This window comes from Salvia miltiorrhiza, chromosome 3 (assembly GCF_028751815.1).
Source record: "Salvia miltiorrhiza cultivar Shanhuang (shh) chromosome 3, IMPLAD_Smil_shh, whole genome shotgun sequence".
In the NCBI taxonomy this organism is placed as follows: Eukaryota; Viridiplantae; Streptophyta; class Magnoliopsida; order Lamiales; family Lamiaceae; genus Salvia; species Salvia miltiorrhiza.
The window spans coordinates 37,264,889-37,409,067 of NC_080389.1; the positions used below are offsets into that span (position 1 = coordinate 37,264,889).

The following is a 144,179-nucleotide window of genomic DNA, read 5'->3' on the forward strand; positions in this document are numbered from 1 at the left end:
GATAATGCAGATAAGCTCTCTCTATTAGGAGTCTAATGCTCCTAAAGTTTTGAGTGAAACGCTTGGTCTACTGAAAGAAGTTGATTTTATGTTGATGTTCTTATTCGCATTCTCTTCTGAACTATTGACATTGATTAAGAATTTACCTCAAGACCAAGCCAAAACACTTTATGAATACTAGTGTATTACCCGTCGAAATTCGACGGGTACATATTTTCTTGTAATTTATATATTTTATGTTATTCTTATGATAATTATATAAAATAATTTTTTATGTAAATTATTTATATAATTAATTAAATTAAATTAAATTAAATTAAATTAGTAATACATTTTAAATTATATTAATCTCAACAACTTTTAGTAATTAAATTATTAATTTTGTTGAGATCATAAAAATACCCATTAGTTTTCATATGAAAATTTATAAAAAGTTGACGCGTAAGAAAAAAAAGAGTTGAAATACATATAAATTTGACATAGGTATGATGGAGGATTGATTTGTTGCATTTGTTGTTACAAGATTTATTAATTTTGTTCAATTTTTTTTTTTTGCCTTTTGACCATAATTTTATATGGAGTTTGAAAAATCATAATTGAATTGTGACTATCATATAATTCCGAACTTCTAAAAGCATAACTAATTATGAAAATAATCTCGCCTGATATTTAAAAGACCATAACTGATTTATCGAACATCGTATCATTTGGAGTTTTAAGACCAACCAAGTTGTGGGCATCATCTCATCGCAGATTTGACAGATCACCTCTAACTTCTGTGCATCATCTTGTCTGAAACTTGAAAGAGAATCATCTCGTCTAAAACTTGAAAGAGCATCATCTCGTCTAGAGTTTTGAGCATCATCTCATCTAGAGTTTGAGAGAGCATCATCAAATATGAAATTATATTCAACCATGACTCCAATTATCAACTATCTAACAAACATAACTCTAACAATTTAGATATTTTATTTATGCATGTAATTTTATTAGTTCAAACTCTAGAGAGAAAGGAAACAGAAGAGTTATTAAAGTAGTAAAATAGAGAGCGTGTGCTTTATTTCATCATCGTAGGTATTTATAGGCATTACAGTCGGGGTAAATTAGTAAATTCGTTTGGTCATCTATTCCGCATGCTCGCCATTAAACTAATTAAGGCTATTATTAGATTATAACTTGTCAGGTCGTTGTCCCCTAATTACAGAGCTGGATTCTGTCCTCATCATCCCGCTCTGTCTAGTAGCTCTGTATTTCCTTCCTTGGGGCAGACTTCTACTCTTTGGCTCCGCTCTGCTAAGTAGCTCCGCCTTCTGGCCAATTGTCTCTGGCGTGTGGCTCCACGCTCTGGCTCCAATAGCTTAGCTCTGACTCTGGATCTGGCGATTTGGCTCTGGCTCTGACTCTAACGACTTAGCTCTGACTCTGGATCTGGCGACTTGGCTCTGGCTCTGACTTTAATGACTTCGCTCTGGTTAGCTCTGGCTCTGGAAGCTCTGCTCTGGCAGCTCTACTCTGGAAGCTTTGCTCTGGCATCTCCGCTCTGGTTAGCTCTGGCTCTGGCATCTCTGCTCTGGCATCTCTGCTCTGGCAACTTGACTCTGGCCCTCTGCTCTGGAAGCTCTGCTCTGGTTAGCTCTGGCTCTGAAAGCTCTGCTCTGGAAGCTCTGCTCTGGCAACTCTGCTCTGGCAGCTCTGTTCTGGAAGCTTTGCTCTGCCAACTCTGCTCTGGTAAGCTCTGCTCTGGACTTTTTCCTCTGCCTATTTCTCACAGCTTCTTTGCTCCATGCTGCTCATCTTTGGTATTCCAAGCAAAGTCATGTGTCCTGATCTTAGGACCTTGCATATTTCACCCATCATCAGAGTTGATAAATCATATTGCTTCCATGCAACAATCACAACACACTTGATAGCAAATGCCAAAATTCTTTCTAAAATTTGTTCTTTCTAAAATAATAATCATTCTATATTTAAAATAGTGAAACACGTTATTAAATTAGGAAACTAATTTAATACTTACCATAGGTGTGTAGGAAGAATCACGGCAAATCAGAAAATAGAGGTATCAAAACAGAGAAGTCGTCGGTGGGGTGGGGGTCGACGGCACGGTGGACGAACTCCAGGGCTCAGCGGTGACTCGGCGGCGGACGAACTGCAAGCTCAGTGGCAACTATTTCGCCGGAGTCTAGAAGAAGGAACGACAACGGGTTATAGGAAAAAGAAATCTTAGGGCTCTTGTATTAATTGCTTCGAATGGTGAATTCTCATGGGTTTAAGAAGTGGAAACAAAATCGAACTAATTAAGGTATGGAAGAGGGAGTCAGAGATGAGGCGGAGCAGCGCCGCCCTTAGGACTGCGGCGACGCCTGAATTTAGAGGGAGAGATAGGCGGGAAGTTTAAGGAGGGGAATTAGGGCTTGATTTGAGTGTGCAATCGACTTTAGAGAGATAAAAGGATTGAGAGAAGAGAGAGACAGTGAAGGGGGAGACGACGCCGACCGGATTCAGGGACGACGGCGATGGGGTAAGAAAGAGGGAGGCATGACTTTTGTTTTAAAAGTGAGAATGAGAATATATAGATTGGATTCTCAAATGCCACGTTGGAGATTGAGATTGAAAAGAAAGAATTTGAGGCCTGCCACGTAGGCTAAGGCCTAATTGTATTACTCCATTATTATTATTATTATTATTATTATTATTATTATTATTATTATTATTTTTTTTTTTAATTTTGTTACAACCAAAGCAAGGAAAAAACCCACTCACATTCTAGCTCCTAGGGTGACTCGAACCCCCGACCTATTGGTTGGAGGGGAAGCGTCTTACCAACAGACTGCGCTTCATCGTCATTATTATTATTATTATTATTATTATTATTATTATTATTATTATTATTATTATTATTATTATTATTATTATTATTATTATTATTATTATTATTATTATCATTATTATTATTATTATTATTATTATTATTATTATTATTATTATTATTATTATTATTATTATTATTATTATTATTATTGTAGTAATGGACGAACAGAAACAAATAAAGTTTGCAGAAATGAAAAATATATTTTTCTTCCCTATATAAATAAAATGTATGGATTTATTTTATAAAAAATAAAAATAAAATTTTAATTATTTTGATAGACATAAAATAAGATTTTGTTTTAAAGTAATCAGTTTATAGAATTTGTGCCTTATTATGCAAACATGTAAATCAATGACCGGACCCGTTTATAATTTACATATATGTCACGACCGGCCTTAATTAAGGATAATTAATCCGGGAAAACCATGACTGGGGAAGGGAAATTACGAAGCGGGTTTAGAAAGGGGTGCATAAAAGAATACTCAAAGAGCTTGGATACGCGTGAAATATTCCTTAAAAAGGAAAAAGGCATAGTTCGCATAAAAAGGGTACTCAAAGAACTTGTATACGCGTTATATTCCTTAAAAGGAAAAAGGCATCGTTAGGGCTTGGCTAAAACATTATCAGAGTTTGCAACGGAAGGCGTAACTGAAATAATCAGTGTTTACAGCGGAAAGCATAACTGAGATACATGTATGAAGACATGTATCCTTTCTGAGCCTACTTTAAGTTCGACAAAAACTCCACTCAGCAACAACACTTCATCGCCCATCACAGCTCAACCTGCACAAACATAAACATACGAAGGGCTGAGTACAAGAGTACTCAGTGGGCAGTGCCAAGCATATAACATAATATCAACAACAAAACACAACTTCGCATAAGAGGCATAAGTTTCTTTCAAATCCTATGCTCATTAAACATTTCCATATTCATAAACAGCATGAGCGCATTCTTCATCATTAACAATCATAAACACGCATCGTGTCGTGGAGAAGGCCTTCCCCAACGAACACGGGCATCGCACCGTGAGAGGGGGCCTCCCTCAGCGGTCACGGCATCGTTCTATTGAGGGAGGCCTCCCCCAATAGACGCTGTAACACTGGCATACTGGCATACTGGCATCGCGCCGCGAGAGAGGCCTCTCTCAGCGGACACGGGCATCGCGCCGTGAGAGGCCCTCCTCAGCGGACACGGCATCGTACTGTTGAGGGAGGCCTCCCCCAACAGACGCAAGCATCAAACATAAGCATAAACTTATCAGCGTAAAGCATTCAAGCGTAATCAAGCGTAAATCATTTAGCGTAAAGCATAATAAAGCATACCACACTTGAAGATCCAATTTGCATTTTAAAGCATAACACATGCATAGCATTTTATTTACGCGTAAGAAATTGCCCACCTGATAGCAAAGTTTTGCTAAGGTACTGTGACTCCTTGAATAGTTCTTACTCTCGTGCTTGACCTTAATCACGAGAATATAAAATAAGACATTGCCTCGAGGAAAATTCTTAATTAATGGGAAAGCGTAATTGTAACTATGCATGAATCTTGTATGCATGAACTAATCTTCTGAGCGATAGTCGGAAATTCTACTATTAATCCTCGTTAATAGATTTAGCTAATTCTCGTCTAGCGTGTTCGAATAAAGTTGTGATCCTTCTTTTCCCATCGGAAAATTCTCATTGTAAAATAAATCCCGCCTTGTATTTGATCAAAATAAAAGAACTAACTCGGCTTCAATCGAGGTGTGACCTTGTAGAAATTATCGGGCTTTTCGATAGAAATATCATTACTAATGTAGCCTCAAATAATTAATAGGCTCAAAAGAGAGTAGCCAATTAATTAAATAAAACAGTGGCTAATGAAATAAACAGTAATGGCTTGCTTTAAATTCTGAAGTCCAAAAACAATATTTAATAAACTAGGCGGCTCATTTACTGAATACGAATCGGCTCACCCACTGATAAATAATTGGGCTCCATCAAAATTTGATACTGCTAGGCTTAGCCAAAGGAGTAACTTCAGCTCAAGCTTTAAAAGAATTAAAGCCCAACTTAAAAAGTCTTCGACCCAAAATAATTAAAATAGGGGTCCAAATAATAATTAATGTGGATTGAAAAGAATTAATCTTAGCCCAAAAAGGCAATTTAATCGGCCAAAATGATGAATTAAATTGGCCCAACGAAATATAAATGGGACTAGAATAATAGCCCATCATAAAATATGCATCAGCCCAACTCCTTAATTAAATCGAGCCCAATAGGATTAATAAGAAGGGCCAATTAAATAAAAGACTGGCCCAGTTCGAATTTAAATGAAAGCCCAATCTTTTATTAAAAATCGGCCCAAGACTCGGCCCAACATAAAGAAATAACACGGCCCAGATGATTTAATTCGGCCCAGTTCGAAATTATTATATGGAAGCCCAAAACCATTAAAACAATTCTCAGCCCAAAATTTTAAAAAGGAATAAGCCCAAATTCTTTAAACAATTAGAGCCCATCAGCAAAATAAAGAATAAGGCCCAAGCTTAAAAGAATTCGGCCCAAAGAAAAGAATTGCAGCCCAAACTCTCTCTCTTTAGACTCTCGGTCCTTCTCTCTCTCCCATCTCTCCTTTACCTCAATCACAGCCGACACTCCCCTCTCTCAAACCAGCCGCACGCCTCTTCTCCCTCTCACTCTCGACTCGCCTTCACACGAGGCGTCCGCCGCCGAGACTCCAGCCGTCATCTGCTTCGGTTGGCTTCGACCGGCGACGTCATCTCTCTTCCTCAATCTGCACGCAGAGTTCAAAATCAAGCCCTAACTTCTCCTGGTAAATCGCAGCTGCCGCACCTCCGTATGGAATCCGGCGAGCGGTCGGCGCCGGTCGTGGCCGTCTCTCTCTCCCCTTCTGAAATCCGACGGCTGCTGTCTTCTGGAGCCATCGCCGACTAGAGTTGCTGCTGCTCGGGCTCGGTACCGGTCGAACAGAGCGGTTGCGTCTCGTTCGTGGCTGCGTCGGCTGTTCTTCTCAACCCAATGAAGGGGCAGCAGAAGCCCTAATTTCCTCTCCGATTTTGAACCGCCTCTCCCTCTCTCCCCGCTCAGCGCCGCGGCGTTTTGTAAATCCGGCGATAGCAGCCCCAGCCACCACCGCTCCTTCCGTCGTTGGGCCCTAGTTCTCAGAAAAAGGGAAAAACGCAACTGTCGAGCGACCGCTGCTGCTGCGCACGAGTCTCAGCTCGTCGCCGGGCAGCTGCTGTTCGGGGCTCTGATGAGGTTGGACGAGTTCGCCCTGTCCCGACCGTCGTCGTCGTCCCCGTCCCCGTCGGGCAGTCAGCCCTTCTACAGCTAAGTTCAATACTTAAGTCTATGTGGAGTCTTGGTTTTTGCTACTGATTTATGAGAGTTTTCTCATTGCCTTTATCTTAAGTGAAGAAAATATATACTGATTTATGTATTATGCAAGAGATAAAACTAAGTTCGTGGTTTACTAATGTATCAAGAATTTTCCTTGCTTGCCTCGTGTGATAAGAAAATATAGCATAAACTGATTTCGATTGCTAAGTCCCTGTGTGCATATATATACACACCTGTATACTATGTATTTCCTTTTTAAACATATGCTTGATGATATGATGTATGAACTGGAGCTGAGCTAAGTATATACCTGCTATGCTTGGTGTTGGTGGCTGTTTGTTGCTATTGAATTCAATGAGGAGATAGCTGAAATTTTCAGATGCTTATTGACATATGCAGAGGAATCAAGAATGGACTGGTGGAAAAACTTAAACCAAACCTTACCTGTTCGAAGTTTGGCAGCAGTAATTGAATTCTCCTCCCTTTGGTGGTTGAAGGAACTAGTAGTCTTAAAGAATTGAAGATGGTGGGGAGCAAAGAGTGGTGGGAAGTTTGGTGGAGTGGATGGTGCTGTCGTAGGGTGGCTTAAAAAAACTCTCTAGGTGGTAAAATTGCTGTAAAGCTATTCTGCACACACCTAGTACACGTTTGGTTTGCCTTCTTGATGAAGTAGGTATGAAATAGGGATGTAGGGAATAATAAGTTGTAAAGTTGTGATGTAATTATTATAAAATCCTCATTCTGTATTTGTAATACTAATTTCGGGTTCCCATATAACGAAGCTTCGTTATAACTCTCTACGAATTACATATTATATAACTCGTTTTATAAGTCGAAAATTAATCACGACTTCAAGTAAATAATAGAAATAATATTTCTATTGCACTTAATAAATAACATGACTTTGCTAAGTCAGTTATAATCTGAAATAATAATTATTGATTGCTCAATAATCCTCATCGCGTTTTTCTCATACGTTATAAAAGTATAAGGCTAAAATAATAACTTCGTTTCTGATAAAAAAAATCAGGACCATAAACTGGATTCATATATATTACTGGCAGCTGGGTTTCATTTACTGAAAGATGCGATATTAACTATCGCGATACCATATTAAATAAAAATAAAAATGCGGGTCATTACATACTACCCCTCTTAACAAAAATTTCGTCCCGAAATTTGCATATCTCTGCTAAAATAGTTCTGGGTATTTTTCCTTCATCTTGTCTTCAAATTTCCACGTAGCTTCTCTTATTTGCGGTGTCTCCATAAGATTTTCACTGATGTGATTTAGGCTGATTTCGCAAGTGTCCACGTATTGCTGGCAAGAGGGTGCGGGTGTTCCCAATTGCTGAACCTCGTTGTCTGTTGGGGCATTGCGTGGAGTAGTGACCTTTTTGGCCACAATTGTAACAATCTTTAGTTCCAGCCCGACAGATACCCCTATGCATCTTACCGCAATTTGGGCAAGGTGAAATTCCTTTCTGACTTTGGCTACCCCTAGTTGACTCGAGGTTAGTCTGTGCCTCGTGCCTTGGTTGAATAAACTGTTCGGCCCTTTCATATTCTTGCCATACTTGCTTATTAATCGGATTGATATTGTCTTCATTGTTGTCCCACTTGCGCTTCCCTTTGAGAGTATGTGAGGCTCCTGGTAAGTCGTTTGGCGTTGAGATCAATGGTGGGGCTGACTTGTCTGACGGCATTGCAGCTTCAATGTCAAGTGCCCTGTTCAGAGACTCCGTGTATGAGAGTCCTCCGTGGCTTGCTAGAGCCATCTTTATTTCGTACCGCAGTCCGGCACAAAATTTATCTGCCATCTTCTCCTCTGTGTCCACTTGTTGTGGAGCAAACCTCGACAGGTTGCAGAATTCCTTATCGTATTCAACCACAGATTTCTTTCCTTGCTTTAACTCGTAGAACTCAGCTTCTTTCTTCTTCCTATAGCTTTTCGGAATATATTTATCATATAATCCTGTCTTAAAATCTTCCCAAGTATAACTTGCCCATTGTTCTAGTGTCAGAATTTTTCGTCGTGCTTCCCACCAGAAGTCAGCCGATCCTGTTAGTTGGAAAGAGACGCAAGATAGGCGCTCCTCATCAGTACAACGCAGAAAGTTGAAAATGCGTTCCATTGCACGCACCTAAATCTCAGCTTCAGCCGGTTCACTCGTTCCGTCAAACGTAGGTGGATTTTGCCTTAAAAAGAGTTCTTCGACTCTCCTAGTTGGGGGCGGAGGGGATGGGTTATGTCCTCGAGTATCTTGTGGTTCTTCGGGTACAGCGTTACGATTTCTGCGATTGTTATTGTTTCTCACAGGGCGTCCTCTCTTAGGCGGCATTCTGGTAGCAAAAATGTGCTAATTAGTACACTCTAGCATAATCTAATACAAGCCTCATAAGAATTCTTGTAAATGTCAACTTAATATAACTTGTAAACAAGTCATGACTCCAATGACATCATTGATCATTGATGTAGTAAGCTTTAAGGGTCCTTAGCATCTCAAATCTATGAGTCATAACAATCCTTAAGCATATATTATCACATCATCTAAACTGGATACTTAAGCATAAGTCATGGAGATTTATAGTGGCTATAATATCATCAGCTTAAGAAATTTTTTTTTTCTATACGTATCACTTATCTTGCTTCCTTCACTATAGCCACCAAAAGATACAATCTAATTTTTTTCTATGTTTGCTTCTATGTTCTGTCGTAGTGGTGATCTCATATCTTAATAGCTCTATGTTCATAGGGATTCATTCCATAGGCATACTTAATCGCGCTTGCGTAAATCATTTCATTCAATAACAACATAACATAGTTATTAACAGTTACTCACTTTGCTATTACGATAATTTTCACTTTTTGTAAACATTAACTCAAAACTTGGAAGAGCATACCATTCTGCTTCGTTGAGTGTGATACGATGAAGTGCTGAGCTTTGTCGATTGAACTCTAGACACTTTAGTGATCCATTCTAAGTTTGGCTTAAATAAACTCTTAGGCTCAGAGCAAACGATCTGCTCTGATACCACTCTGTCACGACCGGCCTTAATTAAGGATAATTAATCCGGGAAAACCATGACTGGGGAAGGGAAATTACGAAGCGGGTTTAGAAAGGGGTGCATAAAAGAATACTCAAAGAGCTTGGATACGCGTGAAATATTCCTTAAAAAGGAAAAAGGCATAGTTCGCATAAAAAGGGTACTCAAAGAACTTGTATACGCGTTATATTCCTTAAAAGGAAAAAGGCATCGTTAGGGCTTGGCTAAAACATTATCAGAGTTTGCAACGGAAGGCGTAACTGAAATAATCAGTGTTTACAGCGGAAAGCATAACTGAGATACATGTATGAAGACATGTATCCTTTCTGAGCCTACTTTAAGTTCGACAAAAACTCCACTCAGCAACAACACTTCATCGCCCATCACAGCTCAACCTGCACAAACATAAACATACGAAGGGCTGAGTACAAGAGTACTCAGTGGGCAGTGCCAAGCATATAACATAATATCAACAACAAAACACAACTTCGCATAAGAGGCATAAGTTTCTTTCAAATCCTATGCTCATTAAACATTTCCATATTCATAAACAGCATGAGCGCATTCTTCATCATTAACAATCATAAACACGCATCGTGTCGTGGAGAAGGCCTTCCCCAACGAACACGGGCATCGCACCGTGAGAGGGGGCCTCCCTCAGCGGTCACGGCATCGTTCTATTGAGGGAGGCCTCCCCCAATAGACGCTGTAACACTGGCATACTGGCATACTGGCATCGCGCCGCGAGAGAGGCCTCTCTCAGCGGACACGGGCATCGCGCCGTGAGAGGCCCTCCTCAGCGGACACGGCATCGTACTGTTGAGGGAGGCCTCCCCCAACAGACGCAAGCATCAAACATAAGCATAAACTTATCAGCGTAAAGCATTCAAGCGTAATCAAGCGTAAATCATTTAGCGTAAAGCATAATAAAGCATACCACACTTGAAGATCCAATTTGCATTTTAAAGCATAACACATGCATAGCATTTTATTTACGCGTAAGAAATTGCCCACCTGATAGCAAAGTTTTGCTAAGGTACTGTGACTCCTTGAATAGTTCTTACTCTCGTGCTTGACCTTAATCACGAGAATATAAAATAAGACATTGCCTCGAGGAAAATTCTTAATTAATGGGAAAGCGTAATTGTAACTATGCATGAATCTTGTATGCATGAACTAATCTTCTGAGCGATAGTCGGAAATTCTACTATTAATCCTCGTTAATAGATTTAGCTAATTCTCGTCTAGCGTGTTCGAATAAAGTTGTGATCCTTCTTTTCCCATCGGAAAATTCTCATTGTAAAATAAATCCCGCCTTGTATTTGATCAAAATAAAAGAACTAACTCGGCTTCAATCGAGGTGTGACCTTGTAGAAATTATCGGGCTTTTCGATAGAAATATCATTACTAATGTAGCCTCAAATAATTAATAGGCTCAAAAGAGAGTAGCCAATTAATTAAATAAAACAGTGGCTAATGAAATAAACAGTAATGGCTTGCTTTAAATTCTGAAGTCCAAAAACAATATTTAATAAACTAGGCGGCTCATTTACTGAATACGAATCGGCTCACCCACTGATAAATAATTGGGCTCCATCAAAATTTGATACTGCTAGGCTTAGCCAAAGGAGTAACTTCAGCTCAAGCTTTAAAAGAATTAAAGCCCAACTTAAAAAGTCTTCGACCCAAAATAATTAAAACAGGGGTCCAAATAATAATTAATGTGGATTGAAAAGAATTAATCTTAGCCCAAAAAGGCAATTTAATCGGCCAAAATGATGAATTAAATTGGCCCAACGAAATATAAATGGGACTAGAATAATAGCCCATCATAAAATATGCATCAGCCCAACTCCTTAATTAAATCGAGCCCAATAGGATTAATAAGAAGGGCCAATTAAATAAAAGACTGGCCCAGTTCGAATTTAAATGAAAGCCCAATCTTTTATTAAAAATCGGCCCAAGACTCGGCCCAACATAAAGAAATAACACGGCCCAGATGATTTAATTCGGCCCAGTTCGAAATTATTATATGGAAGCCCAAAACCATTAAAACAATTCTCAGCCCAAAATTTTAAAAAGGAATAAGCCCAAATTCTTTAAACAATTAGAGCCCATCAGCAAAATAAAGAATAAGGCCCAAGCTTAAAAGAATTCGGCCCAAAAGAAAAGAATTGCAGCCCAAACTCTCTCTCTTTAGACTCTCGGTCCTTCTCTCTCTCCCATCTCTCCTTTACCTCAATCACAGCCGACACTCCCCTCTCTCAAACCAGCCGCACGCCTCTTCTCCCTCTCACTCTCGACTCGCCTTCACACGAGGCGTCCGCCGCCGAGACTCCAGCCGTCATCTGCTTCGGTTGGCTTCGACCGGCGACGTCATCTCTCTTCCTCAATCTGCACGCAGAGTTCAAAATCAAGCCCTAACTTCTCCTGGTAAATCGCAGCTGCCGCACCTCCGTATGGAATCCGGCGAGCGGTCGGCGCCGGTCGTGGCCGTCTCTCTCTCCCCTTCTGAAATCCGACGGCTGCTGTCTTCTGGAGCCATCGCCGACTAGAGTTGCTGCTGCTCGGGCTCGGTACCGGTCGAACAGAGCGGTTGCGTCTCGTTCGTGGCTGCGTCGGCTGTTCTTCTCAACCCAATGAAGGGGCAGCAGAAGCCCTAATTTCCTCTCCGATTTTGAACCGCCTCTCCCTCTCTCCCCGCTCAGCGCCGCGGCGTTTTGTAAATCCGGCGATAGCAGCCCCAGCCACCACCGCTCCTTCCGTCGTTGGGCCCTAGTTCTCAGAAAAAGGGAAAAACGCAACTGTCGAGCGACCGCTGCTGCTGCGCACGAGTCTCAGCTCGTCGCCGGGCAGCTGCTGTTCGGGGCTCTGATGAGGTTGGACGAGTTCGCCCTGTCCCGACCGTCGTCGTCGTCCCCGTCCCCGTCGGGCAGTCAGCCCTTCTACAGCTAAGTTCAATACTTAAGTCTATGTGGAGTCTTGGTTTTTGCTACTGATTTATGAGAGTTTTCTCATTGCCTTTATCTTAAGTGAAGAAAATATATACTGATTTCTGTATTATGCAAGAGATAAAACTAAGTTCGTGGTTTACTAATGTATCAAGAATTTTCCTTGCTTGCCTCGTGTGATAAGAAAATATAGCATAAACTGATTTCGATTGCTAAGTCCCTGTGTGCATATATATACACACCTGTATACTATGTATTTCCTTTTTAAACATATGCTTGATGATATGATGTATGAACTGGAGCTGAGCTAAGTATATACCTGCTATGCTTGGTGTTGGTGGCTGTTTGTTGCTATTGAATTCAATGAGGAGATAGCTGAAATTTTCAGATGCTTATTGACATATGCAGAGGAATCAAGAATGGACTGGTGGAAAAACTTAAACCAAACCTTACCTGTTCGAAGTTTGGCAGCAGTAATTGAATTCTCCTCCCTTTGGTGGTTGAAGGAACTAGTAGTCTTAAAGAATTGAAGATGGTGGGGAGCAAAGAGTGGTGGGAAGTTTGGTGGAGTGGATGGTGCTGTCGTAGGGTGGCTTAAAAAAACTCTCTAGGTGGTAAAATTGCTGTAAAGCTATTCTGCACACACCTAGTACACGTTTGGTTTGCCTTCTTGATGAAGTAGGTATGAAATAGGGATGTAGGGAATAATAAGTTGTAAAGTTGTGATGTAATTATTATAAAATCCTCATTCTGTATTTGTAATACTAATTTCGGGTTCCCATATAACGAAGCTTCGTTATAACTCTCTACGAATTACATATTATATAACTCGTTTTATAAGTCGAAAATTAATCACGACTTCAAGTAAATAATAGAAATAATATTTCTATTGCACTTAATAAATAACATGACTTTGCTAAGTCAGTTATAATCTGAAATAATAATTATTGATTGCTCAATAATCCTCATCGCGTTTTTCTCATACGTTATAAAAGTATAAGGCTAAAATAATAACTTCGTTTCTGATAAAAAAAATCAGGACCATAAACTGGATTCATATATATTACTGGCAGCTGGGTTTCATTTACTGAAAGATGCGATATTAACTATCGCGATACCATATTAAATAAAAATAAAAATGCGGGTCATTACAATATATGTGCATGTCTCAATTCAAACTTAATTTAAAATTAATTTTATTGAAAATTAAGAATATAAATATTATATATATATATATATATATATATTCATACAATATAATATATTGCAACATATACATATAATATGTACACTATTGAGAAATATAAAATTAATAACAAATATACATCTAATCACTAACATTCAATTAAAATAATTTATCGTATATAGATTATAATTTTTTTCTTATCAGACATGTAAATCTAATTTTTATCTAGAAAAAATAAATAATAAAATTTATTAATTTAGATTATATGTAATGTTAATATTATTATATATAATAGATATTATTAATTATATTTATTATGATTAATGAATCTTTATATAGAATGTAATAGTTAATTAATTAATAAATGATGAAGATTATATATGGTAAATTTTGAAATGGTGAGATTTTAGATATGCCACATAGGTTAATGCTTACTCCTATTATATAATAGATGTACAACACTTCTTTTTTGCAGCTTAAGGCATATAACCTAGATAAATTTTTAGAATTGATAAGTCTTGAGAAAATATTCGGCAAGATTAACAGTGAAGAACAAGAAAAACCTAAGAATGCAATACAGAAAAAAAAGGACGAGCAACAACAAAAAATATATTCTACTATCATCATGACATAGAAGATGATAATAATTGATGGTTGAATTGTTGGTTCACATTTTCAACTGTAAATTATGATGCTAGTAACTGAAATAAAAAAAGTTATGTTTTGAATCTTAGAGTTTGATTTCAGCAGTGATTGAATTGTTCTTTGATTTATGCTACCAACCCAAGCAGCCCGTCGGGTCATGTGGGCCACGGGCCAAATTGGCCCGTTAATTCTCATGTATGACTACTCAAATTCCAAAGTCTGATTAGGATTTAAATAGTGTTTCATTTTCATTTTTTTTATGAGTTTGACATCCCTAGTTATTTTCTAATTTTTTAAGATGCTAGATGCTTCAAAACTTCACTTGCAGCATATAAGATATGCATTTATTTGGAGTGACAACGTTAAAGATAACATAAAAGATGCAAATAAAAGAGTTGCGGCTGCTCTCAGTAAAGTTTATACGATGGACTTTTATTTTAATCATGTCACGACCGCACTTGCTAAGGATAGCAAATTCGGGAAAACCGCGACTAAGGGAGGGAATTTAGGAGCGGGATTTAGAAAGGGGCATATTCGGTTTCTTGATGACTTGACTTGTATAAAGAAATCAATCGAAATATCTAGAAATCAATGAAGGCCACAAGGGGACCGTACATAATATTATTCAAAGGGGTACTCAACGAGTTTGAGTACATTATTAAATAGTACATATTGTTTTGACAGATAACATAATGTCTTAGTAAAATCAGTGTTTGCAGCGGAATAATAATTTGAATATATGTATGAAGACATATACTCTACTCTGAGGTACTCGTCCTAGATTGACAGAAGCTCCGCTTGCACACTACATCCTCGATCACCGCTCAACCTGCACATTTAAAAATACATGCAGGGCTAAGTACAAAAGTACTTAGTGGACACTTGCCGAAATTTACATACATGCATAATATTTTATTGTCAAGCCTTTCAACAGTAGTAAAATACGAGGGTTTTCCTTTAAAGACTCGTATTTACCAAACATAATATCATTTCTTTCATCAATAACCCGCGCAGGTATTTTATATCATTAATCACCATATCAGTAACTCGTGCCGAGAGGGAGGCCTCCCTCTACGGACACTATGATCGGCCAACCCGCTAGATGACTCACGATCACAAGGTGTACACTAATTCCGAAGGGATTTGCGGTCCCATCCAGAATCCGAATTCGATTAACATCAGATAGGCAATTAATAATAAAACATAAAGCATTTAGGCATTGACAATATCATTTAAATTCATAAGCATAAAGTCTTAACAATTCTAATATATAATTTTAGTTTATACGTAGAAAGCCTACCTGAATAGCCGACTCACGGTTTAGCTCTAACTCTGGTGTTTGACCTTTAATCCGAGAAAATAAAATAAGATTCTAATTCTCGAAAAAATCTCAATAAATGAGGATGCGTGAAATGATTATGCATGACTCATATTCCTTTAATTAAATTATGAGGTGTTAATCCTATTTAAGGAATTAAAGCTCGTCTTATGAGGTCGGATTATTAATCTTTAATAATCTACTCATCTTAAATAATCTAGTTCACTTACTAATTAATAATTAGTAAGTCTTAAAATCTTCTCTAATTAAAATTAATAGAATAATTATGACGACCCAATTAAAATAAAATAATCAAGGCTCAAAAGGAATTTAATTCGAGCCCAAAAGAATAAATTCGAAGCCCAGTGCATTAATAATATTAGGCCCAACATCAATTAATTTCTAGAGCCCAACAAATGAGGCCCAAGATAATAAAAATCATGAAGCCCAATAAGTGAGCCCATCATCACCCTAAAAAAATTAGTAAATTTTAATATTAATCACTAATTAAAATAATTAGGATTAATAAAGAAGCCTAAAATAATAATTCTTATTGGGTTAAATAAATAAATTTCATTGGAGTTAATCAATTAAATCGTAGGAGCCCAAGTAATATAAATTCGAGACCCATTATTAATAAATAATAGGAGTCCAAGTAATAATTAATGTGGACTGGAAAGAATTAATCTTATCTCGTCAAAACCTTAAACTCAAAACATTATCACATAACTATCATTTAGGTTCGAAACTATTTATTCTAATATCAACATGCGCATTAATCATAACTCGTTCTATTTATGCCATCAAGTCAAATATTCCGTCATTTAAAAACAAATCCTATAATATTACATAGATAAATTATATCATCATAGATCATGCTTTTCTTATTTTTAAAAACATTTAATCATTTTCAAATAATCCATATTAATAAGTCATTTGAAAAGAATTAATTTAAATGAGAGTTTAACTCGAAATATTTCATTTTATAATTCATTTATAAATACTTGAAATAAAGAACTCCATTTAAATAATTAATTTAAAGGTCAATATATAATTAAATTAATCAAGCTCAAATTAATTAGATAAATTAAGTCTATCATGTTTTTTTCTTTGAATAAGGCCCAAACAATTTAATTAAAATAGGTCCAAATCCTTTAATTAAAAGAAGCCCATCAGATTTTATTTGTAAAGGGCCGAGCCCAAACATTTAAATCGAAGCCCATCTGTTAATTAAATAAGGGCCCAAACAATTTAATTAAAATCGACCCAAGTCTCGGCCCAAACAATTAATAAAATCGGCCCAAGAGGGAGCCCAATATTTTCGGCCCAAACCCGGCTCAAACCCGGCCCAAACCCGGCTGAAACCCGGCCCAAACCCGGCTCCCTTTTCTAACCTAAATATACACACACAAACACCTCCCAACACACACACAAGTTTCTCTCTCTCTCTATCTCTCGGACCTCTCTCTCTATCTCTCGGACCTCTCTCTCTCTCGACCCTCTCTCTGCTCGGCTGAGGGCGGCGCCGCCTCCGGCGCGCCGCCTCGCCGTCGCCTTCGCCTTCGCCGTCGCCTTCTCCTCTATCTCTCTCGCTCAATCTCGGCCGTTGGAAAGGCGCAGCAAGCGCAGCCACGCCGCCGCTCCGTCGCCTCCGCTCCTCCTCCATGGCAGATCCGCCACCGCCGTTCAACGCCACGGATGTTCACGGCCATCGCCTGGCCGTGGAAGAGCACGGCCGCCGCCTGCCGCCCTGATTCTCTCTCTCGGTTTCTAGATCTCTAGATCGGAACACTGTTCATCATCTCTCTCTCTTGCTCGATCCAGCCGTCGCCGCCACGGAATTCGCCGGAGGAGCAGCGGCGATAGGCCGCGCCACCCTCGGCTCTCTCGCCTTTCTCTCTGGATCGACGGGTAGCCTAAGGTAAGCCCTAATTTCTTCCTTTTCTATTTTCCCCCTTTTTTTTTCATTTTCTAAATTAAAAATCTGAATACTCATCTCTTTTTTTTCTCTTTGGCAGATCGGAGACCACCTCGGCTCCATCGCCGACCGTCGACCGCCGGCAGCCACCGCGGCTGCCGTCCCCTCTGATTTCGACTCACACACACAGTAGGTTAAAGCCACAATTTAGTTCACAAAATAGCATAGGATTTTGAGCAGAAATCAAATACTGTAAATGCTTATTGAAATCTGAAATTCTTTTCTTGAAACTGAACTAGTCTATAAATTTCAGTTCATATGTGCATATGTAAACATGTTGTGAAATTTCTGAACAGCCGTATGAATTGGTATGAATTGGTGGTTCCCTGAGGGTGATGATACCTTGAGTAGGTGGATAATAGTCTCTGCAGATATTGTATATCACAAAAATTAGAAATCAATTTGGGAAGAGAATGGAAAGATGCAGAAATTTCTTTGTTGCATTACCTTAAAATTGGCTGTGAAATTGGGCTGCAGTAGTTGATAATGGTGGTGTGAGAATGGTGAAAATGGCTGTGGTTTTAAAGAAAAATGGGGTGGTTTGGATGGATGAGGATTGTGGAATTTTTTTCAACTTACAGGTATGAACTCTTCAGCTGGCATGTAAGACTGAAGAATTTCCTTCAGCATGCGTAGTAAGAATTTCTTCAGCATGCTTAGGATTCAGCATGCTTAGGATTATTCAACTTTTAATCATTAAAAAAAAATCTAAGAGATTAATATATTAATTATATGGTTCCAAACTCATTTAAATACATTAAGACATATAAGCCTAATTCTTATTGAAGCATAAAATCCATTTGAGCTTGCTTCTAACATAAATTAAATTACTCATGGGCTTAAGTAAACAATCGATAAAAGATTCACATTTAACACTTCAGTGTTAAATTCTCCACAATAAATTAATGGACTCAAAATATATTTTGAGTGCATCATCTATTGAAAATAAAAAAAATAAATCATCACATATATAAATTATCAAATTCATATAAGTTCGTATTTTATTAATGGAAGCTGAACTCTAATTACCATAATAATTCCTTAAATCAGTAATTAAAAGTATATAATCCTTAATAAAAAGTCGGGTCATTACATACTATCCCCCTTAAAAAAAATTTCGTCCCGAAATTTGCATACCTATGTGAAAAGTTCTGGGTATTTTTCTTTCATCTGGTCCTCAAGTTCCCACGTTGCTTCTTCCGGTCCATGGTGTCTCCACAGTATTTTGACTGACGCGATCGATTTATTCCTTAACTCTTGCACCTTTCGGTCCAAAATGGCTTCAGGTTTTTCCTCGTACGTCAAGTCTGGGTTAAGAATCATTTCATCTTGGTGAATCACGTGTTTGGGGTCAAACACGTACCGTCTCAGCTGTGACACGTGGAACACATTGTGGACGTTTCCAAAGCTAGGTGGCAGTGCCAACCTATACGCTACGGGACCTATTCTTTCAAGGATCTCATAAGGTCCTACAAAACGGGGTCTCAACTTACCCTTAACACCGAATCTAACGATCCCTTTCGAGGGTGATATTTTAAGGAAAACCTTGTCTCCAATCTGAAATTGTAGTTCAGTTCGTCGGGTATCAGCATAAGACTTCTGTCTGTCCTGGGCCTCTTTAATTCTTGCTCTAATCTGGCGGATGGTCTCAATCATCTCGCTTACTGCATCTGGCCCAAGGATTTTTCTTTCACCTACCTCATCCCAGTAAAGTGGTGATCTACACTTCCTTCCATACAGCGCCTCATAAGGTGCCATATCAATGGTTGCCTGGTAACTATTGTTGTAGGCGAATTCGATTAACGGCAGCACTGATTCCCAACTTCCTCCTCGGTCTAGCACCACTGTCCTCAACATATCTTCAAGGGTCTGAATTGTCCTTTCTGATTGTCCATCTGTTTGAGGGTGAAAGGCGGTGCTAAAGTTTAATCTCGTTCCCAACTCTTTCTGTAAACTGATCCAAAATCTAGAAGTAAATTTTGAATCTCTATCTGAAGTAATGGATATTGGTATTCCATGTAGCCGTACAATCTCACGAACGTACAGTTGGGCTAGTTTCTCCGATCCATGGGTAATTGGAATCGGTATAAAATGAGCGCTCTTTGTGAGACGGTCTACTATTACCCAAATAGCTGTGTTGCCCCTATTTGTCTTGGGTAGACCCGTCACGAAATCCATCGCTATGTGCTCCCACTTCCATTCTGGGATTTCCAATGGCTGTAATTTCCCATATGGTCGTTGATGTAAAGCTTTCACTTGCTGGCATGCAAGGCAACGCTCTACAAACGAGGCTATATCTCGTTTCATCCCGTCCCACCAAAATTTCTGTTTTAGATCTTGGTACATTTTGGTACTTCCGGGATGAGCGGTATAGGGCGTGTCATGAGCTTCACTCATGATCTCGTTTCTGAGTTCCTCGTTATGGGGAACACACAATCTTCCTTCAAAAAGAACTGCGTTATCCGTTGCCTCTTGGTAGCCTCCTGGCGTGCCTGTTCGGATCTTGAGACGAACTTTTTCCAAGCTCTCATCCGCTCTCTGTGCACTGACGATCCTTTCTCTGAGGTCTGGGACGGCTACTAGAGTTGCAATAATTGCTCTTGTCGTTGCCGGTGGCTGAACCACTTCTATCTTCAATTTGTCAAAATCCCTTACAAGCGTGTCCTCTTGAGTGAGAAGAAGTCCTAACTCGGATTGAGTTTTACGACTTAAAGCATCAGCTACTACATTAGCTTTTCCCGGGTGGTAGTTGATACCGCAGTCGTAATCCTTTACGAGTTCGAGCCATCTCCTCTGTCTCATATTCAAGTCTTTCTGCTCAAAAAAATACTTAAGGCTTTTGTGATCAGTGAAGATTTCACATCTAACTCCGTATAGATGGTGTCTCCAAATTTTCAAAGCATGCACAATTGCTGCCAGTTCCAGATCATGAGTGGGGTAGTTCAATTCATGTGGCCTTAGTTGTCGCGAGGCGTAGGCAATGACCTTTCCTTCTTGCATCAACACACAACCTAGCCCATTTTTGGATGCGTCCGTGAAGATCACGTATTCTTTATCGGCTGCTGGAACTGCTAGCACTGGTGCAGTTGTCAATTTCTTCTTCAGTTCTTGGAAGCTGGCTTCACACTCTTCGTTCCACTTATACTTGATTCCTTTGCGAAGTAATTGCGTCATTGGTCTCGCTATTTTAGAGAATCCTTCGATGAATCTCCGGTAGTATCCTGCCAAACCTAAGAAACTTCGGATTTCATTAGGTGTGGTTGGTGATTTCCACTCGCGCACTGCTTGCACCTTGGCGGGGTCCACCTTGATTCCATCTGCTGATACGATGTGCCCTAGAAACATTACTTCTTTCAGCCAAAATTCGCACTTGCTGAATTTGGCGAACAACTTCTCCGTTTTTAATGTCTCCAGGATGATTCTCAAATGATTTTCATGTTCTTGGTCATTCTTAGAATAGATGAGGATATCATCTATAAACACTAAGACAAATTTGTCTAAGTATGGATGGAAAACTCGATTCATGAGGTCCATGAATACTGCCGGTGCATTGGTTAAACCAAATGGCATGACAACGAATTCATAGTGACCATATCTTGTGCGGAAAGCGGTCTTAGATATATCATCTGGTCTGATCTTCAGTTGATGATAACCAGACCTTAAATCTATTTTTGAGAATACACTGGCTCCTTTGAGTTGATCGAACAAATCATCTATCCTTGGAAGAGGGTATTTGTTTTTAAGCGTCAGTTTGTTCAACTCTCGATAATCAATGCACATTCTCATGGTTCCATCTTTCTTCTTGACAAAGAGTACAGGCGCTCCCCAAGGCGAGACACTGGGTCTGATGAAACCCAAGTCCAAGAGTTCCTGTAGTTGCACCTTTAATTCTTGTAGTTCCTTTGGGGCCATCCTATATGGTGCCTTTGATACTGGGGCAGATCCAGGTTCTAGATCAATGGTGAAATCTAGTTGCCTGTCTGGAGGTAGTCCTGGCAATATTTCAGGAAAAACTTCTGGAAAATCTCGTACTATTGCCACATCTTCCACTTTCTTGTCTTCACTAGCTTCCCCGTTTAGGTAGACGAGATAAGTTGTGCTTCCTTCCTTCATCATCTCTTTTCTGGCTTGTAATGCGGATATCACTGGTACTCTTTTCTTCATACCTATGCCGTGAAATTCCGTCGGTTCCTTTCCAGGTGGTCGAATAGAAATTTTTCGTTCACTACAAAGGATGGTGGCGTGATTCTCAGCTAGCCAGTCCATTCCTAAGATCATATCTACATCCCACATGAGCAGAATATTAAGATTGTTCGCTACCATCTTAAGTTCTCCTATTTCAAATTCTACGTTCGAGCAAACATGTGTGGTGGTAGATTTTCCTCCTGAGGGTGTAGTGATTCTTAAGGCACACTTAGCTCGTTCTGATTCGATTTCTAAGGTATCTACGCAAGGGGCAGATATAAAAGAATGCGAGGCACCAGTATCGAACAGAATCATTATGGAAAAACCTTTAAGCTTGCCCATACCTGCCAGGTTTCCTTGGTTTTTCTCGGGCTGGTTTTGGGTGAGAGCAAATGCTCTCGCCTGCTGCGGCAATGGTTGCTGCCGCCTCTGTTGCTGTTGGCGCTGTGTGTGTTGGTATTGCTGCTGGTATGGCTGTTGTTGGCGGGGCTGGTATTGGTATTGCTGCTGGTATGGCTGTTGTTGGCGGGGCTGGTGTTGCCCTTGAACTGCTTGCAGGGGCTGGGCATAAGTGGCCCTGATTGCCGCGCCCTGCTGTTTGTTGGGGCATTGTGACGAGTAGTGGCCCTTCTGGCCACACGTGTAGCAACTGTCAGTTCCAGCCTTACAGACACCACGATGTGGTTTGTGGCATTTTGGACAAAGGGGAACTTCATTTTGTCTTTGGCTGCCTCCAGCCGGGGCAGGACCCTGTTGCTTCCCTTGTCCTTGTTGCTGATATTGTCTCAACGGCGCATTTCCTTGCCATGGCCTCTTGTTAGTCTGGTTTTCATTTCCTCCATGGTCGTTCCAGTTGCGCTTCCCTTTAAAGTTCTGAGGGCGTGCAGGTGGGTTGGCTGGCGCTGAGGTCTGTGGCGGAGCCAACCTTTCTACTGGCATCGCAGCTTCGATGTCCAGTGCCCTGTTCAAAGACTCAGTGTATGAGAGTCCACCATGACTAGCTAGAGTCATCCGAATCTCGTGCCTCAGACCGGCACAAAATTTCTCCGCCATTTTCTCATCAGTATCCACCTGTTGCGGAGCATAACGCGATAGATCGCAGAACTCTCTGTCATACTCTGTCACCGTCTTCTTCCCTTGTTTCAGGCTATAAAACTCAGCCTCCTTCTTCTTTCTGTAGCTCTTGGGAATATACTTATCATATAATCCCGTCTTAAAGTCTTCCCAAGTGTATGCTGCCCATTGTTCGGGAGTCAGAGTCTTTCGGCGGGCTTCCCACCAAAAGTCAGCCGATCTGGCTAGTTGGAAAGACATACACGAGAGTCGCTCCTCTTCTGTGCAGTGTAGGAAAGTGAAGATACGCTCCAAGGCGCGTATCCAAGCTTCGGCCTCGGCTGGGTCGCCTGTCCCAGTAAATGTAGGCGGATTCTGTCGAAGAAACAGTTCTTCAGTCCTTCTAGCAGGGGGTGGAGGGGGTGGGGTAGGTTCCCTGTCGTTTCGCCGCCCTTCAGGTATTTCATCGCGATTTCCATCATTGTTAACGTTTCTCCTAGGGGGGCGACCTCGTTTAGGCGGCATTCTGCAAATTACAAACACCCTTTTTAATACATTATATACAGGAATCTCTAAGGCAATTAAGAAAGAACTGTTTGTTAATTTTAACTTATCATAACTCCAAAACTAAGATATTAACAGGAACCGTTGCATACACAAGTCACATTATTCAAAGTTACTACATTCTTAACTGACTTGTGAAGAATAAAACCCGTAGAGAAACATAAAACATACACGAGATCATCGCAGAAAGCCCATGCTAGGGTCATTTATATCTCATGGAAAATTTTCTCATCGAGGGCTTTTACATTGTCAACCCAAAAATGTAAGTAAAGTCTATCTAGTACTCCCTATGATGTATCGGCTTACTAGTTAAGCAATCACAAAAGGGTTTTTATTCACGGAACGTCCTAGAGACCAACATTTCCGTACTAATGCTAGCTAGAAACAACATAAATAAAATCATAGTCATTGGAACGAATCATCGTTTCCGGAGTACATTCACAAGCTAAAACTATCAAATTTGTGAACTCTGAGTCGCGGTACGACTGTTCCTTGGTGACGCCAGGGGGTTCTCTTCTGGATCCTCCTCGGGGTCCTCCTCCTCATCCTCCTCGGGGTCCTCCTCCTCATCCTCGCCCGGCTCCCAGCTGGGCAACGGAGTCTCTCCCTGGCCCTCGCCTGTCTCCTGCATGATCTGGGCTGAGCGGAAGATGTCGTTCACCATCTCACGGATCGGATCGTCTCTGGTGCTGATCCTGGCCGTGGCACGAGGCTTGATCGGAGCTGGAGTTGGCACGGGTTCAGGACGAGTAATCCTTATCGTACCATACTGTGCTGTATCGTCATCCTCCTGCATAGGGTATTTGCCCCTATCTAGAAACTCCCTCATGTTGGCCATGACTCTGTCGACATCTGCCATGGCAGCCTCAAACCTTGCGTCTATCGTAGGTATCAGTGGTGGTGGAGTAGCAGTAGCTTGGATCGCTGAGTCAGGAGGCGATGGGAAATCTCTACGAGCCCGTGGACGAGAAGGGCCTGTCTCGTCATCGTGCCTACCACGGCGCCCTAGAACTGAGGCACGTGGTGGAGAATCTCGTGGCAAGGCCATCGAGGGCTCGGGAGCAGTAGTGGGTGCTTCCGCTGGCAAAGGCGTCCCCACTTGTACGTAGTCTCCCGGAAGGATGTAGGGCCCTAGAGGGGCGCGGCCCCACAAAGTGAAACAGATCTGAAGCTCCGCAATAAAGCTAGGGAAGTCTCCCATGAGGTCGTGGTAATCTTCTCGGCGAAAGATGTAGTGGGCAGAGATCTGCCTAGCCCATCCCTGCCACTCGGAAGGTAACAGTAAGATCAACCTCTGGATACCGTCATACCCTGATACTCCATGTGCACTCGCCTCGACCCAGTGTCTGTGAAAACCTGCGAGGAACTGTCCGAGGTTATCCCCGTGACATGGAGCATAGGTGCGGTAGGACCGCTCGACCTCCTCTGGACTAGCCCATGGGGGCAGTGGTCGTCGTCGGGTGAAAACAGTTCTCGCCATCTAACAAAGGAAATTCTATCGTCAAAAGTAGCACACGACAAGTAACTTAAGGCGATAAGGTTCTAAATATCTAAAATCGGAAAACAAGTTCGGTTCAATAACCATAACGTGCAAAAACACCTCATCATCTAAATCTAGCATTTACACAAGTCATACAGGTTCTTAATACTTAATCACAGATTACCTAATTCGACTATCATATAGTTCTAGTGTCGTTGTTTACCGAACTTAGGGCTTGTTATGTGATGATGATATTTTCTTAAATCTAGCAACGAGCACTAAAAGTTTCAACAAAATAAGTTCAAAAGGCCAAGCTAATTCGAGATCTCATCGTAGAAAAACACTCGAATATTTAAGCTATGCCCATGCCATCAACGTACTATTGGCGTTCGTTACGCTGCTCAATCTTCATGCTCGTGGTTTCATCATGCGACCCTTCGTGTAATTCTTCTTTCTCTATTTCGACCGTCATTGTCGATGTCATCGTAACATGAAGAAAAAGTTAAGGCATCTCCCTAAGTTCTCTTCTATGTTCCGTCGTGAGAGTGAGCATATATAACTTAACAGTTCTAAGTTCTTGTGATTCATACCATAGTCATACTTATTCATGCTTCATACATTTCAAGAAATTAACTTAATTAAAACTTGAAAGTACTTACCATAACCTCCGTTGAGCGTGACGAGATGTAGTGCCAAGCTTTTGTCAACTAGTTCAAAAGTGTATTAACTTACTTAATCTAGACTCAACTTAGAAGGAATGATTAGTACTCAGAGCAAAAGAAATGCTCTGATACCATTCTGTCACGACCGCACTTGCTAAGGATAGCAAATTCGGGAAAACCGCGACTAAGGGAGGGAATTTAGGAGCGGGATTTAGAAAGGGGCATATTCGGTTTCTTGATGACTTGACTTGTATAAAGAAATCAATCGAAATATCTAGAAATCAATGAAGGCCACAAGGGGACCGTACATAATATTATTCAAAGGGGTACTCAACGAGTTTGAGTACATTATTAAATAGTACATATTGTTTTGACAGATAACATAATGTCTTAGTAAAATCAGTGTTTGCAGCGGAATAATAATTTGAATATATGTATGAAGACATATACTCTACTCTGAGGTACTCGTCCTAGATTGACAGAAGCTCCGCTTGCACACTACATCCTCGATCACAGCTCAACCTGCACATTTAAAAATACATGCAGGGCTAAGTACAAAAGTACTTAGTGGACACTTGCCGAAATTTACATACATGCATAATATTTTATTGTCAAGCCTTTCAACAGTAGTAAAATACGAGGGTTTTCCTTTAAAGACTCGTATTTACCAAACATAATATCATTTCTTTCATCAATAACCCGCGCAGGTATTTTATATCATTAATCACCATATCAGTAACTCGTGCCGAGAGGGAGGCCTCCCTCTACGGACACTATGATCGGCCAACCCGCTAGATGACTCACGATCACAAGGTGTACACTAATTCCGAAGGGATTTGCGGTCCCATCCAGAATCCGAATTCGATTAACATCAGATAGGCAATTAATAATAAAACATAAAGCATTTAGGCATTGACAATATCATTTAAATTCATAAGCATAAAGTCTTAACAATTCTAATATATAATTTTAGTTTATACGTAGAAAGCCTACCTGAATAGCCGACTCACGGTTTAGCTCTAACTCTGGTGTTTGACCTTTAATCCGAGAAAATAAAATAAGATTCTAATTCTCGAAAAAATCTCAATAAATGAGGATGCGTGAAATGATTATGCATGACTCACATTCCTTTAATTAAATTATGAGGTGTTAATCCTATTTAAGGAATTAAAGCTCGTCTTATGAGGTCGGATTATTAATCTTTAATAATCTACTCATCTTAAATAATCTAGTTCACTTACTAATTAATAATTAGTAAGTCTTAAAATCTTCTCTAATTAAAATTAATAGAATAATTATGACGACCCAATTAAAATAAAATAATCAAGGCTCAAAAGGAATTTAATTCGAGCCCAAAAGAATAAATTCGAAGCCCAGTGCATTAATAATATTAGGCCCAACATCAATTAATTTCTAGAGCCCAACAAATGAGGCCCAAGATAATAAAAATCATGAAGCCCAATAAGTGAGCCCATCATCACCCTAAAAAAAATTAGTAAATTTTAATATTAATCACTAATTAAAATAATTAGGATTAATAAAGAAGCCTAAAATAATAATTCTTATTGGGTTAAATAAATAAATTTCATTGGAGTTAATCAATTAAATCGTAGGAGCCCAAGTAATATAAATTCGAGACCCATTATTAATAAATAATAGGAGTCCAAGTAATAATTAATGTGGACTGGAAAGAATTAATCTTATCTCGTCAAAACCTTAAACTCAAAACATTATCACATAACTATCATTTAGGTTCGAAACTATTTATTCTAATATCAACATGCGCATTAATCATAACTCGTTCTATTTATGCCATCAAGTCAAATATTCCGTCATTTAAAAACAAATCCTATAATATTACATAGATAAATTATATCATCATAGATCATGCTTTTCTTATTTTTAAAAACATTTAATCATTTTCAAATAATCCATATTAATAAGTCATTTGAAAAGAATTAATTTAAATGAGAGTTTAACTCGAAATATTTCATTTTATAATTCATTTATAAATACTTGAAATAAAGAACTCCATTTAAATAATTAATTTAAAGGTCAATATATAATTAAATTAATCAAGCTCAAATTAATTAGATAAATTAAGTCTATCATGTTTTTTTCTTTGAATAAGGCCCAAACAATTTAATTAAAATAGGTCCAAATCCTTTAATTAAAAGAAGCCCATCAGATTTTATTTGTAAAGGGCCGAGCCCAAACATTTAAATCGAAGCCCATCTGTTAATTAAATAAGGGCCCAAACAATTTAATTAAAATCGACCCAAGTCTCGGCCCAAACAATTAATAAAATCGGCCCAAGAGGGAGCCCAATATTTTCGGCCCAAACCCGGCTCAAACCCGGCCCAAACCCGGCTGAAACCCGGCCCAAACCCGGCTCCCTTTTCTAACCTAAATATACACACACAAACACCTCCCAACACACACACAAGTTTCTCTCTCTCTCTATCTCTCGGACCTCTCTCTCTATCTCTCGGACCTCTCTCTCTCTCGACCCTCTCTCTGCTCGGCTGAGGGCGGCGCCGCCTCCGGCGCGCCGCCTCGCCGTCGCCTTCGCCTTCGCCGTCGCCTTCTCCTCTATCTCTCTCACTCAATCTCGGCCGTTGGAAAGGCGCAGCAAGCGCAGCCACGCCGCCGCTCCGTCGCCTCCGCTCCTCCTCCATGGCAGATCCGCCACCGCCGTTCAACGCCACGGATGTTCACGGCCATCGCCTGGCCGTGGAAGAGCACGGCCGCCGCCTGCCGCCCTGATTCTCTCTCTCGGTTTCTAGATCTCTAGATCGGAACACTGTTCATCATCTCTCTCTCTTGCTCGATCCAGCCGTCGCCGCCACGGAATTCGCCGGAGGAGCAGCGGCGATAGGCCGCGCCACCCTCGGCTCTCTCGCCTTTCTCTCTGGATCGACGGGTAGCCTAAGGTAAGCCCTAATTTCTTCCTTTTCTATTTTCCCCCTTTTTTTTTTCATTTTCTAAATTAAAAATCTGAATACTCATCTCTTTTTTTTCTCTTTGGCAGATCGGAGACCACCTCGGCTCCGTCGCCGACCGTCGACCGCCGGCAGCCACCGCGGCTGCCGTCCCCTCTGATTTCGACTCACACACACAGTAGGTTCAAGCCACAATTTAGTTCACAAAATAGCATAGGATTTTGAGCAGAAATCAAATACTGTAAATGCTTATTGAAATCTGAAATTCTTTTCTTGAAACTGAACTAGTCTATAAATTTCAGTTCATATGTGCATATGTAAACATGTTGTGAAATTTCTGAACAGCCGTATGAATTGGTATGAATTGGTGGTTCCCTGAGGGTGATGATACCTTGAGTAGGTGGATAATAGTCTCTGCAGATATTGTATATCACAAAAATTAGAAATCAATTTGGGAAGAGAATGGAAAGATGCAGAAATTTCTTTGTTGCATTACCTTAAAATTGGCTGTGAAATTGGGCTGCAGTAGTTGATAATGGTGGTGTGAGAATGGTGAAAATGGCTGTGGTTTTAAAGAAAAATGGGGTGGTTTGGATGGATGAGGATTGTGGAATTTTTTTCAACTTACAGGTATGAACTCTTCAGCTGGCATGTAAGACTGAAGAATTTCCTTCAGCATGCGTAGTAAGAATTTCTTCAGCATGCTTAGGATTCAGCATGCTTAGGATTATTCAACTTTTAATCATTAAAAAAAAATCTAAGAGATTAATATATTAATTATATGGTTCCAAACTCATTTAAATACATTAAGACATATAAGCCTAATTCTTATTGAAGCATAAAATCCATTTGAGCTTGCTTCTAACATAAATTAAATTACTCATGGGCTTAAGTAAACAATCGATAAAAGATTCACATTTAACACTTCAGTGTTAAATTCTCCACAATAAATTAATGGACTCAAAATATATTTTGAGTGCATCATCTATTGAAAATAAAAAAAATAAATCATCACATATATAAATTATCAAATTCATATAAGTTCGTATTTTATTAATGGAAGCTGAACTCTAATTACCATAATAATTCCTTAAATCAGTAATTAAAAGTATATAATCCTTAATAAAAAGTCGGGTCATTACAAATCAAATAGTTTTTAGCTTTGTTTTGTTTTTTGTTTTGATTTTTTATGTTTGAAATAATAAATGATAATGCAGATAAGCTCTCTCTATTAGGAGTCTAATGCTCCTAAAGTTTTGAGTGAAACGCTTGGTGTCACACCCCAATTCTTGATTGAATAAATATAATCGAGGTGAAACTAATTCATAGAAATAAACAAGGAACAACCTTGTAAAAACCCGAAATAGGATAGAAAGTCGGGCTATGCCCCTTTGGATCACAAGTTTTGTTTCATGTTTCTGACAACCAACATTCATTAGCATAAAACTAGAATTTCAAATTTAAGCTCGACATGAAGTCATCTTAAGTTGAGAAAACAAAAGATGTATAAGAGTAATTGCTACAGCGGAAGTCTAACATAGGAATTTAACTCTAGCCTCAGCTCCGTCCCGTCAGCACCGGCCAGCCAACCTGAAAACATTTGAAAGTATTTTTGGGCTAAGTACTAATGTACTTAGTGGGCATGCATTTTTCTGAAACATTTCATATTTTAATAAAGACAGTTTATCCAATCATACTTGACATGACTTAGAAGGTTTTAAATTGAAAGAAGTACTTCTAAGCATGTTAAAACATTTTCTTTCATTTGTGCGCACATGTCACACTCCCTTTCCGTTACTCGCTGTGATCCCGGACCTTTTAGCCACCGACGGATCCATATCTCCCGCTTTACTTGAACTGAGGGCGTAACCCAGTCAAGTTCCCATTTGGGACCCAATGCTCCGGAACACATCCCGTCGAGCACCCTTATAACGCCTCATACATGATTAGTGCCCGAATGGAGATCAACCCACCGAGTCAGCTAATAGGTGTACACAATTCTCAAACAACGTGTTAGGTCATAAGAGAACCTCGATCGATTAACTTATGCGAGCCTTAAACAGAGCAGAGTGCACAAAATATTTTATTGGATAAACAGTTTTCATTACATTAAATAAACAATTTGCATTTCATTGAAAACATTTAGAGCTTAATAACTCAATCATACTTTGTACATTTGGAAAGTAAGCCCACCTGGTTAGGCAAAGCCTGAAGATCATAATCACATATAAACCTGTCTTGGTAAAGCAGCGCTAATCCCCCTGGTCACAAAGCCTACAAGAAATTCTATCCTTAATAGGTCTCATGAAACTAATCTTAATGTATTTATGGATGTACTAAACATACTTGATTCATCACGCCGGGTTTTCAAATTTAATGAATAAATACTTGAAAACTAAATTTCTTGAGTTAAGGACACCAACAATATCCTTACTCGATTTTCTTTTAGTGTTTTAGGGTTCTAGCATCCATAATTCGTTCCATTAAAGACAATCGAAAACCATCATAACCTCGTGACTAACCACATAATATCACGTAATCACGTAAACAATAAACAGAAAGAAATAAAATCCTCAAGTTTAGTATCATTAAAATCACAAGTTCACATGAACATAAAAGAAATCATGCACCATTTTATAACATTCTATACATTTCATTTTTTTTTTCATGTAAATAAATAAGAAATTCCATTATTCATTTATAAATAATAAAACATTTTAAAATCCATTGAGATGAAATAAAACATTTTAACCATTTAAAATCCATACTCAAAAAGCCTTGAAATATTATAAAAATGAGGGTTTAATCCCAAAATTTGTTTTTTATTTTTAAAGTCCATCAATAAATTAAATAAAAGAACGGACCTCATTTAAAATAAATAGTCCCAACCTTAAATATTAAAATTTAAATCAAGAGATTTAAATTCACTAAAATAATTTAGTGAAAATTCAAACACATAGGCAACACAATCACATAAGGCACATAAGAATCACAATCAAACATCATTAAAATATGCTCTGTTTTTACACTGACTCAACTTCAAAATTTAAACTGTTCTGACTCCGACATCTCCTGGACTCGAGACTCATACTGAAAGAAATATCTTCGAGTCTAGTTTCATTTAAAAAAAAAATAGAGTCGAAAGATCCAAGTGGTTTGAGAGATATGACGTTTTTACCACGATCTACCATTTCTGGCAGTTTTGTGCAACCGAAGGTTACAATTTTTGAAAAATAGTAAACGTTGTCAAACTGGGCTCAACTTTGGTGGATATCTAGATAACACAATAAGGTTGATACCATAAAAAGTTGGAAAGCTAGATCACATAGGAAGCTACTTAAATGAATGACTCGTTCCCCTGTTCTCTGAAATTCTCGGTAATAATGTGCAGTTTAGGTTTTGCATTTTAAAGAAATATCAAACGAAGTTGAAATAGCATGAAATTTTACCAGGGTACTCAAGACTCATGTAGAAACTTGCTATAAAATTTTCAAAGCTATTAGACATCGACAAACCATCGATCACAGTAGGTCAGTAGGCCTACGAAATTCTCCAATTTGTATTTAAAACTTATATATCTTAATAATATCTCTAACTTGAATATAACATCATAATTCTCAACAACAACTCATCCCAAAACTCATTTCATCACTTCTAATCATCAATCTAAACCATCACTTAACATCATAGCATGCTCAAGAACTCATATACCCACTCAAATCTTCAAATCAACATCATATAACAAAATCACATATAGAAACACATATATATCATCTTCTTCCTCAAACTAACATTTTTCATTTTTCACTTCTCAACCTCAAACTTCAATCTCATCCATCATTAATCATCTAGATCATCTCATAAACTCAAATCCATCATCATATAACTCAAGCCAAGTCAAGAAAATAAACAACAAAATTCGTAGGGTTTCAAGCTCCTAATTTTCGAAAGTTTCATAAAAATAAATTGGGTGATTTTCTTGCTCAATCATGATCATATACTCACTTACATATCATTAATATGATCAAATAAATAATCTAAGATCACTTACTCAAGGATTTAAAAGGTGATCAAGACTTTGCTCCAACTTTGATCTTAGCTCTAGCTTCTTGAATTTGATGAGATATGATAGTATTTGATTGGATTGGATGGTGGATTATCTCATAGTAGTGTTTGATGAAGCTTCTCTAAGCTTTCTTCAATGGACATTAATAGAGGAAAAGAGAGTATAGAGAGAGAGAGGGGAGGCCGAGAATTGAAGTGTGAGGGAGTGAAGTGATGAGCTTTGTCTTGCAATGGAAGAATGATTAAGGACAAAGCATTATTCATGATTAAAGCTTGGTTCCCTACCACCTTAGCACACTAATCCTATCTTCACTCATCACACTTCCACTCATGTTTATTAGATAAAAATAAGTTAGTGGTAGGGAAAAGAAAAAATTAGTGGTGGAAGAGTAGGTGGATAAATTAGGTGGAGAAATTAGGTGATTGAATAAAATAAAAAGTCTTCCGGGTTGTACTATGAAAACTGTAATAATCGTTCAGTGTTTGCTTAAATAAATAGCTCGTGAAAATACTTGAATGCTAAATTAAATAAATATGCAATGCATATAAATTCAATAACTGCATTTACAAATGTTTTTGTAAATCATTTTTGTTGGAATTAAAAATAAATTCATTTTCTTTATATCCGGCGTGAATCATCTTACTTCTAAGTTCGAAAATAAATTCTAAACTTAATATAATTGGGCGGGGTGTTATACTTGGTCTACTGAAAGAAGTTGATTTTATGTTGATGTTCTTATTCGCATTCTCTTCTGAACTATTGACATTCATTAAGAATTTACCTCAAGACCAAGCCAAAACACTTTATGAATATGTACAACACTTCTTTTTTGCAGCTTAAGGCATATAACCTAGATAAATTTTTAGAATTGATAAGTCTTGAGAAAATATTCGGCAAGACTAACACTGAAGAACAAGAAAAACCTAAGAATGCAATACAGAAAAAAAAGGATGAGCAACAACAAAAAATATATATACTACTATCATCATGACATAGAAGATGATAATAATTGATGGTTGAATTGTTGGTTCACATTTTCAACTGTAAATTATGATGCTAGTAACTGAAATAAAAAAGTTATGTTTTGAATCTTAGAGTTTGATTTCAGCAGTGATTGAATTGTTCTTTGATTTATGCTACCAACCCAAGCAGCCCGTCGGGTCATGTGGGCCACGGGCCAAATTGGCCCGTTAATTCTCATGTATGACTACTCAAATTCCAAAGTCTAATTAGGATTTAAATAGTGTTTCATTTTCATTTTTTTTATGATTTTGACAGCCCTAGTTATTTTCTAATTGTTTAAGATGCTAGATGCTTCAAAACTTCACTTGCAGCATATAAGATATGCATTTATTTGGAGTGACAACGTTAAAGATAACATAAAAGATGCAAATAAAAGAGTTGCGGCTGCTCTCAGTAAAGTTTATACGATGGACTTTTATTTTAATCAAATAGTTTTTAGCTTTGTTTTGTTTTTTGTTTTGATTTTTTATGTTTGAAATAATAAATGATAATGCAGATAAGCTCTCTCTATTAGGAGTCTAATGCTCCTAAAGTTTTGAGTGAAACGCTTGGTCTACTGAAAGAAGTTGATTTTATGTTGATGTTCTTACTCGCATTCTCTTCTGAACTATTGACATTGATTAAGAATTTACCTCAAGACCAAGCCAAAACACTTTATGAATATGTACAACACTTGTTTTTTGCAGCTTAAGGCATATAACCTAGATAAATTTTTAGAATTGATAAGTCTTGAGAAAATATTCGGCAAGACTAACAGTGAAGAACAAGAAAAACCTAAGAATGCAATACAGAAAAAAAAGGACGAGCAACAACAAAAAATATATACTACTATCATCATGACATAGAAGATGATAATAATTGATGGTTGAATTGTTGGTTCACATTTTCAACTGTAAATTATGATGCTAGTAACTGAAATAAAAAAGTTATGTTTTGAATTTTAGAGTTTGATTTCAGCAGTGATTGAATTGTTCTTTGATTTATGCTACCAACCCAAGCAACCCGTCGGGTCATGTGGGCCACGGGCCAAATTGGCCCGTTAATTCTCTTGTATGACTACTCAAATTCCAAAGTCTAATTAGGATTTAAATAGTGTTTCATTTTCATTTTTTTATGAGTTTGACATCCCTAGTTATTTTCTAATTTTTTAAGATGCTAGATGCTTCAAAACATCACTTGCAGCATATAAGACATGCATTTATTTGGAGTGACAACGTTAAAGATAACATAAAAGATGCAAATAAAAGAGTTGCGGCTGCTGTCAGTAAAGTTTATACGATAGACTTTTATTTTAATCAAATAGTTTTTAGCTTTGTTTTATTTTTTGTTTTGATTTTTTATTTTTGAAATAATAAATGATAATGCAGATAAGCTCTCTCTATTAAAAGTCTAATGCTCCTAAAGTTTTGAGTGAAGCGCTTGGTCTACTGAAAGAAGTTGATTTTATGTTGATGTTCTTACTCGCATTCTCTTCTGAACTATTGACATTGATTAAGAATTTACCTCAAGACCAAGCCAAAACACTTCTTATTTGCAGCTTAAGGCATATAACCTAGATAAATTTTTAGAATTGATAAGTCTTGAGAAAATATTCGGCAAGACTAACAGTGAAGAACAAGAAAAACCTAAGAATGCAATACAGAAAAAAAAGGACGAGCAACAACAAAAAATATATACTACTATCATCATGACATAGAAGATGATAATAATTGATGGTTGAATTGTTGGTTCACATTCTCAACTGTAAATTATGATGCTAGTAACTGAAACAAAAAAGTTATGTTTTGAATCTTAGAGTTTGATTTCAGCAGTGATTGAATTGTTCTTTGATTTATGCTACCAACCCAAGCAGCCCGTCGGGTCATGTGGGCCACGGGCCAAATTGGCCTGTTAATTCTCATGTATGACTACTCAAATTCCAAAGTCTAATTAGGATTTAAATAGTGTTTCATTTTAATTTTTTTTATGAGTTTGACATCCCTAGTTATTTTCTAATTTTTTAAGATGCTAGATGATTCAAAACATCACTTGCAGCATATAAGACATGCATTTATTTGGAGTGACAACGTTAAAGATAACATAATAGATGCAAATAAAAGAGTTGCGGCTGCTCTCAGTAAAGTTTATACGATGGAATTTTATTTTAATCAAATAGTTTTTAGCTTTGCTTTGTTTTTTGTTTTGATTTTTTATGTTTGAAATAATAAATGATAATGCAGATAAGCTCTCTCTATTAGGAGTCTAATGCTCCTAAAGTTTTGAGTGAAACGCTTGGTCTACTGAAAGAAGTTGATTTTATGTTGATGTTCTTATTCGCATTCTCTTCTGAACTATTGACATTGATTAAGAATTTACCTCAAGACCAAGCCAAAACACTTTATGAATATGTACAACACTTGTTTTTTGCAGCTTAAGGCATATAACCTAGATAAATTTTTAGAATTGATAAGTCTTGAGAAAATATTCGGCAAGACTAACAGTGAAGAACAAGAAAAACCTAAGAATGCAATACAGAAAAAAAAGGACGAGCAACAACAAAAAATATATACTACTATCATCATGACATAGAAGATGATAATAATTGATGGTTGAATTGTTGGTTCACATTTTCAACTGTAAATTATGATGCTAGTAACTGAAATAAAAAAGTTATGTTTTGAATTTTAGAGTTTGATTTCAGCAGTGATTGAATTGTTCTTTGATTTATGCTACCAACCCAAGCAACCCGTCGGGTCATGTGGGCCACGGGCCAAATTGGCCCGTTAATTCTCTTGTATGACTACTCAAATTCCAAAGTCTAATTAGGATTTAAATAGTGTTTCATTTTCATTTTTTTATGAGTTTGACATCCCTAGTTATTTTCTAATTTTTTAAGATGCTAGATGCTTCAAAACATCACTTGCAGCATATAAGACATGCATTTATTTGGAGTGACAACGTTAAAGATAACATAAAAGATGCAAATAAAAGAGTTGCGGCTGCTGTCAGTAAAGTTTATACGATAGACTTTTATTTTAATCAAATAGTTTTTAGCTTTGTTTTATTTTTTGTTTTGATTTTTTATTTTTGAAATAATAAATGATAATGCAGATAAGCTCTCTCTATTAAAAGTCTAATGCTCCTAAAGTTTTGAGTGAAGCGCTTGGTCTACTGAAAGAAGTTGATTTTATGTTGATGTTCTTAATCACCTTCTCTTCTGAACTATTGACATTGATTAAGAATTTACCTCAAGACCAAGCCAAAACACTTTATGAATATGTACAACACTTCTTTTTTGCAGCTTAAGGCATATAACCTAGATAAATTTTTAGAATTGATAAGTCTTGAGAAAATATTCGGCAAGATTAACAGTGAAGAACAAGAAAAACCTAAGAATGCAATACAGAAAAAAAAGGACGAGAAACAACAAAAAATATATACTACTATCATCATGACATAGAAGATGATAATAATTGATGGTTGAATTGTTGGTTCACATTTTCAACTGTAAATTATGATGCTAGTAACTAAAACAAAAAAGTTAAGTTTTGAATCTTAGAGTTTGATTTCAGCAGTGATTGAATTGTTCTTTGATTTATGCTACCAACCCAAGCAGCCCGTCGGGTCATGTGGGCCACGGGCCAAATTGGCCCGTTAATTCTCATGTATGACTACTCAAATTCCAAAGTCTAATTAGGATTTAAATAGTGTTTCATTTTCATTTTTTTTATGATTTTGACAGCCCTAGTTATTTTCTAATTTTTTAAGATGCTAGATGCTTCAAAACTTCACTTGCAGCATATAAGATATGCATTTATTTGGAGTGACAACGTTAAAGATAAAATAAAAGATGCAAATAAAAGAGCTGCGGCTGCTCTCAGTAAAGTTTATACGATGGAATTTTATTTTAATCAAATAGTTTTTAGCTTTGTTTTGTTTTGATTTTTTATGTTTGAAATAATAAATGATAATGCAGATAAGCTCTCTCTATTAGGAGTCTAATGCTCCTAAAGTTTTGAGTGAAGCATTTGGTCTACTGAATGAAGTTGATTTTATGTTGGCGATGTTCCCATCCGCTTTCCCATTAGCCTTCTCTTCTGAACTATTGACATTGATTAAGAATTTACCTCAAGGCCAAGCCAAAACACTTTATGAATATGTACAACACTTGTTTTTTGCAGCTTAAGGCATATAACCTAGATAAATTTTTAGAATTGATAAGTCTTGAGAAAATATTCGGCAAGACTAACAGTGAAGAACAAGAAAAACCTAAGAATGCAATACAGAAAAAAAAGGACGAGCAACAACAAAAAATATATACTACTATCATCATGACATAGAAGATGATAATAATTGATGGTTGAATTGTTGGTTCACATTTTCAACTGTAAATTATGATGCTAGTAACTGAAATAAAAAAGTTATGTTTTGAATTTTAGAGTTTGATTTCAGCAGTGATTGAATTGTTCTTTGATTTATGCTACCAACCCAAGCAACCCGTCGGGTCATGTGGTGTCACGACCGGCCCTCGAGGAGCATTTCCCCAACGAGTGAATTGTGCCTGGATCTCAGCAGTAAATCCAGAGAAGTCATAATGCAAGTCATAGGACCTGCCAGAACGAGTGATGTAGTGAGCGGAAATCATCCTCGCCCATCCCTGCCATTCTGATGGCAGCAAATCCATTAGCCGCTCCATTCCGTCATAGTCCGATATCCCATGGTCTCTTGCAGCGATCCAGTGTCGATGGAAGCCGGCCAAGAATTGGCCTAAGTCATCACCGTGGCATCGGCGATAAGTAAAATATGAGTTCCTGATAGCATCCGGACTAGCATCTCGACGCAACGGCCGTCGTCTGGTAAAGCGCATCCTCGCCATCTATACATGAAGGTCGCATAATCAAACTCACGAATATCAAAATAGGTGGCAAAACAGTAAGGTTCAAACACATCTACAACAGTAAGGTAATAATTCTACTTGAGGTCTCGAAATTCAAACCACAGTATTATAATCATAAGAGGACCGAGCCTAACACTAGACTCGAATATATAACTCGTGAAGTCTTAAATATGCTACAACTAGTACTAATTAGGGTTTTGAAAAGAATTAACTCCGTTATGTCGCAGTTTCCAAACTATGTAGGGTATTCTTATTACTATGAAAAGTGTTCCCACTATACTCTGATTAAGGCAATAGTTGATTCGGTATCCGCCTCGCGTGAATAATCCGAACGAAGATCTATGCCCGTGTCACTATCTCATGTGTGACACTTTTCTTTACTCCTCATTGTATTTTGTTTGTTGGTTTCTCGTCTGGTTCACTAATTTTGTAACTTACTCATCGCCTCAATTTACAGAGAAAAGTAAAAATGTTCTTGCTAAATTCCTTCTATTGTTGTGTTCATAACAGTGATCATGCATCCTTAGCGCATCTAAGTTCATTGAGTAACATCTCCATAAAAAGGCATAAGTAAAATCAACATTTGCATCAAGGCGAAATATAAACTTCAACATTCAAAACTTTCTGTTGCATTCCTTTCTGTTGAACATAGCGATGTGATGAAGTGCTGAGCTTTTGCCGACTGACTCTTTCATACTAGTGATCATACTAGAAAAATTTATTAACTCTAGGGTTCAGAGCAAATGAACTGCTCTGATACCACTCTGTCAAGACCGGCCCTAATTAAGGATAATTAAGCCGGGGAAATCGTGACTAATGGAGGGTGATTAGAAGCGGGGTAGAAAGGGGATAATCAAACAAGGAAGGATCGCATTTCATCATTTAACAAAAGAGATATTTATAATATAACAGAAGTTTAGTCGTATAGACTCAAATAACTAGTAAGTTCAGATATCTCTGACTTAGCCAAATAAACATAAAACTTCTGAGTACGCAGCGGAATATGATTCTGATTACATGTATGAAGACATGTAACCCTAGAGTTCATTAATACATAATAAGACAAAAGAATCCCGCTCGTCACTTCATCACCATCTGCAGCTGTTCAACCTGCACATTTAGAAATATATGCAGGGCTTGAGTACAAAAGTACTCAGTGGGCACGTATGCCTAAGTATAAAATACATACTTCAAAACTGTAAATTGTCATGCCATAATTAAACAGTACAGCAAGGGAGTTTTTCGCTAAAAGGCCCAAGCTTACTAAATTCATTTGTGATTCTTAAAGTTCGACTGCAGTCTAAGTTCTGTAATCTATCATATCTGGAACTTTGTGCCGGAGAGGTGGCCACCTCTCACGGTCACTTGACCGGCCAACCCGTTAGATGACTCACGGTCACTGGTGTACACTAGCCCTGGCAGGATAGCTATCAACTGCTCATGTAGTGACCCGCTCTTTTATAAATATTAAATCCAGTAATGAGTGTTTATTTATGTTCATCAGTGAATGAAAACGGTTATTATTCTGATATGAATTCAGCTTATGATCCTGAATTTATATTGTTTAAGCAGTCAATGATATTATTTCAGAGTTATAACTGACTTAGCAAAGTCACGTTATTTATTTAAGCGAGATGGAATTAGAATTTATTTTTACTCAAGTCGTGGATTATTTCCGACTCGTGAGTTAATTAAATCTGCGGATTTAATTTATATATCAAGACAACGAACAAATTAAATCTACGGATTTAATTTAGATTCATTTGACAACTTATCGATTTTAGCGAGTTATCACATGTCGAAATCGAGATTTATGTAAATATACAATATTCCAATCACATTGATACATTGATGTCCACAACTCATAATAACATACAAAGTCATCAGTATCATTACACAAATTTTCTTTTTGCTCCACCATGCTTTTCTCCCCATTCATACAACACCACCACTCAACACTCAAGTGCACTCCATCGCCCCTTTGCCTTCCTAGCCTACAAGTTCAGCCAAAACACTCCCTTAATCACTAGCAAACCAAGGGAAGTAATTAGTCTAAGATGCTGCCAGAAACTCCAAGGTGAGATTTGGCTTTCATTCATCCGGTGCTCTGCCACTTCTAGGTAAACTTTGGCTACATTTTTTTTTTCCATCTTCTTCCATGATTTTACCTGTATTCATTAAACAACTACCAGTACTACCATTTTCAGATTCAATCATTTGATACCAGTTAACACTTGAAAGAGTGAGAGATAGAGCAGTTCAAATTTTGCCAAACTTCAACAAGATCCAATCAACTTATTTAACTCAGCAACAACGGCAAACCTCTAATCATTTTCTAGGTATATACTACTGTTTCAGTTCATTTTCTCAACTCATTCAAGCCACATATATTGTCATCATATCATAGCATAATCGATCATCTATGAAGTGCTTAAGGAGATGGAACGAATTGTAGGCATACTTCACTATACTTTATAAACACAATGAGATTTCTTAACTTCATAAGCAAATGAATCAAGATACAATAGTAGAATGAAATAGACTTAACTTTAGAAGAGAAGAACGTTGGGCTGCACTGCGGGCCGCTGGACCTCAAGAACAGCGGCAACGGTGCGACGAATCAAGCAGACGCCGGCAGCGACGCCCCTAGTCGTCAACGACAGCGCTACTCGCCGACTGCACAGTGCCGGTGGTGGATCGAAACGATAGCAGCGGCTTCCCCAAAACGGCAACACACGAACCACGTCGGTCCAGTGGCGACGACAGTGGCGGAAGTCTCGAGCGCAGCAGCAGCGGACGCTCGGCAACGGCGTTCTGCCTTTTCTAAAACTTAGGGCTCGACGACGGAGGGAGATTCTGAGGACGAGGGAGATGAACGGCGCCGCTCCCAGGCGGCGATATCTCGCCGAAATTTCAGGGCAGCGGAGGCGCGACTGATTTTATGGGAGCAAGAGGCGGCGAATCTCCCGGCCTTCCAGTTACAGCGGCGGAGGGATCGACGGTGGTCCAGAGATGGTGAGATCGACGATTGTGGTGGCCGATGGCTGCTACTGTTCGTCTGTCAAGGAGTCGGATTCGCTGGTCGGCGGCGGCTTTTGTCGTTGCTGTCGCCGGAAACGGACGGAGAAGGGAGAGCAGTGGGTGACGACGGCTTATCGCAGCTGCTCCCCGGCGAGCTTCCGCAGCGGCGAAGCTTTGAGAGAGAGAGAGAGATGGAGGGAGACGGCGGCGATACCTATCATCGTTGCCAAGGAAGGAGGCCGGTCGACGGCTGTCTCGCCGGAGGAAGCCGCGGCGGCGGGACTGATGGCTGAGTGAGAGAGGTGAAGAGAGAGCCGAGAGGCAGAGAGGGAGAGTGAGGGCTGAAGCTATGTGTGTGTGCGTGAGAGGCGCAGATTTGAGGGAGGAAAGGAAGAAAAGGGCTAGGGATTGGGGAGTGGATTTGAGTTTGGGCCAAGTGATGGGCCGATTTTTTATTTAGTTGGGCCGAAAAATTTGGGCCTCCTATTTATTTTTGGGCTTTGTTATTTATTTTCAGTGGGCTTGAGTTGGGCTGAGTTATTTATTAATTTTGGGCCGATTTTAAATTAGGAATTGGGCTTCAGAATTTATTTATATGGACCGATTTTAATTACTGATTGGGCCTCTGATTTTATTTATATGGGCTTTGATTTAATTGTTGTTTTGATTTGTATGGGCTTTATTTAATTGAGTTGGACTCTATTTATTTAATTGTTTTGGGCCTCATCTTTTAATTGTTTTGGGCTCCCCTTATAATTCATAAATTGGGCCTTTATCTATATTATTTGGGCCGAATTATTTGAGCTTGGGTTTGTTTTATTCTAAAGGAAATGAGCTTCCAATTTAATTGATTGGGCTTTCACTTAAATTCGAATTGGGCCAGTCTTTTATTTAAATGGCCATTCCCATTATTTCTATTGGGCTTGAATTATTTTAAAGATTGGGCTGATGCTTATTTTACGATGGGCTATTATTCTAATCTCATTTATATTTCAGCTGGGCTGAGTTTTATTTAATTTTAAGCTCAGAATAATTCATTCTATTCTTGGGCTAATTTTAAATTATGGACTGAAATTTTATTTAGTTGGACCTTACATGATTTATTTATTTGAGCCCAACTATTTATTATTTAATCATTTGGGCCAAGAATGATTTAATTACTAAGCCCAATGAATTATTTTAATTGGACCTTTCATTTTAGCTATCCAGGCCCATTTCTGCTTAATTAATTATTGAGCTACCTTATGTTGAGCCTTTTAATTATTTAATCTTATAACATTACTTGTTCCTATTTATTAAGCCCGATTAATTATGAAGTTATAAAGCGAATAAGTTGAAGTATTATTTATTTTCTATTGACTACGAGGAATGGGGTTTATTTAATTGGCGGATTAGAACACCTGAAGCGAACAGATTATTTTAGTTAATTACTCAACCACGCAAGATGAAACCTAGTTGGTATTTATTTGATCCGATAGTGAGGATTAATAGTAGTAATTCTCTAATATCATCTCGGAGTAATAAATCATGCATAAGGATCATGCATAGTTAAATACACATTCTCATTTGATGATTTTATTAGAGCAATATCTTATTTATATTCTCGTAATAAAGGTCAAGCACGAGATTAATAATCAGTCAAGGAGCTACTGTACCACAAAAAGTTTCTAACAGGTGGGCATTACTTTCATATATATCAAATGAGTTTAAATGTTACGTTCAAGCAAGTTATCTCATGATTAAATTAATTGAAGTTATTTCAAATATTGTCTTGCCATAAAATATTTAAATTTCAGTATGATATCTATCTGATGTGACTTTTATTATGCAATCGAATTCGGGTCCTGAGCAGTTGATAGCTATCCTGCCAGGACTAGTGTACACCAGTGACCGTGAGTCATCTAGCGGGTTGGCCGGTCAAGTGACCGTGAGAGGTGGCCACCTCTCCGGCACAAAGTTCCAGATATGATAGATTACAAGAGAACTTAGACTGCAGTCGAACTTTAAGAATCACAAATGAATTTAGTAAGCTTGGGCCTTTTAGCGAAAAACTCCCTTGCTGTACTGTTTAATTATGGCATGACAATTTACAGTTTTGAAGCATGTATTTTATACTTAGGCATACGTGCCCACTGAGTACTTTTGTACTCAAGCCCTGCATATATTTCTAAATGTGCAGGTTGAGTAGCTGCCGATGGTGATGAAGTGACGAGCGGGATTCTTTTGTCTTATTATGTGTTAATGAACTCTAGGGTTACATGTCTTCATACATGTAATCAGAACCTTATTCCGCTGCGTACTCAGAAGTTTTATGTTTATTTGGCTAAGTCAGAGATATCTGAACTTACTAGTTATTTGAGTCTATACGACTAAACTTCTGTTATATTATAAATATTCCTTTTGTTAAATGATGAAATGTGATCCTTTCTTGTTTGATTATTCCCCTTTCTACCCCGCTTCTAATCTCCCTCCATTAGTCACGGTTTCCCCGGCTTAATTATCCTTAATTAGGACCGGTCGTGACAGAGTGGTATCAGAGCAGTTTATTTGCTCTGAACCCTAGAGTTAATAAATTTTTCTAGTATGATCACTAGTATGAAAGAGTCAGTCGGCAAAAGCTCAGCACTTCATCACATCGCTATGCTCAACAGAAAGGAATGCAACAGAAAGTTTTGAATGTTGAAGTTTATATTTCGCCTTGATGCAAATGTTGATTTTACTTATGCCTTTTTATGGAGATGTTACTCAATGAACTTAGATGCGCTAAGGATGCATGATCACTGTTATGAACACAACAATAGAAGGAATTTAGCAAGAACATTTTTGCTTTTCTCTGTAAATTGAGGCGATGAGTAAGTTACAAAGTTAGTGAACCAGACGAGAAATCAACAAACAAAATACAATGGGGAGTAAAGAAAAGTGTCACACACGAGATAGTGACACGGGCATAGATCTTCGTTCGGATTATTCACGCGAGGCGGATACCGAATCAACTATTGCCTTAATCAGAGTATAGTGGGAACACTTTTCATAGTAATAAGAATACCCTACATAGTTTGGAAATTGCAACATAGCGGAGTTATCTCTTTTCAAAAACCTAGTTAGTACTAGTTGCAGCATATTTAAGACTTCACGAATTATATTCGAGTCTAGTGTTAGGCTATTATGATTATAATACCGTGGTTTGAATTTCGAGACCTCAAGTAGAATTATTACCTTACTGATATAGATATGTTTGAACCCTACTGTTTTTGCCACCTATTTTGATATTCGTGAGTTTGATTATGCGACCTTCATGTATAGATGGCGAGGATGCGCTTTACCAGACGACGGCCGTTGCGTCGAGATGCTAGTCCGGATACTATCAGGAACTCATATTTTACTTATCGCCGATGCCACGGTGATGACTTAGGCCAATTCTTGGCCGGCTTCCATCGACACTGGGTCGCTGCAAGAGACCATGGGATATCGGACTATGACGGAATGGAGCGGCTAATGGATTTGCTGCCATCAGAATGGCAGGGATGGGCGAGGATGATTTCCGCTCACTACATCACTCGTTCTGGCAGGTCCTATGACTTGCATTATGACTTCTCTGGATTTACTGCTGAGATCCAGGCACAATTCACTCGTTGGGGAAATGCTCCTCGAGGGCCGTATATACGTCCGGGAGACCTTGCTCGAGTCGGAGTACCTTCGCCCGACGAACTACTGGACCCACTTCCGGAGCCGACTCCACCAGCAGCCCCTATCTTAAGGCAACCCAGGAGGCACGACGCTGAGGCAGGCCCCTCTAGGCCTCAAGCCTACAGAGATTTTCCACCTGGCACGGGTTCAGTGCCATTAGTCTGTGAGCCACCATTGTCATCGAGGCAGTTGAGCAAGGCAGAGATAGCAGCCGCTATGGCCGACGTTGACAGAGTCTTAGCCGATACCATTGATTTCCTCAATAAGGGAAAAGCCCCGGCCATGGACGACCGCCCAACTCTTCGAGTCACCTTGAAGATGATTCGCTCAGCCATCATTGGCCAGGCAGCAGGTGAAGGAGGGGGTGAGTCGCACCCATCTGGCGGAGAAACAGATGAAGACCCAGAGGAAGATCCGGAAGAGGATCCAGAGGAAGACAGCCATGCCCCGACCCAGGGATCTTGTACCCGATCTTCTTAGACCGGTTTATATATATATATCTAATAGGATGATATTTAAATATTCCAGAAACATAGATTGTTCTGATGCTTTTGTATGCCATGTGTCGGCATAGACTTTTGACTAGTATTAGGACAGAGACGCGAAACCTTGGGACGTTCCGTGACTGAGTAGTTTTTGTAATGGCTCACTAGGTAGCCAGTTCATCATGTGTGGTACTTAGATAGATCTTTGAATCTAGATTTTTATGATGATGTAAAGTCCTCATTGAGGCAATTTTCCCTAAGTTATATATGGTGACCTTATTGGTCTTTCGTGGCAAGTCATTCCGCTATGTTTTATTTATATGTTCGCTTAAGTTTTAACAGGAGCAGAACTCGATGAGTTAAAGAGTAACTATAGAAATGATAGTATGTCCTTATTGCATTTTAATGCGCTGACAACTTATGTTTTGACCTAATAGAATGCCGCCAAAACGAGGACGACCAAGAGGAGGGGGCAGGATTCCCCGAAATGAAAGAAGAGACCCAGAAACAGTGCCAGAACCAGAACCCGAAATAGTTCAACCACCTGTTCAGCCAGAACGACGGATTGAAGAATTATTCTTGCGACAGAACCCACCTACTTTCAACGGGACAGGAGACCCGGCAGAAGCTGAAACTTGGGTTCGCGCTATTGAACGCATTTTCAACTTCCTGCGTTGCACCGACCAAGAACGTCTGACTTGTATGTCCTTTCAGTTGACTGGGTCAGCCGATTTCTGGTGGGAAGCAAGGATGAAAACGATGACAGCAGAGCAGTTAGAAAACCTGACCTGGGAACAATTCAAAGCTGGTATATATGACAAGTATATACCCAAGAGCTACCGCAAGAAGAAGGAAGCTGAATTTTACAATCTAAAGCAAGGGAAGATGTCGGTAACTCAATATGACAGGATGTTCTGCGATATGTCTAGATATGCGCCGGAACAAGTGGACACAGATGAGAAGATGGCTGAAAAGTTTTGTGCCGGTCTGAGGCACGAAATTAGGATGGCTTTGGCAAGCCACGGAGGATTGTCTTACACTGAGTCGCTCAGCCGAGCATTAGACATTGAAGCAGCCATGCCAGGAGAAAGACCTGCAACTGTACCTACGCCAGCACCTTCACATGATCAGAATCATAATCAAAATTTTAGAGGAAAGAGGAGATGGGACAACAGTAACCCGAACCAAGGTGAGAAGAGGCCATGGCAGGGACGGGTTTTCCAGTCACAGGGCTATGGAGGCCAGAGTGCACCGAAACAGATGGGAAATGACCAACAGAGGGCCCCACATTGTCCCAAATGTAACAAAAATCATGTGGGAATCTGTAAGGCCGGCAGTGATAGTTGCTATATCTGTAACCAGAAGGGGCACTATGCAAACCGGTGCCCGAATAAGCAACATGGAACGGGTTCAAGGCCAAACCCACCTATCCAGGCTCCACCTCTGCGAGCAATTCAAGCTTTGCCCCAACCATACCCTAGGCAGCAACCACAGTATCAGCAGCCACAGCAGCACCAACAGCTACAGTACCAACCACAACCTCAACAACCATATCAGCAACAGGCCCGCCAACAACAGCAGCGACAACAGAAACAACATGAAAAACCTCGTCATGCTAGAGCCTATGCTATGAGGCAGAAGCAGCCCGAGAACAACCAGGGAAACCTGGCAGGTATGGGCATGCTATTCAATACTCCTGTTGTACTTCTATTTGATACGGGCGCATCGCATACTTTCGTTTCAAGTACATGTGTTGACACATTAAAACTTAAAATGGAAAGAGCTGACCAGGAGTTGAGTATATCATCACCTATAGGAGGGATGACGATAGTAGATCATGTGTGCTTGAACCTAGAACTGAACATAGGGTCACACAAGATTGTAGTGAACAACTCCTATGTTATACCGATGGGAGATGTGGACGTAATCCTAGGAATGGACTGGCTAGCCGAGAACTATGCCACCATCCTTTGTAACGAAAGACGGATATCGTTTCGACCCCCAGGAAGGGAGCCGTCACATTTCCACGGAATTAGTATGGGAAGAAGAAAGATGATCATCTCCGCCCTACAAGCAACGAAAATGATGAAGAAGGGATACCCAGCTTACCTCGTATATTTGCACGGAGAACTGGGTACTGAAAAGAGTATAGAAGATGTAGCAATTGTACGGGACTTTTCAGATGTATTTCCAGAGATTCTGCCAGGGCCACCACCGGACAGACCAATTGAGTTTACCATTGATTTGGAGCCCGGGGCAGCTCCCATTTCGAAGGCACCATACCGGATGGCTCCTAAAGAGTTGGAAGAACTCAAAATACAACTGCAAGAACTTTTGGAACTTGGATTCATTAGGCCAAGTGTATCACCTTGGGGTGCACCTGTACTTTTTGTGAAGAAAAAGGATGGCACATTGAGAATGTGCATAGACTATAGGGAACTGAATAAAGTGACACTGAAGAACAAATATCCTCTACCAAGGATAGATGACCTCTTCGACCAGCTCAAGGGAGCAAGCGTGTTCTCGAAGATTGATTTGCGGTCTGGTTATCACCAGCTGAAGATTCGACCAGAAGACGTACCTAAGACGGCATTTCGAACTAGGTATGGCCACTACGAATTTGTAGTTGTGCCATTCGGGCTAACTAATGCGCCAGCCGTGTTCATGGACCTCATGAATCGAGTGTTCCATCCGTATTTAGACAAATTTGTCTTGGTATTCATAGATGACATCCTAATCTACTCGAAGAACGATAAAGACCATGAGGAACATCTGAGAATTGTTCTAGAAACGTTGAGGACAGAGCGCCTTTATGCCAAATTCAGCAAGTGTGAGTTTTGGCTCAGCGAAGTCACGTTTTTAGGACATATTGTATCATCAGAAGGGATTAAAGTGGACCCCGAAAAAGTGCAAGCAGTGCGCGAATGGAAATCGCCTACTAACCCTAATGAGATAAGAAGTTTCTTAGGATTGGCAGGTTACTATAGGAGGTTTATGGAAGGATTTTCCAAAATTGCAAGGCCAATGACGCAACTACTCAGGAAGGGAATAAAATTTTCTTGGACAGAGGAGTGCGAGAAGAGCTTCCAAGAACTTAAGGAGAAGTTGACTACGGCACCAGTATTAGCCGTCCCAACAGCTGATAAGGAATACATGATCTACACAGACGCGTCCAAAAATGGACTTGGTTGCGTGCTGATGCAAGAAGGAAGAGTGATAGCATATGCGTCACGACAGCTTAGGCCACATGAACTGAATTACCCGACTCATGATCTGGAGTTAGCTGCAGTGGTGCATGCGCTGAAGATTTGGAGGCACCACCTATATGGAGTTAGGTGTGAAATATTCACAGATCATAAAAGCCTGAAATACTTTTTCGAGCAAAAGGACCTCAACATGAGACAAAGGAGATGGCTCGAACTAGTGAAAGACTATGACTGCGGTATTAACTACCACCCAGGCAAGGCCAACGTAGTGGCTGATGCATTGAGTCGTAAGACCCAATCTAAATTGGGAGCTCTCATCACTCGAGAGACGGTGCTCATAAGGGAATTTAGCAAAATGAGCATAGAAGTGGTTAAACCACCAGGGACGATAGCAAGCGTTGTGGCAACAGTACCTAACTTGAGGAAGATGATCGTAGAAGCACAAAGAAAAGACGGGAAGATGGAAAAACTACGGGAAGCAGTAAGAAAAGGAGGCGTCAAGAATTATCAAGAAGCATCAGATAATGTTATCCTCTTTGAAGGAAGAATATGCATCCCCCACGATGATGAGCTTAAGGATAAAATCATGAGTGAGGCTCACGATACCCCTTATACTGCCCACCCAGGCAGTACTAAGATGTATCAGGACCTAAAGAAACACTTTTGGTGGGAAGGAATGAAGAGAGACATAGCGTCATTTGTGGAGAAATGCCTAGCATGCCAACAGGTGAAGGCCTTACACCAAAGGCCATATGGAAAACTACAACCGTTGGAAATCCCAGAATGGAAGTGGGAGCACATAGCAATGGATTTTGTGACCAGTTTGCCCAAAACAAAGAAAGGAAACACTGCCATTTGGGTAATAGTAGATCGACTCACAAAATGTGCTCATTTTATACCAATACCGATCACACATGGATCAGACAAGCTAGCTCAGTTGTATGTTCGAGAGATTGTACGCTTACACGGTGTACCAGTGTCGATCACTTCAGACCGAGACTCAAAATTTACTTCTAGATTTTGGATGAGCTTACAGAAGGAGTTAGGCACGAGGTTAAATTTCAGCACCGCCTTCCACCCGCAGACAGATGGGCAGTCTGAAAGGACAATTCAGACCCTCGAAGATATGTTGAGAACAGTGGTGTTAGATAGAGGTGGAAGTTGGGAAGTAGTGCTGCCGTTGATTGAATTTGCCTATAATAACAGTTACCAGGCAACTATCGATATGGCACCATATGAGGCATTATATGGAAGAAAATGTAGATCACCGCTTTATTGGGATGAAGTGGGTGAGAGAAAAGTTTTAGGACCAGACTTGGTCAATGAGATGGTTGAGATAGTCCGCCAAATCAGAGGGCGAATAAAGGAGGCGCAAGATAGACAGAAATCTTACGCTGATGCACGCCGAACCGAATTACAGTTTGAAATAGGAGACAAGGTCTTCCTAAAGGTATCTCCTACCAAGGGAATAACTAGGTTTGGTGTCAAGGGAAAACTTAGGCCCCGATTCGTAGGACCTTATGAGATTTTGGAAAGAATAGGCCCAGTAGCCTATAGGTTGGCATTACCGCCAAGTTTTGGAAACGTTCACAATGTTTTCCACGTATCACAACTCAGAAAATACGTTTTCGATCCAAAGCACATAATCCACCAAGAAGAGATGATCCTTTGCCCAGACTTGAGTTATGAAGAGAGACCAGAGGCCATTCTAGATCGAAAAGTACAACAACTCAGGAATAAGGCAATCACATCAGTGAAAGTCTTATGGAAACACCACGGACAAGAGGAAGCCACGTGGGAGCTTGAAGACAAAATGAAGGATAAATACCCCGAACTGTTTTAGAAGAAATATGCAAATTTCGGGACGAAATTTTTGTTAAGAGGGGTAGTATGTAGTGACCCGCTCTTTTATAAATATTAAATCCAGTAATGAGTGTTTATTTATGTTCATCAGTGAATGAAAACGGTTATTATTCTGATATGAATTCAGCTTATGATCCTGAATTTATATTGTTTAAGCAGTCAATGATATTATTTCAGAGTTATAACTGACTTAGCAAAGTCACGTTATTTATTTAAGCGAGATGGAATTAGAATTTATTTTTACTCAAGTCGTGGATTATTTCCGACTCGTGAGTTAATTAAATCTGCGGATTTAATTTATATATCAAGACAACGAACAAATTAAATCTACGGATTTAATTTAGATTCATTTTACAACTTATCGATTTTAGCGAGTTATCACATGTCGAAATCGAGATTTATGTAAATATACAATATTCCAATCACATTGATACATTGATGTCCACAACTCATAATAACATACAAAGTCATCAGTATCATTACACAAATTTTCTTTTTGCTCCACCATGCTTTTCTCCCCATTCATACAACACCACCACTCAACACTCAAGTGCACTCCATCGCCCCTTTGCCTTCCTAGCCTACAAGTTCAGCCAAAACACTCCCTTAATCACTAGCAAACCAAGGGAAGTAATTAGTCTAAGATGCTGCCAGAAACTCCAAGGTGAGATTTGGCTTTCATTCATCCGGTGCTCTGCCACTTCTAGGTAAACTTTGGCTACATTTTTTTTTTCCATCTTCTTCCATGATTTTACCTGTATTCATTAAACAACAACCAGTACTACCATTTTCAGATTCAATCATTTGATACCAGTTAACACTTGAAAGAGTGAGAGATAGAGCAGTTCAAATTTTGCCAAACTTCAACAAGATCCAATCAACTTATTTAACTCAGCAACAACGGCAAACCTCTAATCATTTTCTAGGTATATACTACTGTTTCAGTTCATTTTCTCAACTCATTCAAGCCACATATATTGTCATCATATCATAGCATAATCGATCATCTATGAAGTGCTTAAGGAGATGGAACGAATTGTAGGCATACTTCACTATACTTTATAAACACAATGAGATTTCTTAACTTCATAAGCAAATGAATCAAGATACAATAGTAGAATGAAATAGACTTAACTTTAGAAGAGAAGAACGTTGGGCTGCACTGCGGGCCGCTGGACCTCAAGAACAGCGGCAACGGTGCGACGAATCAAGCAGACGCCGGCAGCGACGCCCCTAGTCGTCAACGACAGCGCTACTCGCCGACTGCACAGTGCCGGTGGTGGATCGAAACGATAGCAGCGGCTTCCCCAAAACGGCAACACACGAACCACGTCGGTCCAGTGGCGACGACAGTGGCGGAAGTCTCGAGCGCAGCAGCAGCGGACGCTCGGCAACGGCGTTCTGCCTTTTCTAAAACTTAGGGCTCGACGACGGAGGGAGATTCTGAGGACGAGGGAGATGAACGGCGCCGCTCCCAGGCGGCGATATCTCGCCGAAATTTCAGGGCAGCGGAGGCGCGACTGATTTTATGGGAGCAAGAGGCGGCGAATCTCCCGGCCTTCCAGTTACAGCGGCGGAGGGATCGACGGTGGTCCAGAGATGGTGAGATCGACGATTGTGGTGGCCGATGGCTGCTACTGTTCGTCTGTCAAGGAGTCGGATTCGCTGGTCGGCGGCGGCTTTTGTCGTTGCTGTCGCCGGAAACGGACGGAGAAGGGAGAGCAGTGGGTGACGACGGCTTATCGCAGCTGCTCCCCGGCGAGCTTCCGCAGCGGCGAAGCTTTGAGAGAGAGAGAGAGATGGAGGGAGACGGCGGCGATACCTATCATCGTTGCCAAGGAAGGAGGCCGGTCGACGGCTGTCTCGCCGGAGGAAGCCGCGGCGGCGGGACTGATGGCTGAGTGAGAGAGGTGAAGAGAGAGCCGAGAGGCAGAGAGGGAGAGTGAGGGCTGAAGCTATGTGTGTGTGCGTGAGAGGCGCAGATTTGAGGGAGGAAAGGAAGAAAAGGGCTAGGGATTGGGGAGTGGATTTGAGTTTGGGCCAAGTGATGGGCCGATTTTTTATTTAGTTGGGCCGAAAAATTTGGGCCTCCTATTTATTTTTGGGCTTTGTTATTTATTTTCAGTGGGCTTGAGTTGGGCTGAGTTATTTATTAATTTTGGGCCGATTTTAAATTAGGAATTGGGCTTCAGAATTTATTTATATGGACCGATTTTAATTACTGATTGGGCCTCTGATTTTATTTATATGGGCTTTGATTTAATTGTTGTTTTGATTTGTATGGGCTTTATTTAATTGAGTTGGACTCTATTTATTTAATTGTTTTGGGCCTCATCTTTTAATTGTTTTGGGCTCCCCTTATAATTCATAAATTAGGCCTTTATCTATATTATTTGGGCCGAATTATTTGAGCTTGGGTTTGTTTTATTCTAAAGGAAATGAGCTTCCAATTTAATTGATTGGGCTTTCACTTAAATTCGAATTGGGCCAGTCTTTTATTTAAATGGCCATTCCCATTATTTCTATTGGGCTTGAATTATTTTAAAGATTGGGCTGATGCTTATTTTACGATGGGCTATTATTCTAATCTCATTTATATTTCAGCTGGGCTGAGTTTTATTTAATTTTAAGCTCAGAATAATTCATTCTATTCTTGGGCTAATTTTAAATTATGGACTGAAATTTTATTTAGTTGGACCTTACATGATTTATTTATTTGAGCCCAACTATTTATTATTTAATCATTTGGGCCAAGAATGATTTAATTACTAAGCCCAATGAATTATTTTAATTGGACCTTTCATTTTAGCTATCCAGGCCCATTTCTGCTTAATTAATTATTGAGCTACCTTATGTTGAGCCTTTTAATTATTTAATCTTATAACATTACTTGTTCCTATTTATTAAGCCCGATTAATTATGAAGTTATAAAGCGAATAAGTTGAAGTATTATTTATTTTCTATTGACTACGAGGAATGGGGTTTATTTAATTGGCGGATTAGAACACCTGAAGCGAACAGATTATTTTAGTTAATTACTCAACCACGCAAGATGAAACCTAGTTGGTATTTATTTGATCCGATAGTGAGGATTAATAGTAGTAATTCTCTAATATCATCTCGGAGTAATAAATCATGCATAAGGATCATGCATAGTTAAATACACATTCTCATTTGATGATTTTATTAGAGCAATATCTTATTTATATTCTCGTAATAAAGGTCAAGCACGAGATTAATAATCAGTCAAGGAGCTACTGTACCACAAAAAGTTTCTAACAGGTGGGCATTACTTTCATATATATCAAATGAGTTTAAATGTTACGTTCAAGCAAGTTATCTCATGATTAAATTAATTGAAGTTATTTCAAATATTGTCTTGCCATAAAATATTTAAATTTCAGTATGATATCTATCTGATGTGACTTTTATTATGCAATCGAATTCGGGTCCTGAGCAGTTGATAGCTATCCTGCCAGGACTAGTGTACACCAGTGACCGTGAGTCATCTAGCGGGTTGGCCGGTCAAGTGACCGTGAGAGGTGGCCACCTCTCCGGCACAAAGTTCCAGATATGATAGATTACAAGAGAACTTAGACTGCAGTCGAACTTTAAGAATCACAAATGAATTTAGTAAGCTTGGGCCTTTTAGCGAAAAACTCCCTTGCTGTACTGTTTAATTATGGCATGACAATTTACAGTTTTGAAGCATGTATTTTATACTTAGGCATACGTGCCCACTGAGTACTTTTGTACTCAAGCCCTGCATATATTTCTAAATGTGCAGGTTGAGTAGCTGCCGATGGTGATGAAGTGACGAGCGGGATTCTTTTGTCTTATTATGTGTTAATGAACTCTAGGGTTACATGTCTTCATACATGTAATCAGAACCTTATTCCGCTGCGTACTCAGAAGTTTTATGTTTATTTGGCTAAGTCAGAGATATCTGAACTTACTAGTTATTTGAGTCTATACGACTAAACTTCTGTTATATTATAAATATTCCTTTTGTTAAATGATGAAATGTGATCCTTTCTTGTTTGATTATTCCCCTTTCTACCCCGCTTCTAATCTCCCTCCATTAGTCACGGTTTCCCCGGCTTAATTATCCTTAATTAGGACCGGTCGTGACAGCTCAAGACCCGAATTCGATTACATGATAAAAGTAACATCAGATAGATATCATACTGAAATTGAAACATTTTATGGCCAGACAATATTTGAAATAACTTCAATTAATTTAGTCATGAAATAACTTGCTTGAACGTAACATTTAAACTCATTTGATATATATGAAAGTAATGCCCACCTGTTAGAAACTTTTTGTGGTACAGTAGCTCCTTGACTGATTATTAATCTCGTGCTTGACCTTTATTACGAGAATATAAATAAGATATTGCTCTAGTAAAATCCTCAAATAATGAGAATACAGAATTAATTATGCATGATCTATATGCATGAATTATTATTCTGAAATAATAATCAAGGAATTTCTATTGTTAATCCAAGCTATCGGATTTAAACAAAAGCTAAGTCTCGTTTCATGAAGCCGGATAATTAATAAAATTTAACCCGTTCTCTTAGGGTGTTCTAACTTAAATGGGATTAAAAGATCTCGCTCTATTTAATCGATTAAAAGAAGATAACTAAGTCGGTTCATTCGCTTAGTAATCTCGTAAGAATTAATCGTAATTGGGCAGCTGCGTCTAATTAACCGGGCCAAACAAATATGACTTGAAGTAATTAATATAAGTCAAATAATTAAAAGGCTCAACATAATACAGCCTAATAATTAATTAAGAAAAGTGGGCTTGAATTAAATAAATCGTGGCATTCCAATAATTAAATTGAAAAGTTTAGTTGGAGTAATTCATGGACTCAAGTAATTAAAAAAAAAATTAGGGCCCAGTTGAATAAATAACCAAAGCCTAAAGAAAATAATTAGGAGGCCCAATCGGAATAAAATAACAAAGCCCAATGAATTAATTAAATTAGGCCCAATGAATTAATTAAATTAGGCCCAATGAATTAAACTAAAGCCCAAGCAAAATAATTGAATTAGGTCCAATTATAATAAATACAATAAGGCCCAAAAATAAATAATTATGAAGCCCAAAGAAAATAAAATAAAGGCCCAAATTTTCGGCCCAACTCAATTAAATGAAGCCCATACAAATCAAAACAACAATTAAATCAACGCCCATATAAATAAAATCGGAAGCCCAATCAGTAATTAAAATCGGCCATTTAAATAAAATCAGAAGCCCAATATTAATAAATAAGCCAGCCCAACTCAAGCCCACTAAAAATAAATCAACAAGGCCCAAAGAATTAAATAAATAAGCCCAATTAAAATAAATAAGCCCAACTAAAATAAATAAGCCCAACTTTAATTAAAATAGGAAAAGCCCAAAATTCTTCCCCCAACATCTCGGTTCTCTCTCCCTATTTCCTCAAAATTAAATCTCGCCTTTCTCTCTCTGATCTCTCTCAAAATCGGCTGACACTCCCCTTCTCTCTCAAAATCACGCTCGATCGGCCCTCCCTCTCCGGCCACTCAGCTGCCGCCTGCTCCGGTCGGCGTCGACTACCGACGCGTCGAACCCCGGCGACGTCCTCCTTCTCCTTCCTTCCCCACGCTGAATTCAAACGAGCCCTATCTCTGGAAATCATCGTCGCGGCCGCGCCTCCATCTGGAATCCGGCGGGCGGTCGTCGCGTGGAAGCGGCTGCTGCTTCGCCTGGAGTCGCCGCCGGCTGGAGTTGCTGCTGCTCGTCCGGTGGTCAGCGCCTGCTGGAGGAGCGCTGCCGCCGCCCGCTACTTAAGCCTTCCAGCGCCGCCGTGCTGTCACTGATTTCCGCCGAGCCCCGACACCGCTGCTGCTACTGGAAGGCCGGCTTCGCCGTTGCTATCGCTGTTCCCGGCGTTGCTCCGATTTCTGGAGTCGGTCAGCTTCTTCCACCTCTTCTCTCTCTTTCGCATCAACTCGCGCACCGCAGCCATCTCTTTCTCTCGATCCGTCCTCAGCCGAGGAGTCCGCCGCCGCAGCTCCGGGATCCGGCGAATCAGTCAGTGCTGGTCGTTCTCGCCTTCGGTTCAGCCACGCTGCTGCTGATTTTGGTGAAGGTCCGCCGCTGTTGTTACTTTAGAATCGGCGCGGGGCCATCGCTGTGATCGGGAGTCGTCTTCCTTTCACCGCTCGATGCCGTCGATGCTGCTGTCCTTGGAACCGCCGCTGCTGCGCACGAGTCCGACGTGCCTCTGCACATCGCCGTGAATCGCGGTTGGCGCTTGGATCCCCATGAGCCGTCGCCTGATCATCGCTTCTTGGCTCGATCGAACAGGCTGCGTCCTTGTTCCCTAAAGCTAAGTCCTACTTCCTTATATCCTAGTTTCTAGTTGTTAAGGGCAGAATACTCATGGTTTGTTGTTCTAGAGCGTAGAGTAACAATAAGTGAATCATAACATAGTTGAAATGCCATAGCTTGAACATGTTGACATGAATGCTTGATTGGATTGAAATAACTGAGGTCGCATAAAATACCTTGAGGTATAGGTGTTGGTTGGCTGCTGTGGGTGGATTGTGTTGGTTGGCTGCTGTGGGTGGATTAAATGGGAGGATTCTGAAATAAATGATATAAATCATACTTGTTTCTTTCAATAAATGCAGGTTGCAAATGTAAGAAGATGAGGGATAAATGCCAAGGTTTACCTTAGAGCTTATGGCAGTGTATCAATGTTCTTTCTTACTCTTGGATCTTTGGGTATTATTTGCACTGGAATGGCTGGAACAAATTTGCGTTGTTGCTTTTGTAATTGCAGGTGAATAATGGAGGAAGGTGGATGAATGAAAGCCAAATCTCACCTTGGAGTTCTGGCAGCAGCTTAGACTATTTACTTCCCTTGGTTTGCTGGTGATTAAGGGAGTGTTTTGGCTGAACTTGTAGGCTAGGAAGGCAAAGGGGCGATGGAGTGCACTTGAGTGATGAGTGGTAGGAAAAATGATGAGTGATGGGGGAAAGTAATTGGGAAAGAGTGAATGGTTGGGGTGAAAAATGAGTGGTCAAAGATTGATGGGAATAAAAAGAAAAAATATAGAGAAGAATTAATGATGTATTTTCTATGTCTCGGTGATTCCGTAACTGAAATAAAATACTGGCTTCGATTCTGCTTGATACTGTATTTACATAAATCTCGATTTCGACATGTGATATCTCGCTAAAATCGATAAGTTATATAATGAATCAAAATTAAATCCGTAGATTTAATTCGTTCGTTGTTCTAATATATAAATTAAATCCGCAGATTTAATTAATTCACGAGTCGGAAGTAATCCACAACTTGAGTAAAAATAAAATCTAATTCCATCTCGCTTAAATAAATAACGTGACTTTGCTAAGTCAGTTATAACTCTGAAATAATATCATTGACTGCTTAAACAATATAAATTCAGGATCATAAGCTGAATTCATATCAGAATAATAACCGTTTTCATTCACTGATGAACATAAATAAACACTCATTACTGGATTTAATATTTATAAAAGAGCGGGTCACTACATGTGGGCCACGGGCCAAATTGGCCCGTTAATTCTCTTGTATGACTACTCAAATTCCAAAGTCTAATTAGGATTTAAATAGTGTTTCATTTTCATTTTTTTATGAGTTTGACATCCCTAGTTATTTTCTAATTTTTTAAGATGCTAGATGCTTCAAAACATCACTTGCAGCATATAAGACATGCATTTATTTGGAGTGACAACGTTAAAGATAACATAAAAGATGCAAATAAAAGAGTTGCGGCTGCTGTCAGTAAAGTTTATACGATAGACTTTTATTTTAATCAAATAGTTTTTAGCTTTGTTTTATTTTTTGTTTTGATTTTTTATTTTTGAAATAATAAATGATAATGCAGATAAGCTCTCTCTATTAAAAGTCTAATGCTCCTAAAGTTTTGAGTGAAGCGCTTGGTCTACTGAAAGAAGTTGATTTTATGTTGATGTTCTTACTCGCATTCTCTTCTGAACTATTGACATTGATTAAGAATTTACCTCAAGACCAAGCCAAAACACTTCTTATTTGCAGCTTAAGGCATATAACCTAGATAAATTTTTAGAATTGATAAGTCTTGAGAAAATATTCGGCAAGACTAACAGTGAAGAACAAGAAAAACCTAAGAATGCAATACAGAAAAAAAAGGACGAGCGACAACAAAAAATATATACTACTATCATCATGACATAGAAGATGATAATAATTGATGGTTGAATTGTTGGTTCACATTCTCAACTGTAAATTATGATGCTAGTAACTGAAACAAAAAAGTTATGTTTTGAATCTTAGAGTTTGATTTCAGCAGTGATTGAATTGTTCTTTGATTTATGCTACCAACCCAAGCAGCCCGTCGGGTCATGTGGGCCACGGGCCAAATTGGCCTGTTAATTCTCATGTATGACTACTCAAATTCCAAAGTCTAATTAGGATTTAAATAGTGTTTCATTTTAATTTTTTTTATGAGTTTGACATCCCTAGTTATTTTCTAATTTTTTAAGATGCTAGATGATTCAAAACATCACTTGCAGCATATAAGACATGCATTTATTTGGAGTGACAACGTTAAAGATAACATAATAGATGCAAATAAAAGAGTTGCGGCTGCTCTCAGTAAAGTTTATACGATGGAATTTTATTTTAATCAAATAGTTTTTAGCTTTGTTTTGTTTTTTGTTTTGATTTTTTATGTTTGAAATAATAAATGATAATGCAGATAAGCTCTCTCTATTAGGAGTCTAATGCTCCTAATGTTTTGAGTGAAACGCTTGGTCTACTGAAAGAAGTTGATTTTATGTTGATGTTCTTATTCGCATTCTCTTCTGAACTATTGACATTGATTAAGAATTTACCTCAAGACCAAGCCAAAACACTTTATGAATATGTACAACACTTCTTTTTTGCAGCTTAAGGCATATAACCTAGATAAATTTTTAGAATTGATAAGTCTTGAGAAAATATTCGGCAAGATTAACAGTGAAGAACAAGAAAAACCTAAGAATGCAATACAGAAAAAAAAGGACGAGCAACAACAAAAAATATATTCTACTATCATCATGACATAGAAGATGATAATAATTGATGGTTGAATTGTTGGTTCACATTTTCAACTGTAAATTATGATGCTAGTAACTGAAATAAAAAAAGTTATGTTTTGAATCTTAGAGTTTGATTTCAGCAGTGATTGAATTGTTCTTTGATTTATGCTACCAACCCAAGCAGCCCGTCGGGTCATGTGGGCCACGGGCCAAATTGGCCCGTTAATTCTCATGTATGACTACTCAAATTCCAAAGTCTGATTAGGATTTAAATAGTGTTTCATTTTCATTTTTTTTATGAGTTTGACATCCCTAGTTATTTTCTAATTTTTTAAGATGCTAGATGCTTCAAAACTTCACTTGCAGCATATAAGATATGCATTTATTTGGAGTGACAACGTTAAAGATAACATAAAAGATGCAAATAAAAGAGTTGCGGCTGCTCTCAGTAAAGTTTATACGATGGACTTTTATTTTAATCAAATAGTTTTTAGCTTTGTTTTGTTTTTTGTTTTGATTTTTTATGTTTGAAATAATAAATGATAATGCAGATAAGCTCTCTCTATTAGGAGTCTAATGCTCCTAAAGTTTTGAGTGAAACGCTTGGTCTACTGAAAGAAGTTGATTTTATGTTGATGTTCTTATTCGCATTCTCTTCTGAACTATTGACATTCATTAAGAATTTACCTCAAGACCAAGCCAAAACACTTTATGAATATGTACAACACTTCTTTTTTGCAGCTTAAGGCATATAACCTAGATAAATTTTTAGAATTGATAAGTCTTGAGAAAATATTCGGCAAGACTAACAGTGAAGAACAAGAAAAACCTAAGAATGCAATACAGAAAAAAAAGGACGAGCAACAACAAAAAATATATACTACTATCATCATGACATAGAAGATGATAATAATTGATGGTTGAATTGTTGGTTCACATTCTCAACTGTAAATTATGATGCTAGTAACTGAAACAAAAAAGTTATGTTTTGAATCTTAGAGTTTGATTTCAGCAGTGATTGAATTGTTCTTTGATTTATGCTACCAACCCAAGCAGCCCGTCGGGTCATGTGGGCCACGGGCCAAATTGGCCTGTTAATTCTCATGTATGACTACTCAAATTCCAAAGTCTAATTAGGATTTAAATAGTGTTTCATTTTAATTTTTTTTATGAGTTTGACATCCCTAGTTATTTTCTAATTTTTTAAGATGCTAGATGATTCAAAACATCACTTGCAGCATATAAGACATGCATTTATTTGGAGTGACAACGTTAAAGATAACATAATAGATGCAAATAAAAGAGTTGCGGCTGCTCTCAGTAAAGTTTATACGATGGAATTTTATTTTAATCAAATAGTTTTTAGCTTTGCTTTGTTTTTTGTTTTGATTTTTTATGTTTGAAATAATAAATGATAATGCAGATAAGCTCTCTCTATTAGGAGTCTAATGCTCCTAAAGTTTTGAGTGAAACGCTTGGTCTACTGAAAGAAGTTGATTTTATGTTGATGTTCTTATTCGCATTCTCTTCTGAACTATTGACATTGATTAAGAATTTACCTCAAGACCAAGCCAAAACACTTTATGAATATGTACAACACTTGTTTTTTGCAGCTTAAGGCATATAACCTAGATAAATTTTTAGAATTGATAAGTCTTGAGAAAATATTCGGCAAGACTAACAGTGAAGAACAAGAAAAACCTAAGAATGCAATACAGAAAAAAAAGGACGAGCAACAACAAAAAATATATACTACTATCATCATGACATAGAAGATGATAATAATTGATGGTTGAATTGTTGGTTCACATTTTCAACTGTAAATTATGATGCTAGTAACTGAAATAAAAAAGTTATGTTTTGAATTTTAGAGTTTGATTTCAGCAGTGATTGAATTGTTCTTTGATTTATGCTACCAACCCAAGCAACCCGTCGGGTCATGTGGGCCACGGGCCAAATTGGCCCGTTAATTCTCTTGTATGACTACTCAAATTCCAAAGTCTAATTAGGATTTAAATAGTGTTTCATTTTCATTTTTTTATGAGTTTGACATCCCTAGTTATTTTCTAATTTTTTAAGATGCTAGATGCTTCAAAACATCACTTGCAGCATATAAGACATGCATTTATTTGGAGTGACAACGTTAAAGATAACATAAAAGATGCAAATAAAAGAGTTGCGGCTGCTGTCAGTAAAGTTTATACGATAGACTTTTATTTTAATCAAATAGTTTTTAGCTTTGTTTTATTTTTTGTTTTGATTTTTTATTTTTGAAATAATAAATGATAATGCAGATAAGCTCTCTCTATTAAAAGTCTAATGCTCCTAAAGTTTTGAGTGAAGCGCTTGGTCTACTGAAAGAAGTTGATTTTATGTTGATGTTCTTAATCACCTTCTCTTCTGAACTATTGACATTGATTAAGAATTTACCTCAAGACCAAGCCAAAACACTTTATGAATATGTACAACACTTCTTTTTTGCAGCTTAAGGCATATAACCTAGATAAATTTTTAGAATTGATAAGTCTTGAGAAAATATTCGGCAAGATTAACAGTGAAGAACAAGAAAAACCTAAGAATGCAATACAGAAAAAAAAGGACGAGAAACAACAAAAAATATATACTACTATCATCATGACATAGAAGATGATAATAATTGATGGTTGAATTGTTGGTTCACATTTTCAACTGTAAATTATGATGCTAGTAACTAAAACAAAAAAGTTATGTTTTGAATCTTAGAGTTTGATTTCAGCAGTGATTGAATTGTTCTTTGATTTATGCTGCCAACCCAAGCAGCCCGTCGGGTCATGTGGGCCACGGGCCAAATTGGCCCGTTAATTCTCATGTATGACTACTCAAATTCCAAAGTCTAATTAGGATTTAAATAGTGTTTCATTTTCATTTTTTTTATGATTTTGACAGCCCTAGTTATTTTCTAATTTTTTAAGATGCTAGATGCTTCAAAACTTCACTTGCAGCATATAAGATATGCATTTATTTGGAGTGACAACGTTAAAGATAAAATAAAAGATGCAAATAAAAGAGCTGCGGCTGCTCTCAGTAAAGTTTATACGATGGAATTTTATTTTAATCAAATAGTTTTTAGCTTTGTTTTGTTTTGATTTTTTATGTTTGAAATAATAAATGATAATGCAGATAAGCTCTCTCTATTAGGAGTCTAATGCTCCTAAAGTTTTGAGTGAAGCATTTGGTCTACTGAATGAAGTTGATTTTATGTTGGCGATGTTCCCATCCGCTTTCCCATTAGCCTTCTCTTCTGAACTATTGACATTGATTAAGAATTTACCTCAAGGCCAAGCCAAAACACTTTATGAATATGTACAACATTTTTTTTTTGCAGCTTAAGGCATATAACCTAGATAAATTTTTAGAATTGATAAGTCTTGAGAAAATATTCAGCAAGATTAACAGTGAAGAACAAGAAAAACCTAAGGATGAAATACAGAAAAAAAAAGGACGAGGAACAACAAAGAACATATACTACTATGATCATGACATAGAAGGTAATAATAATTGATGGTTGAATTGTTGGTTCACATTTTCAACTTTAAATTATGATGCTAGGAATTGAAACCAAGAAGTTTTTGTTTTGAATCTTAGAGTTTGATTTCATCCAACACTCAATTCCCTATCAAATTGACATGTTTGGCAAAGCGCTTAGTCTGCTGAAAGAAGTTGATTTTAGGATTGCGATGTTCTCATTCGCTTTCCCATTGGCCTTCTCTTCTGAACTATTGACATTGATTAAGAATTTATTTCAAGATTAAGCCAAAACACTTTATCAATATGTACAACGCCTCTTTTTGCAACTTAAGGCATATAACCTAGATAAATTTCTAGAATTGACAAGTCTTGAGAAAATATTCGGCAAGACTAAGAGTAATTATGTAATTGAAATTATGCTGATTTGATAAGCTTTTAACCCAAAGGTTCTTTTGCTTAACGCAGCCCTTTTTAATAACAGTAGACGGCAGTTTAGTGTTTATTTTAGTGTTTCACTGTTTGACAGATAGCTGTTCCAAACATAAAAGTTGTTGAAGAGTTACAAGCTCTGGTAGAGGTTGTGTAAGTAACATAAACATAACCCTTTTTCTTTTCATTATCTTGAGGTCCCTTTACTTTCTTCAGACCTCAAAAGAGGGATCATTTGTTTGCACAGGCGACTCGACAGGAATTCATTAAGTGGGCCAGTTCCTGAAAATCTCAACAATCTCACCTATGGGCAGGAGCTGTAAGTAGTAGTAGAAGAGTTGGACAAATGATTAGCTTAACTTCATCTCTGCAATCCTTAACTTCATCGTGTGTTCCTTTCTAAGTTTGCATTTGGTCTTTCTCTATGTTAAAGATTAGATGAGTTACAGTGCTAATTCGAAGAGGATGGTGAGTGTTGTTCTTTGCTTAGCTTTGATATATATGTTGATCTATATCAGTTGCTTAAAATTGCCTATTTTCAATTGTTTTTTGCAGGTAATCAGTGGCATTAAGAAGGGGAGCAACTGTGGTTCTGTTTTGGTGCACTCGAGAAGCATTTCTCCTACCTAGGTAAAGAGTAAACTTGTTTTAGAAATAAACTTGTTCACTTGTAGAGGTTTCTCTTAAAACCCTTTTACTTATTTTCCCCATCTTCTTCTCTAATTTTGCCTGCCCATAGCTGCTGTTGAACAATTGTAAGATTTCCAAACTCTCAAATCAGTTGGTTTGAATGTGCTATTGTAGGTGTCATGTGTTATTTTAAAATCAGTTGGTTTCTCAAATTCGTAGAGATCGTTGTGAGTAGAGAATGGACTGTAATTCAGCAGTTTCCGGCAGCCACTCACGAGAAATTGGTTAACTTACACTCAAAATTAAAGACGCAGGCATGAATTTTTGCTCAAAACTTAGCTTACGTTTGCTGCTACTGATAAAACTGAAGTAATTCCTACTATGTTGACATGGTTTATTCGAAATGGGTCATTTCTCACAGCCTAGTTCTTGGATTTCTTCACATGTTTAGATTATCTTTTGCTTATGAGAAATTCTAATAACGATCACATGACTTTCACTTTGATTATTTGATATATCATTTGGCTTTTTTGCATAAGATCGCCTACTGCTTCTATGTATACTCGAATAATTTCCTTTTCTTTGGCATAGTTTCTCGTCCTTTTTAGTTATTTATGGGGCTTGATGATGATCTTGTTGCAGATCCCGGGTGCTTTGCAGTTTTTGCAGCTTGGAGAAAGCAGCGTTGCATGCTTCGGGTGTACTGCGCAGGATAGGGAAGCACTTATTCTTGAGGGACAACAACAATGAAAAACCTCCTCTTCTGTTGCTCCAGATGACCGAAGATTTTGATGAGCTTAAGTTCATGTGAAGTTCCTTTGAGATGGTGGTGTGGTAAGTTAGGTGGTGTTGTGGCTCCGTTGAGATTACAGTGGTGTTACACCATGAATAGAAATTCGGTGAAAATCCCCTTTTTTTTTTTTTTTTTTTGAGTTGGGCTCAAAACATTATGTATGAAGATTTTGGATGATAATGTATGATTATTGTGTGATTATAATATTTTGAATGTTATATATTATATGTTATCTATGTCAATGTCATTTTGTTATTTTAGAACTATTAATTTAATTTTTGAGATAAATAAAAGGAAAATTAAAAAAATATATTCTTGTTATAAAAAGTGCAAAAAACTGTTATAAAAAGTGCAAAAAACCGTTATGTATTTTCTATCAAAGATAACGGTTAAAACTGTTATAAAAAGTGCAAAAATTGTTATGTATTTCTATCAAAGATAACGGTTAAAACCGTTATAAAAAGTGCAAAAAACTGTTAACTATGATTAAAAAAAATAAAAAAAATTCTAATACATAACGGTAAAATCATAATACATAACGGTGAAAACCGTTATGTATAACCTTTATAGATAACGGATGCGTACTGTTATGTATGACGCATCGTACCGTTATCTATGCTACTATACATAACGGTTTTAAACCGTTGTCTATGATACGTATTATAGATAACACCACTATACACAACGGTTTATTTGCTCATAGATAACGGAAAAAATCCGTTATCTATGAGCGTTTTTCTAGTAGTGGTCGGGCTATCAACAAAATCACAGTTCGTTATCGCTTTTCTATTCCTCGTCTTGACGATTTGCTTGATCAACTCAGTGGTGCAGGTGTTTTCAACAAACTAGATCTTCGTAGTGGATATCACCAGATTCGGATTAGGCCTGGCGACTAGTGGAAAACTGCGTTTAAGACGCGAGAAGGTTTATTTGAGTGGTTGGTGATGCCCTTTGGTTTGTCCAATGCGCCAAGCACGTTCATGCGCATTATGAATCAAGCACTTCGATCTCTTATTAGCACGTGTGTTGTCGTTTATTTCGATGACATTCTCGTCTACAACCGTTCTCTAGAGGCTCACTTTGCCCATCTTCGAGTTGTTCTCCTTATTCTGCGTTCTGAGAAGTTTTATGCAGCGCCTCAGAAGTGCCTATTTTGCATTGAGTCCATTCTGTTCTTGGGCTACGTTATTTCGGCACAGGGTATTCAGGTAGATGCATCTAAGGTTACAGTTATACGGGAATGGCCCTCACCGTCGACTGTCACGGAGGCACGGAGTTTCCATGGTTTGGCATCTTTCTACCGTCGTTTTATTGCTCATTTCAGCACGATTATGGCGCCGATTACTGACTGCATTGCCCACAAACCATTTTTGTGGACGCCGGCAGCTGAGTCAGCTTTTTCTTTGATCAAACAACATTTAACTGCTACTCCTGTGCTCCTTCTTCCTGATTTTGATCAGCCATTTGAGCTGTCGTGTGATGCTTCCAAGGCTGGGATTGGTGCGGTGCTTAGCCAATCTGCTCGCCCTATCGCTTTTTTTAGCGAAAAATTATCCGGCCCTCGTTCTCGTTATAGTACTTACGATGTTGAGTTTTATGCAGTAGTGCGTGCTGTGCGTCATTGGCGTCACTATTTGTTTCAACGAGAATTTGTTCTTTATTCAGACCATGAAGCACTTCGCCATCTCGCTACCTAGGATAATCTGTCAGCTCGTCATGCTTCTTGGGCTGGCTATTTACAGTAATTCACTTTTGTACTCAAGCATCGTTCTGGAGTTTCTAATCGCGTGGCCGATGCATTGAGTCGGCGTGCTCTTCATATCTCTAACCTGCACATTTCAGTCCATGGTCTCGAACTCCTGCCTGAGCTGTATCCCACCGACTCATTTTTTTGGACCTCTTCTATTGCGCATCCGTGCGGGTGAGGTTACTGACTTTGTTTTGTGCAATGATTTTCTGTTTAAAGGCACCCGTCTATGTATTCCCGCGTGTAGCCTCCGTCTCAAACTTGTGGCAGATTTACACGAGACGGGACATGTTGGGCGTGACCGTTCTCTTGAGCTCGTGCAACGTTCTTACTTTTGGCCGTCTCTTCGGCGTGATGTTCAGCGGTTTGTTTCTCGTTGTCGGATATGCCAACTTTCCAAGGGTACAACGTCTAATGCTGGTCTGTATCGTCCTCTACCTGTGCCAGAGGTGCCTTGGTGTGCTATTAGCATGGATTTTGTGTTAGGCCTGCCCCGAACTCAGCGTGGATATGATTCTATTTTTGTGGTCGTCGATCGGTTTTCAAAAATGGCGCATTTCATCCCGTGTAAGAAAACTACCGATGCTTTGCATGTCGCACAGTTATTTTTTTGGGAAATTTATCGTTTACATGGCTTACCATCTTCTATTGTCTCCGATCGCGATACACGTTTTCTGAGTTTCTTTTGGCGTAGTTTGTGGCGTATGGCTAATACCAGATTGGATTTTAGTAGTGCATACCATCCCCAAACAGATGGCCAAACAGAGGTTGTTAATCGTTCGTTGGGGAATCTGTTACGTTGCCTTGTTGGTAAAAATCTGCGTTCGTGGGATTCTCGACTTCCACAGGCTGAATTTGCTCATAACTCTGCCGTTAACCGCAGCACTGGGTTGTGCCCGTTCCAGGTGGTTTATGCAGTTATCCCTCGTGGTCTCGCGGAGCTGCTCTTTTTGCCGTTACCCCTTCGTACGGATGTTCGTGCTGCCGATTTAATGGAGTCTCTTCGCAGCACACATACTGCCACTCGTGAGCATTTGTTGGAGGCCAATGCTACTTATAAAGCTGCTGCAGATCGTCGGCGCCGAAATGTGGAGTTCGCAGTTGGCGATCTTGTGTATGCTATTCTTACCAAGGATCGATTCCCCGCTCATGAGTATAATAAGCTCGCTGCCCGCAAGATCGGACCGGTAAAGATTATTGAGAAAATTAATCCTAACGCCTACCGTTTACAGCTACCTTCTCATATTCGTACATCAGATGTGTTTAATGTGAAGCATCTTGTTCCTTTTCTCGGCGATAATGATGAAGATGTTGTTGAGTCGAGGTCGACTTGCTCTTTGAGGGGGAGAATGATGTCGCTGATAATGTTGCTGTGTTGGTGGATTCTGCTGTTCGTGTGTCACAGCCAAAGTTTTAGTTAGCTTTACTATGTTTGCTATTTATTTTATGGACTTTAATTAGGTTTATATTATGTGGACCCTTGCATGGGCTTTTGGTTGAAGAATAGGGTTTAGCAAGACTATTTATATAAACCAGGGGGCTTAGCCCACTGGCCACCGGGTCCTCACTTAAGTGAAGTGACCCGGGTTCGATCCCTCTTGGGAACGAATTGGTGATTGGAGATATAAGGTGGAGTTTGGTGAATGGAGAGATAAGGTGGTTCTTGGAGTGGATGGGGAACTAACTACTAACATCTAACATGACTTTGACCGATCAAAAAAAAAAAAAAAAAAAAAAAGCAAGACTATTTATATGTTGTGGAACCTTAGTTTGCGCAGCTTTTGGAGATTGAATTTTATGTGAGAAGTTTGGGAATTATTCTCAATTCTCTTTCACGCTTGCGCTACGTCACCGATCTATCGTAGCAAGGAGCCCTCCCCACCGTCGATGGTTTCAAAGACACACACAGCGATGACGGCGTTGTAGAACAAAAAATTCGTAAGAACAAGCACCAAAATCAGTGAGAAGAAACGATTGCGCCGAAAATCAGTGTGAAGAAACGAGAATCTCACCGAAAATTAGTGAAAAACGAAAGAGAGAGAAGAGAGAGCGGTTGCATCGGAAGAGAGAGAGAGCGAAGAAAGAAAATGAAGAAAAAAATGAAAAAAACCTTTTATATTTTATTTATTCGGATCGGGCCGAATCGTTATTCGGATCGGGTGGACCCATCGCATAGTATGCGACTGATCGCACCTAATAATTTGCATTAAATCATAATGTAAAATAATACTCATCGAGGTTGGACGAGTAATTACACGTTAGTTATAAATAATACGAAGTTGGGAAATCGATCATCACGAATTATAAAATTATTTAGATCCACAAATACTGTAGGTCTTAATATTTTTACTCATAAATTCCAAATCCAAGTAATCTTTACATTGGTATTCATACTTTCGAATTCCGAGAACAAAATTTAGTTGGAAACAAAGGAATCGCAAATAACGTTTGCCGCACGCTGCGGCGCTGCGCTTCTGAAAATTGATACTCCCTCCGTCCGCCAAAAGTGTACCACTTTGGCTGGGCACGGGATTTAATAAAATTGGTGATGATTTTGATGTAGTGGAGAAAGGGTCCCACCACTTTATGGGATGTGTGGTTGAGATTGAATTTGGGGTGGGTTTTATTGTAAATAAAGAGTGTTTGTAAGGATAAAAGATTAAAGTGGGTGGTGGGACCATTTCCATAAAAGGAAAGTGGTATACTCTTTGCGGACGCCCAATATAGTAAAAGTGGTATACTTTTGGCGGACAGAGGGAGTATATAAAAGCATAATTTTCAATTTTTCATGGAACATATTCATTCTCCCAATCAACTTCTATTTTTAATGTTTATTTCGCAATAATCACGAAATCATAATGTTTCTTCACACTTTACTCAAAAAAAAATGTTTCTTCACACAGGCACCACACCTATTATTGTTTTAGTTTTTTCATTATATTTAATTAGAAATTATAATATCTTTTTGCATGTTTTTGTAATTTATTAGATAAAATTAATTATTGTAATTTTTGCAACTGCAGTTTCTTCTTGTCGCCAATACATGCACACAAACTCTCATGCTCTACAAAAGTTTAGCACTAATAATATACATAGCTTACTAAAACAAAGGAGAAAATGTCCAAACCCCATCAAACAAGACCAAGTGGAAACTCTCTTTCATAACACAAGAAGAAAACTGGTAGCTACATAACCTTAATTACGTTGCATGAATCCAAGATTGGCAAGAAATTTGTGAAGAGCTCTTCTTCCCCATTGCCTATCATTATTGAGCCGCAGCTTCTCCTCCACCACCGTCACCTCACTAGCTTCTGCATGATGCTGCGCTGCAGAGACGCGAATCTGTGTAGAAAATGCCGTTGAACAGAATATGAGACGAAGCTACAAAGTTCTAGGTGATCATTTCTGCACAGGAAGTTTGCAATGTGTATGAACATGGTCCAGTTATTACTACCTCTAGCTTGGTGGTTGCACCTTCAGTTTCAACAGATTCAGTCGTAGTGTCTTCAACAGTGTTGTTGTTTCTCGGGTTTAGATCAGATGAATCCTCGATTTCATCAGATTCAGTAGCAGTATCTTCGACAGTGATGTTGTTTTTCTGTTTTGGATAAGTTGAATCCTCAATCTCATCAAAAACAGTAGTTGTAACTTCAGCAATTTCATCAGACACAGCTGTTGTGCTTCTAACAATGCTGCTCGCCTTCGCCTCTGCCTCTGCCTCTTCTGCTGCAACCTCCTCTGGTGGAAATGTAGCTAATCCCGGTACAAGGACAGGAAACCCTTCGACTATGTCTAGCCTCGTCTCATGTTTCAAGGTAGACGAATCACTTCCATTGGTCGCCATCCTACCATGATCTCCCAACATCGTTTCTTCCTCTTCCTCACCAGCCACACTCGAATCTTGCTCCTCAGTAATATTTTCTGCAACCATGAGCATGGAAGGCTCGTCTGAGTGACCACTCGTACATTCATTAACATCAAGTTCTTCCTTCATCACATTATTTCCTTCTTCCACCACTCCTCGGTTCAAATCTTCAGCAATCAACAAACTCGAAACATTAGCATCGACTTCCTCCTCCCCTACATCAGAAGTTTGGTCCCAATTAGCAGCAATGAAGGTTGACTCATTTAGATCATCCACAACTATGGTTTCCTCTTCAACAACGTTCTGGAAATCGGGGCTGTCCCAATCTTCTGACACAGATATTGTCTTAGCAGTATCCCACGTTTCAAGAAATCTATCAGGACCAGGCTGCCATGATATAGTTCCATCTATTTCCTCAAGTATAAACTTGTAACTGACCACTTTGCTACAAGGTACATCCTGCTAGTCAGTAAAGAGCCATAATGCATGAGAATCTTGACAAAGAATCGACATTTTCATCACACGACGTTAGCAATAGCCTTACCACTTCTGCAGTCCACACATGCCCTTCAGACCAGTTCAAGGGCACCCCACTAGAAGGGTCCCATAATCCAAGATTTGGATCATCCCCAACTACGAGAAATTGCTGCCCGAACGCGCATTGCTTGTGCAATTTGAACCTCACTCGAACAGTTTTAGGCTGGTCTGAGATACATTTAGGCAGTGATCAGGTGACAAATGGATGTAATAGAAGCTAGAATATGATAAAACATTAAGAAATTACCCAAGCTCACTGTCTGGATTGCTTTATTTCCCAGATTTTTCTGCAGAAATTGAGATCAGAAATCCAGAATCATATTCTTTCTTGCTATTTGTAGATGAATATTGAGTAATCACTTAAACTTTATCATTAAATTTTCTGTTAACACAGCTAAATGCCCTCAGATTCTTTAAAAAGCAAAAGATTGCAAAAATACATATCAAACAACAACAAGATTCCCACAACTCAGAAAACAGCATACAATCTTCGACAGAATTTCTTACAAAATTATTGGGTCATATCAAGCATCCTAGTTAACTTCAAACCACATAATTCCAACATAAATCATTCAGACCAACTGGAACAAAAGGGATTTTTTTTATTTAAAAAAACGATAATATAGGATCACCTGAGAAGAGGAGGCTGAAGAAATGGCAAGGTTTGCCCTGAACAAGACAACCCCATACGCTACACGCTTTTGATGTAGCAGAAAACGAAATTCATGTGAGCTCTCTCTCTGCCTGCTCACAAAGAAGTTGAAATGCGAGGCCCCCAAGGCCTTCATCTCTCAAATTGATGAAGTGGTATCAGGTAAACAAATGTTGCAACGTTAAGCATAGAAGGGGGCTAGTGTGTGTTTGTAAGCGTGTGTGTGATTCATATTTTGTTTCAAGTTCGATTACTGGTTTAATTTGGAAATTGGTGGCTGGCGTTGAGTGGAGTGAAGTGGGGAAGAAAAACGAAATATTTATTGTTTCTGCGGTGAGGTGGCTTTCAGCTGGAGGCCCACACGTGATCTATTCTATTTTTCTTTTGCCCCAAATATCACTCCATATTTGATGAATGAATTCGAATAAAATAAAAAATCATACTCCCTCCATTTTATTAATAATGCCTCGTTACTTTAGACACAAAAATTACAAAAAAAAAATAATGTAACTAGTGATACACAGTGAGTTAGTAAAATATGTTTATGAATTATTTTTTAAAAAATAATGTATAAAATAAATTGGGCTCAACATTAATAATATTTTAAATAATTAACTTTTTAGTGAAAAAATATGGAACATTATTAATGGGATGTCCTTATATAGTAATTAGTAGTATAATGGAATGGAAAAATGATGATTCTATTCACAGCCCCTATTTTACTTTATGTAGCCCCTATATAAAATAATAATTATAAATTTACTAATTTACCCTCTAAACTAATATAATTCTCTTTTCAATATTAAATATGCGCGTATAGCCCCAACCCCAAGAGTCCTCAATCTACACAGCTGCCTTCTTCTGTTCCGGCGAAAGTCGTCGGCGCCACTTCAATCACCACCATCGGCGCCTCTCATTTTCTCTATTTAAACCTTTCTCTCTTACAACCAAGAACGCGCACGCACACAAAGAGACACTGCCCATCCTTCTTCTTAAATCCACCGCCACCACCCGTTTCAAATTTTCGGCAAACAACAGCGGTGCAGCCGCCGTCGTCGCCTAGATCCTCCTCGCTTCTCGTTCTCTGATTTATGTTCCTAATCTTTCTTTGAAACCTAAGATCCCCAAATCTTCCACCGCCTCCTCCCTCGATTTCCGGCGACCACCTCCGCCTTCAATTTCGACAAAGACAACCAAAAATTTTTGTAATTTTTTCTAGTATATTAGTGACTATTTCATAACTAGTGAGTTTTGTAAATCGAAAATAAACACTAGTGCAGGTTTGGAACCCTTGGAATACCCTGCTCGTAAATGAACGAAGTTACTTGTCTTCTTCAATGCCTTAGGGAGGTGTATTGATTTGGGATTCTATTGGACATTTTGGACTTTAAAAAGTTCATGTATTTTCGTGAATTTAGAAAATTCATATTATCCGTCACCGTGTCATCTCACAGGTGATTTATCCGATTAGGGTTTATAATTATTTTTATAATTTTGATAGTCATCACGTTGGATCGATTAATTTATATATAATTAGGATATGGAGTATAATATTAGTCAGGAATCATTATTCAATAATAATTTTTATTTTTATTATTTATATATAGTGAAATAATAGCAATAAAGAATCAAAATATTGAAGTAGAGTTTATTTATTTTTACTTCTACCGCGTGTTATAAATTCCTTGATTTTATATCGATAATATTTGATACACATTATTCTAATAAATACTCCCTCCGTCCCATTGGGCTTGTCCCATTTGGTTTGGGCACGGTTATTAAGGAGACTATTATTAATTAGTGTTTTAAGTGTGTACGTAATAAAGTACTCCATAAAATTGATAGGAGATGGAAAGTGATAAAGTAGGAGAGAGAATGTAATAAAATGATAAAGTATGAGAGAAGGTGATAAAATGATAAAGTATGACATAAAAGTAATTAAGAATTCTTATTGTTTAGCTAATTGTTACTATTTATAGAAATGAGACAAGATCAGTGGGACAAACAAAAAAAAAGAATACGGGACAAGATCAATGGGATAGATGGAGTACTATATTTTCTCATTCTTTAGGTGTTGGAGTTAGGACTAATTCTAGATTCTGTGATCACTGGAATAGCGTTAGAGGCTTCGCAAAGTCCAAAGACAATAAAGATAATTGGTAAGGGCCAGAATCACTTTATTTTACTGAAAGCAAATACTCCGGATTGTGTTCTTGAGTTTTTAAGTTTTTGAGTGAAACTGTTGTTGATGAAATATCTTATTAATATCTCATTTTAATAACTATATAGCTTTGAAAATAATTTTATCATATTAGTTTATTGTCATCCTCTCTACAAAAATAATTTTATTATATTAGTTTGTTGTCTTCTGTATCTCTAAAAACCTCGCTCTATATACATGCTACCAAATCTCAATTCCATATCTCATATTGTTCGTTTTTTTTTTGAAGCACTATCTCAAATTGTTGTGAGTCTTACTTCATCTAATCTCTCTCAAATATCAGCTACAAATATCTTTCAATATGGCGAAACAGGCTATTACTCTTGTTTCCAGTAGCTGTGCTGGCGGCTGACGGACGCAACGAAAACCCCTCCGATGGAGTCCGTGGCCTCGACTGGAATTTATGGGTTAAGAAATAGAGTGAGAACAGACTTGCGTTAAGAAATAGAGTTGTGAATCGATTGGAATTTGTGGCTCGACGATGTTTGGACAGTGAGGCTTGATGACGTTTTGTGCCATGTCATTAAAAGATAAAAATAAAAAGGGTAAAGGTGCAGATTAGTCCTTAAAGTAGACCCCCCTAGAGCGTTTAGCCCCCCACACTCGACTTTGGTGCAAATATCTCCCCTGTAGTACATGAAAAATATGCAAATAGCCCCGGCTACTAACGGACCTTTGACGCCGTTTATTTAATTTTTTTTTTTTGAAGTGGGTCTTTCTCTCTCTCTCTCTCTCTCACACACACACACGTCAGTTCACACACACACGTCAGTTCACACCCTTCCCCCTGCCCTTGTTAATCTCCCCGCCGGCAGACCCTTCTCAATTGAAGGTCCATGCTGCCGTCTGCCATCACCACTACTCCATCCTACTCCTCCACCCCCTGCCGCCCCATTAGCTTCTCCGTCCAAGAAGCGCGGAGACGCGGTTCTCTCTGACAACTAGCTCCTCTACACCGTCACCTCCGCCGGCGACGCGGGGTTCGTGCGGGAGCCACCGCGCCGAGGTTCGCCAGCGCCGCAGAGGAATGGAGGTTGTTGGCGGAATGGAGGTGGTGGTGGTGGTGGTCGGAGGAGGAGGAGGAGGAGAAAAAGGAAGGTGGTGCTTGTTGGATTTGTATACTGAAAGCAAGAACTTTATGCTTGTATACAATGATTCCTGTATTCACTATTCTTATCTCCTATTTGATTGTGTTCATGATTGCATATGTATGTTCTTTATCTCTGTATAAGTAGATTATATGGTGTGTTGTAGATCACAGAAGACCATATAATTGGAATAACCTTAAGAGATATAATATGATCACAGCCGAAATAACTCTAGGACAAGTTATTGGTTTAGGCTGCAGTATAGATGGAAGTAGTTTGTCTTGGCTACTTGTCTATACTGGTACGTCATTACGTATTGATAGGACCACAGTTTGAGATGTATTCTTCTATCTGACTTAAGTGAAGAATCAAGATCTCGGTGACTTATAAATCTTAATACTAATAAGTATTCAGATATATATATTAATTCGTATATCACTTTGACTTACTATGGGTGAAAGTTATATACTAACTCGAGTACTCTGTATCTTGGGTGATAGCGGTTAATATATGATATTTGATTATCTGTATTAGTACCCGTATCCGGTATAGGATAATGACATCCCCTTAAGGAGCTCAATAAGGTTTATTACGCTAAATCCTGCAGGTTGATTAAGTTCAGGCGTAATAATAAAGTTTGAGTGGTACTGGTTAAGGAATTATTAAGAGATTAATTAATTTAAGCTGTCAGAGCTCTAATTAATTAATGGATGTCGGATATTTTAAATACGGAGATTTAATAAGTCTAAATACAAGCCCCGACTCATCACCGGCAATAAAGGGGTAAGTCAGTATCGGTTCTCTAGTGGAATGAACTGATATTTATAAATTAATTATGGTCTGGGCTGACCATGGATAAATTAATTTATTTGAGGCCCATCTTTATTCCTTGTATCTGGTCCCTGGGCTGGCCCAATGTCTCCTAGCCCAAGAAGACAGATTTTCGGCCCTCACATAGAGATTGGCGCCTCCTCCTCTTTTCTGTATTATAAAATACAGCTGTCAGCTCTCAGGAAAACACACTGATAAAAATTAGGGTTTTGAGAGCAGAAAGAGAGGCGCAGAACGTGTGAGGTGATTTCTGTCTTGGGAATTTCCATAGCTCGTTGTCCATCCAACGTTGGGAATTGAGCGGGATACAGTCGAGAAGATCAGAGCTGGAGTCAGATTCTTTCGACACGATCATCAACAGTTTGTGCATCCGATTCTCAAGTAAGTTTTCCTAACACCTGTGTGCAGCTGTTAAATTCATAGGAGCATATTAGGATTTAATCGTTGTATGATGAATTAATAATAATCCAAGAAACGATCATCGGGCAATCGAGTATTAATTCAATTTAATATTCCTTCAGTGCTCAGTGGCGGCTGCGTGACGCCGACTACCTCAAAGAGCTGTCGCCACTGTCAAGGCATTGAAAAATGGGTGGTTCTTCACCGGCGACGTGGGGGTTATGCATCCCGACGACTACCTAGAGGGGTCAAGGATCGGTCCAAAGACGTGATCATCAACGACGGGGAGAATCTGAGCAACGTGGTGGTGGAGTCGGTGTTGTACGGCCACCTGGCGATGAATGAGGCGGCAGTGGTGGCGCGGTCGGATGAGTTTTGGGGAGAGACACCGTGAAGCAGAAGCTATCAGAGAAGCTGTTGGGGCAGCGGGGGGTGGAGGAGCAGGACGGAGAAACTATTTGGGCGGCGGGGATGGAGGAGCGGCGGACCTGCTTCTCCCAGGCGGCGCCGCTGCCTTAGAAGGTGGAGGAATGGAGGTGGTGGTGGTGGTGGTCGGAGGAGGAGGAAGAGGAAAGGGAAGAGAGAAGAGTAGTTGATTTGTTTAAGGTGGGACCCACTACAAAATAAATGAAAAAATAAAAATAAAAAATTCAAGGAAACGGCGTTAGCAGTCCGTTTTCTTCGTGGGTTAAGTTGCATATTTTTCATGGACTATGGGGGAGGTTTTTGCGCCTGGGTCGAGTGTGGGGGGGTAAACGCTCTAGGGGGGTCGAGTTCAGGGACTAATCTGCACCTTTGCCCAAATAAAAATTACTCACGGTTGCATTCGGCGAGCCACATCACAATTTTTGGGTTCGAAAATTGGATGCATGATATTTTTGATTCCAACCTAATAGTTTGAGGTTTAAAAAATATTTCTTATAGTTCAGGATATTTTTGATAAAACGGGTATAATGTAGGGTTTATAGTGATATTTACCCTAATTAAAAAGATAAAATTCGAGAGTTTCTTATCTTATATAGAATAGATTTAACTAATACTATATGACTCAAATAAAGATAAAACTTTTATAGTTGGATGTAAGTCAAATTAATGATCAAGATCTTATCAACACATTTTCAATTCTCGATAATTATTAGCTAGTTAAAATTTCTATCAAAATATCTATATATTTTTTCTTTCAGGTTTCTATTAACCTACAAAGATTTTCTAAAACTTTTATTTTTTGATGCATGTTATACTACTTGAACTTTTTTCAAAATATATTTAACTGACGCGGATGAGGATAATAGAGATGAAAGGAGTTGCTTGCTTTGTAAAGGTAGCACTATTCAATTGGATGATTATTTTGATTGCACTAAAACTAATTCTCTTTGTCAATGAGAATTTATGGGATTTTTTAGATAAATTTATAGCTATAATGAAATTGAATTATTTTGGTGGAAGGAAGAAAATAGTATAAGATTATTTTTAATGTGTAATGAAATTATTTTGCTATGAAGTTTTCATGTTCTTGCTTTTCTTAAAGAAACACAAGACATGAAGATTAAGATCAATCCAACGGTAACAACATTATTGATAGCTTGCAGCCCTAATTTTTCGGGATTCGATCCTATCTTAAAGACCATTACACATCCGATAAACAAGCAGATTAACACGAAGATATGAATAAATATGAAGAATTATAATTCTATTGTAAGTCTTAAAAGGAGTCATATTCCTACTATAGAATTCACAGTATTTTACCTACAAAATATGAGCATATATTCATTATTCACAGAAAAACTCTATAATTGTAAACCGAACCACAAATAGTGAATTATTTCGATTGACCCTCCGTGGATGAGATCTTTACGATCGAACCACGTAAATTCTTGCGTTCTTTTAACTTTCCGTCATAGGTGATTTTTTTGGGCATAAGCATAACAAACTTTTCGTTATAGGTGATTTTTTGGATACAACGACTGACACCGTGAAAAATTTGAACCCGAGTCGGATGTTTGACGTGTTTTGTTTTATTCCATGAGAAATCTGAACCTAAGCTTCAATATTTATTTATTTACGTGTTTATTTACCTTCGAAGAACAATGATGTTTGATGATGTTAATTTATGTCTCATTCGGCTGTATCGTGTTAATTAAGGGTGTGCAAATTATTTTTCTTTTCTTTGAAAAAAAAGAAAAAAAAAACGCATCGATTCTGAATATACATATATGTATGTATAGAAAGATAAAGGAAATTTTCACAAAAAAAGCACATCAATTCGCCATCAGTTTTTGGCCACATTTTTCAAGGGGAGAAAGACACAACTAACCAAAAGCATATAGTTTGAGACTTTGATAGCCACCATTTTTAAACTATGACTTTAGGGGTCAAAATGCTATTAAAAGACAAAGCTACCCTTACTAATTAGTCAATAAAAATAAAGGAAAATTGAAATAAATTTTAACTTACAAAATATAAAATAAAACAAAATAAAAATCTGAATTTGACTTGACAATTAAAAAATCTGAAATTTTCCTTCACAATTAAAAAGAAAAAAGCCCTAATTAAACGTGAATATGAATAGGAACAGTTATCTTCTTCCTCCCATTTCAAATTCTTGTGCGCTTCTTCTTCTTCCTCATAACCACCAGCGGCGACCTCCCCTCCCTACGGGCCTGCGGCAACGGCGACCTTCCGCTAGAAATCTCCACCGGCGGTGGCGACCTTCCTCTCGAGCGGCAGCGACATCGGCGACCCTTCCTCTGTGGCGCAGAGCACTCCAGCCGGCGGCGCGACCTTTCCTCAACGGCGGCGACTTTTAGAAGCGGCAGCTTCCTCTCCAGCAGCAGCCGGCGACGCGACCCTTCCTCGTTATCTCGTTCTCGCCGGGCATCGGTGTCAAGAATGCTCTGTTATGTGCTTGACTTCAGTAAAGAACGAGGACAAGATGGAGTTCAGCAAAATCCTTGAGGTTATCATGACGGTTTTCTTGCATTAGTGTGAGCGGCGGCGTTGATCTTGTGAGGTGCGGGATTATGGTGGTGATGAGAAACGGTGTGGCGTTTGCCGGGGCGTTCGATGATTTTATCAGCTTGTTCGTCGTTCTGGATTTTGTGGGAGGGGGTGCTGGGGTAACGGGTGACGCGACTGAAGGGGGCGGAGGGGAGGGAGCCGGTGGAGGTGGAGCGCCGGCGTGGCTGAATGTTGCGCCGCTCGAAGACGAGGTTGAAGATCAATTATATCTGTGAAGCTTTTCTATGTACATTCATTGTGTGGGAATTTCTCGGACAAACAAAATCTATGTAGATAGATCTAGTTGCTTGTGTTGTTTACTACAAGAATTAAGTGAGGTTTTGCTACAATACAATCACAAAAACAGATGAAAAGTTTGGAGCTCTGATACATGCATTACATTAGCATATGTTTTCTGGCTGGCAATTAAGTATTTCATTTTCTGAAAGATTTATTTTGAGGATAGTAGATAAACAAATACGTGGAAACAAGGTTCCTACTGAAGGGCTATAGGAAAAATATCCATTGATTGCTTTCTTTCTTTCTCGTTTTGCCACGATATTTAATTTGATATGTATATTGAATATTTTTTTATTAAATAAAAATATTTTTTTAGGAAACAAGCAAGATAAAAAAGAGAATAAAAAGAAAAAAGTAAAAATAAATAAAGAAATTTCTATGTTTAGTTTTAGGTTTCCATTATGAAGATATTTCCATCTTCAAATTTATGCTAAAGGCTCTAGAATTGCAGAGATTTGAAATAAAGCTCTCTAATAATGCCACATAGGACCTATAATTAAGGAGAAGCCAAGAATCTCAAACCGCATTATATAATGATTAAGGAAATTAATTAAATTAATTGTGTATCAAATTGGATGAATTGTGCACGAATTAGCTTAATTATCATTTATATATTAATTTAATTAATTATTATTAAATTTATTAATATATTTATGGATGTACGAGGTCCTCCCTATATTGGGAAAATTGTGTGGGAAGCGTGATAGCGACACGATGCCCCATGCCCTTTAAATCGGGAAAATAGCAAGAGTTCTACGGTGCACGATGACAGTGCACAACTACGTACACAGTTTAACCACAAACGGGGCATGTTTTAGTAATTCATATGCAATTAAGTGAAATTAAATATGCAATTTCAATTAATAGACATTATATTCAATAAAAATGAGTCAATAGTGTTCAATTCCATTACCCCCTCAAACACATTGGACATATATCGCATGAGAGTTAAGTATACTAAGAGTACGTGTTAGAGTGCATATAGTAGCATCGTAGTAATTGAGACATGTTTGATTAAAAACAAGTATTCGATTTGATGTGTTAACCCTTGAATTTAACATAGGAGATTAAAAATCCAAATTTCCGATGCCCATGCCCTTCAAATCGGGAAAATAATAAGAGTTCTACGGTGCACGATGACAGTGCACAACTACGTACACAGTTTAACAACTACGTACACAGTGGACCACAAACGGGGCATGTTTTAGTAATTCATATGCAATTAAGTGAAATTAAGTATGCAATTTCAATTAATAGACATTATATTCAATAAAAATGAGTCAATAGTGTTCAATTCCATTACCCCCTCAAACACATTGGACATATATCGCATGAGAGTTAAGTATACTAAGAGTACGTGTTAGAGTGCATATAATAGCATCGTAGTAATTGAGACATGTTTGATTAAAAACAAGTATTCGATTTGATGTGTTAACCCTTGAATTTAACATAGGAGATTAAAAATCCAAATTTCCGATGCCCGAAGTCCTTCAAATCGGGAAAATAATAAGAGTTCTACGGTGCACGATGACAGTGCACAACTACGTACACAGTGGACCACAAACGGGGCATGTTTTAGTAATTCCTATGCAATTAAGTGAAATTAAGTATGCAATTTCAATTAATAGGCATTATATTCAATAAAAATGAGTCAATAGTGTTCAATTCCATTACCCCCTCAAACATATTGGACATATATCGCATGAGAGTTAAGTATACTAAGAGTACGTGTTAGAGTACATATGATAGCATCGTAGTAATTGATACGTGTTTGATAAAAAAACAAGTATTCCATTTGATGTGTTAACCCTTGAATTTGACATAGGAGATTAAAAATCCAAATTTTTGATGCCCCATGTCCTTCAAATCGGGAAAATAGCAAGAGTTCTACGGTGCACGATGACAGTGCACAACTACGTACACAGTGGGCCACAAACGGGGCATGTTTTAGTAATTCCTATGCAATTAAGTGAAATTAAGTATGCAATTTCAATTAATAGGCATTATATTCAATAAAAATGAGTCAATAGTGTTCAATTCCATTACCCCCTCAAACATATTGGACATATATCACATGAGAGTTAAGTATACTAAGAGTACGTGTTAGAGTACATATGATAGCATCATAGTAATTGACACGTGTTTGATAAAAAACAAGTATTCTATTTGATGTGTTAACCCTTGAATTTGACATAGGAGATTAAAAATCCAAATTTTCGATGCCCCATGTCCTTTAAATCGGAAAAATAGCAAGAGTTCTACGGTGCACGATGACAGTGCACAACTACGTACACAGTTTAACAACTACGTACACAGTCGGCCACAAACGGGGCATGTTTTAGTAATTCATATGCAATTAAGTGAAATTAAGTATGCAATTTCAATTAATAGACATTATATTCAATAAAAATGAGTCAATAGTGTTTAATTCCATTACCCCCTCAAACACATTGGACATATATCGCATGAGAGTTAAGTATACTAAGAGTACGTGTTAGAGTGCATATAATAGCATCGTAGTAATTGGGACATGTTTGATTAAAAACAAGTATTCGATTTGATGTGTTAACCCTTGAATTTAACATAGGAGATTAAAAATCCAAATTTCCGATGCCCGAAGTCCTTCAAATCGGGAAAATAATAAGAGTTCTACGGTGCACGATGACAGTGCACAACTACGTACACAGTTTAACAACTACGTACACAGTGGACCACAAACGGGGCATGTTTTAGTAATTCCTATGCAATTAAGTGAAATTAAGTATGCAATTTCAATTAATAGGCATTATATTCAATAAAAATGAGTCAATAGTGTTCAATTCCATTACCCCCTCAAACATATTGGACATATATCGCATGAGAGTTAAGTATACTAAGAGCACGTGTTAGAGTACATATGATAGCATCGTAGTAATTGATACGTGTTTGATAAAAAACAAGTATTCTATTTGATGTGTTAACCCTTGAATTTGACATAGGAGATTAAAAATCCAAAATTTCGATGCCCCATGTCCTTCAAATCGGGAAAATAGCAAGAGTTCTACGGTGCACGATGACAGTGCACAACTACGTACACAGTTTAACAACTACGTACACAGTCGGCCACAAACGGGGCATGTTTTAGTAATTCCTATGCAATTAAGTGAAATTAAGTTTGCAATTTCAATTAATAGGCATTATATTCAATAAAAATGAGTCAATAGTGTTCAATTCCATTACCCCCTCAAACATATTGGACATATATCACATGAGAGTTAAGTATACTAAGAGTACGTGTTAGAGTACATATGATAGCATCGTAGTAATTGACACGTGTTTGATAAAAAACAAGTATTCCATTTGATGTGTTAACCCTTGAATTTGACATAGGAGATTAAAAATCCAAATTTTCGATGCCCTATGTCCTTTAAATCGGGAAAATAGCAAGAGTTCTACGGTGCACGATGACAGTGCACAACTACGTACACAGTTTAACAACTACGTACACAGTCGGCCACAAACGGGGCATGTTTTAGTAATTCCTATGCAATTAAGTGAAATTAAGTATGCAATTTCAGTTAATAGGCATTATATTCAATAAAAATGAGCTTAATTAATCACTTAAATTATACAATTTAACTTAATTAATAAAAAAATAAATAGTATACTTGATTAGTCACTTAATTAACTAGCTAATTTAACAAAATTAAATATTTATTAATTTTTAATAATAAATTATTAAGATTTTTACGAGCCTGTAATTCAAATAATTTGTTAATGAATATATTAACAAAATCAAATTATAATTAATTAACAAATTCAAATAATTAATAACAAATTCAAATAATTAATAACAATGCACAACATTTTTTTTTATTGTGGATGCAATTGTGTTTCTAACTGTGTAGTTAAGAACAGTTGAGCTCCCAACTGTGTAGCTAAGAACACATTCATAGCTCCCAAACTGTGTCCTCAAAATCAATCATTTATTTTATATTTTTCACACTCAATGTGGTCTTAGACGTGAATAAACTAAATTTTTTCATTACAAAACAACAAATCATGAATTTGATATCAATATATTTTAAACTGTGTCATTTACAAATACAACTGTGTTCTGCAAAATTACTGTTCATCGCTCACTAAAATCGAAAAATAAGACATACAATTGATACATTTGCCATGAATTTAACATACATACCTAAATACAATCAGAATGCCCAAAGAATTTCGTCCGACCCAAGTGTTTTCAAATAACAAAATCGCTATTTTTTTGGGGAAAATTTTCGTGGGTTTCCACCAAAAAAAAAAAAGAATGAGGAAGAAGAACACAAATCCACTTTTCATCCATTTCTTCACCAACCTACCTTACATTAGCATTTATTATCACATTAATTTAGCTGTACGAACCATCTTAACCTACGAAAATCAAAGATACGATGAAAAATAAGATCGGCAGTTTCATTAATGGAAGCCATGGAAAGAGTAATGGAAGCCATGGAAAGAGAGAGAGAGAGAAGATGAAGAGGGGTGGGTGAGGAGTAACTTTTGCTGAGTTGGCAGTTGGAGGTGGGTGAGGAGTAAATTCAATTTTTCTTTATTTTTATTTAGCAATTAGTAAGGGTGAGATTGTCTTTTCATTCCATTTTGACCCCCAAAGTCATTCTTTAAAAGTGGTGGCTACCAAAGTCATAAACTATATGCTTTTGGCTACAAGTGTCTATTGTCACTTTTTCAAGGACAGAAGTTTCATATTTATGGTGAAGGCTCCGACTGCTTCAATTTTGTTACTTCGTGCTGAGAAGCCGAAGCAGGATCAAGTTGGAAAGGTAACAATCGAGCAGAGCTGCAGCCAATTGCAAAGAAAAAATTGCCGAATCACAACTTTTCAAGTCTCAAGTCAGCGATGAGAATTAGCAAGGAACTTGCGTAGGTTTGAATATTTATCTTGAATTTTTGTATATATAAAAATAAAGAATACGAATTCGGTAAATAGGATTGGTACCCAGCAGCATAAACTTACATTAAATTATCTTGGAAATTGAAATTTGGGATCATTCATCGTTAAATATTCTTGAAACATACACGCTTTGCCATAATGATTTGTAGGTGCCTTGCATTAATTTATATATTCTTGTTATCATACAAGACTAGTGAGTAACCCGTCGAAATTCGACGGGCTATCATTTTAGGTGATGAATTTTAAATTTTAATACATTAATTATTTTTTAAATAATATTTTATACAATAATAATATTAAAAATATAGTAATCTATATTTTAACATAAACAACTAAAAAGTATAGAACAAAGTTCATGTTTATTTCCATTAAATAATGAAGTACATGTCTGTGTTAAGAGTCTGCATGGTAAAAAATAACTCGAAACTTCTTGGTGCTCTCTCCAAACATTTCCGAGTTGAAGCAAGACAATGACAATTCCTGAAATTATATCATAAAATTTCAACATAAATAAAATAATACATAACTTGCTCATAAATTTTGGAAGACAAAATAAGAGATTTTTATACGAATTATAAAATATGATGTTGATTACCGAAAATATATAATACTTACCTTACAATCTATCGAAAATTTCATCGTAAACCACATTAGTCGTTGTGTTGTTTGTTTGCCCATTCTCGTCACATATCAAAATTTTGAGACCTTTTTTGCTAGTGACTCGTGAGATAGCAACATACAACTGGCCATGAGTGAATACAGGTTTTGGCAAGTATAGACCTACGTTTGATAGTGACTGACCTTGACTTTTATTTATCGTCATAGCAAAACAAACATTCAACGGGAATTGTCTCCTTTGAAATCTTATGGGAAACTTAGTCAAATCTGATGGACTCATTATCATTCTGGCAATAGCAAACTTTTTGCCTGCATTATTTCCTGAAATGAGTTTTGCTTCAATCACGCTGTTCCCGAGCTTTGTTACTATCATCCTTGTGCCATTACAAAGCTCATTTGATGGATCGATATTTCTGAGAAGCATGATGATGCACCCCTCCTTCAGTTTGATTTCATGACTTGGCAATCCCGAACATTTGATGGTGTTAAGATATTCAACTGAAAATACTTCATCGTCCATATCAACTTGTCCATCATCTTTGCATACTGAATCCGAACTAAGGTATATTCTTTCTTCAGAAGACATCAGAGACATGGTAAAATCATTTATTGAATCCACCATTTCGTTAGTGGGTGCCAATATAGCTCTATCTTTGAAAGACTCTGGAGTAGACGATGTATGCAATAGATCAGGATAAGTATTTTGTACTATGGATGCAATAGGATTTTCAACATTTTGTATAAGAATATCATCAGATATTCTCACATCAGCTTCTCCATCACCAAGAATGGTTCCAGCAGAACCATCACCAACGTCAAGTATCCACTTTGCAAATTCCTTAGTATCTTCAGAAGTGGATGCAGACGTTCCACGCTGACACGAAATGATTTATTTGAATAACATTACATTTGTTAAATAACAAAATTTAGTATGAGTAAGATAGTAATAAAATTGTACGTTATGATTAAGTACCTGTAATCTCATGTTATTAGTTAACTTGAGAACTACACAAGAATTCCATAGTTGAGAAGAGCATATCGAGGCATGCACAATATCATGTCTGCTTCCATTAGGGACAACTGGCAACACCTGTCTAAAGTCTCCTCCTAAAACTACAACTAAACCTCCAAATGGTTTTGTAGAACAACTTTCTATATGCGATCTCATAACATCCCTTAGACTTCTATCCAATGCTTCGAAGCAGTATCTGTGCGTCATTGGTGCTTCATCCCAAATGATAAGCTTTGTCTTCTTGAGAAGTCCGGTGAGATCGGTATCAGGTCTAATCTTGTTGCATGTTGAGTTCTCATCGCAATCTAATGGTATACCAAATCTAGAGTGTGCAGTCCTATTCTTGAAACATACACGCTTTGCCATAATGATTTGTAGGTGCCTTGCATTAATTTATATATTCTTGTTATCATACAAGATATGATCGCATATCAGGAACCAAATTAAATATACAAGCGCTATTTGGACAAAATTTATTTGAATACAAAAAAAAATTCTTAAAATTAATTTATTTAAATTTTTTGATTTAAAGTTAAAAAGGACTTAGTTAGTTTTATTGTTTTTTCCATATTATAGTATTTTTTTAAAAAAATCAACAATATTTTTATTTTTTATTATTTTTTTGTAATTTTTGTACTTTAAAAATAATAAAAAATTAAAAAAAATATTAAAAAATTACAGCTATAAAGAAAATAATAAAACTAGCTAAATTCATTTTTATGTTGAATCAAAATTTTTAAATAAATTTATTTTATAAAGTATTTAATTAAATTTTATTCAAATAAATTTTATTCAAATAGCATTATTATTAATTATAAATGTGGGACATAACCACGTTTCAGTGGAAGGTAGAAAACATTTTGATAAATGGATTTGGTTTGTCACCGAGTACTGCACAAGTTTTAAGACTGATTTACACCCGAGGGTTTCTTGTTCTCTAATTGGTTTATAGTTGATCAATCGGTAATTAATTTTTTTTTTCAGCCTTTTTTTTATTTCTTTTTTTTTCATTTATCATCTAATAAGTTGGTCAAAGATAATAATACAAAAATATTGAAATTAAATATATATTGAAATACAAGTGAAAATTTAAACATTGATTTTTACTAATTTAAGATTATTACTAAGAATTCAAGATTCTTAGTAAGAAACTTATAATTATAACTTAAGGGCATGCTTGGTTTTCAGTAAAGGATTATGTAGGATAATTTGTAACCAGAATATTTAGCGTGGATAATGATATATTATTAATATTGAGTTGGTGTTTGCTATCATGACTAAATACAGAATATCTTACTTTAAATTAATCCTAGGGGGGAGGTGGTATTATTAGTGTAGGTTATTCCCACAAAATAATACAGAGAGGTGGGATAAAGTTGGAGTTGATCGTATTAATATAACATAATACCAAACACTACACAAATCTGTATTAACTTAACTATCCTGGATATAAACCAATATCTTTTTTTTTTTTTTTAAATTTTATTAAAAAGAGAAAGAGAAAAAAGAACCAAGAACCCTTGAGTGCACAAACAACAAACTAAGGGCCGAGCCTCATTAAAACCCTTTTAAGGCAAACCTGTTCGGAAAATCCTTAAAAGGGAAAAAGAGTACTCGTCTAAAAAGGAGCTGTGTGGGAACGGAAGTGAGACAACTTCAGAGATTCCGGCCGAACCATCACCCCTAAGCAGCTCGGTTCCCGAACACATCAAAGCAAACCAACAAAAGAGAACAAGCAAAAAAGAAGCAAAAACACGACCAACCAAAAAGAAACCAAACTGAAAACCAGAAACAGCACGACAGCATCCACAACTAGCGGAGGTAAAAGGAAAATCAGCAAACCAAGAAAAACCATGCAAACGGAAGAAGTAGATAACACTCCAAGAGGTGGCACATCGACGACGAAAACTGCCGCCCCTCAAGCAAGCTCGACGTGAAACGGTTGAAACACGCCGATCACGGAGATCCAAGAGGTCCGACCAGTCGGCTCCCAGTGTCGAGCTCACCCGAGCACTGAAACCCCGACCCTAACACCAGAACTCCCCCACTCTCCTGCAAAACCATCCCAACACCAGCAGACACCCGAAACCCCAACGAAGCAACCGCACCTGTCGCAAAAAACATCCAACCTATTCGAAACAAACACTAACACCTTAAAGCACCATTCTAACAAAGCTATGGGTAGAAAAATCACGAGCCACCGCATGTTTAATATTGTCAATCGCATAAGGCCACCAACCCTCTTGTCTATCATCATTGGCCATTATGTCCGCGGGGTGATTTCCTTCCCGAAAGATGTGAGTAACAATCAAAGAAAAACCATGAAGACGACGCAGAACCTGCTTCCAGGAAGCTAAGAAACGCCAGGGAACATCTGTGGAGCGATTCTCCAACAACCGCACCACATACATCGAATCGGACTCAACCCAAAGATGAAGCCAGCCACGATCATGAGCAATATTAATAGCAGTAATAACCGCGAGAAGTTCAGCTTCAAAAGCAAACCCACTACCGCCCTTGATGTGAAAACAGCCACGGACAGAAGCAAAATTATCTCTAAAAACTCCTCCCGCGGCAATACGACCAGGAGCCCCTTTAGCAGAGCCGTCGGTGTTGACCTTAATCCAATGAGTCACCGGAGGCCACCAATAAACCTCCACCATGCGAGGGGGAGGAGCAGCTCGACTGCTAATTCCAAGACTTCTAACAATCACGTAGTCAGTCCAAGTATTCTTGATGGTACCAAGCCTTGAGAAATTAGAATCCATCTCTTTAAAATAAGCTTTAACAAAAGCAAGAATCGACCTAGCCTCAAAACGGAGATCATCGAAAACAAACGCATTCCTACAGTCCCATATCTTCCACAGGATCGAAATAATGCCTGCTTTCCAAAAAGCCAAAATTTGGGGGCTGAAGCAAGCATTCCAAGCTAGCACTAAAAAAGTGTGAATATCCAAGCAACTTAACAGTTCCGTTTTATGAAACCAGACCAGAAACGTTTCCCAAACGTAATTAATCCGAGGACAGCTCCACATGATATGTTCAATGGTTTCAGCATCCATATAGCAAAAGGGGCAACCATTAGGAGTTACCATACCTTGTCTAACAAGAGTATCCAAGGTTGGAAGACGCCCATGAAGAATCCTCCAGCATAAAATCGAACGACGAATCGGTATGTACGGTTCCCAAATCCATGTCCCCCATTTCACCATAGTGTAACGATGACAATTCTTGGAGAAGGCTGAAGCCGCCGAGACGTCCCCCTTGAGCGAATGCTTCCAAAATCTGGAATCTTTTTCCTCGCTCATAGGAATCAATAAAATATCAGCCACCACCTCAGGAAAATAGTTCACAAACGAAGCCGAGAAATGCCACAGACCATCATAGTAGTAATCTTTCACAGAGAAATGGAGATAATCATGCATGTAGTGAGGAATTTTGAGTTTATCCACCAAAATATAACCCAACCAATCATCCTTCCAAAAATATGAATTAGCACCATTGTTTATGCAAGAGTAAGAATCAACCACCAAGGGATTAATCTCCTGTTTCACGCCGAGCCAAACGGTCGAATTAGCAATATTTTGCTTAGCATAGCTGAAGGTCGTGAGATATCTGGACCTCAAAATCCGATGAGCCCAATCATCACCTTTTATCATCTTCCATGCCAGCTTCATCAAAAAAGATTTATTCATTAATGTAAAAGAACGAATGCCAAGACCACCTTCCTCTTTAGGAGCGCACACCCGTCTCCAACTAACTGAACAACGAGGTTGCTGATCAATGCTGCCCGTCCAAATGAAATTACGACATTTACGGTCAAGCGAATGCAATAACGATTTAGGCCATTTATAAACCATCATCGAATGCACAATCGAACTCTGAATCACAGACCTCACCAAACATAAACGGCCTGCGATAGACAGTTGAAGACCTTTCCACCTTGCAAATTTTTGGACAATTTTATCAAAGATCGGCATGAGATACGAGGCCTTCGGACGACCAACAAATATAGGAACTCCCAGATACGTCATCGGAAGATTCCCCACAGAGAAACCCATGACACGCTGAATAGCCCTTCTCCTATCCGTAGTCACGCCCCTAGCAAAGTAGAGATTCGATTTCTCCTGACTGCAAACCTGACCAGAAATTGAACCATAATAATTAAGAATATCCTTGATCTTGCGAGCATTACGAACCGTAGCAGTGGTAAAAAGGATAATATCATCAGCATAAAATAAGTGTGTTGGAAAATTAGTTGACCGGCTGAAACCCATCGGACTAAGGTGTCTCGATTCCACACAACTGCTGATAAGGTGACTCAGGACGTCTTCCGCAATCCCAAATAAAATCGGCGACAACGGATCACCCTGCCTAACCCCACGAGAACAAGAAAAGTACCCCGAAAGCTGACCATTGTAAAGAATGGAGACCCGGGCAGAGCTAAAAATGATCCAAATCCAATTGATGAACTTCTCATGATATCCATTCGCTCTCAAAACTTGCATAATGAACTCCCAGCGAATGGTGTCAAAAGCCTTACGAATGTCAATTTTGCAAGCCATATTTGAACCCCGATTCGTACGTTGCATCGAGTTGAATCCCTCAGAGCTGAGCATAATGCAATCATGGATGTTGCGACCACTAATGAAACCAAATTGGTTATTAGAGATATGAGTGGACGCAATCCTGCTAAGCCTTGACGCCAAGATTTTGGAGATGATTTTAAAGAAGAAGTTCGACAGAACGATGGGCCTCAAATCAGCAACAGTTGAAACCTCCTTCTTCTTTGGAATAAGAATCATTGTACTGGAATTGCAACCAGTAGGTAAATAAGAAGACCGAAAAAAAGTTTGAACAGCACTTACAACATCCGTCTTAATAATTTCCCAGCAAGTCTGAAAGAAGGAACCAGAGAAACCATCAGGCCCAGGGGCACTATTAGCGTCCATGCCAAAGACCTCCGCCGCAATCTCACTCTCCTCAGGAATACTGACCAAAAAATTATTCTGAGCATCCGAAACCGCCACATCAATAAGCGCCTCAATCTCCAGAGGGTCAGCGCTCGGGCTTCCATCATCCATGAAAAGAGCCGAGAAGTGCCCGATGATATGCTGCTCAATAATACTCGGATCATAGACATCCACACCATCAATATTCAAGCGAGTAATCAAAGTATTCCTCCTTTTGAATTTTATCATTCTGTGAAAGAAAGTCGTATTTCTATCCCCATCTTGCAACCACGAGGCACGGCTTTTCTGTTGGAGAAAATTATTTTTTCTAGAAAGCGCAACATTAAGCTCAGCTTGCAAACGAATCTCCGGATATAAACCAATATCAAACAGGCCCTAAGAGTGTTAATTTGATTAGTGATTCACTCATCAATCATCACTAATCTAAGGGGGGTGTATTCGTTGTGGATTTCCACAGACTTTAAAAAGTCCATGGAATTTAAATTCCATGGAATTCACATAGATTCCAGACGACTTTCAAAGAATTCGTGGTTGAATTTCACCCCGATTTTCACTGATTTTCGAAGAATTTAGGGGATAATTCTGGAATTGAAATCCATGATGCCAACGCCCGCTGAGTCCCAGCACCGCTGGAAACCCAGCGACCGCTGGGAATCCAGCGAGCGCTGGATTCCCCTTCTTGATATTGGTGATGTTGATCGAGAAACAATTCGCGATCCAGGAACTGAAGCTGAAGAGAATTTTTTCGAAGATCCAAAGACCGGATTAAAAGACTTAGAAGTTGTTCGAGACCCACTGAGAACTCCCACTTGGGATTGGTGAGACACGACTGCTACTGAAATCAAGTTTCTTATTCCTCTTTGTGGTGTGAATCTCCCCATGTTTCGAGGATTCCATAGAAGAGAACCTAGCCAGCGGAGGCCGAGATCTTATATCCAACTTTTCATCTTTGACTACTATATCACTCATCCCTTGGTTCATACTTCCAAGTCTACTCACAGATGAATGAGATGGTGTATCAGCTTCAAAAGGCCTTTTCAATTTATTGAAGCAATTATCACAAACACGGTATGGTTTGTTGGGATTTGGTGCCATGGAAGCCCTCTGTGACTTCTGCCTGGGCTGGGCACGCTCAAATCCAACGCACGCTCAAATCCAGCGTCTGCTGGACTCTCTCAACGGTGGCTGAGTTCCAGCGGTCGCTGGCTTCTTGGCCGCGGCCTCTGGAACTCAGCACTCGCTCAAAACTCTATGGATTTCAATTCTCGTGTTCTTGGCCGGATTTCGTCGTGTGTATTTTTTGGATGAAATCCATGAAAGTCATTCCGGATTTGAAGTCAATGGAATAACGAATACACCTAGATTTGTATGGATTTTAAAAAGTCTGAAACGAATACACTCAGATTTATATGGACTTTTAAAAGTCTTGAACGAATACACCCAGATTTCTGCAGACTTTTAAAAGTCTGGAACGAATACACCCAGACTTTTAAAATCCATAGAAATCTATTAAACTCCACAACGAATACACCCCCCTAAGATTATTACTAAGAATTCAAGATTATTAGTAAGAATCTTATAATTATAACTTAAGAATGTCATCACTAATCTAAGATTATTACTAAGAATTCAAGATTCTTAGTAAGAATCTTATAATTATAACTTAAGAATGTTAATTTGATTAGTGATTCACTTATCACTCATCACTATTCTAATATTATTAACTTATAATTATAACTTAATAATGTTAATTTGATTAGTGATTCACTCATCACTCATCACTAATCTAATATTATTACTAAGAATTGAAGATTCTTATTAAGAATCTTATAATTATAATTAAGAATGTTAATTTGGTTAGTGATTCACTCATCAATCATCACTAATCTAATATTATTACTGAGAATTGAAGATTCTTAGTAAGAATCTTATAATTATAACTTAAGAATGTTAATTTGATTAGTGATTCACTCATCAATCATCACTAATATAAGATTATTACTAAGAATTGAAGATTCTTATAATTATAACGTAAGAATGTTAATTTGATTAGTGATTCACTCATCAATCATTACTAATCTAATATTATTACTAAGAATTCAAGATTCTTAGTAGGAATCTTATAATTATAACTTAAGAATGTCAATTTGATTAGTGATCACTCATCAATCATCACTAATCTAAGATTATTACTAAGAATTGAAGATTCTTAGTAAGAATCTTATAATTATAACTTAAGAATGTTAATTTGATTAGTGATTCACTTATCAATCATCACTAATCTAATATTATTACTAAACATTCAAGATTGTTAGTAAGAAGATTATAATTATAACTTAATAATGTTAATTTGATTAGTGATTCACTCATCACTCATCACCAATCTAATATTATTACTAAGAATTGAAGATTCTTATTAAGAATCTTATAATTATAATTAAGAATGTTAATTTGATTAGTGATTCACTCATCAATCATCACTAATCTAATATTATTACTAAGAATTGAAGATTCTTAGTAAGAAATTTATAATTATAACTTAAGAATGTTAATTTGATTAGTGATTCACTCATCACTCATCACTAATCTAAGATAATATTCCTAATAAGAATTCAAGATTCTTACTAGATTAATAAAATACTTATGGTGTATAAACTAGATTGATAAAAAAAATTGAAAATTAATAATAAATTAATAAATAAATATTTTTCCGACATAAAAATAAGAATGGAAACGAGCCCAATCCGTAATTAACAACATTTTTTGGATATCATCTTGACATATTCTAAGGTTATGAATATATATGATATTGTATATTGAAGTAGACTTTAAATGAATTAATAGATATTATATATATCAATAGTACGAGTGTTCTGTACTGGTGACCATTCGAAAAGAACTTTAAGGTTAAGCGTGCTTGACTTAGAGCACAGCTAAGATGAGTGACCGACTGAGAAGTTCGTCTAAATTATGCAATACTGTATAAATACGGAAATAAATTGTGGATATACAATAAAAAAAATTAAAAAATATTACCGAGGGCAAAATGCCGTCGGTAATTAGCGACGGCATATTGCCCTCAGTAATACCTTGGCCAACTCCGGCGTGTGCGCCACCACCGTCCGGTGGCAATTACCAACGGCGGTGGCGCCGCCGCTACCGTCGGTAATTTTCCGGCAACTCTCCGCCGTTCAACGGCGGAAATGCCGGCGGCTTCGCTGCCGTTAATTGCCGGCGGCGGCCGATCGCCGTCGGTAATGGCGTTACCGACGAGCCGATTAGCGACGTCAAGTTGCCGACGCCGCCGCCACCGGTAGCATTTTTCACCGGCGGCCATGCCTTATTATCGACGGCAATGCCGTCGGTAATCGTACGATTTTTTGTAGTGATTCTAATAAAAAACATATTATAATAAAAAATATAGCCACATAAATAAAAATATAAAATAGTAGTTATTTTATATTAATATCCTTATACGAAAAAAAAATTATAATTACACAAAAAATTTCGTGTAACATTATTATTTACGCTATTACATGAATTTTCAATTTCGTGTAATATTATTATTGACATTATTACACGAGTTTTTGTTATATAATTTTTTATTTTATATTTGTAAATAGTATAATTGAGAACATAATAATTAAAAATGATTATTATTTTTATATTTTTATTTACATGACTAGAATACGTACTTTTACTGTATGGAAAAGGCTAAAATGGTATATACTCCCTCCGTCCCTAAAATAACTCATCTTTTTCCATTTTGGGACGTCCCCCAAATAACTTCCTCTTTCTTTCTTTCTTTCCATTTTTGGATACCTATCGCACCACTAATAATACTTTATTTATTCTTACTTTTCACATTTCACCACTCTCAATACTAATTATAACACTTTTCACAACTTCCAATAATAATTATATCACTTTTTCTCCACTATCAATACACTTTACCCGTGCCGTCCCTAAAGAGGAAGCCATTTGAGGGACGGAGGGAGTATAATATTTTCCCCTTGTTTGTTATAATCCTCGTCTGCCGCCTTCAAATACTAACTTATATCGAAAAACCCTGACAAAACAATTCTTCAAAGACCCAACAAAAATTCCCTCAAAAATATCGCAATCCCTTTTTCCATATCTTGAAAATTCATTTTGTGCCATGTTTGAGTCTTTGAGATCCATTCCTGCGAAATCAAACATCTTTTCCACAGTCACTTTTCTACTGATCATCATCGTCATCATCTCTTCAGACAGCATTATATCAAACGTCTCATTAAATTCAGATGTTTTGATGCACGAAAGCAGCGGTGAAGATCGCGATCATGATCATCATCTGTCACGAGTTTTGCACACAAAATCAGCAGATGGCGAAGGTTTCAATTCCGAGATCACATATTTCTTTAGCAGAAATCGATGTAGGGTTCGTCTCTTCATGACATGGATCTCTCCTGCAGATTTTTTCGGAGAGAGAGAGTTGTTTGGATTGGAGAGTTTGTTCAAAACGAACCCTAAAGGCTGCTTGATCATACTCTCCAACACTCTGGACTCAATCCATGGATCGAAGCTCCTACAGCCGTTGATCGAAATCGGGTTTCGTGTTCGAGCAATCTCTCTCGACTTATCTTCTCTGTTCAACGACACTCCAGCTGAAATCTGGTTCGATCAGATCAAGAACGGCAGCAAGAATGCGGGAGAAATCCCTCTGCCTCAAAACCTATCCAATTTGATTAGGCTTGCAGCTTTGTACAAGTATGGAGGTGTGTATTTGGACACAGATTTCATAATCTTGAAAGATTTGTCAAGATTAAGGAATTCCATCGGAGCTCAAAGCGTTGATGTGAATGGGAATTGGACAAGGTTGAACAATGCAATCCTAGTTTTTGACAAGAATCATCAACTTGTGTACAAGTTCATGGAGGAATTTGCTTCAACTTTCGATGGGAATATATGGGGGCATAATGGGCCATATTTAGTTACTAGAGTGGTTGATAGGGTTGTGAGGGTTAGAGATTTTAATTTTACGATCTTGCCCCCGATTGTTTTTTACCCGGTCGATTGGATCCGGATCCCTAGGTTTTTTGCTCGGCCGGATCATAATGATCTGGCCGAGCAAAAATGGGTCACGGCTAAGCTCCGACATCTTAGCCGTGCTTCATATGGGGTGCATTTGTGGAATAGGCAGAGTAGTAGATTAAGGATTGAGGAAGGAAGCGTTATAAGTAGTTTGATTTCTGATTATTGTATCTTGTGTAATACACCTATTTCGAGTTCGTAACTAGTTAAAGATGCATTTGTGTGTGGATTCTTCATATTCTTGATTAAAACGTCTACTTGTAATTTCCACACATCTTATGCAACGTTGGAATTACTTATTAAGCTCTAATTGTTCACTAAACTTTATTGTATATATACCCTCAAACAATGTCATTTCATCGAAGAAAAAATTGGGAATTTCGATTGCAAAATATTAATTAAACATCATGTTGTAACTGCAACCTGTTAAAAATCGTGTGAAAATCACATCAAATAAATATTACTTATAAAATCATCAATCACATCTTTTCCTTATAATTTATTCTTATAAATATATATCCATTATTTACTAAAAAAAAGGACCACCTCTTATTCAATTTTCAACAACTCATTTCATACAATGATGAGACCCTTGCTCCATTACACAAAAATCACCAATCATTTTATTAAATCTCGTGTCTAGCCAAAGGACGGATGTTATATATATATTTATGTCATATTAACCAACAACAAGTAAGTTTAAAAGTCTTGTTTTCGTTTTTGTTGTTTTGTGTAACCTAAATGTGAAGGCAAAGATTCTATCTCTTGTTTTGATCACAAATGAAAAATGAAAACATATTGGATTATTAAGAAAAAAATAATCATGTTACATTTGATTTGTACTATGAAAAAACTTTTCTTGTAATAAAAATCCTCAACTTGAGCATCAACCTCAACTTAAATCTAAACCTCCCACATCTCCAGAAACTAATTCTTGGCAATCTCTTATAAGACTTAGCTCTATACAATACTTTTCTCCTGTGCAGCTTATGCATTTTCTTTCCTTGATGAACTGAGCTTCCTTGCAAAGAAAGCCTCCATTCATCATCTCCAAATCCACCCAGATTTTGCTTAAATCCGACCCACGGATCATCATGAACTTCACCATCATCATCATCACCCCACAAAAGAATAGGCCTAATGAGAGGCGAAGCGCTATAATCTTTCAAGTATTTCTCCAAACTAGTGTGCTCCATGTCGAACAATCTTTTCAACGACGCGCTTCCTTCTCTCATTAGGTCTAATAAGCGACTGCTTTTAGACGAACAAGTTGAAAATGAAGCGGAAGAGGAAGAGGCTGATGACGAAGAAGACAAGTAGAGGGATTTTTGGTAGTCTATGAGCTGCCTTATTCTGATTTTTTCAGCTTCCTTTTGTTGTATGGAAGGTGGATCTTGATCTACATCTTCTGTTATTTCAGATGCCATCTTTGGGTAAGAAAAAAAATAATGGATTGAGATTTGAAGAATGTGAATAAATTTTTGGAATGCCAACGCCACAAGAAACTGGAAAAGCCGGCTATGGAAGTAGTTGTTAATTGTAGGTGATGACAACCTTACACGATGATTATATTATTGTATAGTTTTGATGGTATTAATTAACATATTGTTGACAATGATTTCTTAATTTTTTAAATACATACATATATAAGTATATGTATATATAGTTGAAAATTCAGACTACTTATCCACCAGGCTATGTGCATTTGTTGTTGAAATTTCTGGCTATTTGTCTTGGGCTGAAACTTCACTTCTTCTTCTTCCCATAAACGGCGTACTGTTGCGTTAGAATAGGTATTTTTTTTTCCTTGGGGTCTATTAGGAAGCACTAGAATAATTTTTAACAGACTAATTAATTTTAACTTTCTTTAAGTTGATTAATAATTACTCATTAGTAATTAAATTTAATAACAAATCTATAGATAATCAAATTATATTGATGAAACAATATTTTATAATTTTTAAGCTTATTTAATTGTTTATCAAGTTACTCGATGATTGAAAAAATTCAATGCCCGATAACGTTAACTGACCCAATGATAAACATGCATTTTTATCTTTTGGTGTGTCATATTTAATGCTTAGTTGTGAGGATTTTGTGCGTTTGATGGTTAATTTGAGTATATATATTTGTTTACTATTGAGAACTTGTTACTTCCTTGTTGTTTGAGTAAATTTTTAGGAATATTGAATATTAATTTGGAAAAATGATCTGAATGGAAGTTGAAGTTCATCTCGATCCGAATTCGTAGGCCAAATGGGTTGAACATCGGACCTCGGACAAGGAAGAACGAGCCGAAATAAAATCATTGCACAAAGCTGAAAAACGTAGGGCTAATTGTCGCTAAATCCATGAAGTTTCACCGAAATCGTTTTTTCCCACGACTTTTAAAATTGGAATTAAGAACCATGATCAGTTAACTTTTTTAATTTTTCCACGACGAGCTATTTCGGCTAACTTAACGCTAAGGTGGCAACCGTGAGTCCAACGTGTCTTCGTCGGATGACGAATAAGAACGGCGTCGTTTCACTGAGCCCTATTATTGTGTTGTTTTGATGAAAATAACGTTGTTTCACTCTCTTTAATAAAAATAAATTTGAATCCATTCCCACATATATGTGTTCTTCGTTTTTAGAAACTACGGTTCTGCTTCTTCAAACTCCTCAAAGCCATGTCTGAGCATGTGTGCCAACATGGTCTCCCAACTGAAATGAGGACTTCGTGGACTAATTCGAATCCAGCAATGTGATTTTATCGATGTCCTCCTGAAGATGTAAGTCCCCATTGCTCTACTTATCCTTTTATGACTCTGAAATGCTGTTTTTTTTGCAATTGCAGGCGAACTCATGTTCATACTTTGAGTTTATCGATCCAAAGCCACTAGATTTGCAGAGGAACTATATTGTGAAACTGAAGCGCGAAAGAGATGAACAACAAAATGAGCTTGACGCACTGAAAAAGTTTGAATGTAATGAATTGAAGGAGTATTAAGAATTAGCTTGGGATAAGGTTGTGCTTATTATTGTAGAGCATCATGAAATGGAATAGGAAATTCCAATACTGAGGGAGGAGCTCAATCGAGTGAAGAGAAAGTGTTGGTTCAGGGGATTTGTCATATGTATTTCGGTTGGTATCATTGTTAAGTTAATGTTTAGGGTTAGTTTAACTTATCTTGATTGTCCAACCTTTTGAAAATGCAATTATGTTATGTATTGTCTTATTTTCAATTAATGGAATCTTGTTATGCTTATCTTAGTTTAATATTGTTACAAATGAATCATGAGGATACACAAAAGTTAAAATAAATACAAAACACTAATATATATAGATCTACAACTCACCTTAAAACCCTTTCTTAAAGCACTGTAACCCATATAAAGTCCCTTAAACACATGGTCTTCTCCAGTTAGCAACTCAAATCTACCCTCACTGTCCACCCTTCTATTGATATAACTCTTAATCGATCCATAATGATTGAGCCCCTTACAGTTGTTGTGCAATGGATCTAGCTAGCCTTGTAAAGTCTATCTCTCCCAACCTTAGTGATAACACTCATGTTTCCATTGTTTTTAGTGTTCATATGATGATAATTTTATAGGAAATTGAGTGTTGGATGATTGTTTTGTGCTTAAATTGCTTTATCATGTGAAACATGATTCTTACTCGAACTTTGAAGGATTTTTCAGGTTTATTGAGTTCGAATTTGGAGAAATGTTCTGAAATAGAAGTTGTAGATCATCTTGATACGAGTTCGCGAGCGCAAACGGATCATAAATCCGAGTTCGGATGAGAAAGTTATGGCCGAAACAAAAACATCGTGCGCAGCAGTCAGAACTCGGTGGTCAAACACCGTTGACCACCGCCCGAAGAAGGAATTCCGGCGACCGGCCCGGCGATCGCCGCCTCGGTCGCCGGGACTTCTGGAACGTTGGAAAATGGGCGGCGATCGCCGCCAGATGAAGGATTTTTGTGCTTGAGCCAATGACCGCCGGATGGGTCGCCGGGCAGGTCGCCGGCTACCCGGATTTTTCAGTTTTGCGCATTTTTGGAGTTCTTCTGGGTTTCAAACTCTGTATTTTACCCTGGTACTATAAATAGGTCTTCTTATGACCTATTTTGAGTTCCCAGCTTTAGTTTTTCAATTTCCAACTTTTATTTTTCAATTTCATAGCTTTAGAATTTATTTCTTTCCAGTATTTACTGCTTGGATTGGATTTCCACAAGATTGAAGATTCAAGCTGCTACAATCGTTCTACTTTCGGTTTTATATAATTTAGTTTTTACAATTGCTTTCTTATTTATTATGCTTTTGTTTTATTTTACGATGTTTGGCTAGTTCTTTTATCTGAACCTAGGGTTTGTACATAGCTGATTAAATATGTGTGTATGATTTATTGATATCAATTTGCCCTCCAACTTGTGATTCATGATTCCTGGTGCTTAATTTCTTGTGAATTATCTGATCAATAATTTACATGTCTAGTTGTTCAGTTTGAGTCTTGAATGCGATAATTGTTCAGCCGATTCAGGAATGCATGTTATAGTAGTAGCCTTGACACTTGAATGGGATAGGTGAATCTATAGGGAGCTATTCTTTGTGTACGCTTGGGAGTTAATTTATCCCTTGGAGTCTTGAATGTGAAGGGGGTAAATTAATCTACTTTCATAGGTGTTCATTAGAGAAGCTTGTGAATAGTTTTGTGATCTCTCATCAGGGTTGGATTAAATTGGTAATTGAATCAATAGATTAAATGCATGTAATTAATTAGTAAAAGTACATCCCTAGGGTCAGAGTATTTTATTATTTGAGTTTTTACCTTATTTTATTTGTTGTTATTTGAGTTTAGTGTTAATTAAACCTTCCTACTTTCTGTTGCCTGTCTACTGTTATAGTCTGTTTAGGAGATAGCTAGAGTTATTTCGTTGTGTCAGTCCCTGAGGATACGATACTCGATTGCTTATTATTTGCTACAATTGCCTGTGTTAGTTGCAGTTTTTGTTGCTAAGAAATTAGTGATCACTTAGATGCAGATCTCCTCCAAATGCCATCCCTTAACTCAGAAATAGTTATATTAGCTCTAATTCTAAACACATTTAAGTTTCTGTTGGCAATCCACTTCGAGCTAACTAACTTGTTGTCCATTGACTTAGTACATTTGTGTCTCCCACCCACTGTTTTCACCTTAAAAGAGCTTTCTCCTTTCACTAATGTTAGGTCTGGAGGATCTCGAATAGGTGTATGGGGGGGGGGATACACCTATAGGCTATTTTTCAAAATGAAACTTTAAGTACAAACTGACTCAACCTTTTTACTAAAAAGAGTTTTGGTCAAAACAAGGTTGACGACTGATACTGAATACTCTTCAGTAAAGAGCTATCAGTTATGTCAAAGACTTTAACTGATACACGTAAGGCTTCAGTCGAGTTTGATAGTCAGAGAGATGTTATGAATCTTACTGACTATCAGAAGATAGATCAGTTAGACTAATAACACACGCAGCGGAAAACTTTTATTTCGAAATAGCCTGTGATTTTAACCACGTTGTCAGCAGTTAAGTTTCTCTTTGCAATTAATCAGTTTTCAGTTTAGGAAAGCAAAAGCACAAGTAAGAAGGCAACTACTGAAAGATGTAAATAACACAGAGATTTTTACGTGGTTCGAAAAATACTTCCTACATCCACGGTCGGTTGATCAGACCAACAACTTCACTAGGCATGTGCTTACGGGTGCACAATAAACCGGTGTGTGTGCTTATGGGTGCACAGCAAACCTGAACGTGTGCTTGCGGTTGCACAACAAACCGAAACAACTGAAGAGCCTATCTTCAGTACCAACACACTGGGTTGGATTTCTCATTCCTAGCGCACACTGGGCACTAAGATCTCACGGAGACAGAACACTGGTCTGAACTCCTTTTCGACACAAACTCTCAATTCGGTTTGTTGAAAAGAGATTTGAAAACTTGCCAACTAAACCACAAAGAACAAGTTCTTTGCAGTCAGTTTTACATAGGCTTTGGATATACAATATTTGCCTAAGTTCTAAGAGAATGTATGTAATCAACAGTGACTGATTTTTGGCTTTGTGATTCTCTTCTTCGATTCAAACTTTGGGGAGGCTTGGCTTTACTGAGTAACGAATTCGGCAGCGTTTCAGCTTATGTTGTTGAATCGGTGAAGATTGAAGTGATCCTCGAGCATAATTTATAGGAGACATCTTGAATAAATCCGTTGGCGGAGATGGTCTTCAAGATTTCTCCCGTTAGAGAGTAATTTGAACTTGGGCTGAGGCTTCAATCTTCGAGGTTCCTTGTTTGGTGAGAACGGCTACTTTGAAGAGAAGGAGATGTGACATCTCTGAAAAGGTAATCACCAAAAAGGAATGGCCTCTGCAGAGAAAGGACGATCCTGAGATCTCTGTATTTAATGCGCCTGTACTTCTAGAGTGTGTGGCTTCCTTTGAACATAGGAGATTCAGTCCGAGGAAGAATGTTAAACTGATACTTAACTTTAGTATCAGTTCGCTGAATCCACGTGGCGCGCATTAAGTAATCAATCAAAACTGATCCTTCGATTGATAAGTTAAATATCAGTATTTGACTTTTCCTTAATCGTTACATCAGTCGGCATCTTCAGTCTTCAGTCTTTAGTCCTTTGTTCTTCAGTCTTCAGTCTTCAGAACAACAACTAAACTAGAAAAAGAACTCTAACACTTGAGTTCGAACAGTTCTAGTCTATTACAAGTTAAACCTATTGATTTTGGTATCATCAAAACTAGGATTAAGATATTTCATTAAGTTTCCAACAACTAAGCTAGCATAGTCTCTCCATTGACAGGGAGGAGAACAATATGCCTCACATTGTATAGCTCCCACCCTCTTAAAATGCACAAATCTACCATTCTCTATGGTCAATTCCTAATAGCATCCTTAGACTGTCATCCATCTTGGAACCTAAAAAACCTAGCTTAATATCCAGGGTCTTATGATCACACTTGGATCATGTACAATCCTCTTTATCCAACATTTGACAAGAACTTCATCTTCATCATTTTTAGATGAGTTCGCACACCCATCGGATGACTCATATTCAGACATATAGTCAAACCTTCCAAGTCATGCTTTGTCCTTACATCATCATCAATCATATCAAATATCTTCTTATTTGCAATTAAGCTTCTTTTCTTCCTACATTGAATGTATTCCTCATCACTAGAGGCTAATTCAAGGTCATCTAATCCATCATCATCACTGGAAGATAACTCAGTTGGTGGTTCATAATCTTCATCCTCATTCAAGGTCATCTAATCCATCATCATCATTAGAAGGTAACTCAGTTGGTGGTTCATAATCTTCATCCTCGTCACTGTCCTCTAACCCTATATTTCCCAGATAAAGGCAGCTCATCAGATTTCCCCCCCCCCCCCCCAGATTTTTCAGATTCTAAGTTCTCATTTTCAGCTAACTTACCCTTACCCTTGTCATTAATCCCTAAGACATTTGTACATCTGTTAAAGTCAATGTTGACTCCGACAATGTTGGGTTGAATGTTGATTACATTCCTGTTGTCAACATTTCTAGGAACTAGCCAGCATTCCCGAGTTTGCCTCAAAGCTGTACTTTGACTCTCTATTAGTAATTGTACATAATTAATCTTTACCTTCCTTTCACGTTTTATTATTCTTTGGTTGTGGAATAAAGGTTTTATGGCAGTTGACCACATTTTTAATTAGTGGAAAAGTGGTTAATCATGCTCTAAAGTAGTGGGCACTCTGTTCCTATTTTTCAGGACCCATGATCTTTTCAACCAACATTTTCGGCTGGTCGAGTGCCAGTTTTTGGAGGTGGATTGCAACGGTTATAGGAAGCTTCTGGAAGTGGGAAGTGGTGCTAACTAACCACGACTTGGAGGTCTATAAAAGCAGCAAGAAGCCTATCTCATTCTTACGTTTTGGAAGTGTAATTTCAGCGACCTAACATTCACTCACAACCAACTCGTCATTTTTCTGCTGCAAACGTGACACCAGTTCTTGAAGGATTGCTTTGACGAATGAGGCTTAAGCAGCTAATCTGTAAAGTCTCACTTTGTATTGACGAGAGGTCAAGGGCAAGAATTGAAGTACAAGGACATTGGAGCGTAGCAGGTTGTTCTTCCGAGTAACTTTTGTTATTTCGGCTGTTTTGTTTTTCTGTGTTGATTCAACATTTTAGTACAGGGAGTAGATAGGTAGATTTATCTTAGGCAGCCAATGTGTAAAGATACATTACCAGAGATATCTAAATATGTACTGTATATTGTTGATGATCATAGTGAATTTAGCCTTGAGGCACTCACGGGTTATAGTTATATAATCCGTGAAAAAGTATTCCTATGTGTTACTCATTTCCGCTGCATGTTAGCTTTGATGTTATTAATGTTCCGTTGATAACATTTCCACTAACATTACTCTGTCAAATTATGCAGTTTTACTTTTGGTAATTTGGGGCACTAAACTCTTTCAACATCATTCCCCACTGATTTCTCACCACCGTCAATATACAAATTCAAAACCTTAGTCTTAACAGATAGTGTAGCCAACCACTCCATTACTTATTTATCAGATATTATTTTCCTATATTCATCAATTGCAAAAATAGTATAACCTATGCCCTGCACTAACTCGATAACATCAAAATAACCAAATTTGTCCATGTCTAGATAACATTTCCAATCTACAATTCCACCAATATAAGAATGTTTACCACCCAACACGATACGATCTACACAAACACAGACACGACATGAAACAATACGACTAGTAAAAGCCTAATTAAACACGATCAGTTAACAATACGATAAAAATAAGAATTAAAATTAATAAGAAAGGGCATGAAGTTAATGTTGGTTGATGACGTAACAAAGGATAGGATTAGAAAAAAAGTCTCCAAAAAGTAAAAACCCTTAACTCTAAAATAATAATTAAGATAAATATTTAATAAAAAATAATACTAATTCTAACAAGTTACACAAATCTAATATAAAATTATCATGTTTTTATTATATCGACACGATAAGGATACGAATTCAAAAATACTTGACACTAATTCATTAATTTCTTCCTAAAAAAACTTATCAATTTTGTGTGATTTTATATTATATTCTCATGACATGTCGAAAATTGCTAGCTCTAATTAAATGGGCTTGGACAAGCTATCATTGACACTATTTAATATAATAATAAAATAAATTAAATTACTAATGGCACACTATATTACAACATAGGCAAGTACGAATCTTTTGTGGCACCGGAAAAGATGTAATAATGACCTAAACGTCACAATTATCAAAAAAGAAAAACATTAACCTCTATATTAATACAGAGGTATGCATTCGATTTTTGCATCGTTTTTTTTGCTAAATTAAATCAAATCAAATTTATATATAATTTTAAAAAATTCAAATCGAATTTAACTAAATAAATCAAACCGAATTAATATAAAGACTTAAAATAAAACTGAACAAAAATCTAAAAACCGAATTAATTCAAAAAAACCAAAAAATCGAAAAAGAATAAAAAAGAAAAAAAATTAATTTATACTCCATTCGTCTATGAAAGAACTTCCTATGAGAAAGTTATACGCGTTTTAAGAAAAGGTTGTTGAGTGTATTTTGGAGTGGAGAAAAAGTTATTAAGTGTATTATGAGTGATGAAAATATGTTATAATTAAGGGTTAATTTGGTATAAATTCACCAACTTTTGCCGATTTTGAAATTAGACATGATCTTTAAAATCTTCCTGACAATACTCAACATTTGCACCCATTTTCATTTTTGGCCCGACGAAATTTTCCGGCCAAATATGTGGCACAACTTATCCGACGTGTGCATTTCTTGTCTGACCTATATAGTAAGAATATTGACATGGCATTTCTTGTCTGACCTGTATCGTAAGAATATTGACATGACTTTTTTTTTTTAATAAAAAACGCCCTTGTTTTGGGTATTAACATATGAAAACGTTTTCGTCTGTGTCTTCTTGTTTCATTTCCAAATTAAGGCTACGAAATAAACTGAAACTTTGAAGAAATCATTGAGGAAGGTCGAAGATGGCAGATAGGTAAGTAAAGTTTGCAATTCTATGAAATTTAATGAATTGAGTGTGTGAATAAGTTGATTTAGCTTTGTCTTTTTCTTTTATTATTCATTTTGCAGTGCTTTTATAATGTTTATACGACATGGTGGTCGATTCCATGAAATTAACACTGGGGTGAAGAGTATTTTGGAGGAAAAACTGAGTGTCGTAGTGGGTTAGATACTGATTTCTTTGGCTACTTCGATTTAGTTGAAAAAGTTAAAAAAATTAGGATGAGTCTTGAGAAAAAATTTGGTTCAAGGATCACGAATCAGATGAATTTAGAAAAATTGAGGACGACAGTGATGTTCATGACATGTTAAAAGGTTTGAATTCTATGCCTAGACATGTTAGGATATATGTTGAGGGTTGTAAGAGAGCTGAAATAGAAGCTAGCTTAGATGCACCATTTGAGGGTAATCTTCTTATTGAGAATGAAATTGAACCTAACTTGGATGCACCATTTGAGGCTAACCCTGAAAAGGAAAACTGAGGTAGGACATTACCGAGCCTAAGGAGCAACCGTAGTATCTTATGGCTGGATTTGCATCGGACCACGACGTCCTCATCGCAACTTCGATCTTGTGCTCGCAAAGTGGTGAATAAGCTTCCATTTTTCACTTAGTTTGAGCCGAAAATGAAGAACAACGGTTGAAAATGAATGGGGTTGAGGTTACTTTATAATTTCAAATTGGACTAAAACGACGTAGTATTAGTCAGTCCAAAACAGTGTAGTATCACTCACCGGAAAAAAATTGCCACGCAAGATTTCCGGTTTCCACGTCACACGAATTTTTAAGTTGAATGAGATTCGAGTCAAAAATTAAAATGGGTGCAGAGGTTGAGTATTATCAGGCAAATTTTGAAGGTAGTGTCTAAATTCAAAATCGGCGAAAGTTGGTGAATTTATACCAAATTAACCCTATAATTAATATTGAGAGTGGTGAAAACGTGAAAAAGTAAAGTTTAATGGAGAATTTATAAGTGGTGGAGTACAATCCACAAATAAATAGTAAATCTTTTTGTAGACGTCCCAAAAATAAAAAGTAGAAAGTTCTTCTATATTCGAAGGGAGTATTTAGTATTAAAACAATATGTATATATTGATATATTATTATATAAATATAATTCGATTTTTAAAAAAGCAAATCAAATCGAACCGAAAGCTAAAGTTTTTTTTGAGGAATAAAATTGAACCAAACCAAAATACTAAATCATATTTTAATAGTTTTAATCAGTTTAATTATTCAGTTTCGATTATTTTGTCCACTCCTAATTACAAGTATAAAATAGCATTGATGATTAATGTAGTATGTTGGATAAATCTGACAAACATAATTCAGGAAGTCCATCCAAAATTTATATGCTTGATATAAATTGAAAAATAAAATATTTCTTTCCTCTACGATAAGTATTGATATTTTTATTATTTTTGTCCGTCCATAATAAATGTGATTTTTATACTTTTAGACATATATTTTTATACTTTTACACTTTTACCCTCATGCACAAAGTATTTCCAAAAAGCTCATTTCACACATTATTTATTAGTTAACTAACAATTCAACTTTCTTTGATGAGACCATTTCTCTATTGGGATTATGATAAAAAAATACCTGAACTTTGAAAAAAGTTGTAATTTTCACATGAATTTTCAATTACGCCAAAAAAATACATGAATTTATATTTTTGTGCTATTTTTACATGAGTTTGAGTTTCGGTGAAATTAGAGCTTAGTCAGCAGTCGAAAGTTCACCTCATGTTGGTCTAACTTCTGATGATAATGAGTATTTAGAAGCTCGAAGGTCTAAGAAGACAAAAATTAATATATTTAATTTAAGGGTTAAGTACCAATTTCCCCCCTATCGATGGCGTCCCTATCGCGTATAGCACCCTATAGTCAGGGTAAGTGTTGCTTACTACCTCAACGTGGCAAAATCGAAGCAAATTCCCCCCCCCCCCCCCCCCCCGCTACTTAACGGACGTTAACGCCGTTAGAAAAAAATATTTTTTCTTCCCTCTCTCTCTCAATTCCGGCCAAATCTCTCTGCGATGCCGGAATCGAACCCAAACTCAACTGCAGCATGTAGTTTTCGGCCAGATCTCCCTCCGCCCTCTACCTCTTCGTCGCCACCTCAATTTAATCACACCGACACACACATCCTCGCAAGCTCACCTATGTTCTCAGTATTTGTGAAATCACAGCAAAAAAAAAAAATAGATCTCCTTCTCAGTTTTGCACCTCCCGTGGATGCTCCAGCGTAGCCTCCATCGTCTGCTTCAGCCGGAGAGCAGCAGCAAAAACCATTCGTCGCTGCCGCACGTTCTCTCCCTCTCTGAGCCGACACTTGCAGCCCTTATTCACCACCACGAACCACCGCGCGGTCCATCTGCGGTTTCGCACCTGTTCTCCACCGACCCCCTCATTCTACCGCTTCAAATCCAATTAATTTGCCAATCAGAGGCCCGTAAAACAGAGTGAATAATGTCTCATCATCCTCTCATCTTGGTGGTGAAAATTTTCCGGCCAAACTCAACTGTAGCATGTGTGTTTGAGGGAGGGAGGAGGTGGCGAATTTGGAGGGTTTCGGTGCGGGAAAGGAGGGGGGAAGCTGCTGGGTTTGGAGCTGGAGGAGAAGAGGGTTTTGATTGTGGCGAAGGCAGAGAAAGGGCGGCGGGAGGAGAAGGGGGTGTTGGAGGAGAAGTTATCGACGGCGATCGACGGTCCTACACCGGAGGAAGATCGCGACGGCAGATTTAGAAAAGGGGACAGACGGATTTTGAGAGAGATAGAGAGATGGGCCCCACCATAAAAAAAATCCTAACGGCGTTAACGTCCGTTAAGTAGCGGAGGGAATTTGCTTCGATTTTGCCACGTTGAGGTAGTAAGCAGCACTTACCCTGACTATAGGGTGCTATACGCGATAGGGACGCCATCGATAGGGGGGAAATTGGTACTTAACCCTTAATTTAATTTTGACTGTCAACTAAACTATAATTTCGTTGAAGGTCAAACTTAGATGAAAATTGCAACAAAAATATAAAATCATGTATTTTTTATCTTAATTAAAAGTTCAGGTGAAAATTGCAACTTTTTTCAATGTTCGTGTATTTTTTTGGCCATAATCCATTCTTTATTTTATCCTTCTTTATTTTATACATATCTCCTAATATTTTCTTAAAATTCATGCCACACCGGAGTTCGTATTTTGTGTGTTAAGTATTGTAGGTAAAAAAAATGAAAAAGTGAATAAAAGAAAAAACTTTTTCCATACAAGAAAAAAAATGCTCAAACTTCACGGGACAACCCAAAAAGGAATACTGCTCAAATTTCACGGGACGAGAAAGTATTAAATAATTAGAAATCCAATTAAATTGAAATGAAATATAGTTTCATTTTTCCTAATTAGATTTGGAATTTGATCATATGTACAAATCTACATTAAATACAACACTGATGAACTTCACCAACTATAGCATCTAAAGCCGAAAATTATATTCGGTAAGGAAAAAAGTTAAACTACTACTTCATTGAAAGCACATTTTTTTATGTTGTGGTTTACTACTACAAAAAGTTGTGAGCCTTCAGACACCATAGAGAACTCTTTTTGAAGGGCATTTCAGTCTTCATCATCAGCTACATTGGCTTCTCCATCGCTCATCTGCATATCAGTTGTCTGATCAGGCTCAGGCTCGGGCTCTGGCTCATGCCGCCTCTGCAATGGCTCTTCATCTTCATCTGATTCTGACAAGGCCCTTCTTCGTCTATTTATGCTTGAAGGTGCATCCTGAGCTCTCAAATGTAAGAAAGTAACACACAAAAAAGAAAACCTAGGAAGAGAGAGAGAGAGAGAGTTACTTGATCATCGTCTACATCAGAATCTTCTAGCCCAGCTGCTGCAAGAAGATCTTGAGGAGCGTCTTCTTTGTCCTCGACATCATTTGTCTGATTATACTGCTCTCTGTTGTCATCATAATCCATCTCCTCTTGATCGTCTGCCTCAGCTTCTGCTTCCTCGGATTCATAGCGTGATTTCTTATCTTTCCTCCTCCGTTTTCCCCCTTTCCTCCTCTTTTTCCCTCCCTCCTCATCTTCAGTCGGTTTCTCTTTCCGCTTTGACGAAGAACTCTTCCATTGTTCCTTTAGGAAATAAAAACGTAAAACCTTCTAACCAACAGAAATTTTGAAGACAGATTTTCTTAGATGAGAAGAATGAATATTGGTGGTGTCATAATTTGGCAACAGCTATAGATTGTTCAAGACAACTTCAACAACTCACAGAATATTTATGATTTTCCGGGGAAAATGCCAAGATAATAATAATGTGCTCCAAATGCTTTTCCTGTTGATAGTAATGTGCTAAAATAGAATTAATGCTAAGAGAAACAATCTAATACCTTGATGCGCTCCAAATGCTTTTCCTGTTGCATGACTTGCTTTAATTCATCCTCCTGCTTTCGTTTCTCCAACTGCATTCATAAGTTGAAGAAATGGAGTAAAATTAAAAGAAAAACAACTTCTAATGGCATCAAAAATCTCAAGAGACAATCACCTGAACTTTTCTCTGTTCTTCTGCCTTTCTGCGGGATTCATCAGCCAACTCCATCTGACGCATGACTTCCAATCTCTGCATGTTCTGCATTTCTTCACGCTCAGCAAGCTCGCAATGGACGTTTGCTGCTTCAAGCAAGTGTTTGCAGTACGCAACATGAGTCTCAATCTTCTTCTCATCAAAACCATGAGAGTGGAGGTTTGAAGCTACAGAGAGCAAGCTGAATACACGAACAGCGTTCTTGAGTTCTGCTACAGTAGCTCGAACCTAGTGCAATGGGGGAACAAATCCATATGTGAGTGGGACACAGAATAAGACTGAATTGCAAACTAGAAAAGTAAAAAATCTATAGATATGATTTTCTATTTAAATCATGACATCTAGATATCGATATGATGTTGCACAGTAATCCATGAAAGATTCATAATGTTCATCAAGCAACTGGACTGAAAGTAGAAGCAACAAACTCGAGTAACAAAGATCGACCCCATATTGTACCAGTGAAGCCTCTTGTAGCTAACGCAAAAACTACAGTAAGACATAATAACCAATAAAATCACTTTAACGAGTTAGATTTCCATTGATTGATATAGGTTGGAGCATCAAACAAACTCACAGCATATTAAACTTCTTGATTTTTGGCAAAACAAGAACCACCCACATAAAAAAAAAAAAGAAAAAAAAAAAGAAAAAGGAAAGAACAGTTAGAAGATTAACCTCATCCACAGTCCTTTTTGTCTTTTGAAGTGTTGATGCAGAGAACTTCTGTAGAGTAACTCCAACATCAAACCTCAATGTATAATTTGAAGGAGCCATGTGGATTGCTCTTAGCAATGTCTTCTTACACTCTTGCCACTGTTCAGCTTCATAATGTGTGCGTGCTAAGTAGAGAAGCACTTGACTATCAGTGTTGTAGAAGAACTTACGCAGACAGTTTTGATACTGCACGGATGAGCATATGAGCATGATTTATTAGAGGGTGAACATTATCTCATGAAAAATCAAGTGAATTTTCTGCATTTTACCATTTTCACTGCCAATGCAAAATTGCCTTGAGCAAAGTGAACATGAGCCACATTGATCCACACATCTGGCATCTGAACATTGAAACTTCCACTTGCAGCTTCTTGAACCTGCCAAAAACAAGAAAATGAGATGAGACACTCGAGCAGATATTTTTCTTTTGGTCGTAAGTATTTAAAGAAAATGCTGCTGACCTGTGTGAAAAGATCCTTAGCTATATCAAATTGACCTTTCTCAGCAAAAACCATACCAGCACCATTTGCTGCGTAGAGATTAGCAGATTGCAGCAGAAGAACCTGACAGAATCAAATGCATAAAGTCAGAAGAACCCTAATGTAAATGAACTGGACAATTGTACATGGATCCAGTTCATTAAGAAAAGGCCCAGAGGCCACCATGAGCATGTGGAATTTATAAAACATAAAGTTCAAGACCAAAATCTAGAAAACAGAAAGAAGAAATAGAATGAAGTGCCTTCCAAACCGACCTTCGTATATAGTTCCTTCGCCTTCTCATAATGTGTAGCTTCCAACTTAGGAGCTCTTTTCTCATTTCGATTTGCTGCAAAGTAGTTCCAATTTCCCTGGAATACACGAAGGTTAGAGCACAAGTTGCTGTACTGCTAGTTGATATTGATAAATACAAGCAAATACAATTTCAAGACCCGCAACATCTCTTATAAGAAAGAAAAGAGATACCATAATCACAGCATTGTAAAAGACAAAAGGCTTTCTGAATGTGTTATGTACCAGACAAACTGCAGCATAAGAATCTTTTGCATCAGTCGAGTCCTTCGCAGTCCGGAATGTTTCTTTTGCCTTGACCCAGTCATCATTCTTAAGTTCCAAGTCTCCAAGCATAAGTAAAGCATCTGGGCACTTCTCATCCACCTTTAGCGCATCACCAATCTATGAACAAAGAGCCTCATTTAATAAAGGGAAAAGACATTGCAGATAACTGCAAGCACATACTTAAGAATACAAAAGAAGGGTTTCCAGAATATAACCAGTTCAAGGCTGACTTGAACATTGTTTCGAGCTTTTGCAATGGCAGCAAGCCTCAAATAAGCATCCGTGTACTCTGGATACTGAAATAATCGAAATACTTGAGACAGATTACAAAGTCCACAAAAGATAACTTGCAGATAAAAAGTTAGAACATAGTCAAACATACAATTCATAGAGATGTAGAGCAGGCTATGAGAAGATAATTAATATATCAGGATCAATCCAAATAGAGAATCGTCATTATTCAACATTCCTTGGACTATTTATCAAATTTCTTCAGCTTCTAAAGCAAATTATTATCAGTTAAAGTCCACAAGAAAGATTTGATGCGTGCTTAGTATCTGATCTACCATTAGTGCATCAAAATTATACAGAAAATAAGGTTCTCAGCATAAGATCACCATTCCTCCAGAGAGAAGCTAAAAGATATCATCAAGACATGTTGAGATATCATGATAATGATACAGAGATTTAAATTACTATGGTATACTATGCAACTTTGAAGGTAAATCGTTTATCACTTTAGTTTCATTTCCTCTTTCCTTGCTAGATCAATTTTTCATTAGTTGAACAGAGGAAAATTTGCTTTAACACTTCAATTCGAACATACACTACATGAACTGAGAATCTGGTTAGGTGCACATATTGAAAAGGAGAAGCGGTGTTCATTTGACATCACAAACATGTTGAATATTGTAAATAGTATAGAACTAGTTAACACTAGATACCAACTTTTTGAAGAGAAGAAATTAATGTCATGATATCCATCGGTATGTGCAGCGACCGGAAATAGTTTATTGATGATACCTTATACATTATCATACGGTAAAAAGTGCTGGCTGATTCAGTGTTATGCAGCTGCTCCAGCACCCGAGCCAGATTAAACAATGCTGAGACTTTATCCCATGGAAGTTCAACAGGTAAGCCTTGCTCTTCGAGTCGTTGAAATAATTGCAAGTCTTTATATTGACGGATAACTGAGCTGGCATCAACAGGATATCGTGTGCTATTAATTAAATTAGCTTGGGCTCTACGATTAGGACTCAGTTGCTCATCATGACTTCGGGCTTCACCATTTGTCTGTGCCTTGGTCAAAATGGATTCTCCTTCAGCATCAAAAAAGTTGCACCATATGCCTTCTCCAAGAGCTTCCCTAAATGCTTCAGCCGCAAGCTGGAAAAGAAAATGCATTTTATCCCAACATAAACAGCTCAATATACATCCCACCACCACTTCCAAAGTGTATCAAACTGGAGTATCCAAGACGGGGTACTAACCTCAAACTCTCCCCTTTCAAAATGGAGCACGCCAATATTGTTAAGCAGCTCTAAAGGTACTTCCTCATTCCCTCTTTTCAGCAGATTACGAGCCTGTAAAAAGCTGCAGACTTAGTGATAAGCCAAGTTCTAAGATTCAATCTATTAATCTGCCTTAAGAGAATGCAGTAAGAGAATTTTATATCATCCACAGAATCCTAAGAAACATCGATATTGCATATAATAGCATCGCTGGTCAATGATTTAAGTTTCCTGATATAAAAAAAATTACTATAAAAAAATTTACATCATTATGTAGCACACACGAGATAAATACCAAATGGATTAAAAACAATAAAGAACTACGTGCACAAAAGGGAACCATATTGAGCAAGGAAGCTGGAGCATTGAATGAAGACAACAGTGAATATACTCTTACAGTAGTAAGCTGACATCAGTAAACTTGGAAGGCACTTACTGTTTTAAAGGTGTCTAAGGCAGCATTAATATCTGTTGAAATTAAGAGGTCACCAAGATCCATAAATGCCTGAAATCATGGCGAATATATGATTAAGAAGCAAATCTCACACAATTTTTGATAATCAGTTCAAAACTCAAGAACGCTCATACTTTATACTTTTGTTAATTTACACTATTATTTTCACTTAGTTTAATCCACTCTGGTAATTGAAGTCTTTCAAATACCAGTTGGAGACTTGCTGACCAAGCTCCTGACAAGATTAGTACTAGGCTACTAGCAAGGATGCCAAGTACTTAGTCCAAGGGACTTAAAGAAGCAGTTGCATCAATTCAAAGTTATACTTATATAGACAAATGACAATAATCTTCAGGTGGTGTACAAACCATTTATAAAAGAATATATAAAACAACATGATCACCTGAGGATCACGGGGATCAATTTTTGTGGCTTTCCTGTATAGTTCTTGGGCCTTCTCGGTCTGCTCAAGCTGAACATGAATGTGTCCAAGGGCCTATGCCAAAAGAAAGAAATTAGTTCATTTTAACAAACCCTGAAGTCATAATAAAATCCAACTCTTACTTTCAATGCATCACAGTTCTCTGGTAGAACCTCCAAGACCTTCTCAAAATTTGTCAAAGAACTTCTTAGATCTCCTAATTTGAGTTGCACCTGCCCCAAACCTATTTCAAGAGAGCACAAAGATCAACTATGGTTGAGGAAAAATAAGTAAAAAACAAAAAAGCTGATTGTATCTCAGAAAGTCAAGCCAAAATGACATATCAATGTGTATGTGAACGGCTATGAGCCTAGAATTAGAACTACAATAAGTATAAAAACTCCCACATATTGTGCAAAAATTCACAAAGCTATCTTACTGACATAATAGCTACATCCAATTCCAGCATAAACATAAACCTATGCTTTAGAAACTATTTCATCTACAGTTTAGGTAAAGGTTTTATGCCTTCTTAATGAACAGAAGGAAATCAAGGAATATCATTGAATAACAGCTGTTTCATAAGAAATTCTATGTTTACAATCTCTTTTTCTTACCCACATTGTATCAGAGGGAATTACTAAATTCCTGGTACAAAAACAGGTTAATCAGCATTTTCTGCCAGATATTCCACTGACATAGCAAAGTGTAATAAAAAGTAGAACACAATAACCTACATACCATAGTAAGGTAATACAAATTCATGTGCACTATTGCTTTCCTTAACAGAGGCCATATAATACATGCCTGCCTTTTCATAGTCGCCCTGAAAACAGATCAGAAAAAAATGATAATGAAAAGGGAACAGTAACAACCAGATATACTTCAACAGGTTGACGTGGTTCACCAATTGCAATATGAGAAACCAAAAGCTTATAGCGATGATACATTGTCTGAATTAGGCCAAAAATAAGTTTTCAACCTAGCACAGATGATACATAGGGAAGCATGAATTAAGAAGCCAACCTTGCTGTGGTAAGAGCGAGCCAGATTGTAGTAAGAATGTGCCTTTGTTGGGCCGTGCATAGTAACAGCAAGCGCAGTTTCAGTCAACTGCTCAACAAGGAAATGTTGACCAGTGAAAAAGAAATGATTTGCAAGATAATTTAGTGACATGGCACAGTATGGATAGATCTCAAAAGCTTGCTGCATCTTTTCCATCCCATGCCTAATATCGACAGCTGCAGACATTCAAGAAGAGATGTGAAGTAAGATTTCCAAAGTACGCCAAAACAAAACTCAAGAGATCATAAAGTGTCGGATGTTTAGAAACAATCATCAGATATTCAAGATGTACACAGGCAGTCCGAATTTCAAGAAATATATACGACAGCTTCTACTATTTACATAATACATAGGATAGTTTCATGTAGAACTATGGCATTGAATGTGAGGACCATTAGCAAAATCAGATTTTACAATAGTACTTTTTGTCACCAGTTGCTAATCGTGACACCAATCTGAAAAATGAAAAATGTAATAGACACTTGCAGGAGGAAAGTGCATATGGATGCACATCCAGGATACTAAAGAAGCTTTGTATGAATAAATTCATCACCAGAGCCTGTTTCTACATGGTAGGCAATTAGAATTCAATTTTAATCATCCCTTGGCAAACAAATGGAGCCTCAATGTTTCTACTCTACATGACCAATCTCCCATGACTCACAAGATTAACAACTATAATGGTCCATCAAATATCAAAATTATCACAATTTTTGAAAAATATGGACAATTGGACATCCTAGACTGACCAAAACTTGCACATCCAGAAGACTAACCTTCATTAGTTTGCAAATCTGAAATTCCAAGTGCAACAAGTGCTTCAACATTATCCGGGTCTAACTGTATTTTGAGAGATGTTGTAAAACCAACCATAATCAACACTAAGTTTAAAAATACGCTGCTATAGGTATAGACAGTTTAGTTGATTCTCTCATGATCAATGACCACTTGCCTGTAGAACACGATGAAATACTTGCTTTGCCTTCTCAAAACGACCCAATTTATAATGGCAAAGAGCTATCCCAACTCTTATAGAGGGAGCCCATGGATAGACTTGTAATGCTCTCTAACAAAAAAAAAACATATAAAGTATTTGTCAGCAATATAAGTAGTTTGAGAATTTAGCTGAAACATCTTGCTTGAAATAGGGAGGCAGAAAGATGAACCTTGTATAACTCAAGTGCTTCAGAATATCGACCGCGGTTAAAGTGAACACAAGCCTGAATAATTAGGAAATATTGTGTTATATGAATGAGACAACCATAAAGTGCCAATAAGCATTGCAACATAGCAGATGCATTCACATCCATACTGAGATGTAAAGATGAATATAACCTGCAGAGACTCAAATGAATAACTAAGCCTATGTTTCCATTTAAGACATGGTTGCATGAATTTAAAAGATGGTAGGGTTGGGAGGAGGGAAAAGACCTCCTCGTTAGTTTTGATTTTTCCCTTTAGGGTGAGGAAAAGGCACCCACTTTCAAAGGAGACTTCAGTGGATTAGATTGTGCAATGAGGCACATCAAAATATAAAAAAAACTGATAGTCTGTATGAATTATGATGATAAAGTAAAATTCCCAAACACCAACAATGACGCACAGAACCGGTGATCATGAGCCAGCCCTAAAACATGTACTCAAGTACCTGGCCAAGAAGAGCTGGAACGTTATCACGATCTCCATCTAATACAATCTTGAATGCATTGAATGCCTGTTCAACATCTCCCTTGGCCAGTAAAAGCTGACCTGCATGGAGTTAAAACACTCAAGTACAAAAACAAATCCAATAAACAGTTGGACAAAAAGCTAAATCACCGCCATCTGAAAAATCGTATAGAAGATTAAAGGAAATAGCCCTGTATTCATCACTAAATAAACCAAGAAACTACTCCACTAGCAAACTTGTAATTATCTTCAAAATATAGACATAATTCACACCATGGTCAAATAACTACCCTCCTACCCTAAGTAGGTGTATTGAGCAGTCATTCTCGATATACCCTTTCTCGTTATTTTAAGTACATTGGTAGGTGATGAATTTTGATTTTTGTTAGGTATTAAAGTTAATATATGTACACAAAAAAGCTATGCACGAGAGAAAACAAACTAACACCAATAATAAAAACAGTTACATTCGTACTACGCTTGTGGAGGCAGGAAACGCTCTAATTAGCACCAAATAACCTTTAGAAGCATAAAGGTTTACCTTTGCCAATCCAGGTTGAAGGTTCATGCATGTCAATCCTTGATGCCTTGTTATAATACTTTGTGGCCTGTATAAAATAGTCTTCCTTTTCTCTATGTTTTGTCTCAATTTTCCCAAGGTAGCTGTAATATGCCCCTAAAGCATTTAGAATTGCAATTCTCTCATATCTTACGTCCGCGTAATATTCATCAATCTCTGCAAACCATTGAGATTTGGCCATTAGTGAATTTACTCCAGGACAAATAATGACAAATCATGTTGATCAAAATACAACATAATTGTTCTTTCATCAAAAGGAAATATCAGAGAATTTTTTTACCAGGACTGGATCCTTCTTCCAATATTTGTTTGAATTGTTCAACCTTTCCTTGTTTGAAGTACTCCCTCTGCAGCCAGTTGATCAAACACATAATAATAGAAATCTAAATCATCCAATGATCAACAACAACAAAATCCTGCTGCCCTAATTTTCATTACACATTCTGTCTATTGCAGTGCATCTGTACATCCTGCTGCCCTAATTTTCAGTTCATGTTCATGTTCATGTTCATATTCAGTCATCCAACATTCAGTTGTAATGTATCACCATTCTTATAGCTTTGTTACAAAAAAATCCTCTAGATTACAGGGGTGCTTTACAAAGACATGTATAGATGACACATTCAATTTATTCCAGCTGGTTTGAGTCCTACTCAATTCCTCTAGCATTTAATTTAAGCCCGTCAATTTCACATTTATCCCATTGCTACTTCTTCTAGGTTACCAAAATGACACTCCATGTATTCAGAACTTTAGTTGAGGTAAAACCTTTTCAGTTCCTCTCTCCAAGCTTCTAACAAGACAAATACTCCTCTCAGCTCATCTACTAAAACAATATTGTACATAGATAACATACATTCAAATATAGCTTTCTGTATGTGTAGACTGATTTCATCGATTATTATTGCAAGGAGGTATTTCTTGAAGTTGACCCCTGATTAGCATTAGCAAAGCCAATTCATCACAAATTTTGTTGACAACTTCTATATATTCCGATTGCCAAAAAATCCCGAAACTGCCACATTCGCATATATGAACCCCAGTGCAAGCACAAAATTCAGCCCTATATTCAAACTTCAATTATATCTTGAAGACACATCCAGTAAGCACCAACAGCTTGCAATGCGAGTTTCATAATAAATTCAAAAAATCCATAACATACCGCGATTATGAGCCAAAGATCAAGCGGCGCTTGCTCGGCCTTCAGAATGTCGAGGATGTCGGTGGCGTCGCGCGGCAGCTGATCGAGAGCCACCCTCACCTCTTCCTCCGAATTCTGCACTGGTATATACACGCAAGCCATAACTTCTGAATCCAAATTTCTCAACCTTCTCTCTCGGCTGGTCTGGAAGAGGCTAGTTCCCCGAAACAACGTCTCTATTGGCCGGAATTGGGACCGGAAGACGGTGGCGCGGCTAGCCCTATTCGAATTTGGGGGTGTTGTAGTTGTAAAATCCGACGTCGGAATTCCGGTGACTGTTTATTTATACGGAGGGCCGAAAAGGCGGGTTCGGACCCAATTATATGAACTTTTTGTTATAAATGTATTCGGCCCATTTAGATGAATACTGCCCATTTCTAAGTTAGTTGTATACGCAAATCCTAGTTTCCGTCGCAACCTTTTTAGCGTTTTTTCAGTATTATTTCGATATTAAAAAAAATTATAATTTTTTTTTCAGAATTAATAAAATTTATAAATTATATAATCTTACAATTTTTCACGCTTGTGCTCGGATTTGACAATTTTGGCATTTGATATCAATGTGCCACGCCAAATTCTCTGTGTTAATGGGCAAAAATGCTCAATTCCTTATATTTTTTTGGAAAAATGCCCTCTCTTATTATACAGGAAAAATTGTACCAAAATACACAAACTTTGTCGAAAATCCATATTTGACGCGAAGTTATGATTTTACATTTTAATACACCAATTTAAGAAGTTGTTCAATTTTGACACATTTTTCATTCCCCCCAAATTAAAATCTGATGTGGCGCCTACGTGTCTCGCCGGCACGCTCCACTCCGTTCGCCGGTGAGTTTGTTCTTCTCCAACTACTGTTCATCGAAAAAAAGAAGCCGACAATTTCACAGTACCCAAGAACACCGAAATTCTGATAATTTCAGCACAAAAAATCAGTCGTCGAGATTTCGATCTAAAAGCTTTTGAAATCGACGGCCATTCTCTCCACCACCAGCCATTCTCTCCAAATCGACGGGAATCTTCCACCAATCTAGAAAAATCTGGGTAATCTGAAATCCTAGCTTTGAAGTTCCCGATCGCCTCTCTATCTCTCTCTCCTGAATCTATTACCATCTCCGTAAAAAATTCACGAAAAATCTCTGGAAAATCTCTGAATCCATTCCGCCACAATCAATCGGACCTCCTCCGCGTGGCATCCACAACAGATTTGAGTTTCTGTTGGATTTGTATACTGTAAAGCAAGAACGTTTTATGCTTGTATACAATGTTTCTTGTTACCACTATCTAATCTTCTATCTGATTGTGTTCATGATTGCACATATATGTCCCTTATCTCTTTATAAGTAGATTATATGGTGTGTTGTAGATCACAGAAGATCATATAATTGGAATAACCTTAAGAGATATAAAATGATCACAGCCGAGATGACTTCAGGACGAGTCATTGGTTTAGGCTGCGGTATAGATGGAAGTAGTTTGTCTTGACTACTTGTCTATACTGGTACGTCATAACGTATTGATAGGACCTCAGTGAGATGTATTCTTTAATCTGACTTAAATGAAGAATCAAATATCTCGTGACTTAATAGAATCTTAATACTAATAAGATTTTAAATATATATGTTGATTCGTATATCACTTTGACTTATTATGGGTGAGAGTTATATAGTAACTTGAGTACTCTGTATCTTGGGTGATAGCGGTCAATATATGATATTTGGTTATCTGTATTAGTACCCGTATCCGGTATATGATAATGACATCCCCTTAATGAGCTCAATAAGGTTTATTGCGTCAAACCCTGCAGGTTAATTAAGTTCAGGCGCAATAATAAGGTTTGAGTGGTACTGCTTAAGGATTACAAAGAGATTAATTAATTTAAGCTGTAATTAATTAATGGATGTCGGATATTTTAAATACGGAGATTTAATAAGTCTAAATACAAGCCCCGACTCATCACCGGCAATAAAGGGGTAAGTCAGTATTGGTTCTCTAATGGAATGAACTAATATTTATAAATTAATTATGGTCTGGGCTGACCATGGAGAATTAATTTATTTGAGGCCCATCTTTATTCCTTGTATCTGGTCCCTGGACTGGCCCAAAGTCTCCTAGCCCTAGAAAGTGGAGAGGACGCCTCTCACTAAGAATCTGGCGCCCCACAGCTTGATTTATTCATTTAAATACAACTGTCTACTCTCAGGAAAAACACACTAATTAATTAGGGTTTTTTGAGAGAGCATAGAGGCGCCAGAAACGTGTAGGCACATCCATCCAACGGTGAAAGCTGAGCGTGATACAGTTCAGAAAATCTGAGCTGGAGTCAGATTTTCGCAGGAAATCAAGTTCTGGCAGTTTCGGGAGAACGGCCATAACTTCCTTCACAGAACTCCGATTCAAGCGAAACAGGCGGCCACGGAAAGCTCTCTCGAAGACGAAGAAGTCGTATTTCTGGGAAAAATACGATTTGAGGACGTTTGAGGCTTCAAACGAAGGCTTGAAGCTGACTGGTCTGTTCAGCTGCGAATTTGACGAATTCTTCAGGTATTTTTAACTCCAACGTGCTGCAATTAAATTCATAGGAGCATGTTAGGATTAATCGTTGTATGATAAATTAATAATAATTCAAGAAACGATCATCGGCCAATTTGACATGTAATAGCCACGTCAGATTTCCCTTCCAGCTGATGCAATACGTTGTTGTTTTCCCTTCCAGCTGGATAAGTGATTGACATGTAATAGCCACGTCAGATTTTTCGATTACCGGAAATTGAAAATGTGTCAAAATTGAACAACTTATTAAATTGGTGTATTAAAATGTAAAATCCTAACTTCGCGTCAAATATGGATTTTCGACAAAGTTTGTGTATTTACATGCAATTTTCCCTATTATACAAGTGAAAATACACCTGTATATATATTTTTTTGGATAAAAACTACATGTGTATATTGATAGAATAGAAGCCCAAAAGAGTCTGGTCGGATGTAAGCATACTCGAACTCGACTTATTAAATATTTAAATGTTCAAACCTCGGCTCGATTCGAGTTTTTTATTTTATTGATTGAGCTCAGCTGGTTACCCAATTATAAAATTTGAACTCGGTTCGAGCTCTATTCGTGTGATACTCGATAATGTTGAATTTGAGCTTGAATCGAAGTTCGGCTCGTTAGATGTTCGTATAAATTATGTTCGAACTCAAGCTCGTTAAAAATTTAGAGAAAATTTGATAAATGTTCAAAATTTTCTATAGATCTTAATTAATATGTTATTAGAGCTTGAGTTCGACTCGTTTAAGGCTCGTGCACTAACTCGATTGAAGCCTCAATATAAGGTTCGTGAACAGGCTCGCGAACAAATGAATCTGAACATGTTTGTGAACTCAACGAGTCGAGTGCCGTCAGGATCGAGCTTGGCTCGATAAAATTATATATCGAACTCAAAATCAAGCTTGAGCTCGGCTTGACTCATTTGCTATCCAATCAAGAGAGAATAAACTCACAAATTTTATATATCAAAAGTTGGATTTTTGTTCAACATGCAAAAGCCTTATATATAAGCAAAACTAAACCCTAATCTAATGAAGGAAACAACGTAAAATAAGAAAACTTAGAAACAAGGAAACAAAAGAAACTTGTTCAGCAAGCTTTGACAATTCTGGCGAGAACGCCAGCTCTGGAAAACGCCCGCTCTGGAAAATGCCCGCTCTGGAAAACGCCACTCTGGAAGCACCAGCTCTGGAACTTAGCTCTGCTCTGGAAGTATGCCAGCTCTGGAACTTAGTTCTGCTTTGGAAGTATACTCTGCTCTGGACTTCAGCTCTGGAAAATATACTCTGCTCTGGCTCAGGAAGTACGCTCTGCTCTGTAAGTCCGCTCTGATCTGGATGTCCGCTCTGCTCTGTAAGTACGCTCTGCACTGGACATCCGCTCTGCTCTGGACTGTTTGCTCTGCTCTAGCAGTCTGGAAGTTTGCTCTGCTCTGGCATTCTTCTCTGCTCTGCTCTGTCATGTCTGCCCTGCTCTGGCATGTCTGCTCTGCTCTGAAGTCATTCTCTACTCTGGCATGTTTGCTCTGCTCTGCCATGTTTGCTCTGCTCTGAAGACATTCTTCTCTGCTCTGCTCTGGCATTCCATTCTGTTCTGCTCTGGCATAACGACTTCAGCTCTGGAATTTCAGGCTCTGGCGAGCTTGACTCTGTTCGGGCTGCATCAGTTGAGTTCGACGAAGAAGGAGTCTGGGACTTCAGCTCTAGCGGTGACTTCACCTACATCCCACATGTAGAAGAACAAAGAGCAGAAGAGCAAGTTGGAGAAGTTCAACAAGAGCCAGTGACTCCACCAGCTTCACCTGTGTCAATCACTGAAAACTCGCCACCATTTTTCTTATATGAAAGAGCCACACAACGAGCAAGGAATTTGAACGAGATATATGAGGATACTGAAAGGTTAGAAAATCTCACCTTATTCTGCCTATTTGCTGATTGTGAGCTTGTTAGCTTTGAAGAAGCAGCAGATAGCAAAAATTGGCGAGTCGCGATGGATGAAGAGATCAAAGCCATAAAGAAGAATGATACGTGGGAGCTCGTGACACTGCCGAAAGGGCACAGGGCCATTGGAGTCAAGTGGGTGTATAAAGTTAAGAAGAATTCCAAAGGTGAAGTGGAAAGATATAAAGCGAGGCTCGTCGTGAAAGGATATAGTCAAAGAGCTGGAATCGATTATGATGAGGTATTTGCTCCAGTCGCTCGCTTAGAAACTATCAGACTAATACTCTCTCTTGCAGCCCAAAATAGATGGAAGATTTATCAAATGGATGTTAAGTCAGCCTTCTTGAATTGATATATAGACAAATTAACAAGTCTATATCAAGCAGCCAATGGGCTACGAGGTGAAAGGGCAAGAAGATAAAGTCTTGAAGTTAAAGAAGGTCCTATACGGACTAAAGCAAGCACCAAGAGCATGAAATAGCAGAATCGATAAGTACGTGGAGGATAATGGTTTCACTAAATGCCCTCATGAAAATTCTTTCTACATGAAAGTCAATGGATGAGATGTCTTAATTGTGTGCTTGTATGTAGATTATTTGATTTTCACAAGAAATAATCCAAAAATGATCGAGGAGTTAAAGAAGGCCATGTCAAAGGAGTTTGAGATGATCGACATTGGGCTGATGGCATACTACCTCGGTGTGGAAGTCAAGCAACTCGAAGATGGGATCTTCATCACACAAGAAGGTTACGCCAAGGAAATTCTCAAGAAATTCAAGATGGATGACTGCAAAGCAATCAACACGCCAGTGGAATGCGGGATAAAATTATCCAAGAACGATGGAGGAGAAAAGGTGGACCCGACATTATTCAAGAGCTTGGTTGGAAGTTTACGGTACTTAACTTGCTCGAGGCTAGACATACTTTATGCCACAGGGCTCGTGAGTCGTTATATGGAAAATCCAACCTCCATCCACTTCAAGGCAGCGAAGAGAATACTACGATATCTCAAAGGTACGCCCGACTATGGCCTATTCTATTCAAATACTGATGATTATAAGCTTGTTGGCTATAGTGATAACGATTGGGCTGGAGATAATGATGATCGCAAGAGTACAAGCGGGTTCGTGTTCTTTATGGGAGACACCGCTTTCACCTGGATGTCCAAGAAGCAACCCATAGCCACGCTGTCAACGTGTGAAGCTGAATATGTGGCTGCCACATCTAGTGTTTGTCATGCAGTTTGGCTACGAAGTTTATTGGAAGAGCTTGGGTGGCCACGAAAGGAGCCAACAACTATTTGTGTGGATAACAAGTTGGCGATCGCCCTATCCAAAAATCCGGTGTTTCATAATCGAAGCAAGCATATTGACACCCGCTTCCACTACATCAGAGAATGCATTGCAAAGGAGGAGGTTCAAGTGGAATATGTGAAATCACAAGATCAAATTGCCGACATCTTCACCAGGCTGCTCAAATACGAAGACTTTATCAAGTTCAGAAGTTTGCTCGGAATGATAAATCAAGTTTAAGGGGGGAGTGTTGGAATATAAAAATAAACTTGATTTTTTATGTGAAGATATTTGTATTAGAAATATCTAGAATCAAGAAAGAAAGAAAGAAAGAGAGAGAGAAAACAATATAGAGAATTCTAGAACCTAAACTAATTAAAATATATGTTGCTTAACCGCTAGATTATTCTAGCAACAACTAAGTCGGTTTAGTAATCGACCTTTGTAGGCTATATATATGTAGTTTGTATCCAAATCAATTAAGAGAGAAAATAATTACAAGAGTTGTGTTAGAAAAATAAAATTCTCTCACTTAAATTTTCTCCAACACACATGTCCACTCATTTACACTTTGCACAAGTCACTTTGCCTCCAAATTAATTAATTCTCCCACATTTATTGATTTTCATATTCCTACATAATATTCGTGCACAATTTTTTCTCAATCTATTATTTTTTATATAGGAGTTTGAGATTTCACGTGTCATGACATAAGTCTATCAAAAAGGAGTTTAAAAACATATGCTCTCTCTGTCCTTGATATCGTTTATACCTTGTGGACGACACGAATTTTAACAAAGTGACACATAATAATGAATATTGTTGTGAGTGGAGTTTGGATTCCACTATTGTTGCGAGTGAAGTTTGTGGCTATAAATGGAAGTAAAAATGATATTGTGGACGGACCAAAATGACAAAAGTGAAAACAACATCGTAGACAGATGGAGTATTATCAGTGAAATACTACGTAAAAACAATGTTAAATGGAATTAATATGTGCTTAAGTAAACCACACGCAAGAGAAAATTTTAATTTGTAATTAAAAGATTGGCTAGTCCATGGAACTTGTGAATAGAAGAGTACCATAATGAGTGTTGTACTAGGCAAGAACATACACATGAACATAAACATTATAAAGCAGTGAAACAACATATTATCTTTGTAACCTAGTTCGGTGAACCACCTACTATGTGAAGATAAATTACAAAATGACTTATACAATAAGACTCCCTCGTATTCCACCTAGTAACTTTCCAAACCTCCACCTACGATGAAATGCTAGCAACGCATGCACCACAGGTTACTTGGATGTGAGTATTGACACCCATCACCCAACCTTTCAATAAACAAGAATAAAATAAAAAACAATCTACTACTCTTTTAGAATTCATGCTCAATAGTGTTACGTCACAACACTCTACTACTAGAACTTATACAATAACTCGTATCAGGAAGAATGACATTGGTGACACGATCGGAATACACCTAGCTAGAATAAACGAAATTCAATATTGTGCGAGATTAATTCAATTCAGCACAAACTCCCTCACATTTCTAAACGAAGGTGAGTCCTCTTATATAGTCTTCAAGCTCTAGATCTTCTCTTGCAGCCCAAGAATGATAATATCCTTATTAAAAATAGATCTTTGACTTATACAAGAATTTTTCTTGTAGATAGAATTCCCTTGTTGAGTAGATCTTCATATCATGTATGATAATTCATATCTTAACTCAATCTAGACCAAGGATGACAGCGTATTTGCTTAATATTCTTTCTTTGTATGAAAAAGAAATCTGTCGTAAATAATAGTTAATGTGCCTTGACATGACTTGTAAAGACACTAGTACCTCATAAAACATCACTAACAAAAAAATTTGTACACAGAAAACAGACACTAGTACATACTTGACAATATACTCTAACAATAATTATTGAAACTATTTATTAATTCGATATAACTATATATTGATCTTTTCATTTGGAAGAATGTATATACATAGAAAAAGAAAACAGCTCAGCTGATTCGGACAGTCATTTGATTATTTAATAATATGATTTTTCTTGTCTGAGATTTAAGTTCAGTAGTATGAGCATATCATACTATCATTGATTACTAGAATTCAATTTGTGGATTATGCATGCATGTTGCTCTCTCTCTCTCCCTCCCTTTGTTTCCCCACACAGTTTCGTACAAGATTGCTTGAAACTAAAAGCCATGGCCAAGACATGAAATAGGTTCATGCATGTGACTTCGTCCCACTGTCACACACACACACACACACATACATAGGAAGAGAGATAGATAGAGAGAGATGGCACGTGACAATTGAAGAATTAAACGTGCAGGCCATGTGAGTGTGTTGGGCCACGGCCTACCTCCCTTATCCAAGAGAATCTCGATATATAAAAATTACTCTACTAAGAAGAAGAAAAAAATTACTGTACAAATTTATTTTCAAGATGAAGCCCACATACCTTATAGTATTATATATTCCAACAAAGGGAGCGCCATAAAAAGAAAAGAAAATCATATATAGACTTTACTCAACTTAATCGGCCTATTCTTTGACAAGCAATCATCAGAATTCAAACATGCATGATAAACTCACCTAGCACTTTCCTTAAAATAAAAATATTAGTAAAAAAATTAAACCAAAACAAACACACAATCACTGTAGTTTGTAGGGGAGATATACATGTATTGATCAATGCGGCGGCGCTTGGCCGTGGGCGGGCGGCTTGCACTGATAGCACTTGGCGAAGAGTCCGAATGTGTCGACTTGTCTAACGAAATTGGTGACGCTGGCCCATCCTCCGAACCCGAAACCCACAACCAATATCCATACCACTATGAAGCTATTGATGCCATACATTGCCGCCCAGCTCGGCAAGAATGGTGGTGGCTTCTCAGCCGCGTTCTGCACCGTCAATTTCAAATAAGACTACACCTTCTATTTCCTATAGTGTCTCACCTTTGTATTTAACATCAAACACTTGCATACTAATAATTCCATCCAGATAATGTATACGTATGATATGAAACATAAGAGCATAATGTCAAATTTACAGTTAAGGTACGGTAAAATTTAATTTTTTTGTTTTGGTATATAGAAAAAGAATTCATTTTGATTGAAAAGGTGAAGCAACTAGAGGCCAGCTAATACGGGACATAATACATCTAGACTGCAGCATTTAACTAAATAGAAAATGACATGCCACCTATATATTGTGGTCTTTGCAAAATTTCCAAATCTTTGCATTTAATGCCCCTGCCTATACTTATTGGCTCTCTACCTAGGCCTTAGTCACTACTCTTCCCTTTTCACGAGGTCCAGATTCGCCTATTTTATTCATTGTACATATTAGCTGACTCAAAATCTTGATCTTATTAATTGATGGGAAAATATTTTACCAATTAAGTTGGGCTTCGTATTCTATATATTGAAGTTATATTAGTGTAAACATATATTGATGGATGAGACGAAAAAAATACCCGACGAGCGGAGGCTTTTCTATAAGTGAGCATATGAGCGAGGGCGGGGATGATGTAGACGGTGAAGCTGACTAGAAGGGCGCCAACGGCGGAGTTGATTGGACCGAAGAAGGGGAAGATGATGGCCAAGAACCATATCGGAATCACCACGGGCAGCCTAGCTAGAGCCCTAAGGCATATGCTCTTTGTGTCGTGCATCCCGATCACCTTCTCCCACACGAAGTAGAGTGGTGTACACGCGAACCCGAATGTGATGAACTGAGAAATTGCAATAATAGTTAGCACGTAACGAGATATATATATGTGATATTTATAAAAGCATTAAAATTGACGAGACCTGGTGAATGAGCATAAGGATGACGGCGGCATCACGCCACCCGTTTTTCGGGAGGAGGGAGAAGGCGTTGGAGTGATTCAAAAGCTCGTCGCCAAACGCCCAATACACGGCGGTGGCCGACGGTAGGGTCAGGGTGAAAACATATAATGTGGCGAACAAGTAGATGTATTTGAACTTTTGAGGTTTCCACATTGCGTGCATAATTTCCCTATTAATAAAAAACGGCAAAATCGTACTTTTCACATCCTAAACAAAAACAACATGCAAAATATATCCCACTATATCAATACAAATTAATGAGAGACTAAACCGAATATCACACAACAGAGACGCAAGAATCTAACTAGTAGTACATTATTCCTTACACAAAATGGAATAATTTTGGTGCAATAATTGTATGATGCAAAAGTACTTTAAGAGGATGGGCATTTTTGGCATTCTAAATCCATGATGAAGTCCCCAAACTGCCCTTTACTTCACATGTAATAAAACTATCAAACACTTACACAAATGTCTGAAAAAGACGGAAACCTTTAGGAAAAAGAGATAAAAACTCAAACTCAGTTGGCAGAAACTTGAACTAAATTACTTAGATATTTCTGAGGCAAAGAGTGTGATTGAGCATAATGCTAATGTATTTTTCTTGCAAATTTTATTCTCTTTTCTTCCTAGTTAAAAACATTAACAAAAAACTAAAAAAAAAAAGTAGTTGAATAGTTATGTCTGTTTTCCACAATCCACGAGGCAGCCGGCAAAAGCTGCTTAATAGAAGCCAGAAGAAGATAACATTTCCACCAACAAACACACACACACACTCAAACAAGCAATAAGTGTATTATATAAACATATACATTTATAGAGAGAGAGGGGCATGAGAGAGAAAAGCTTACACAGTAACAGCATGGCCACCAAATGTATACAGTATATTAGTGGCACCGGTGAAGTAAAGCACAAGTTTCTTCGGACCAGAGTGGTGCACATCCTCAGCCTGTTCAAAATTCCCACATTAGTAGTACTACAATTAAAATCATCCCTTTTTACACAAGGGGTGGTGGTGGTGGTGGTGGTGGTGCACATGATATCTCGACCTTTTTTTTGTTTTACCTGGCCATGTACAAGGGCTGCAATAGTCATGTACCAAGCAGTATAAGTGGTCATCCCAAGGCCTAGAAACGACCAAATTCGGTAGTTGTGAAAAGATGGAATGAAAACTGTAGTAGCACAGCATGCTCCAAATATGTATGTCCAAGTCCTCTTGTCCAAATGATCATTAACATAGTATATGTTGCTGTAATGAAATTCCAACAAATATAAAATGTGTCAAGATTCCATCTTTATGCCAATATAATGAAAAGGGGTTTATCTAAATCCGTTTTATTTATACGGGGCACGGCTCGATTTTGGAATAGAGGATCTTCACTCGTATGCTTAGCAACCATAAAAACTTATAGTAAATTTAAAACCATCAAAGACTCAATCTTTAGTTGAAGAAAATGAAAAGGGGTGGTAACACGATTTAGGAATAGAGGATCTGGTGTGAGGAAATTACCTCGCGCAGCCGATGAGTTGGATGACAGAACCAAAGAGGAGGAAAGTGCAGTTAAAGGCTAATCCCACGGCTTTCCAGTATGGACCGAGTAATCCATCCAGCACTTCAAACCACTGAGATATTTTTTGACCCCAAATTTTTTTTAAAAAAAATAGATTCTCTTTTCTATTTAATTGTAATGTTGTTTTATTGTGAATTTCCAGACCTGGATAACATGATTCTTGAAGCTTACACCTTCTTTTTCCTTTCTGCTTCGATACTCAATGTATAAAACACTGATTAAATAAGCAGTCCAGCTCCCAATCAACCCATAAAATACTTGAAAAATGATTCCAGACAGCATTCCCAGTTGGGAAAAAGAGTATGGAAGCGTCAGCAACACTTGAGCAACCTTTGCAATAAAAATTAGAGGAATTATTCCGACGATTTCTAACTCTAACTCTAGCTACAAGTAGTTAGAAAATAATTATATTTATATATCATATATATGTAAGAAAATATATACACATAATAAAAGAACGTACTTGGTTGGAAGAGCAGCTGAACCAGGCGTCCCAGGCGGAGCCGCCGTGCCAGAGGGCGTTTTTGACGCTGAAAATGGGCTGCTGCTCCGCCTGCTCCGCCGCGTCCTTGCCGCCGTCATTTTCAGTCTCGTTGAAGGTGGAGACAATGGCTTCCTCTGCTTGCTTCTGTGCCAACATTGTATTCTTTTTCCGCTTCGAAAGGGATTCAGACAGATCTGAAGAAAACAAAAAAACGATCAATGAGACAAAAACAAGAAAACGAAAGCCGAGAAAGAAACTCTCAGATCCGAAACCAGGAAAATAAATAAAAAAGGTGACACGAAAATATATAAACAAAGTAGTACTACAAAATAAAAACGCACAGGAAGAAGAAAAGAAAAAGAAAAAAAAATAACACCTCGTTTTGATTTTGATCAGTCTTATTCGGTTTCTTCAAGTTTGAAAAAATTCCCTCACTCGAAACTGGAATGATTGCTTGTTTTTATGCAGCGGCAGCGGCGGTTGAAGAAGTCTTCATTTCAAGAATTGACGTATTATTAAATGAGAAACCCAGAAATTATTGCGCTGAGCCTAAGCTATGAATTCTGCAGTAGCCACGATATCAAAATGCGCTTCTTCAAGATTTTCTGCAAGCGGCTGAAGGCGGCGAGAATTACCTCAAAAGCACAAAAAAATTCTAGCTCAGAAAAATGAATGAGAGAGAGAGAGAGAGTGAGGAGCAAAAAGAGGACTTTCTGCTACTATTAAAGCAGCACATATTTATAAGTACTACTCAACAACTAGGCTGTGAGAGTGTGTCAGTGTGTGTGAATTAATAACGATTTTCTTTTCTTTTAAATTTCCTTTTCTTTTCTTTTCTTTTCTTATTTCTTTCTTTTTTGTGAATTTGAGGAAGTTCGAAATATTTCTGTCTTTTATTTCAATAATAATTATAGATACTAAACGTTTATCTGACGCTGTTTGTTGAGTATTAATAAGGTTGGTGCATATTACGAAATTCATCAATGATTTTGGTAGAAAATGACGAAATGTTATGTAATGATTCACAAATTTTGGAATAATTGATACTCTCCCTCCATGAAATTAGTCCTTTATTCCATTTTACAATGTCTCAAAAAGATAATTTATTTTTTTAATTAATATTATACTCCATTCGTTCACGAAATAACTTCATATCTTTTCTTTTTGGGACGTCCATAAAAGAACTTCCTACCTATTTTTGGACTATTCCCCACCACTTATAATCCTCTTACTTTTCACTTTTCACAACTCCCAATATTAATTATAACACATTTTCACCACTCTCAATACATTCAACTACCTTTTATCCACTCTCAATACACTCAACAATATTTTTTTTCTTAAAACCCGTGTCACTACCTCCTATAAAGTTCTTTCATGGACGGAGGGAGTATAAAAATATTATTTTACTAAATTAATCTTATTTAATGTTTCACTTAAATGTGAAAAAGATGTATAAATATAATAAATAAGGGTATAAAAAATAAAAAAAATAATTTATGAGTTAATTAATAAAAAAGATTAAATGCATTTTTTTAATATGTGTGAAAAGTGAAAAGGGACTAAATTGATGGGACAGATGGAATAAAATAGTACAGATATGATATTATTAATTTATATCTAATCATATACCCTTTACAATTTTTTTTATACAATCCGTGAACAACTTATTCTAATAAAATATTTATAAGAGCATTCACGGAAAAATTTAACGAGCGGGCGCGCACTCGACTTGCGCGACCCTTGCACCGATATTAGGGGGATGCGGATCATTTCATATGTTTTAAAAGGACATTTACAAATGTTTCACTCCATGTCCCTTTAAAAATGATTTGTATTTTATTCTGGATTGTTCCACTATAAATTACTTATTACTTATTTTCATAAATAGCAAAATTTAACTCAAATAAAAAAATATAGACTTTATCACTTTTAATTAATTTACACATTCTTATTTTACGTGTAATAAAATAACTCACCATTTTTAACGGAATGTAGGAAATATTTGAGTATAAGAGCTATGGCAAATATTCTACTATGCGAGTTGCGAACAGTATCATATTAAAATGTATGAGTGATAGAAAATCTCCTCTATACATTGGATAACATCACTTTTTCTTTAATCTATCCTAAGTTATAGCTATGCAAATATATTCCAGAATTATATTTCGATATCTGAAATTGAATTATTGGAAATATGACACGGACATAAAAAGAAATGTTAGCAAATTCTCGGATGTTAAATTTTAACGGCAATGATAAAAATTTGAATGACTAAATTTTCAAATACGAAAAAGGTTAGTAGGAATAGATTTGCATAATACTTCGCAATTTGAGTATTAATTGGTGAAAGCAATAAATTTAATTTCCTTTTTTGTATAATTACAAATACCTTTAACTGTTTAGTCTTAATCATCGTAGACATACAACTGGCTATTCCTTTTGTTTTAGGCACAAACTCAACTGGCTATTGAGTGTAAGCAAACAACTTAATAATCATACACGACATGTCATACAAGGAAAGGAACAAACAATATAGAATATAAGTTGATAATTTCTGTAACCTTATATTACAACACAAGACTGTCAAACGAGTTCTTATAATATCATTATCGATATTAATATTATCCATATAAATACCTGATATGTATTAGTAACACTTCCTACGTCCCACTGTATCTGAGACTCTTTCTATTTTGAGCGTCCCACTATAAGTGAGACTCTTTTCTTTTTGGGTATAAGTTTTTTCTTTTAAATAGTTTTTCATTTTTTCATCTACACACAAAATACACATTTCTTAATTCTCGTGCTAAAAAAAAAGGTCTCACTTGCAGTGGGAGAGAGGAATATAAATAGAAGATTAAAACGGATGAGATACTAAAGTTTGAGATAAACAAGAAAAGTCGTAACGGCTACTCAGACAATATTATTTCAAAATAAATTACGAATATACAGTGCACTAAAAATTGTAATAAAATATTAGTATGACGGACTCGCACGATTTAAATTGAAAATTAAATAGGAATATAAGATTTTGTATATTGACGAAGGGTGGTTGAAGTTGTGTTTCCATTTCTTCTTCTTCACTGTATTCCACTAATGATTCGATTCTCGGTCTTGGTAGAGTGAGAGAATCAAGAGATTTTGGGTTAATTCACACGATCGATGGGCCCCCACTCTATACAACTTTTCTATTAATATTTGCAATTTATTTACTTTTCGTCTTTTAATACTTTTAAAATAATATTTTTACCAGTTTCTAAAGAGAAATATTTGCAAATTATAACATCATAATCTTATCTTGCGTCGAGCAGCGTATAAGATTTAGCAGGTGTTTGTAAAACTATACACTTTTTTTATAAAATAAAGGAAAAAATAAGGAAAATATATATCCCTTTTTCTATGAAAAGACAAGTGTGCTTACTTGACCAAGAAAAAATTATTTACCATGTATTTTGCACCCACAAATATCATAGTACAGAAAGAAGGAAAGAAGAAGAAGAAGAACGAAATGTATGCTTACCATGGAATTTTTGTAACCATATACATATCTGGCATCGTAGATAATTTCTAAAACTCTACTGTTGCAATAAGAATTGGAAATTGGAATTAATGATTTCGTTTGCAAAATATGCTTAACAGTTACCATGTATATTTATGGTTTGAATGAAAATCTAGTCCGAAATTTGTAAGTTATCTGAATAAATCGATAATTTGAAAAGAATTAGGGTTAAAAATTTAATTATAGTCCAAAAAATTTCAATTCAAATGACTCACCTAACTGAATAGCTCGATAATCTGATAGGATTAACCCAACAATAACATGAGTCCGATAGGACCGATTCGATAACGAGTGTGTTGGACTGATTAAATTTTTTTTTTTCTCATTGTTTTGTTTTCAAATTTCATTACTTTACTTTTACTATTATAATGTTAAGATTTTTTTAAAAATATTTATGAAATGTATTTTGAATAAATATTAAGAACTTGTACTCATTATTTTAGTTCTATGTGTTTTTAATCTAATGTTTAACATATAATGTTTAGATGTAAAAATTAGAAAACGATAAACAAATTCTTAAAGAAAAAAATATATATTCTTATCTCTTAAAAATTAGGGTTGATAATTTTGAGCACGACACGAAAACACGATACGAAATCGCACGAAATTAATGGGTTAGTGTCAAACCTTATCGAGTTTGTGTTCTTATCGTGTTGACCTGATAAGGACACGAAAATTTCGTGTTGGGTTCGTGTCGGATTCGTGTAACCTGTTAGAATTATTATTATTATTTTTTTAATTATTAGTATTTTAGAGTACGGTTTTTTACATTTTGGAGACTTTTTTTTCTCTAATCTCATCCTATATTCTGCCACCAAGCAACATAAAATTCATATTCTTCCTTATTTATTTTAATTCTTATTTTTATTGTATTGATACCGGGTCATGTTTAATTAGGTTTTTATTAAATCGTGTCATTTTTGTATCTTGTCAACACGATTCAAATCGTGTTGTTATCGTTTTCGTTTCGTGTTCGTGTTTGTGTAGATCATATCGTGTTCATGTCGAGCAATTTCTGAACATGTCGTGTTCGTATTTGACCTTATCGTGTTGTGTCGCATTGTATCGACCCGATAACAACTCGACACACACGATTTGTCAATCCTATTAAAACTTATATACGATCTATCCCTAAAATGGGTATCCTTTTGATAAAATCTAATAGAATGATCATTTATAAATCTTCCATAAAAAAAAAGGTCTAATAAATTTCTTACACTCAATCACCGAATCACAGTTATAATAACCGTAGTATCATGAAGACGAAGTGCGCAGTACATTATACATGACAAACAACAGACACCCAAATATCACACGAGAAGTACACATATCTATCATAGTGTCACATTTTTTGTGTCATGTATCAATTGAACAACACCATCGTTCAAATTAATAGCAGTTGCAGTTTTTTAAAATACTATAGAAGAATCATCCCCCTAAAATAGATGACCAATAATTTTAAGGATTAATAGTCAGAAAATACACGAACTATCACGAGATTTGCATATTGCACATCACCTTTGAAATTAGCTCCAGAATACATCACTTTTTAATTTAGTTGTAAATTGCACACGCGTTGACCACCACCTTGATCGGTGTTGATGTGGCTCCTGGAATTTTCAGATGTGGACTCACCGACATTCAAGACAACGTCGTTTTGAATGAATATAAATTAAAAAAAAAAAAATCCCCAAATCTTGTCTGCACCTTCTTCCCCAAATCTTGTCTGCACCTTCTTCCCGTCTGCACCTTCATCCCCAAATCTCGTCTGCACCTTCTTCCCCGTTTGCACCTTCATCCCCAAATCTCCTAGGTCTTCAAGTAGGCGTATTTGAGGTCGGAGAGGGCGGCCTTGGCGGTCGGCGTTGTAGGGGAACTGGGCCATTTGGCGCTCGGCGTAGGCGGCCTTGGCGTTCGAGATGGTGGCGAAGAGCTTGGCGACGAAGGCTTCCATGGCGGAGCGGTTCCTGCAGTCCTCCTTTGCTGCGAAAACCCTAGATCCGAAGCATGTTGTTCTCGCTGGTTCTTCAGGGGCGGCGGCGAGCCACCATGGCTGTTGCCATGAATTGAGGACGGAGCCGTCCTTGGAAGTGCACTGGAGAACCTTTGAATCGGAAGCGGAGGCCGTCCTTGGAAGGGGAAGGGGAGGCCGTCGTTTTGAATCGAAAGGGGAAGGAGAAGCTTTGAATCGGAAGGGAAAGCCGCCCTTGGAAGTGCACTGGAAAACCTTTGAATCGAAAGTGCACTGGTTCAGCCTTTGAATCGGAAGGGGAGGCCGGTGATGGCTCGCCGGATTCTGGAAATGGTGACGCCGGAAAACTTTTTAGGATTTTTTTTTTTTAGAAATTCTTCAAAATATCAGAACGACGTCGTTTTGCACACGTGGCTGTCCATGTCATTGCCGGTCAAACTTAAGAGTTGCCGGAATCTTTGCCGTGTGCAATTTGCAACAAAATTAAACGGTGACGTATTCTGAGGCTATTTTTGAAGGTCATGTGCAATATGCAAATTTCGTGAAAGTTCGTGTATTTTTCGACTATTAACCCTAATTTTAATGGTCATTCATAAATATTCCAAAAAATGACTTATAAATATATTAGCTTTAATTCATACACATTTATAATTTATAATTATATTAATCGTAATTCCATAACATGAGGTAGCTAGTACATTGTACACATGACCTACACCACACCCTCAACACAATAATCACATGAGAAGTGCGCAAAACTATCATAGTGTCACATTTTTTATGTCATGGATCAATTTAACCACGTCATAATTCAAATTAACGTTAAATTTACATTGTTTTTCCTTCTAAAACTATAGAAAATTTATCCCCCCAAAAGTTACACATGAAAAAGTAAAGAAAAAAGATGGAATGATGATAAAAAATCAAGTAAAGATGAGACATATAGAAAAAGTGACGAATGGTCAAAGTTTTCATAGTTTCACCTCATGAGGAACAAACATGCCTTCATTATCATTGAATTTGTCAAATGATTATGTGACTTACTTGAGTTTGTCTTAAATGTTGGGAGGCAATAGTATCAATTGGGAAAAAAGAAAAGCCTTTTGTGTCGTTTATTGCAATCCTCGTCATTTTTACTAGTTAATTTCTCTTGCCGTTGGGAAAAGACTTCAACTTTTCTTTTTTATTTGTGCCAGCTAGAAAGATTCTCGTTGCTTTCTATCCACGGTTAGATGTTGCACCAATTTGAGGCGTAGTGTGTAGTGTGTTTCAATTTCGTATTTTACGTGCGTAAATTTTTACGTGTATACAATAGTGTTTTTTATTCAATTAATCATACTTATTTTATCTTGTCAAGTAAGGATGGGGCACAGAGTCTACGCAAACTCCTAAATAGGGTGTTCAAATTTGAAGTATTTTCTTTAGATTTCTCTGGTTGGGGGAAAATGGAATTAATTCTATACTTGATTCGACAATAAATAAATGTTTTTTGTGTTCTTGAATATAATTCTTGAACCACTCATAGCATTCACAACAGGGGCTGCGAAGTGGGTGCGCGCCCGACTTGCCCGAGTACCCTGCCACTGTCGAGCCTGGCTGGTGCGAGCAGCGCTCGCAAAATGCGCTCCGGGTGCACGAGGAGAGACAGAAGAGCGTGAGGGGATCGCCCAATAGGAAAAAAGAAAATAAAAAAATAAAAAAATGAGAAAAATCTTGGGCTGTGAGATGGGGTTCTCTGCTGCAGAGTCGGTGGCTCGGACGGATGGGGCCCACTTGCAAGCCTGGAAGCTTGGCTAGCGGAAGTGGATGCTTTTAGTCAAATTTATCTATCTTAACCAATATTCCTATATTGCAACCTTAAGAAAAATATATTTTTGTATCCTAATTCTGGCACACTTTTAGCGATGAAGATTTTAGAAGATGGACAAGCATACGTTAAGATATCTGCATTGTATTGAATTTTCAATGAGTGCATACACATCCTTATTCTAATAATTAAAGTTAAGTGATACACATCATTGTCAGGATTCTATTTTCTGGAACATCCTGGTTAATCTTGTTGTTGGTTTGTGTTTATTGGTGATGTTAGTGCCCGATTATTAAAATTTTCAAGGATTTTTTTTATTAACTGTTATGAAGCATTGATGATCTAGAATGCTTTTCATCCGTATTTATTGTTCTTCTCATCATCTGAGAATGAACAATGTTTTAAGTTGGTAGGAGTTGATAACATTATTTTTTTATACTCAAAATGTTCTTATTATGTCAATTTTGTAGCGAATTGAGTGTTTGATAATTCATATGTTCTTGAATTGTCTTATCGTGTAAATTGTGATAGTTTTTTGTACTCTGATATAATTTTCATAAAATTTGAGGAAGATTTAAGTAAAATAGTATGAATAACAAATCGAAGTCCAAATAGGAGAAATATGACCGAAACAAGAAAATAGCGTGCATTTACAAAAACTCGACGACCACTTCAGCGATCACCGACTTTGTACTAAGATTTTCTATAATTTTCAAGCAAAAACAACCACCTACACACCTGGTCGTTGAGTTGTCCGTGTTTGGCCCAAATTTAAGTCTTTCAATGTATTTTTGGATTTTACACTTTATTTTTTTCTTGTGCCTATGTATAGGAACCCATATATATCTTTTATGTACACAATTCATTACCTAAGTTAAATTTTTCATTGTTCTTCAAATTTTAAATCTTAGATTTACTTTCTACAAGGATTGCCTTTAGATTTAAATTGTTCATCGTGGATTCGTCTCTGGGTTTTATTTATTTAATTAGTTTTTTTTATATTTTGTTCTTATTTAATTTTGTCTAGCTAAGTTTTTTTTTGATAAATTAACAATATTAGATAAAAAAAAAAATTTAAAGTCAGTATTAAATTTTAGCTAAATTTTAGTTTGATTCTAAAGTCTGTATGTTATTTTGAATTTATGTTTTATTTTATTAATTGCAAAATGCCTTTCAATTTGTGATTAATGATTCGTGGTTCTTATTTTTGTGAAATATGTGGTCAATATTTTACATGTTTAGTTGTTTAATTTGAGACATAGCAGAGACAAGTGCTCACCCAATTCAGGAATGCAAGATACTCCATAGTTTACCTTGAGCCATAGCGGATATATGTGGATTATAGGAAGCAATTATTTGTGGGCTTTTGGGATCAGAGTTAGTATATTTCTTCTTTATATTTATAGGCGATAGGAAGCATATTAATCTATTGTCATAAACTGCTTGAAAGAAAATGTATGATTAGTTGTGGGATTTGTCATCGAGACTAGATTAAACTAGTAAGGGTGTGTTTGATAGCTGAAATGAGATAAGGGATGATAAATAAAATCTAGATAAATAATATAAATTGGGTGAGATTATTAATATTTTATAGGTGTTTGATAAATTAGATATAAATACTAAGATAACTAATATTATTGTTTGATACAAAATATACAACTATAGATTAAAAAGTAAATTACACTTTTAACCTTATATTTAAATAAAAAAACTAAACAAAAGAAAAATAAAAAAATAATTATCCCACATCCCAACCCCAATACCAGCCGCCCCCACCGTCCAAAACAACTTCTTCTTCCATAACATTTCCCCCTCCCCCCCCCCCCCCCAACCCCAACCCCCCTCTCCCCCACACGGCAGATTGCCTTTCCTCCCCATTAATTCTTCCTCCCTCTGCAAAATATTTGTTGCAGTCACAAATCAACAACCAAAGAAAGATCCCTTCACTTCCCCCTGTTGTAGAACCACCGCCAGAATAATTATTGTAGTCACAAATGAACAACCAAAGAAAGATCCCTCCACTTCCCCCTGTTGTAGAACCACAGCCAGAATAATTGTTGCAGTCACAGACGGCGGCGATTTTACCTCTCCCTCCCTCCCCCCGCCGGCGGCGGCGGCGTCCACCCACCCCAACTATTTTTTCAGCCGCTGTTTCCGCTACAATTTTATTCGTCTCCATCCACCACCAACAAGCACAATTTTTACTAGCTCTGGAAAGATGGAAGCAAGCTTTACCTTGTTCTTACGTACCAGAGTGAGAGTAGGTCTTCCACTCAGAGAATCGATGAATTGAAATCAGAAATAGCATCTTCAAAGAAACTTGATTTTGTTTTGGGAAAAGAGGGTTAAATTTGTAAAACAAAAATTAATCAAGGTTACTGTTGGTGAGGAGATTATTGAACTGGGGGTCTGCATGTGATCAGAAATCTAAGTGGAACAGTAGTTTTAGTGCGGGCTTTGCATTTGCAGCGGGCCTGGGACATTACTGAATAAGGCTATCAAACATGGAGAAATAGTGAGATTGATAATTTATCTCAACTAATAAAGCCTATCAAACACGCCCTAATTGTATTAATAAGTTAATTGCATGAGTTTGGTTGAGTCATTACATCTTCCATGATCAATATTTTATATTTGATATTTTTTTTGAGTCTGTTATTTAATTTGAATTTGAATTTGAATCTACTGCATATTATATTTCTTTGCCTAGTTATTGAATTTTTCTCCACTTGAGTTTGATGTATGGATATTAGTGAAGTGTTCGTGGTTTATTATTCATTGTGTTTTCATGTTTTAAGTCCTTGTGAATATGATACTCGATTACTATATACACTACAAATTGCACTGTTTAGTAGCGGTAATATATTGCTAGAATTTTAGCATCAATGAAATACTATGAATTCGTTATGAAACATTATAAATTTGTTGCCACCTATGGGATTCAAACCTTGAACCACGAACTCATTCAGCAAAATCATGAATTCACCATGGATCTTCACGATCTAAGGACTATAAATGATTCATATTGTATAGAGTTAATTGCATGTACTATCACGAACTTTGCCCGAAATCCATTTTCCCCACGATCTTTAAAAATTCCATTTTTTATCAAATACTTTGAAATTTGTTTGATTTCCCCACAAATTTTTTTTCGATGACTGTAAAAATGACATAATAGTGATGCAGATTTTATTTTTACACGTAACACTGACTTGGAATATATATGAATTTTAAATTACACATATAATATTAAATAATCATAAAAAATCCCTAATTTCTTTAATTTGCTTATCTTTTTGAGGAAAAGATTATGCATCTTCTCGAAGGGTTCCAAACCATAATCGCACATATTTCTTGGAATTTCATCATATTGCTTCATAATTAATTTTCTTCTCGAAGGCTTCCAAACCAAAATGGCACATCCTATTCCTTGGAATTCATCCAACTCCACGGTGGCATTGCTGTGCCGATTGCTGGCGCCGGTGAGAAGCTCATGAATCGCGACGCCGGTGGACAGCGCTCCGCTGCCACTACAATGGGAGGTCGGTGGGTTAATCGAAGTTAGAGTCATCTGCCATGGCTGACATGTAAGTCATTTTCTCTTTTTTCTGAATTTATTTAAAAAAAATTTGACATCCTACAAACAATGAAATTAGAATTTGAACCAAAAGAGAAGGAACAAAAAGATATCTTGTAGATTGAAGAAAAAGGAAACAAGAAAGAAGAAGACGGAAAATGGTGTACAAAGCGAGGAGGGAGAAAATGAGGAAGAATAAAACAGTTAGGGATGAGATTGAAGGGAACGATTAATTTAGGAAGAGGGAGGACGGAAAACTAGGGTTTTAATGTTTAATTCTATAGATTTAATCACCAAACTGAAACACAACATTTAATTCACTGGAAGGCTACAAGTATGGTATGTGCCGGCGAGCCACATCAGCACCACGTCGATTCCGATTTGAGAAAAACAATTGTGGAAAAATTGAACAAATATCAAAGTATTTGATAAAAAAAATGAATTTTTAAAGATTGGGCAAAGTTTGTAATATTGGGCAAAGTTCGTGATACACCCAATCGGTGGATGTGGACAAGCCTTTGGAAGATGGCCTCCGTACCATTAAAGGCCGTAAGCAGAACAGTTATCGAAAGCAAAATTCTTGGCTGCCTAAAACGGGAAACAATAAAGAGCATGAGGAGGTTCGGGAATCCCTTTGGGATGCACATCAATCCAGAACCCCCAACTCTCACGGCACTTGCAAGACTGATCTCTTTTCGGATCGTCCGGCTGGAGGCTCCCCTAGCAACTCTATTGCTTCACATAACCCCTTCAATGTGCTAGGTTCATTGGTCTTTGAGGCTGAAGACATCGTCGTTCCTAAGCATGTTAGCTGCGAACTTGAGAAGCAGCAGCAATTGCTCGGGACTATGCAGGACGCTACTTTGGTGGCTACTCCGAAGCCTTCTAAGGGAGCCGTGACTGTCAACAACGATTCTCCGGGTTCCCGAGGTACCCTTCCAATTGCTAGAGAGCAGCCCGTCTCGGGCGTAAAATATGATGATATGGAAACTCAACAACCGACTGATACTGCTACTGTATCTGAGATTGAGACGGCCAATCAGACGCACTGTAGCAATCTTGATCTGGCTTTGGTTGTGACGCCAGGCAAGGAGACGTTGGAGGGCCCTCCCTTAACTCGCGGCTGAGGGCGTCCGAAGGGGGCTATCAAGAAGGGGAAGGTTTCTGATTCCTCTATCAAGCACCGACTCCGGCGTATAATCAAGAATGGTATGTCTTCAGATTTTCAAAAAGCAGCAGGCCGTGCTGCTGGTGCCGTTTTGCAGGGCACCGTTCTTGACTCTCAGTCGCCGGTGGAGTTCTTGAATAAAGTACAACATGCTCAGTCTCGAGGAGCGATTCTGCAAAACTTTGTGATTCACTCCTCTTCCGACGCAGCCCGATCTATGTCGGCGGTGGTCTCTACAAAAAAGAAAAAATGGGGAGATATGTTGGACGATGAAGATGTTGGGGACGAGGATGTTTTTTTAAATTTTTCCTGGTTTTCGTCGACCCGTGGTCCTTTGCGGGTGCTTTCACGTGATTTTTTGTTTTGCTTTTAGATGGTTCCTCTGTGACCTGGCCCTTTGTTAGCGTCTGTACTCTCGGGATTTTTTAGGTCCCTTTTCTTTCTTTTTTCTTTTCAATAAATTTTCTATTTCAGCAGCAGGCAAAGTTCGTGATATACAATCAAGTAAAAAAAAAACCCTATTGTATCCAATAGGGTTAAGTGCCTGTAAATACACGAAGTATATACAAAATTTGATTTTTAACCAACACTAATTATTTTTTTTATATAAATTATTATATAAGTAAATAAAGAAATTTTAAAGACCGCGCGATGGAGGACTCGAACCCAAGACCATAGGTCTTGTACATTAACCTCCTACCACTAGCCCAACACACGCACACACCAACACTACTTCTTTAGTTGATAAAACTTTGAATCTTTTTAAGTTCGACCTGAATTAAAACTCCAGACACATTTAATCCTACGTAGACCCTACGTAGACATTGAAATTTTATTGCATTATATTTT

The 144,179-nt window shown here is 37.5% G+C and overlaps 5 protein-coding genes and 8 long non-coding RNA genes across 13 annotated transcripts; 4 read left to right on the forward strand and 9 right to left on the reverse strand.

The window, feature by feature from the left end:
* Nucleotides 1-3,406: 3,406 nt before the first annotated feature.
* LOC131016562 (uncharacterized) lies at nt 3,407-6,806 on the reverse strand. Its single transcript, XR_009099076.1, has 2 exons — nt 4,275-6,806; nt 3,407-3,655 (listed from the first exon to the last, which is right to left on the reverse strand). It is a non-coding gene; the product is annotated as an uncharacterized LOC131016562 (long non-coding RNA).
* Nucleotides 6,807-9,413: 2,607 nt separating this feature from the next.
* LOC131016561 (uncharacterized) lies at nt 9,414-10,866 on the reverse strand. The gene is made up of 2 exons (XR_009099074.1): nt 10,282-10,866; nt 9,414-9,662 (listed from the first exon to the last, which is right to left on the reverse strand). It is a non-coding gene; the product is annotated as an uncharacterized LOC131016561 (long non-coding RNA).
* Nucleotides 10,867-29,557: 18,691 nt separating this feature from the next.
* LOC131016572 (uncharacterized) lies at nt 29,558-32,747 on the reverse strand. The gene is made up of 3 exons (XR_009099085.1): nt 32,283-32,747; nt 30,425-30,505; nt 29,558-29,821 (listed from the first exon to the last, which is right to left on the reverse strand). It is a non-coding gene; the product is annotated as an uncharacterized LOC131016572 (long non-coding RNA).
* Nucleotides 32,748-39,992: 7,245 nt separating this feature from the next.
* LOC131016573 (uncharacterized) lies at nt 39,993-40,883 on the reverse strand. The gene is made up of 2 exons (XR_009099086.1): nt 40,745-40,883; nt 39,993-40,364 (listed from the first exon to the last, which is right to left on the reverse strand). It is a non-coding gene; the product is annotated as an uncharacterized LOC131016573 (long non-coding RNA).
* LOC131016574 (uncharacterized) lies at nt 40,233-43,656 on the forward strand. The gene is made up of 2 exons (XR_009099087.1): nt 40,233-40,316; nt 40,404-43,656. It is a non-coding gene; the product is annotated as an uncharacterized LOC131016574 (long non-coding RNA).
* A 7,185-nt stretch (nt 43,657-50,841) lies between these two features.
* LOC131016575 (uncharacterized) lies at nt 50,842-51,732 on the reverse strand. Its single transcript, XR_009099088.1, has 2 exons — nt 51,594-51,732; nt 50,842-51,213 (listed from the first exon to the last, which is right to left on the reverse strand). It is a non-coding gene; the product is annotated as an uncharacterized LOC131016575 (long non-coding RNA).
* On the forward strand, nt 51,082-52,777 carry LOC131016576 (uncharacterized). Its single transcript, XR_009099089.1, has 2 exons — nt 51,082-51,165; nt 51,253-52,777. It is a non-coding gene; the product is annotated as an uncharacterized LOC131016576 (long non-coding RNA).
* Nucleotides 52,778-63,959: 11,182 nt separating this feature from the next.
* LOC131016577 (uncharacterized) lies at nt 63,960-65,131 on the forward strand. Its single transcript, XR_009099090.1, has 2 exons — nt 63,960-64,113; nt 64,756-65,131. It is a non-coding gene; the product is annotated as an uncharacterized LOC131016577 (long non-coding RNA).
* Nucleotides 65,132-69,676: 4,545 nt separating this feature from the next.
* Nucleotides 69,677-71,999, reverse strand: LOC131016578 (uncharacterized). Its single transcript, XM_057945288.1, has 5 exons — nt 71,688-71,999; nt 71,303-71,342; nt 71,063-71,223; nt 70,108-70,977; nt 69,677-69,995 (listed from the first exon to the last, which is right to left on the reverse strand). The coding sequence occupies exons 1-5, from the start codon at nt 71,841-71,843 to the stop codon at nt 69,849-69,851; spliced, it is 1,374 nt and encodes a 457-aa protein (XP_057801271.1). The 5' UTR covers nt 71,844-71,999; the 3' UTR covers nt 69,677-69,848.
* Nucleotides 72,000-84,839: 12,840 nt separating this feature from the next.
* Nucleotides 84,840-86,478, reverse strand: LOC131018741 (ATP-dependent DNA helicase pfh1-like). The gene is made up of 3 exons (XM_057947448.1): nt 86,074-86,478; nt 85,098-85,974; nt 84,840-84,962 (listed from the first exon to the last, which is right to left on the reverse strand). Exons 1-2 carry the CDS (start codon nt 86,476-86,478, stop codon nt 85,099-85,101), a joined length of 1,281 nt encoding a protein of 426 aa, XP_057803431.1. The 3' UTR covers nt 84,840-84,962; nt 85,098.
* An 8,699-nt stretch (nt 86,479-95,177) lies between these two features.
* On the forward strand, nt 95,178-96,380 carry LOC131016579 (uncharacterized). The gene has a single exon (XM_057945289.1). The coding sequence runs from the start codon at nt 95,245-95,247 to the stop codon at nt 96,358-96,360; it is 1,116 nt and encodes a 371-aa protein (XP_057801272.1). The 5' UTR covers nt 95,178-95,244; the 3' UTR covers nt 96,361-96,380.
* A 13,259-nt stretch (nt 96,381-109,639) lies between these two features.
* On the reverse strand, nt 109,640-119,896 carry LOC131016580 (protein CTR9 homolog). The gene is made up of 24 exons (XM_057945290.1): nt 119,501-119,896; nt 118,619-118,685; nt 118,300-118,494; nt 117,739-117,839; nt 117,257-117,310; nt 117,043-117,156; nt 116,867-116,930; nt 116,052-116,266; nt 115,767-115,851; nt 115,169-115,269; nt 115,008-115,100; nt 114,587-114,655; nt 114,130-114,222; nt 113,660-114,025; nt 112,852-112,932; nt 112,595-112,753; nt 112,333-112,428; nt 112,040-112,141; nt 111,848-111,955; nt 111,540-111,764; nt 110,823-111,089; nt 110,668-110,739; nt 110,129-110,410; nt 109,640-110,057 (listed from the first exon to the last, which is right to left on the reverse strand). Exons 1-24 carry the CDS (start codon nt 119,639-119,641, stop codon nt 109,890-109,892), a joined length of 3,318 nt encoding a protein of 1,105 aa, XP_057801273.1. The 5' UTR covers nt 119,642-119,896; the 3' UTR covers nt 109,640-109,889.
* A 7,935-nt stretch (nt 119,897-127,831) lies between these two features.
* On the reverse strand, nt 127,832-132,116 carry LOC131016581 (auxin transporter-like protein 2). The gene is made up of 9 exons (XM_057945292.1): nt 131,621-132,116; nt 131,224-131,438; nt 130,905-131,090; nt 130,700-130,812; nt 130,255-130,438; nt 130,041-130,138; nt 129,151-129,358; nt 128,814-129,071; nt 127,832-128,238 (listed from the first exon to the last, which is right to left on the reverse strand). Exons 2-9 carry the CDS (start codon nt 131,398-131,400, stop codon nt 128,026-128,028), a joined length of 1,437 nt encoding a protein of 478 aa, XP_057801275.1. The 5' UTR covers nt 131,401-131,438; nt 131,621-132,116; the 3' UTR covers nt 127,832-128,025.
* Between the last annotated feature and the right edge of the window lie 12,063 nt (nt 132,117-144,179).

Coding starts and splice junctions, on each gene's coding strand:
- LOC131016578 (XM_057945288.1), bottom strand. CDS start 71,843: ATGAAGGCCTTGGGGGCCTCGCATTTCAACTTCTTTGTGAGCAGGCAG. Junction 70,978..71,062: donor ATGTGTGGACTGCAGAAGTG/GTAAGGCTATTG, acceptor ACTGACTAGCAG/GATGTACCTTGTAGCAAAGT. Junction 69,996..70,107: donor GTGCAACCACCAAGCTAGAG/GTAGTAATAACT, acceptor TTTTCTACACAG/ATTCGCGTCTCTGCAGCGCA.
- LOC131018741 (XM_057947448.1), bottom strand. CDS start 86,478: ATGGCAAAGCGTGTATGTTTCAAGAATAGGACTGCACACTCTAGATTT. Junction 85,975..86,073: donor CTAATAACATGAGATTACAG/GTACTTAATCAT, acceptor ATTTCGTGTCAG/CGTGGAACGTCTGCATCCAC.
- LOC131016579 (XM_057945289.1), top strand. CDS start 95,245: ATGTTTGAGTCTTTGAGATCCATTCCTGCGAAATCAAACATCTTTTCC.
- LOC131016580 (XM_057945290.1), bottom strand. CDS start 119,641: ATGGCTTGCGTGTATATACCAGTGCAGAATTCGGAGGAAGAGGTGAGG. Junction 115,101..115,168: donor AGAACTGTGATGCATTGAAA/GTAAGAGTTGGA, acceptor CTTTTGGCATAG/GCCCTTGGACACATTCATGT. Junction 112,429..112,594: donor CTTATGCTGCAGTTTGTCTG/GTACATAACACA, acceptor CGTGTATTCCAG/GGAAATTGGAACTACTTTGC.
- LOC131016581 (XM_057945292.1), bottom strand. CDS start 131,400: ATGTTGGCACAGAAGCAAGCAGAGGAAGCCATTGTCTCCACCTTCAAC. Junction 129,359..130,040: donor GGTGGCCATGCTGTTACTGT/GTAAGCTTTTCT, acceptor TTTTATTAATAG/GGAAATTATGCACGCAATGT. Junction 128,239..128,813: donor GAAAAGCCTCCGCTCGTCGG/GTATTTTTTTCG, acceptor TTGACGGTGCAG/AACGCGGCTGAGAAGCCACC.